The sequence below is a fragment of the Salvelinus alpinus genome, chromosome 6 (assembly GCF_045679555.1).
Source record: "Salvelinus alpinus chromosome 6, SLU_Salpinus.1, whole genome shotgun sequence".
Taxonomy (NCBI): Eukaryota; Metazoa; Chordata; class Actinopteri; order Salmoniformes; family Salmonidae; genus Salvelinus; species Salvelinus alpinus.
The window spans coordinates 22683077-22803652 of NC_092091.1; the positions used below are offsets into that span (position 1 = coordinate 22683077).

Below are 120576 nucleotides of genomic sequence, written 5' to 3' on the forward strand. Positions count from 1 at the left end.
TATGTTGCATTTATATTTTTGTTCAGTGTATATATAACATTTATTCAGTGATTTTCTTCTTTGTCTAATATATGTGTTTATTCATTCACAACTAGGATGTGAAACACTTTATTTTAAGGGTCTGTAATAAACCATTTATAAGGCATTTATAAATTGTGTGTTCACCATTTATTAATCATTACCCCCACATTAACAAACAATTTACTACTCATTAGTAAAGTATTTTTGCATTCCCTAAAGTGAGTGCTATTTACATGTTATAAATACTTTATAAATGTTTTGAGTAACCATTGAAATTTTGCACAAAAAGATGGACATGCCATTGGTAGACATTCCTTCAGTAACTGGTAAAGAATAAGCACACAAACCAGGGGACTTAAGGAAATATATATACATGTGTGAATAACCAGCTTACTAACATTTACAAATGTGGGAGTAATGATTAATAAATAATGAGCAAACGGTTTGTAAATGCCTTATAAATGCCTGTTTATTATGGATCCTTAAATAAAGTGTTACTCTTGGAGATAGCTGGGCCCAGCACAGACAGTGTGGCCCCCTGGTCTTCTGGTCCCAGTGATGCTAGGCTTAGCACCACAGACAGTGTGGCCCCCTGGTCTTCTGGTCCCAGTGATGCTAGGCTTAGCACCACAGACAGTGTGGCCCCCTGGTCTTCTGGTCCCAGTGATGCTAGGCTTAGCACCACAGACATTGTGGCCCCCTGGTCTTCTGGTCCCAGTGATGCTAGGCTTAGCACCACAGACAGTGTGGCCCCCTAGTCTTCTGGTCCCAGTGATGCTAGGCTTAGCACCACAGACAGTGTGGCCCCCTAGTCTTCTGTTCCCAGTGATGCTAGGCTTAGCACCACAGACAGTGTGGCCCCCTGGTCTTCTGGTCCCAGTGATGCTAGGCTTAGCACCACAGACAGTGTGGCCCCCTGGTCTTCTGGTCCCAGTGATGCTAGGCTTAGCACCACAGACAGTGTGGCCCCCTGGTCTTCTGGTCCCAGTGATGCTAGGCTTAGCACCACAGACAGTGTGGCCCCCTAGTCTTCTGGTCCCAGTGATGCTAGGCTTAGCACCACAGACAGCTCAGCTGCTGCTGCTGCAGTAGTCAAGTGCAGTGGAGGTCGGGAGAACAGAGCGAGAGTTTTAATATTTGACTGTTTTAAAATTTTGGCTCTATATATGTAATAGTAATTAACCCTTCGGATGGGGGGGTGGGGGGGGGCGTGTCATGGTCTTCTTGTACAGTGCCGTGGGGAAGGATGCTAGGCTTAGCAGAGACAGCTCAGTGGTGAGTGAAGGTAGGAAGAAAACATAGAGACGCGGATATACTGACAGTTCCTTAATATGTTGGCTTTATATGTAATAGCAATTTACACTTAGGAGTGACAGCAGAGAAGATACAGAGTCAGACTGCACAACAAGGAGGTAACAGAGGCACAGTTATAGTGGTGAGTTGTATCTGTGTTTTTACATGAGCTGGTTAAAAAAGGTGGAAGGCTATGTTTTTCACTGATCACTGGTACAGTGTACTGCCTATGTGTCACATGCGTGGTGAGGTGGGCTGGTGTGGCTAAAATGCCAGAGAACATTTTTTGTCCCAGTCTGCCCCTGATTGCTGTTGCTCTTAGATGGTAACTCAGAGCAAATGCGCGTGTGCCATTTGAATCTCAACAAGGAAGGTGATTGTATTTGATTAATGTTTATGGAAAAAGTATGGATTTCAGCAAACAAAGAAAGGCACTCAATTAGAGGACAAACGTAGGTACAAGGTAAGCGTTGCATCATTATAATTTTCTTGTATTGATCTTGGGCAAATCGATGTCTGAGCTGAATTCATCAAAGCCTGGTCTCTGCTAGAGAGGAAGAGGCTAAGTGGGAGGTATAACTGGGCCAAAAATCTGTCTTCTCCAGCAGGTGGCATTGAGAGCTCCTCAAACGAGGGGTTTTTGTATGGAGGTCAATGAGAGCTCACCAAGCGAGGAGCTTTGTATGGAAGTCAATGAGAGCTCACCAAGCGAGGAGTTTTTGTATTGAGGTCAATGAGCCAAACGAGGGTGTTTTGTATAGAGGTCAATGAGAGCTCACCAAGCGAGGAGTTTTTGTATGGAGGTCAATGAGAGCTCACCAAGCGAGGAGCTTTGTATGGAAGTCAATGAGAGCTCACCAAGCGAGTAGTTTTTGTATGGAGGTCAATGAGAGCTCACCAAGCGAGGAGCTTTGTATGGAAGTCAATGAGAGCTCACCAAGCGAGTAGTTTTTGTATAGAGGTCAATGAGAGCTCACCAAGCGAGGAGTTTTTGTATGGAGGTCAATGAGAGCTCACCAAGCGAGGAGCTTTGTATGGAAGTCAATGAGAGCTCACCAAGCGAGTAGTTTTTGTATAGAGGTCAATGAGAGCTCACCAAGCGAGGAGTTTTTGTATGGAGGTCAATGAGAGCTCACCAAGCGAGGAGCTTTGTATGGAAGTCAATGAGAGCTCACCAAGCGAGTAGTTTTTGTATAGAGGTCAATGAGAGCTCACCAAGCGAGGAGTTTTTGTATAGAGGTCAATGAGCGCTCACCAAGCGAGGAGTTTTTGTATAGAGGTCGATGAGAGCTCACCAAACGAGGGGTTTTTGTGTAGAGGTCAATGAGCGCTCACCAAGCGAGGAGTTTTTGTATGGAGGTCAATGAGAGCTCACCAAACGAGGGTTTTTTATATAGAGATCAATGAGAGAGTGTCGAATTTGGTCAACAAAAAATGTTATGGCTTATTTGCTACATGAGGTTTATTTGGTTGAATAGAAGTTCCGTAATACTTACTTAGGTTGTTAAGAGTGTACTGATATAAGTAGGACACTTGGCATCCCGGCAAACTTTGAGAAAGTTTTCTCAAGATGGCTATGCATATTTATGGCATGAGGCTAGTAGCATAACATCTCCATTGAATAGAGGTGGTTGATGTCAACACCCCTCATCGAATATTCAAAAAAGTATAAAAATAACGAGATGTATCCACCAATCTAAAGAGAGAGGAATAGTCAGGAGTGGACAACGAATCTAATTGTTAGGGCATCATTATATTCACATCTCTGTCTCTGCTCCAGTTCATCAGAAACTCCCTTCACCATGGAGTGGAGTTTAGTCAGCGACGTAAATACCAGACTGACTCACGCTTCGCTATCAAGCTCGCGGGATCAGGTGGCTTTGTAAAACTAGATGCCAGGAGCAGTAAAAACGAGTTTGTTTCGATAGCATAGATATCTAGCTAGCTAGAAGATTTACATCATCATTCGCTATTATCAGCTGATAGCCACACTTCCCCCTGATTTTAATTATCTCTAGTTAGTAGGCCTAGAAGTCACTGGCACTAGCTTTCTTACAATGTGTGATCAGTGATTGTGTTGTTAAAGAAAATAAATATCCCCCCAAAGCTCTGTGAACGGCTCTGTAGGCCTGCAAATGCCTATTTCGGTGAGTATGTTCATGTGTTTTGCCTGACAGCACTTTATAACCACAGCTTGAGAGTGAACCAAAGTATTTTAATAAACAGAATGCAACCTTGTACTATATGGTCGTTGAATGCACAGAGGACTACTAGTAAGTGACCCAAGCCGTTGTTGATTTAGAGCTAGATTTGATCAGATCCGAGCTAGCCGACAACCACATAAAGGTTGTTTTGTTTTGTCAGAGGTGGAACTGCATTAGAGCTGTCAAATCCACAAGGGGCCCCTAGCATTGGGGGAGAGTGGGGTAAGTTGACACATTTTGTACCACTTCCTTTTAAAACCATGTCTATCTTTATTTCTCAAACACAGTTCAACACAATCACAATAGTTTTTTAAAATCATTTTAAGCATATTTTAGTACAAGCTTAACACCTAACAAACACTTTGTACGTTTTTTAAACACTTTTAACATAGGCCAGACCCTGTTGTTACCTCATATCCCAGCGCTTCAATTAGCTTAACTTAAAACCCATTGCCATTGGCTCAACTTACCCCAAGGCAATCATTTTGACTATGTTAGCCCACACAGCTACAATAATGCACTTTCATGCTATATTTAGGACCTCATATTGAAGCTTATAGAACAATCTTAAAATAATCTACTTTGGTTTAGATACAAGCATCATTAAACCTCTAACAAAATACATTAATTTTACTTGGTGGAAATTCATTTTTGGGACTTAACTTGCTTTCCACTTTTTCCATGTGGTTTCTTCCTTCACAGACTTCAGGAAATGGTGACCTCTTCCTAAATATTTGGTCAAATTATACATTTTGTGTATGGTTTCCTAGAAACAAGGGGGGCTCAGCTTACTCATTTGGCTCAACTTACCCCATTCTCCCCTATACCTAAAGCGAATATGGCTGTGAGAAACATCCCATGCAGCCTTGTTTACAACATTTCATACGGGAATGTGAGATGTAATCTACACCTTGATTAGGCTATTAGAAATCCTCATTATGGAGTTTAATGATTTATTATTTGAGCATCATTATTTCTATATAGCCAACACTCTCTTGTTCTGAACTTCTAATGTGAGTGGGACAGGTGTGGCTTCGTGACAATGATCAGAAGAGCAGCTGCTCACTGATTTGACAGCTCCAACGCAATTACACCTGTCAAAACATCAGCTATGTGGGTGTCGGCTATTGCCGGTTAATGCTTGATCTGATGGAATTTAGGCCTTAGTCAGACATTCAGTACCGTCAGTATCCCCTGGCTGGTTGTCCTTCTCATTCAGGCAATAACTCTAATCAATGATAACTTGCAGTATTACTCATGACCGGTGGTTAAATTGAGCCCGAGCTACCTGGAGCCAGGCCCCTGCACCTTGGCATGAAAAGTAGGAAAAGGGTACAATAAACCAGCGTTAAAGTTGAGCCAGTGTTAGGGTTGAGCCAGGGTGTGGACATGAAGCTAGGTTAAGTGTTCTGGTTATGGCCAGTGTTAGGGTTGAGCCAGGGTGTGGACATGAAGCTAGGTTAAGTGTTCTGGTTATGGCCAGTGTTAGGGTTGAGCCAGGGTGTGGACATGAAGCTAGGTTAAGTGTTCGGGTTATGGCCAGTGTTAGGGTTGAGCCAGGGTGTGGACATGAAGCTAGGTTAAGTGTTCTGGTTATGGCCAGTGTTAGGGTTGAGCCAGGGTGTGGACATGAAGCTAGGTTAAGTGTTCTGGTTATGGCCAGTGTTAGGGTTGAACCAGGGTGTGGACATGAAGCTAGGTTAAGTGTTCTGGTTATGGCCAGTGTTAGGGTTGAGCCAGGGTGTGGACATGAAGCTAGGTTAAGTGTTCTGGTTATGGCCAGTGTTAGGGTTGAGCCAGGGTGTGGACATGAAGCTAGGTTAAGTGTTCTGGTTATGGCCAGTGTTAGGGTTGAGCCAGGGTGTGGACATGAAGCTAGGTTAAGTGTTCTGGTTATGGCCAGAGTTAGAGTTGAGCCAGGGTGTGGACATGAAGCTAGGTTAAGTGTTCTGGTTATGGCCAGTGTTAGGGTTGAGCCAGGATGTGGACATGAAGCTAGGTTAAGTGTTCTGGTTATGGCCAGTGTTAGGGTTGAGCCAGGGTGTGGACATGAAGCTAGGTTAAGTGTTCTGGTTATGGCCAGTGTTAGGGTTGAGCCAGGATGTGGACATGAAGCTAGGTTAAGTGTTCTGGTTATGGCCAGTGTTAGGGTTGAGCCAGGGTGTGGACATGAAGCTAGGTTAAGTGTTCTGGTTATGGCCAGAGTTAGAGTTGAGCCAGGGTGTGGACATGAAGCTAGGTTAAGTGTTCTGGTTATGGCCAGTGTTAGGGTTGAGCCAGGGTGTGGACATGAAGCTAGGTTAAGTGTTCTGGTTATGGCCAGAGTTAGAGTTGAGCCAGGGTGTGGACATGAAGCTAGGTTAAGTGTTCTGGTTATGGCCAGTGTTAGAGTTGAGCCAGGGTGTGGACATGAAGCTAGGTTAAGTGTTCTGGTTATGGCCAGAGTTAGAGTTGAGCCAGGGTGTGGACATGAAGCTAGGTTAAGTGTTCTGGTTATGGCCAGTGTTAGGGTTGAGCCAGGGTGTGGACATGAAGCTAGGGTTAGAGTTATGGCTAGGGTTTAGGGTTTAGGAAATGAAGAAAGTGTGGAGAGACATGGCAGATGACAGTGAGCATGGCTCAACCCTAATCTTACCCCCCCCCCCCAATAGGGCTCCTCCACCTCTGAGTTCCCAATTCAATCACTGTTCATGACCAGAAGGCCTCGCTTTCTGCATGAACTCTCTTTCTGCTTCTGCTGAATGAGACACAGACACTGTCAACACAGACAGAATAACATGTTCACAGGTATTTCTGCAGTTAGGTAAAGCATTAAGGCAAACAAACACCGCACTGGGCCCTCATAATAGCTAGCTGCTGTTTGTGAATGGTCAGACTGGGCAATAATGTTGTCCTGTACTGTAGGCTACTGTGGCCTTGTCCATCTCCTCCTGTCCAGCAACATAGGTCTTCAGGGCAGAAGCGTATCTCCACATCCGCCCTGCCTGTCTCTTTATGAAAATCATGTGTCTTGTATAATCCTCTGTTCTGGACAGTTTCTCATCTTCTATCTCTCTCTCTCTGTTCCTCTCTGTTTCCCCTGCAGGCCTGAGCCTTCTTGACTGATAGCTCTTCAGACAGGAACAGTAAAACCCAGAGAGGAATTTCCTATACGTTCCTATAACCAGGGCATGGTGCACACCCTGGGATGATGTACTGTACTGAATAGTGAGCTGAATGCCTCAGTATCTTGTCTACCTGTTCATACATACAGTACCTGACTTGGCTATGACAAGGATTACTTTCTGACCAGGTGACACTAAATGTGACATACAGTACATGAACTGTGTTATAGACTGAAATGTTAACATTGACCGGAGATGTGTCTGTGCTACACAGAGGGAGGTTGGCATCCCAAGGTTGTGGGAAAAGTGTAGAAGTTTAGATTAGTGATACAATTAAAATAACAGCAATACACAGGCTAGTCTATATAGTCTATTCAAACACTGTAGTCATAACTTAGGTGTTTGTGGCCTACTCACAAACAAACTGCAGAGTGAAAAAAAACACATTTGGTCAAGACGTTTTATTAGCTGAGAACTTTATCCAACCACCTCTCCAGTTAGATGAAAGGCCAGGCTCAGCAAAGTGTAAAGCCAGACGAGTGTAGTCTTATCCGTGTGTAACAGGGCCAGCCTGCTAACTACTACTACAAGGCCACAGAGGAACACTGTCCTTCATCATGCCTGTCCTGTCTCTTGGAAAGAATCTGATGGCAAATGATTATGACTCTCTCTGTGTGTGTGTGTGTGTGTGTGTGTGTGTGTGTGTGTGTGTGTGTGTGTGTGTGTGTGTGTGTGTGTGTGTGTGTGTGTGTGTGTGTGTGTGTGTATGCCTTGCACCACATACACATTCTGCAGACATATACATACACATGCATGTGGTGTGTCTGTGAGTGACAGTGACATCATTGGAATTGACAGTACTCCTGGGTACAGTATGTCAGTCTCCAGCCTGCATGCACAGAAGCACACACATACACACACATAACACGTTTTCAGACAGCTGTAAGATAACTTTATTCCTGCCCATAAACCACATCTGTTATTTTTAAATTACAATAATAATCCTTTTTAACAATAAAAAAAGATGTATTTGTGAATTGTATCTCTGCACTGCCAACAGCAATATCTGTCTTCCACATGTTGCAGAGTCCCGGTTTGTCCCAGTCTCTCTCATATAGTCCCAGCATGGTGTGGTTTTTCAGGCCCCCCCAGTCCCTCTCTGCATCTCTCCGAGGTGTGTGTGTGTGTGTCATGTAGAGTGCATGGGGAATAAATTAAGCTGGGGTCCTGGGCCTGAAGCCCACTTCCTATTCCTCAGTGCACAGACCACTCCGCCCCTCACCAGGCAGCCAATGGGATTCGCATCTCAGCCTGCTGTTATGCCATTAGCCAGCAGATAGCCAATGAGAAAGAGCACCGAGCGGAGCAGTTTAGTGTGTATCCAGTTAGTTGGGTCTGTGAGTGTGAGTGTGTGTGTGTGCAGTGCACATGCCTGTGCAGTGTGTGTCCGTCCAGGTGTGTGTGTGTGTGTGTATATCTATGTGTATGTCTGTGTGTAAACAAGTCTATCTCTTCTTCCTCATAGTTCGTCTCGTGTGGAGCGGGCAGCGGGTGGAGGTGAGTCTCCCGTCACACTGTTCTGGGCCACGGTGTGGATGCGGCCTTGCTGTTCTGTCTTCCTGGCGTGCTGGTGCTGGCGGTCCCAGTCGGTGGCGGTGGCCTCGTCGTCCCAGATGGTGGAGGTCTCTGTGTCGCTGACGTAGCCTGGCTCGCCCGTGTAGTGGGTGGGGTAGAGGAGGAGGGGTTCCACGGAGAAGGCCTTCAGGTCCCGAGACTCAAAGTGAGACATGAAGTCAGAACTGATGGAGAGAGGGGGGAGAGGGTTATATGACACGTCATCAAAGAGAATCACACACTAAGGGAGAGAGAGAGGAGGACATAGTAAACTGTCATCAAAGTGCATTTTGTGCACCATTCAAAATGATAGAGGTGTACAGAAAGGAGAGGGTCATGTATGGTAATTCAGCCCTGCAGAATCAGCACCACTTGGTCAAAGTTAAGCATGGAGAGAGATTGCATCACAGAGAGGTCAGAAACACATAATCAGAGAGCACTCTGGTAGGGCAGAGACTTCCAGCATCTGTCAGAAAGGAGCGCTGATCATGACACTTTAACATGCCATCAAAGGGAGCCAGAGAGTTGTAGAGAGGTGCAGAGAGGGGAGAGGAGCGAGACACATCAGCTTCAATCAGTCATGCCCTGTCAGCCAGAGGTCAGCCCCCCTGCAGCCGTTTAGACAGTGCCAGCGCAAAGAGAGTAACCTGATGCCTTTATTACTTCCCAGGGAATTGAACCCTGAGAGGCAGGACTTAGTCTGAGGGTTTGATCCTCTCAGAATTGGCAGAAGAGAGACTGCAGGGCATCCCTTACACACACTCACTCTCTCTCTCTCTCTCTCTCTCTCTCTCTCTCTCTCTGTATTTATGTAGTGATTTATACTCTCACACACACACAGACATGCACACACACATACAAACTAATACATACACACACTCGCACACACTCACTCCTGTGTATTTATATAGTAATACACACACATATCTACACCCCACCCTCACACTGAGCTCTGGATCAATGGGAATCCTGTCCCTCTCACCAGCAGCAGGAAGAGACATTCCGGACCCACATTCCTCCGAGAGGCAGAGCGAGGGAAAGGGAGCGAGAGAGAGAGGGAAGAGAGGGGAGGACAGAGGGGAAAGGGCAAAGAGGGGTAGAGGAGAGTGAGGGAGAGAGAGAGAGGGGGGGGCAGAGTGGGGTAGGGGAGAGAGATGAGAGAGAGAGAAAGGGAGGGAGGGAGGGAGGGAGGGAGGGAGGGAGGGAGGGAGGGAGGGAGGGAGGGAAGGAAAATGGGCAGGGGAGCAAGGAGAGGCAGAGGGAAGGGTGCAGAGACAGAGAGTACCCATTTATCCCTGGGAACAATCCCTGGCCTGTGTATCAGGGACTCACTCTGTACAGGAGAGAGAGAGGGGGAGACAGAGGTGAAGAGAAAAAGAGAGGGAGAGAAAAGAAGAGTGCCAGAGATTCAACCAGAAACTCAGCGATCACTGCCTCATTGCCTGCATCCATAATGGGTCTGCGGTCAAACGACCACCCCTCATCACTGTCAAACGCTCCCTAAAACACTTCAGCGAGCAGGCCTTTCCAATCGACCTGGCCCGGGTATCCTGGAAGGATATTGACCTCATCCTGTCAGTAGAGGATGCCTGGTTGCTCTTTAAAAGTGCTTCCCTCACCATCTTAAATAAGCATGCCCCGTTCAAAAATGTAGAACTAAGAATAGATATACCTCTTGGTTCACCCCAGACTTGACTGCCCTTGACCAGCACAAAAACATCCTGTGGCGTTCTGCATTAGCATGGAATTGCCCCCACGATATGCATCTTCTCAGGGAAGTCAGGGACCAATATACACAGGCAGTTAGGAAAGCTAAGGCTAGCTTTTTCAAACAGAAATTTGCATCCTGTAGTACTAATTTCAAAAAGTTTTGGGACTCTGTAAAGTCCATGGAGAATAAGAGCACCTCCTCCCAGCTGCCCACCACACTGATACTAGGAAACACTGTCACCACCGATAAATCTACGATAATCGATCATTTCAAAAAGCAATTTTCTACGGCTGGCCATGCTTTCCACCTGGCTACCCCTACTCCGGCCAACAGCTCTGCACTCCCTGCAGCAATTTGCCCAAGCCCCATCCGCTTCTCCTTCACCCAAATCCAGACAGCTGATGTTCTGAAAGAGCTGCAAAATCTGGATCCCTACAAATCAGCTGGGCTAGACAATCTAGACCCTCTCTTTCTAAAATTATCCGCCAAAATTGTTGCAACCCCAATTACTAGCCTGTTCAACCTCTCTTTCGTATCGTCTGAGATCCCCAAAGATTGGAAAGCTGCCGTGGTCATCCCCCTCTTCAAAGGGGGAGACACTCTAGACCCAAACTGCTACAGACCTATATCAATCCCGCCCTGCCTTTCTAAAATCTTTGAAAGCCAAGTTAACAAACAGATCACCAACCATTTCGAATCCCACCGTACCTTCTCCACTATGCAATCTGGTTTCCGAGCTGGTCATGGGTGCACCTCAGCCACGCTCAAGGTCCTGAACGATATCATAACCGCCATCGATAAAAGACAGTACTGTGCAGCTGTCTTCATCGACCTGGCCAAGGCTTTCGACTCTGTCAATCACCGCATTCTTATCGGCAGACTCAATAGCCTTGGTTTCTCAAATGACTGCCTCGCCTGGTTCACCAACTACTTCTCAGATAGAGTTCAGTGTGTCAAATCGGAGGGCCTGTTGTCCGGACCTCTGGCAGTCTCTATGGGGTTGCCACAGGGTTCAATTCTCGGGCCGACTCTTTTCTCTGTATATATCAATGATGTCGCTCTTGCTGCTGGTAATTCTCAGCTCCACCTTTACACAGATGACACCATTCTGTACACATCTGGCCCTTCTTTGGACACTGTGTTAACAAACCTCCAAACGAGCTTCAATGTCATACAACACTCCTTCCATGGCCTCCAACTGCTTTTAAATGCTCGTAAAACTAAATGCATGCTCTTCAACCGATTGCTGCCCACACCCGCCCGCCCGACTAGCAACACTACTCTGGAAGGTTCTGACTTAGAGTATGTGGACAAATACAAATACCTAGGTGTCTGATTAGACTGTAAACTCTCCTTCCAGACTCACATTAAGCATCTCCAATACAAAATTAAATATAGAATCGGCTTCCTATTTCGCAACAAAGCCTCCTTCACTCATGCTGCCAAACATACCCTCGTAAAACTGACTATCTTACCGATCCTTGACTTCGGCGATGTCATTTACAAAATAGCCTCCAACACTCTACTCAGCAAACTGGATGTAGTCTGTCACCGTGCCATCCTTTTTGTCACCAAAGCCCCATACACCACCCACCACTGCGAACTATATGCTCTTGTTGGCTGGCCCTTGCTACATATTCGTCCCCAAACCCACTGGCTTCAGGTCATCTATAAGTCTTTGCTAGGTAAAGCCCCGCCTTATCTCAGCTCACTGGTCACCATAGCAACACCCACCCGTAGCACGCGCTCCAGCAGGTATATTGCACTGGTCATCCCCAAACCCAACACTTTCTTTGGCCGCCTTTCCTTCCAGTTCTCTGCTGCCAATGACTGGAACGAATTGCAAAAATCACTGAAGATGGAGACTTATCTCCCTCTCTAACTTTAAGCATCAGCTGTTAGAGCAGCTTACCGATCACTGTACCTGTACACAGCCAATCTGTAAATAGCACACCCGACTACCTCATCCCCATATTGTTATTTATCCTCTTGCTCTTTTGCACCCCAGTATCTCTACTTGCACATCATCATCTGCACATCTATCACTCCAGTGTTAATGCTAAATTGTAATTATTTCAACTCTATGGTCTATTTATTGCCTTACTTCCCTAATCTTCTACATTTGCACACACTGTACATAGATTTTTCTATTGTGTTATTGACTGTACGTTTGTTTATGTGTAACTCTGTGTTGTTGTTTTTGTCGCACTGCTTTTCTTTATCTTGGCCAGGTCGCGGTTGTAAATGAGAACTTGTTCTCAACTAGCCTACCTGGTTAAATAAAGGTGAAATAAAATAAATATCTTTAATAAAGTAACTCTAAAACACCAATAAGGAACACCACTCACCATACCACAGAGCCTATATCAGGGACGGACCCACGGACCAAAAATAAAAACATATAAATTAAAAACTCTGTCGGGGTCTCAACTTACTATTGAGAGTTAGAATAATAGAATACACATGGTGCAATTTTGAAATTTGGTTGTGTGTCAGCAGTCACTTAATTAGCCCATGTCAGCAAAAGAAACAAGAAAAGATTGGTCAGTTAGCTGGCTGCTAGACTATCTAAACTTGTAGAAAGTGTGTTTGATTTACCAACCGGGGTGGGGCCCATTGATCATATTAAAAACTGAAAACATTTGCCTCCACCCTAAGGCAAAATAAAACTGCACATTTTTCTCTCCTCCCCCTGTCTGTCGCCCTGTCTGTGTCAGCCACAGTGCAGCCAGCCAGTCCCTTACTTGGGGTGTTTGTTGAACATGACGGGGAGGAACTCATCAACAGGTAGCATCTTGCTGAAGGCCTGAGCAGCCAGCAGCTTCCTGGCACCCTGCGCTGACAGAGCATAGCCCAGCGTCCAATAAGAGTAGTCCGCCTCCACCAGGTTATTAACCCCTTCCACTGAACGCTCCGGCTGACGCACTTGCATACGCTTCCGCCCCACATAGCTGTATGAGAACAGAGGGAGGGAGAGAGAGACAGAGAGAGAGAGATAGAAAAGAAGGGAGGGGGTGAAGAAGAGTGATTCAATTCATTATACATAAGCTCACAATTAATAATTACACATCATAACAATGCTACTTGTAGACATCGTTCTTACATGAGATCCCAGTCCAGCTGGGCCTTCTCTACTTCCTCCATGATGGTCATCATTCGCCTCTTAAATCTGGGCTCAAATCTCACGTCATCCTCCAACACCAGCACCTTGGAAAGACCACGCTCTGCCAACTGACAACAGCACAGAGAATAGGCCTGGAGTCACGAATATGCAATAGCACACAACCACTATTGGCATCGACAGGCTGCAATGGATAGGGTCAAAAGCTTCAAGTTCCTCTTCACAGAGAACCTGACATGGACCAATCACAGCGACACTGTGGTGAAGAAGGCGCAACAGTGCCTCATGGGCCCTCAATTCTCAAGTTCTACAGCTGCACCATCGAGAGCATCTTCACCGGCTGCATCACTGCCTGGTATGATAACTGCACCGCCCTCAACCGCAAGGCTCTACAGAGGGTGGTGCGGACGGCCCAATACATCACTGGGGGCGAGCTCCCAGCCCTCCAGGACATCTACACCAGGCAGTGTTTGAGGAAGGCTCGTAAGATCGTCACGGACTCCAGTCCCGAGCCATGGACTGTTCACTCTGTTACCATCTGGCAAGCAGTATCGGAGCATTGGGATTCGGTCCAACAGGCTCCGAGACAGCTTCTACCACCAGGCCATCAGACTGCTGAACAGCTAAACCTATACTACCGTTCAAAAGTTAGGGGTCACTCAGAAACGTCCTTGTTTTTGAAAGAAAAGCACATTTTTTGTCCATTAAAATAACATCAAATTGATCAGAAATACAGTGTAGACATGGTTAATGTTGTAAATGACTATTGTAGCTGGAAACGGCAGATTTTTTATGGAATATCTATCTACATAGGCGTGCAGAGGCCCATTATCAGCAACCATCACTCCTGTGTTCCAATGGCACGTTGTGTTAGCTAATCCAAGTTTATCATTTTAAAAGGCCAATTGATCATTAGAAAACACTTTTGCAATTAGATTAGCACAGCTGAAAACTGTTGTTCTGATTAAAGAAGCAATACAACTGGCCTTCTTTAGACTAGTTGAGTATCTGGAACATCAGCATTTGTGGGTTCGATTACAGGTTCAAAATGTCAAGAAACAAAGACCTTTCTTCTGAAACTTGTCAGTGTATTCTTGTTCTGAGAAATGAAGGCTACAAGGAAGTTTATAAGTGACCCAAAACTTTTGAACGGTAGTGTAGCTGTCTCCCTGCACAGGCCTGCACCTTAGAGACTATCTGCACCTTAGAGACTATCTGCACCTTAGAGACTATCTGCACATTAGAGACTATCTGCACCTTAGAGACTATCTGCACATTAGAGACTATCTGCACCTTAGAGACTATCTGCACCTTAGAGACTATCTGCACCTTAGAGACTATCTGCACCTTAGAGACTATCTGCACCTTAGAGACTATCTGCACCTTAGAGACTATCTGCACCTTAGAGACTATCTGCACCTTAGAGACTATCTGCACCTTAGAGACTATCTGCACCTTAGAGACTATCTGCACCTTAGAGACTATCTGCACATTAGAGACTATTTTCTCTGACTCTCCACACATCCACCCCTTACACACAAGCACACACACAACCACCCATAAACAAACACACAAGAACACAGACTCCCACACACACACACACACATACACACACACAATCAATGCAGCTGTTCTATTATATATAATTTGTTCAACTGCGTGACCAACACACTACCCACTTTCTATTTGTAAATACAGTCATTCTTGACACATTCATTATCTACACTGCAGATCCTCTTGTGTACATATCAGGCTCCTACTATTTGTTATTTTTTATATGTCTATTATGGATATGGATTATTGTACTACAATGTTGAGGGAGCTGGCACACCTTTTATGCCTGCTATAAACTGTGTATGTGAGTAATAATATTTGATTTGATTTAGTGAGGTTAGTTGAGCACACCTGTACCCAGGTGGAGTGGTGGCTGAGGAAGCAGCCTATCTCTCCTCTGGTTAGAACACGGCCAGAGTACGGGTCCTTATAACCTGGAATCATCTCTATACCCAACGCCTGCAGCTGAGAAGAGTTCAGAGCCCTGAGAGAGAGCGAGGGAAGGAAAAAGAGAGAAAGAAAGAGAGAGAGTGAGAGAGAGAGAGAGGAAGAGAGGGATTGGGATCAATGAACAGAGAACTAATGTAAACCATAGTGTCCCATGCAGCTGTGCAGTCCTGTGTACGTGCATGGGTGAGACCTACTTGCCATCCACTGCATCAGTAAGGGTGGCCTGCAGACCCAGAGAGGTCATGGTGCTCAACATTCTCTGTCTCCTGTCCAGACGACGTTTCAGATTGATCAGGAAGATCTGAGACGGAGGGAGGGAGGGGGCAGAGAGAGGGAGGGAGCAATCAGTAGGAAGGCAGAGTAGGAAGTAGAGGGAGGGACATGGGGGTAGTGGAGGAAGGAAACAGATGTAAGGAAGAGCAGGAAAGGGAGGGGAAGAAATTAATGTCACATCAAAGAAAGGCGGATGAACTCTCAATATAAACCAATTCCTCTAAACAGTCTGGGCCAGTGTCTTACTGTACCTCATCAAAACCCATCTTGTCCTGCGGCATCTGGGGATTGTACAAGTACTCTGAGGGCGCTATGTTGTGGTCAACTGTTAACACATTAAGAGGAGTCAGAGTTAGAGTTAATACAGGGTTAATACAGACAGAGGAGTTAGAGTTAATACAGGGTTAATACAGACAGAGGAGTCAGAGTTAGAGTTAATACAGAGTTAACACAGACAGAGGAGTCAGAGTTGGAGTTAATACAGACAGAGTCAGAGTTGGAGTTAATACAGACAGAGGAGTCAGAGTTGGAGTTAATACATACAGAGAAGTCAGAGTTGGAGTTAATACATACAGAGGAGTCAGAGTTGGAGTTAATACAGACAGAGGAGTTATAGTTAATATAGAGTTAAAACAGACAGTGGAGTCAGAGTTAATACAGAGTTAATACAGACATAGAATTCAGAGTTAATACATAGTTAATACAGACATAGGAGTCAGAGTTAATAAAGACAGAGGAGTCAGAGTGAATACAGAGTTAATACAGACAGAGAATTCAGAGTTAATACAGACAGAGGAGTCAGAGTTAATACAGACAGAAGAGTCAGAGTTGGAGTTAATACAGACAGAGGAGTCAGAGTTAATGCAGAGGTAATACAGACAGAGGAGCCAGAGTTAATACAGAGGTAATACAGACAGAGGGTGTCAGAGTTAGAGTTAATACAGACAGAGGAGTCAGAGTTGGAGTTAATACAGACAGAGGAGTTAGAGTTAATATAGAGTTAAAACAGACAGAGGAGTCAGAGTTAATACAGAGTTAATACAGACAGAGGAGTCAGAGTTGGAGTTAATACAGACAGAGGAGTCAGAGTTGGAGTTAATACAGACAGAGGAGTCAGAGTTAGAGTTAATACATACAGAGGAGTCAGAGTTGGAGTTAATACAGACAGAGGAGTTATAGTTAATATAGAGTTAAAACAGACAGTGGAGTCAGAGTTAATACATAGTTAATACAGACATAGGAGTCAGAGTTAATAAAGACAGAGGGGTCAGAGTTAATACAGACAGAGGAGTCAGAATTAATACAGACAGAGGAGTCAGAGTGAATACAGAGTTAATACAGACAGAGAATTCAGAGTTAATACAGAGTTAATACAGACAGAAGAGTCAGAGTTGGAGTTAATACAGACAGAGGAGTCAGAGTTAATACAGAGTTAATACAGACAGAGGAGTCAGAGTTAATACAGATTTAATACAGACAGAGGAGTCAGAGTTAATACAGAGGTAATACATACAGAGTTAATACAGACAGAGGAGTCAGAGTTGGAGGTAATACAGACAGAGGAGTCAGAGTTAATACAGAGTTAATACAGACAGAGGAGCCAGAGTTAATACAGAGGTAATACAGACAGAGGGTGTCAGAGTTAGAGTTAATACAGAGTTAATACAGACAGAGGAGTCCGAGTTAGAGTTAATACAGAGTTAATACAGACAGAGGAGTCAGAGTTAGAGTTAATACAGAGTAAATACAGACAGAGGAGTCAGAGTTGGAGTTAATACAGACAGAGGAGTCAGAGTTAATACAGAGGTAATACAGACAGAGGAGCCAGAGTTAATACAAAGGTAATACAGACAGAGGGTGTCAGAGTTAGAGTTAATACCGAGTTAATACAGACAGAGGGTGTCAGAGTTAGAGTTAATACAGAGTTAATACAGACAGAGGAGTCCGAGTTAGAGTTAATACAGAGTTAATACAGACAGAGGAGTCAGAGTTAGAGTTAATACAGAGTTAATACAGACAGAGGAGTCAGAGTTAGAGTTAATACAGAGTTAATACAGAGTAAATACAGACAGAGGAGTCAGAGTTGGAGTTAATACAGGGTTAATACAGACAGAGGAGTCAGAGTTAGAGTTAATACAGAGTTAATACAGAGTTAATACAGACAGAGGAGTCAGAGTTAGAGTTAATACAGAGTTAATACAGAGTAAATACAGACAGAGGAGTCAGAGTTAGAGTTAATACAGAGTTAATACAGACAGAGTGTGTCAGAGTTAGAGTTAATACAGTAGCGTGGAATCAGAGAGAGTATTTCCTCTAGGGTCACACTGGTTTATTTCCCATTCCCATAAGCAGAGAGAAAACTGTGGGAGGGTGAGGAGGGGGAAGGAAAAAGAGAGTGAAATAGAGGCACTGCAGCAGGCCTTAGGGTAAGGGATAAGTTCAGGGTTAAGGATAGGTTTTGTGTATTGTCAGAGAAGAGGCTAAATTAAAATGGGAGATAACAGAGATGAAGGATCCTTTTGAAGGAGAGGTAGAAATCTGACAAAGTAAAAGAGGCATTTATTTTGATTTAGAAAGTAGTGTGTGTGTGTGTGTGTGTGTGTGTGTGTGTGTGTGTGTGTGTGTGTGTGTGCTTACTCATGGCCTCAGCGATAGTGTGTGTGAAGCTCTCCTTCTCCTCGTCAACATTCTGTGAGGCCTTCAGAGGAACCGGCAGGAAGCCATAGTGTTCTCTGTTACACACATACATCTGCACATCTGTCAACACACAGTCACACAGAGGTCATCAAAAACACACTGATACACACACACACACCTGGACATCTGTCAACACACAGTCACACAGAGGTCATCAAAAACACACTGATACACACACACACCTGGACATCTGTCAACACACAGTCACACAGAGTAAATCAAAAACACACAGACACATGCATACACCTGGACATCTGTCAACACACAGTCACACAGAGTAAATCCAAAACACACTGACACATCTGGATATCTGGAAAGAAACACTACTACACCCAAAAACACTGTAACATGATTGTACAGTGCCTTCGGAAAGTATTCAAACTCCTTGACCTTTTCCACATTTTGTTACATTAGAGCCTTATTCTAAAATGTATGGAATACTTTTCCCCCCTCATTAATCTACACACAATACTCCATAATGACAAACCGAAAACAGTTTTTTTGACATTTTTGCTAATTTATTAAACATAAAAAAACTGAAAAATTACATTTACATAAGGATTCAAACCCTTTACTCAGTACTTTGTTGAAGCACCTTTGGCAGAGATTACAGCCTCGAGTCTTCTTGGGTATGACGCTACAAGCTTGGCACACCTGTATTTGGGGAGTTTCTCCCATTCTTCTCTGCAGATCCTCTCAAGCTCTGTCAGGTTAGATGGGGAGCGTTGCTGCACAGCTATTTTCAGGTCAGATGTTTGATCTGGTTCAAGTCTGGGATCTGGCTGGGCCATTCAAGGACATTCAGAGACTTGTCCCGAAGCCACTCCTGCGTTGTCTTGACTGTGTGCTTAGGGTCGTTGTCCTGTTGGAAGGTGAACCTTCACCCCAGTCTGAGGTCCTGAGTGCTCTGGAGCAGGTTTTCATCAAGGATCTCTCTGTACTTTGTTACATTCATCTTTGCCTCAATCCTGACTAGTCTCCCAGTCCCTGCCGCTTAAAAACATCCCCATAGCATGATGCTGCCACCACCATGCTTCACCGTAGGGATGGTGCCAGGTTTCCTCCAGACGTGACGCTTGGCATTCAGGTCAAATAGTTCATTCTTGGTTTCATCAGACCAGAGAACCTTGTTTCTCATGGTCTGGGAGTCTTTAGGTGCCTTTTGGCAAACTCCAAGCAGGCTGTCATGTGTCTTTTACTGAGGAGTGGCTTCCGTCTGGCCTCTCTACCATAAAGGCCTGATTGGTGGAGTGCTGCAGAGATGGTTGTCTTTCTGGAAGTGTCTCCCTTCTCCACAGAGGAACTCTAGAGCTCTGTCAGAGTGACCATCGGGTTCTTGGTCACTTCCCTGACCAAGGCCCTTCTCCACCGATTGCTCAGTTTGGCCGGGCGGCCAGCTCTAGGAAGAGTCTTAGTGGTTCCAAACTTCTTCCATTTAAGAATGATGGAGGGCACTGTGTTCTTGGGGATCTTCAATGCAGCAGACATTATTTGGTACCCTTCCCCAGATCTGTGCCTTGACACAATCCTGTCTCTACGGACAATTCCTTCGAGCTCATGGCTTGGTTTTTGCTATGACATGCACTGTCAATTGTGGGACCTTGTATAGACAGGTGTGTGCCTTTCCAAATCATGTCCAATCAATTGAATTTACCACAGGTGGACTCCAATCAAGTTGTAGAAACATCTCAAGGATGATCAATGGAAACTGTTTTTTATTTTTAATAACATTGCAAAAAAAAATCAAAAAAACCTATTTTCGCTTTGTCATTATGGGGTATTGTGTGTAGATTGCTGAGGAAAATGGCTGTGTGTATTATTGTGTGTATGTAAGTGTATGTAAGAATTTGTGTTATGTATTTAAAAGTTATGTGTTTACTAGTTCTGTTTGTGCCCTACCGATCACAAGCCACATCAAATAATCCCACACAATCAGTGAAGTCCGAAAGTCACAAATCCGGTGTCAATTACCCAGCCTGCCTTGTCTCCCTCCATTAAACACATGATGGGTTCTATTGTAAAACATGTATTCAACACAAGACACAGAAGTACCCTCAGAACTATTAAAACACAGAGTATTTGTATTTGCAGATCTGAAACAATCGGATAGGTGTAAAATAATATGGCATAAGCTTCTTACATTTGGGACAGCAGGTAGCCTAGTGGTTAGAGTGTTGGTCCAGTAACTGAAAGGTTGCTGGATCAAATCCCCCAGCTGACAAGGTAAAAAATCTGTTGTTCCTGAACGAGGCAGTTAACCCAATGTTCCCTGGTAGGCTGTCATTGTAAATAAGAATTTGTTCTTAACTGACTTGCCTGGTTAAATAAATGACCCCCTGGGCCTGAATGGAAGGCTGGGTGGAGCCATAAGGACTTTGATTTCACTGTGTTGGTGGTTGGGACTAGGGGTTGTATGTGGGTGGGGTGTCTTGTACTCAGGGCTATGTTTTTACAACACATCCAACAACATGAACTAGGGTGTTGTGTCTGGACAGGATCATGGTGACCACACATGGCGGGGGGTGGGAGGGAGTTAAACTCTGACCTGCCTGTCGGGCGGAGAAGGAGAATACCATGATGTCATCGAAGGCCCAGCTGTAGTCAGGGTGAGGGGGGTAGAAGGCCAGCTCCCGACTGGCGTCACGCCTCAGGTCTAACAGGAAGGTAGAGTGCACCATGGGTACGGCGAAGCAACCCAGACGCTTCCACTCCCTGATTGGCTGGTAGTCTGGAGTACGCTTATAGTAACCCTGGGAGACAGAGAGAAAGAGATGGAGAGAAAGGAGAGAGGGTGGGAGAGTGGGACGGGAAATATAGATAGATTTAAAGATGCAGTCCGGGATTCTTAAAGATACAGTCTGGGATCTTAAGCACAACAAATTCGTAAAATATTGTACGAATTAGATTCGTAACATACGAATTGCAAAAAAAAATACAATAATTGCAGAACGTAACATATCCTACGATATGAATGACGTAGTACACAATTGGAGGACATAGTGCACAAAAAACGGGGACCCGTTTTGGCTCGAGGCAGCACTTTCAAAACAACTGGCTGAAATTATACAAAAGTTCTAGAGCATCACTTTAAGAGGTGTGTAAGCTTTGTGAAGAACAGAGACCAAATGGTCATAACATTCACTTGCTTGCTGACGGAGAGAGAGGGCACATAAAGAAGAGTGAGGTCTATGTGGGGCTACATGGTTATTGCAGGTTATTTACCTGGGGAGTGATGCCACACCAGAAGTTGGAGTAGAGAGAGCGAGACTCCAGCAAGGGAGCCACCAGAGTCAGGTTCTCAGCCATGAGTAGGTTCAGGATCCTGGGGTTGGTCAGCAGGTTATCACTGTCTGCAAACTAGACACACAGAGAAAGACAACAGAATAATGTATAATCTCACAGAACGTAATTTAACAAACATGTAGTATTGCAGGTATACAATCTAAGACAACCGGAGACGGAGAGAAAGCAGGTATCATCATTCACATACAATTATACCACAAACTAAAGTCACACATAATCTCACAGGTATAATATTATCTCTGTCTCACCAGTATATAATCTGCCCAGCGTTCCCGTGCTGCCTTCAGAGCAGCCTGCCTCAGCTTCATCACATGGTTGAAGCGGGACGGAGGCCAGTGCTTGGGCCCCCACTCATCAGTATAGGACCTGAGGACAGGACAAAAAGCTTTACGATCAGTACCTCATATTCACCATGCCTTAATGAGCAGTGAACTTCAGAGATTCCAAGAATTAAGGAATGTGAACCTGAACAGATGGGGTGGGGAGAGATTCCCTGAGGCTGAGAGTCAGACACTGGGGGGCGTGGTCAGAGGCAGGGGGGGAGTCAGACACTGGGGGGCGTGGTCAGAGGCACGGGGGGAATCAGACACTGGGGGGGGGTGGTCAGAGGCACAGGGGGAGTCAGACACTGGGGGGGGTGGTCAGAGGCACGGGGGGAGTCAGACACAGGGGGGGGTGGTCAGAGGCACGGGGGGAGTCAGACACTGGGGGGGGTGGTCAGAGGCACGGGGGGAGTCAGACACTGGGGGGGTGGTCAGAGGCACGGGGGGAGTCAGACACTGGGGGGGGTGGTCAGAGGCACGGGGGGGAGTCAGACACTGGGGGGCGTGGTCAGAGGCACGGGGGGAGTCAGACACTGGGGGGGGGGGGGTCAGAGGCACGGGGGGAGTCAGACACTGGGGGGGGTGGTCAGACTTACTTGGGCTCCTCCATGGGTCTCCACTCCACATAGTGGTACTGGTCCTGGGCCTGCTTCAGCCACTCCCTCAGCATGGCTGTGCTGTTGTCAATACTGTGGTCTGTCGCTGCCCTGAGACACAATATAACATGGGACACTATATCAACACAACGCACATGACAATGCAGGAACAAGACATTTAAGCACTAACTTTCTACATAACGCATCAAGATAATGTGTCGACACGGCAACAGCAACACGGAAACATAGCTGCAGCTGATCCTGTGTGTGTAGGATCAAAACATGAACACACACAGGCACACAGTGTCCTATGTGAGTCAGGAGAGTAAAAGGAGCAACAAACAAACAGGCCAGCGCGTACAGTTCAGCACCGCAGCTGGGACAACTCTATCCTGTCCTCACACACACTGCTGCCACTGTCTGCACACCGTGTTCCCTGTCCTCACACACACACACACACACACACACACACACACACACACACACACACACACACACACACACACACACACACACACACACACACACACACACACACACACACACACACACACACACACACACACACACACACACACACACACACACACACCTACCCTAACTCTGTCACACACTCACCCTTCCTTTCTCACCCCATGCTATCACGCTCTCACCTCTACAGAGTCGTAGCCTGACAGTAATAGCCTAAGGCCTTGAGATGATAACAACAGTACTCTCTCTCTCTCTCTGCATCTAATACGTGCTTAATGGAGGAAAAGGTCAATAGAGAGACAGAGAGAGAGAGGCTAGTGTCTGTAGAGAGGATGCTGTGTCACTGACGGCAAGCACACACACACAAACACAAACTGGAGTTTTCCACTGCTTGCTGTAATATTCCTGGCTGTAACCTCTCCAGACAAACTCTCGCCCTACGTTAGAGTGCAGACAAACCAGAGATAGCAGTGTGTAAACACCCATTTAACAAAACAGCTGCTAACACTGTTTACCATGAGATAACACTGTAGACACAATTCATCACACACACTGAGCTCAGAGATAACAATATTGACACCTGTAAGACACACAGAAACCCTGTCCAGAGAGAGATCTTTCGGCACAGACAGTTGACTTGGTATTAACACCCAGACACTAACAGATCTCCAGACAGACAGTTGACTTGGTATTAACACCCAGACACTAACAGATCTCCAGATAGACAGTTGACTTGGTATTAACACCCAGACACTAACAGATCTCCAGACAGACAGTTGACTTGGTATTAACACCCAGACACTAACAGATCTCCAGACAGACAGTTGACTTGGTATTAACACCCAGACACTAACAGATCTCCAGACAGACAGTTGACTTGGTATTAACACCCAGACACTAACAGATCTCCAGACAGACAGTTGACTTGGTATTAACACCCAGACACTAACAGATCTCCAGACAGACAGTTGACTTGGTATTAACACCCAGACACTAACAGATCTCCAGACAGACAGTTGACTTGGTATTAACACCCAGACACTAACAGATCTCCAGACAGACAGTTGACTTGGTATTAACACCCAGACACTAACAGATCTCCAGACAGACAGTTGACTTGGTATTAACACCCAGACACTAACAGATCTCCAGACAGACAGTTGACTTGGTATTAACACCCAGACACTAACAGATCTCCAGACAGACAGTTGACTTGGTATTAACACCCAGACACTAACAGATCTCCAGACAGACAGTACAGCTGGAGAGAGAATGTAGGCCTTACTGCCCGAAGGACCACAGGGGTAATCCTGGGGTTAATAACAACCGTGTGTGTGTCAGGGGTGTGTGTGTGTGTGTGTGTGTGTGTGTGTGTGTGTGTGTGTGTGTGTGTGTGTGTGTGTGTGTGTGTGTGTGTGTGTGTGTGTGTGAGTTCATGTTTGAGCCTGTGTGAGGAAGAATACATACAGTGGGGAGAACAAGTATTTGATACACTGCCGATTTTGCAGGTTTTCCTACTTACAAAGCATGTAGAGGTCTGTAATTTTTATCATAGGTACACTTCAACTGTGAGAGACGGAATCTAAAACAAAAATCCAGAAAATCACATTGTATGATTTTTAAATAATTAATTTGCATTTTATTGCATGACATAAGTATTTGATCACCTACCAACCAGTAAGAATTCCGGCTCTCACAGACCTGTTAGTTTTTCTTTAAGAAGCCCTCCTGTTCTCCACTCATTACCTGTATTAACTGCACCTGTTTGAACTCGTTACCTGTATAAAAGACACCTGTCCACACACAATCAAACAGATTCCAACCTCTCCACAATGGCCAAGACCAGAGAGCTGTGTAAGGACATCAGGGATAAAATTGTAGACCTGCACAAGGCTGGGATGGGCTACAGGACAATAGGCAAGCAGCTTGGTGAGAAGGAAACAACTGTTGGCGCAATTATTAGAAAATGGAAGAAGTTCAAGATGACGGTCAATCACCCTCGGTCTGGGGCTCCATGCAAGATTTCACCTCGTGGGGCATCAATGATCATGAGGAAGGTGAGGGATCAGCCCAGAACTACACGGCAGGACCTGGTCAATGACCTGAAGAGAGCTGGGACCACAGTCTCAAAGAAAACCATTAGTAACACACTACGCCGTCATGGATTAAAATCCTGCAGCGCACGCAAGGTCCCCCTGCTTAAGCCAGTGCATGTCCAGGCCTGTCTGAAGTTTGCCAATGACCATCTGGATTATCCAGAGGAGGAATGGGAGAAGGTCATGTGGTCTGATGAGACAAAAATAGAGCTTTTTGGTCTAACTCCACTCGCCGTGTTTGGAGGAAGAAGAAGTATGAGTACAACCCCAAGAACACCATCCCAACCGTGAAGCATGGAGGTGGAAACATCATTCTTTGGGGATGCTTTTCTGCAAAGGGGACAGGACGACTGCACCGTATTGAGGGGAGGATGGATGGGGCCATGTATCGCGAGATCTTGGCCAACAACCTCCTTCCCTCAGTAAGAGCATTGAAGATGGGTCGTGGCTGGGTCTTCCAGCATGACAACGACACGAAGCACACAGCCATGGCAACTAAGGAGTGGCTCCGTAAGAAGCATCTCAAGGTCCTGGAGTGGCCTAGCCAGTCTCCAGACCTGAACCCAATAGAAAATCTTTGGAGGGAGCTGAAAGTCCGTATTGCCCAGCGACAGCCCCGAAACCTGAAGGATCTGGAGAAGATCTGTAGGGAGGAGTGGGCCAAAATCCCTGCTGCAGTGTGTGCAAACCTAGTCAAGAACTACAGGAAACGTATGATCTCTGTAATTGCAAACAAAGGTTTCTGTACCAAATATTAAGTTCTGCTTTTCTGATGTATCAAATACTTATGTCATGCAATAAAATGCAAATTAATTACTTAAAAATCATACAATGTGATTTTCTGGATCTTTGTTTTAGATTCCGTCTCTCATAGTTGAAGTGTACCTATGATAAAAATTACAGACCTCTACATGCTTTGTAAGTAGGAAAACCTGCAAAATCGGCAGTGTATCAAATACTTGTTCTCCCCACTGTACATGTTTTATGGTCATGTAAGGCATTTTAAAACAGTGAGTGTGTGTGTTTGCACATGACTGGGTATGTGGACGTAAACTGTAAAGCAGGGGTGTTAAACTTTAAGACTTAGACAACCAGGTGAGGGGAGTTATTTACTTATCAGTGACCTTAATTCATCAATCAAGTACAAGAGAGGAGCGAAAACCCGCAGACACTCGGCCCTCTGTGGAATGAGTTGGACACATGCTGTAAAGGATGAGTCCCGCTTCTGACAACTGGTTTCTGTCTTTGTCACTGGGTAAAACACATTTAGTGGAGGTAATGAATGGATGTGCACACTCTTTGACATGTCTTTTTCAACCATGAAATTCCATATTGCTGGAGGAAATAAATGTGTTGGTACCTGTCATTTTCAAATGAGCTCTGGGCTAGGATTTGAATGGGGTGGATCTGTGAGAAGCTCAGAAACAGAAGAATCTCCATACGTTCTGTATGAGGACGCGTGTGTGTGCATATATGCGTGCAGGAGCATGCGTTTGCCTCTCATTCCTTTGTTCCCTTGCCATCCTTATACAAGTCAGTGAGGTCTCATACTAACTAAAACCTATTTAGTAAATGTCTCACCATGCTCATTAGAACACAGACAAAACAAACAGATGACAATATGGTTAGGTTTCCACATTCCCCACTAAAATGCTGCCCACAATTCCAGAAGGAGCCTATTCAAGCATTTAGCAGTTGAAGGTTTCTGACTGTACGTCATTCTTCACTGGATCAGCCCCTTTCAGCCATAACACACAGCTCTGTCATAGTACACTATGATATTTTCTATTACGGAAGCGGCATCTCATTTTGCCTTATGTAAGATAACAGTTGGTGTGTGTGTGTGATGTATGGTGTGTGTGTGATGTGTGTGTGCGCGTGTGTGGATTCTATGGGCCTGTACAGGCAGAGGACAGGCAAGCACACAGGCCAGGTTTTCTATCTTTCACCTTTGTGTCTCTTCTTTAATTTATTTATGTGAATCTTCATCATTCCATCTCCTCTCTCCATCTCCTATTCCACACATGCACGTCCTGTTTCCGGCAGGATCTATCCTTTCCAGGCTTCTCGATTTCCTCTCCCCAGGGCTGAATCAGCCAAGGAGGGTACAGAGCAGCAGCTTGAGTCCCTGGTCATTCCCACATCCCCCTAACCACACTCACACGCACTGCAGCCAAGCCTGAAATTCAATGCCAATGATGTGTGAATGGAAAAATGTGCTTGTAGGATACTGTATATATATATTTTTTTTATCTGTACACTCATAGGTGCACATAGCATCATAATGTGTGTTTTAGCACTTCGGTTCATGTGTGTTTGTGTTCTGTATGTGTGAGAGAGCGTGTTAAAATGTCAGCTCATTTTGAAGGTGTTTGACAATCCAGGCTCTGGGGGGGTTGGACTGGACACTCATCCAGTCTTCCTCCCTCCCTCTTTTCACTCATCCATCACTTTGTTCCTCCGCTCTGCGCTCTTTGAGGTTTACAGTAACTCTATGGCTTATTATTTTCAGTCCTGGAGCGCTGCAGCTCTACTTTCTCTCTTTATGATCCTCATCTGGACACCACATGCTATTAGGTTTCACCTACACACTCTTACCATCTCTTTCTCTCTCTATCCCTCTCTCCTCGATCTATCAGTCCCACCTGGACTGGCTATGCCTTTCATCAGTGAGGAGGGGGTGTGAAGAGCTAACATTGAGCAAGATCAATGGGAGGGGTCAGGGGACGAAAGGGTTACACCTGGCCCAAAAACACTGAACAAACACTCATGTGAAAGTTACGAGGCCTAAAATCCTTCCATCGTATCTGCATTGGATATGCCCTTTTACCGTAGCTAGTGTTAACAGACTTAAATCACTTTACCTAAAGTTGAAGTCGGAAGTTTACATACAATTAGGTTGGAGTCATTAAAACTTGTTTTTCAACCACTCCACAAATTTCTTGTTAACAAACTATACTTTTGGCAAGTCGGTTAGGACATTACTTTGTGCATGACACAAGTAATTTTTCCAACAATTGTTTACAGACAGATTATTTCACTTATAATTCACTGTATCACAATTCCAGTGGGTCAGAAGTTTACATACACTAAGTTGACTGCTTTTAAACAGCTTGGAAAATTCCAGAAAATGATGTCATGGCTTTAGAAGCTTCTGATAGGCTAATTGACATCATTTGAGTCAATTGGAGGTGTACCTGTGGATGTATTTCAAGGCCCACCTTCAAACTCAGTGCCTCTTTGCTTGACATCATCGGAAAATCAAAAGAAATCAGCCAAGACCCCAGAAAAAAAATTATAGACCTCCACAAGTCTGGTTCATCCTTGGGAGCAATTTCCAAAATGCCTGAAGGTAACACGTTCATATCTACAAGCAATAGTACGCAAGTATAAACACCATGGGACCATGCAGCCGTCATACCGCTCAGGTATGAGACGCGTCTCCTAGAGATTAACGTACTTTGGTGCGAAAAGTGCAAATCAATGCCAGAACAACAGCAAAGGATCTTGTGAAGATGCTGGAGGAAACAGGTACAAAAATGTCTATATCCACAGTAAAACAAGTCCTATATCAACATGTCCTGGGGCGGCAGGTTAGAGTGTTGTGGTTAGAGTGTTGGACTAGTAACCGAAAGGTTGCAAGATCGAATCCCCGAGCTGACAAGGTAAAAATCTGTCGTTCTGCCCCTGAACAAGGCAGTTAACCCACTATTCCTAGGCCGTCATTGAAAATAAGAATTTGTTCTTAACTGACTTACCTTGTTAACTTCTTTGTGATAGGGGGCAGCATTTTCACTTTTGGATGAATTGCGTGCCCATAGTGAACTGCCTCCTACTCTGTCCCAGATACTAATATATTCATATTATTATTACTATTGGATATAAAACACTCTGAAGTTTCTAAAACTGTTTGAATGATGTCTGTGAGTATAACAGAACTCATTTGGCAGGCAATAACCTGAGAAAAAATCCAAACAGGAAGTGAGAATTCTGAGGCTGGTCGATGTTCAACTCATCGCCTATTCAATTCCCTGTAAGATATGGATCTGTTTGCACTTCCTACACCTTCCGCTAGATGTCAACAGTCTGTAGAACGTGGAATGAAGCCTCTACTGTGATGTTGAGCCGGATGGGAGGTGTTTTAGTCATTGGTCTGGCAGAATGCCAGTTCCTGGTCACGCGCATTCCAAACGATATCGTCTTGCTTTCCATAACTTCTAGAGACACAAAGGAATTCTCCGGTTGGAACGTTATTGGATAGTTATGATAACAACATCCTGAAGATTGATTCTCTACTTAGTTTGACCAGTTTAATCGACCTGTTATATAACTTTTTGAAGTTTTTGTCCGAGTTCGCCTGCATCTGCGCGAGCGTTTGGACATGTGCACTAAACATGCTAGCAAAAGTAGCTACTTAGACATAAGTAATGGACATTATCGGACAAAACAACGATTTATTGTGGAACTAGGATTCCTGGGAGTGCATTCTGATGAAGATCATCAAAGGTAAGGGAATATTTATGATGTAATTTCATATTTCTGTTGACTCCAACATGGCGGAGAAATGTTGTTATATCTGAGCGCCGTCTCAGATTATTGCATGGTGTGCTTTTTCTGTAAAGTTTTTTTGAAATCTGACACAGCGGTTGCATTAAGAACAAGTGTATCTTTAATTCTATGTAAAACATGTATCTTTCATCAAAGTTTATGATGAGTATTTCTGTTATTTGACGGGCTCTCTGCAATTTCTCCGGATATTTTGGAGGCATTTCTGAACATGGCGCCAATGTAAACTGAGATTTGTGGATATAAATATGCACATTATTGAACAAAACCTAAATGTATTGTGTAACATGATGTCCTATGAGTATCATCTGATGAAGATCATCAAAGGTTAGTGAATAATTTTATCTCTATTTCTGCTTTTTGTGACTACTATCTTTGGCTGGGAAAGTGGCTGTGTTTTTCTGTGGCTATGTACTGAGGTAACATAATCGTTTGGTGTGCTTTCGCCGTAAATCCTTTTTGAAAGTCAGACATGTTGGCTGGATTCACAACATGTGTAGCTTTAATTTGGTGTCTTTCATGTGTGATTTCATGAAAGATTGATTTTTATAGTAATATATTTGAATTTGGCATGCTACATTTTTTCTGGCTTTTGGCCAAGTGGGACGTATCATATCCCAGAGAAAACTGAAAGGCTGCTCAGCAAGGGAGAAGCCACTGCTCCAAAATCACCATAAAAAAAGCCAGACTACGGTTTGCACATGGGGACAAAGATCATAATTCTTGGAGAAATTTCCTCTGGTCTGATGAAACAAAAATAGAACTGTTTGGCCATAATGAGCATCGTTATGTTTGGAGGAAAAAGGGGGAGGCTTGCAAGCCGAAGAACACCATCCCAACTGTGAAGCACATCATGTTGTGGGGGTGCTTTGCTGCAGGAGGGACTGGTGCACTTTTTTATTTATTTTTTTATTTCACCTTTATTTAACCAGGTAGGCTAGTTGAGAACAAGTTCTCATTTGCAACTGCGACCTGGCCAAGATAAAGCATAGCAGTGTGAACAGACAACACAGAGTTACACATGGAGTAAACAATAAACAAGTCAATAACATGGTAGAAAAAAAAAAAAAAAGAGAATCTATATACAATGTGTGCAAAAGGCATGAGGTAGGCAAAAAAAAAACTTCACAAAAACTTCACAAAATACATGGCATTATGAGGAAAGTAAATGATGTGGATATATTGAAGCAACATCTCAAGACATCAGACAGGAAGTTAAAGCTTGGGTCTTCCAAATGGACAATGACCCCAAGCATACTTCTAAAGTTGTGGCAAAATGGCTTAAGGACAACACAGTCAAGAAATTGGAGTGACCATCACAAAGCCCTGATCTTAATCCCATAGAAAATTTGTGGGCAGAACTGAAAAAGCGTGTGCGAGCAAGGAGTCCTACAAACCTGACTCAGTTACACCAGCTCTGTCAGGAGGAATGGGCCAAAATTCAACCAACTTATTGCGGGAAGCTTGTGGAAGGCTACCCAAAACGTTTGACCCAAGTTAAACAATTTAAAGGCAATGCTACCAAATACGAATTGAGTGTATGTAAACTTGAAAGAAATAAAAGCTTAAATAAATAATTCTCTCTACTATTATTCTGACATTTCACATTCTTAAAATAAAGTGGTGATCCTAACTGACCTAAGACAGGACATTTTTACTAGGATTAAATGCCAGGAATTGTGAAAAACTGAATTTTTAAATGTATTTGGCTAAGGTGTATGTAAACTTCCGACTTCAACTGTATGTGTGTGTGTGCATTCTGCAGTAACTCCCCTCCCCCCAGGCTGACGTGGCTGCAGCAATACATGCTGTCCTGTCAGGGAGGGCGGGTGAAGGGGTGATTGAGACCTCCTAGCCATATTCCTCAGAACATTCACCGTCAACACAGGGCAGAATGACCCAAGCTCCTCCCCCCAAGAGCCTACACAACACCCCATCTTACCTCATCCTCCCACACCATGACCTATCATGACTTATCCATACACACTCTCAATCAGGCCACACAACTTCCAAATATAATCAGTCAGAAAATCTCTGTGTTCTTGCCCTCTGTCCTACCCCACATATGTCCTTCACAAAAATATAAATGTTAGTCATTTAGCAGACGCTCTTATACAGAGTGTCTTACAGGAGGAACTAGGGTTAAGTGCCTTGCTCAAGAGTACATTGACAGATTTTTCAAATAGTCGGCTCAGGGATTCTAACCAGCAATGCTCTTAACCACTATGCTACCTGCAAATCACGTTCAAATTCACACGTAATTTTCACTCACATGAAATACACAGACAGCAAAACAAATATTTCCTACTCGGTGATGTCTAGATAAATGCAAAGTGGTAGAAAAACATACAATCACAATAATTTAGTTTGTAAGGGGAAATGAGAAAGACAGAGAGAAAGGCGAGGGAGGGAAAGAGAGAGGGAGAAAGGGAGGGATATAGAGTAAGAGAACGTGAACAGAGGTAGTACAGTGTGTCTCTGTGGTTAAGCCAGCGTGATGACACACACAGACAGACTGACTTGGCTAAAATTATAGTTCCTCTGTGACAACACAAAGTCCTTCCGGCCACTGCTGAATAAATAATTTGTAACATCCCTCAAAACAGTTTACACAGCTTCCCCACCTCCCTCTCCCTCCCTCTCTCACACACACACAAAACACGCCTTAAAACACTTAAACTGAAACACACCTCCCCACCTCTCTTTCTCTCAGTCTTTTCCTGTCTTTCTGAAGAGAAATGGAATGCTTTGCCTGTCTGGATGCCAGTCTGTTTCAGCATTAGCCAGATCCATTGTTGGCCTGCTAGTATGTGCTGGAATACATGGGCAGCAGGGAGAAGAATTCACAATTTTATCCAACTCCACCTCTGGAACTACTGGTCAAGAGACAATCACTTCCATGCCAACAGGACCATCTATGTGAGGATCTATGTGTAATATGTTTCAGTTCTCCTCTGGGGATTCACTGACACATGGCCAGGGCTGTTCTGAGTATAGCCACAACTCCTTGCAGGGGACATGGAGCTGTTCTCTCTGCTGGCAGACACAGGTCTGGGGATAGTCCCATCTCCTCTCAGGTTTTATGAAGAAACCACTGGCTGAGTATTAACACTCCTCATGTGAAAATGGTAAGTGTTGAATAAATCATAAGTGTGTGTTCTGTTGTGTGAGTTAGGAGGTGGTACTGTCTCTGTTGTATGAGTGATGGAGTTCCTGTGTCACTGAGTTACTGCCTTCACTAAGCACAAGTCTGGCCCAAGGCTAGTAGAAATACACAGATACACACTGCACCACCACCACATGCAGACCCCAACAGACTGAAACTGGGCCAGAGCACTAAGGATAATCAAACACACACTCACATACCAGCCATGTGCCAGCGATATGATCTAATCCACAAAGAGAAAGAGAGAGACCAAGAGAAGGAAAACGAGAAAGAGAGAGAGAAATCAGAGCCCAAATTGACTGCTTCAAATCCCACAAAATCTTCTCTTGTCATTTCTTTAAAACAAATACCACCAAATATGTCAAAGGCTCCCCTCCTGACATGATTAAAAAGACATCCATTGGGAAATAGTTGGTGGTTGGAATGCTGGATCCAATATTGTTATCTGGTAGAAAGGGAGATTTTTGGAAGCAAGGGTCATGTTGGAGTAGGCAGCACTTCAAAAACTCCAAAATGCTCCTGGTTTATCTTTTACTCTAATGGCATTATACTCTTTGAAAACACTAAACTTCTGAAGAACATCCACCTGGTAACAAGTGGATCTGCTACCTATCTCCCCACCAAAGGATGGGACTGGGAGATATGGAATAGAGATAGAGATCCCAGCCTCGTAAAGAGCAGATCTGCAGCAGAGCCAGTAACACAACACACCATCAAAACTGACAGTGAGAACTATAAGATACAGACACATCTCTCATCATGTCCTTTAAAGTTTAGAATGTTGTTGGCAACCACTGGAATGTCCCTGTGATAGCAACATTATATACATCTAATCAAATGTATTTGTCACAGTTTACAGCAGGTATAAAAGGTGCAGTGAAATGCTTATGCACTAGCTAGCACAACAATGCAGTACATTCATCAAAAATCAATAATAGCAAGTATTAGAAGTAATAGAAGAGGTACAGTGCATAGTAATAATGGACTGGATTTACAAATATAATGTGGGCAGTGGAATCAATAGTATATATTAGAACAGCAGAGTTGACTTTGTGTGTGAGTGTATGTGAGCTCTTAGAGTGCTTGTGCGTGTGTGTTTATGGGTGTTTGTGTGTATATTTGTGTGTAAGGGTTGGATGTGTGGGTAGTCTGTACAAATAATTTCTACAGTAATAATGTATTGGTTATCTGGTGTAAATAGTCTCTAAAGTGCAGGGAGACAGCTAGGTTTAGCTTGTCAGCAGTCTGATGGCCTGGTGGTAGAAGCTCTCTCAGAGCCTTTTGGTCCAGGACCAGATGGTAACAGAGTGAACAGTCCATGGCTCGGGTGACTGGAGTCCTTGACGATGTCTGTCATAATAGCTGAGGCACACATGGTTTAGATGGTGTTCTCAGTCATATACAGTATCATTGAAAAATAATGGTTGTTGTTAATACTTTTCTGTTGTGGTTCAGACTTCGTGGTTTGTGCATCACATTATCATCATCAAAGATGTAATATGGAGAGCATAGAAACGACAATGGAATATATTTATTAGGCTTTTTCACACAAACAAAGTTCAGAGAACAGATTCTGTTGTCACAGTCAAAACACAGCAACAAATCATCTCTCTTCAGTTCACTTTCACCACCTGGAAAAGCACTTCCCATAAATAGCCCACAGACTCAGCTCCAGGCTACGGAGTTACTCCTGAACACTGCCCCAATGATGAGCTCAACCTTCTACTCCAGTCACAACACAGAGTCATGACCTCTGGGGACCAATCACAGGGCTGAGTCACATTCTCTTTGCCGTCTTTCGGATGGGACGTTAAACGGGTGTCCTGACTCTCTGAGGTCATTAAAGATCCCATGGCACTTATCGTAAGAGTAGGGGTGTTAACCCCGGTGTCCTGGCTAAATTCCAAATCTGGCCCTCAAACCATCACGGTCACCTAATCATCCCCAGTTTACAATTGGCTCATTCATCCCCCTCCTCTCCCCTGTAACTATTCCCCAGGTCGTTGCTGTAAATGAGAACGTGTTCTCAGTCAACTTACCTGGTAAAATAACAGATAAATATATATTTTTAATTCTATCAACCAATCACGAGCCTGGGTTCTGGCCCATGTCCAATCGTTGGCCTGTGGCCAGCTTAGTGTTGTCCTGAGGGCAGGGGAAGGAGGTGAGGGGAGAGAGAGGAGGGTACACTGTTTGAGCATGGCTGGAATGTGGCTTCACTCACTAACTTGCTCAATGCCACAGGGTAATTCTCAACACAAGCCTACCGACCACCCTGCCTCCGCCCCTGTCTCCCTTTTCCCCCTAATTCCCTGCATTCTTTCGCAGCACAGTGAGAGACTCTCTCACACCTCTCTTTGTCTTCTCTGTCAGACTCCGATACCTCCATTTGATTTTCAGACTACTGAAGCCTTCTATTGGGAGAGTGCGTTATCCCAACCAATCTTTCTCTATCATACACACAGACTGCTCTTCCTCCAGCCATCACAGAGAAGAAACTTACATGTGCCCCTAAATACATACACACTAACACACACTTTTCCCCCCATTTTTTTCTCTCACTTGAACAGTGACAGCTCCTTGTCCCAGGGGAGAGCAGGGGGGAATTGAAAGATGAGCAGTGTCCAAGCTCTACCCTTCAGCCCCAGAACAAACACACGCACACACATTAATCAGCCACTGGCACCAGGTCTGTGGCCAGCAGAATTTAATCTGCTGGCCACAAACCGTAACTCTACCACTTCTGTTGCTTTTCACTACCTCTCTCTTTATAGAAGTTGTATAACTACAGCTGTTAATACAATGCATATGTATTTCAACATTTGAAAACACATTCTCATGGGGACCTGGTTCCACTAGTTTGTAAAACAGAATGACAACATTTGACATTTGTTGTGTGTTGTATGACATTTACAATACTGTCATAAAAGGATGGGAGGAGGCTGTTGGCTCATGCACTTACAAAACAATGAAATGATCACAGCAACAGTGAGCATGGATTTTCCTCTCTTATATAAGAACCGAGTGAAATACACCACCTACAAACAGTGAGATTTGAGGCAAGCTTGGGAGAAACATTTTGACTCATTTTCTAGTCTAGCTCTGGCAGATTGTCATACTTACAAAACTCTTCTTTATGGTATAGTCATTATCAACACTGAATGTCTACTGTAGGCTGCTCAGCCACCCAATAAATGTCTCTTTGCCAAACACTTCTCATTGGCAGTCAGTATTGAGAGCTTGCAGAGCTGTACTGAGACCTTATCGGTTCTGACTCAGAGGAAGCTTCCAGACAGTAGAGTGCAGCAGTAGACAGATCCTATACAGCAGGGATCATCAATAACTTCAAACCTTGCTTACATTTGTATATGATCACGTGTCTCTCTACTATGCGTTTGAATTCTTGGGAACAGATTTCCAAAATTAAAATCACTTGGAGCTGATTTCCTGGTGTTTTTACAGTCTTTTGTGTCCAACAATGAACATTTTTGCTCAGAAGACTTGGGGGACCAAATCAAACCACCCTCTGGCCAATTTCAGCCTGTGAGCCGCCAGTTGGGGAACCCTGCTATAGGGTCTGCTGCTTCTATACATCTGGCTGTGCTATGTGGACATGATGTTCCACAGCTGGTTCCACCCTCAGGCTACGCTGGGACTTTTCGTCCCTCCCTAAATTACTTTGCTAGTGCTCAGTCAGACGCAAACTGTTTTGACTCTCAGGAAGGCTATGGAGGGGAGAAGAGAGATAAAGAGAGAGGTAGAAAAGAGGGTGTACAGTGGTAAATATGAGAGAATCTGCTTTATGAGGTCATGGAAGATGTAAAGTCAGATGAACTTCACCGTGGATGTTTATAAGTCAGGTACAGTACACTATCAGTAAAACGTACTGAATCCAAACTTTTACTTTCCTGTGGAAAATCAAAATGCCTCTATAGGATTAAATCTGGGGCAGATGCATAAGACAACATTTCAGGCTCAACTGAGCAGAGCCCTGCTCCAAACAGAACCACAGACTCTAGTGTCTGATTCTACTGTCTCTATCCAGTGTGTGGTTGTGTGCTGGATGCCACAAGTGGGATTGATGGGTCTAGGCCCCTGTCTTTGTTAGTTAAAGGGCTCCACATAAACATGTTGGCTCAGTCATTTGGCCGTCTACTCTTGCGGAAGTGTCCTAGTGGGTCTAGTCCTAGTGTGTGTGTGTGTGTGTGTTGGGAGGTGCATGGTCTCATTGAGAAGCAGAAAGACATAAAGCTGCAAACAAAAGCAAGCGTTTGAAAGGATGAGTGGAACACACAATACAAAAGCACCCCACAGGGCATGACAGCAATTCTGGGAGAAACAGAGAAAATACATTAATAAAATATCAAGTCTCTCAAAAAGTGTCGATGTCATGTGCAACAGAAGAGGTATCTGGGCAGTCTCCACATGCTTCTGTACTGACTTGTTTTGTCCCTGTAGACTAGTCATCCAGATCGCTCCACTGCACTTTACGCATGACTTCCTTAGTGTGCTAGCTGAGCTCCCACCTTCTGTGCCTCTGTCATAGCCGCTCAGTGTCTGGTGTCTACGTACTCTCTCGCATCTCCAGGCAGGCTGCCTGCTGGCCAGGCCTTATTACTGCAATCACGATCCTTAAACTTTAACTGCCTATGGAAAATGTAGGGGCCCCCATCCCCGGAAGCTGTTTTAGGACCCCTGATTTCCGCAGTGTGTGCGTAAAGAAAAATAGCACCATCATTAACATCCTCTACCCTTTCATCTTATCCTAACATGAAATTAGGAACCCGGGAGACACGCGAAGAGAGCGCGTTGTAAAACACAGCAACAGGTCACGTTCACGCTGACAGCGGCATCTCTGTTCTTTACGTGGACATGAGGTTCTTATTATAATACCCTACAACAATAACAGCTTTATGTTGGCCTACCTCTATGTGTGCACTTTTTTGTAGCCTAATAAAGTGCAAATCCGGAATAGTGGCGGGTGCGCGGATCTATACGTCACTTGGTGCTGTATTGAAGACACGTTGGCCAAAAGAAAGTTATTAGAAAGTTAGTTGCGTTTCTCACCATATAGCGATCCGCTCCTTCGGGTAGTCTAGCCTGTCGATGCAGCCCAGGTAGTGCGGCAGGCTGTGCGCCGCGTTGCGAGCCAGAATGGCGATCATGACTTTTGGCTTCAGCAGGGACGATTCGGGTCGGACCGGGTCCTGCACCAGAGTCGCTATGTCTGACATGCCACCGGGCACGAGGGCGACAAGTAGAGCGCAGAACAGCCCGACTCCCACGGCTCCAAACGCAGGCATCATTCGCCCGCACCGTTATTCAGACCTGAGCTCCGCCGCGACTGAATATGAGAGTGAACGTTAGCGATGGTGGGAGTGAGCAAATAAGGTAGGAAGGGGGAGGGGATGGAGTGTATGACCGAGGGAGAGAGGTTACCTCTAGAGTCTACCTCCTCCCCCAAACTTTCCTAAAGCGTTCCTACGGCTTTCCCAATGCCCCCCTCTCTCGCTCTCTCTATGAGAGAATACATGGACATTACAGGGGACAAATGTGCACATGTTCAAGAATAACTTAATTTCAGTAAGTAACACATAACATTTCTTACTCAAATCCAGCACTTTACTGCGCTGTAGAACTGATAGCCTAGTATGCTGTATTTGTCAGTTCAAGTCTATGCATGTGCATTGTATAAACTGTATGCTATTCTAGAGGGAATATGTGTATAAATGTGTGACTAACATAGGTTGTTTGTGGTTGTAAAGTCAGATTATTTTTAACAGCATGTGGTTTGACTGCTTGGGCATGGCTACATTGTCCTCCCTCCCTCTGCTGTTTCTATAACTCTCCTCCTTTCCTTACATGTATGGTAAGTACATAATTCATTTTCACAATCCCCTGTCTGCATGCCTCCTTTCCCCACTTCCTTATTCTCTCTGTATTTCCCCTTTCTTTTTCCATCCCTCCTCTCTGACTGACTGTTTCTTGGGTGGTGCAGCTGCAGCAGCAGGGTTCTCAGAGTACCATGAGTGACATCAGTCCCAGCTGCAGACAGACAGACGGACAGGCAGAAGGACAGACACGGACAGACGGACAAACATACAGGCAGAAGGACAGACACTTATTTACCCAATAGTGAAGCCACCTGTTGATGTTTCCATTCTTGATTGAAATGGTCTAATGAGTGTTCATTACCATTAACCCTGTAGTTGGATGGATGTTCCTGATGAGAGATGTCTGGACAGGAGTACTAAGTAGACATGTCTATCTGTCCATTGTGTTGAAGCAGGGTCCAAGCAATCCAATTAGCTCCCCCTAGTGCCCCAATAAAGTAGCGACAGTTGGAATCCATCAACGTTCCTTTAAACAGTAATGATTATGAAGCTTTATAAAGTAATAATCCGAAAGATGAGCCTGAGAATGTAAGCCACACCATGTATTCATTTATTTCCTGGCTTGACTTGTTTTTGTAGTCTGAAGACAACATTAGTCAATAGTAGTCAATGTTCCTGAATTCAGATTTCCAGAACCAGACTTACAGTATGTTGTTTTGTGATATGCCCTTAGTTACATTTTGAAACAATTGTATCTATGCACTTGCATATAATGCAGACAGTTTTTCCTTGCAATGTCTGTATACCTCCTACTCTGAAATGTTTTACCATATGTTCTCCGTTTTATCCCAAAGCCTTTGCTTTACAATTGTCGCTACATACAGTACCAGTCAAAAGTTTGGACACATCTAATCATTCAAGGTTTATTTTTAATTTTTACTATTTTCTACATTGTAGAATAATAGTGAAGACATCAAAACTATGACATAACACATATGGAATCATGTAGTAACCAAAAAAGTGTTAAACAAATCAAAATATGTTATATTTGAGATTCTTTAAAGTAGCCACCCTTTGCCTTGATGACAACTTTGCACACTCTTGGCATTCTCTCAACCAGCTTCATGAGGTAGTCACCTGGAATGCATTTCAATTAACCTGTGGGCTTTGTTAGAAGTTAATTAGTGGAATTTCTTTCTTTCTAAAATGCGTTTGAGCCAATCAGTTGTGTTGTGACATGGTAGGGGGGTATACAGAAGATTTTACCTATTTGGTAAAATACCAAGTCCATATTATGGCAAGAACAGCTCAAATAAGGAAAGAGAAATGACAGTCCATCATTGCTTTAAGACATGAAGGTCAGTCAATGCGGAAAATGTCAAGAACTTTGAAAGTTTCCTCAAGTGGAGTCGTAAAATCCATCAAGCACTATGATAAAACTGTCTCTCATAAGGACCACCACAGGAAAGGAAGACCCAGAGCTCCTCTGCTGCAGAGGATAAGTTCATTAGAGTTACCAGCCTCAGAAACTGCAGCCCAAATAAATGCTTCACAGAGTTCAAGTAACAGACATCTCAACATCAACTGTTCAGAGGAGACTGTGTGAAATCAGGCGTTTATGGTCGAATTGCTGCAAAAAAAACACTACTAAAGTACACCAATAAGAAGATGAGACTTACTTGGGCCAAGAAACACGAGCAATTGACACAAGACCGGTGGAAATCTGTCCTTTGGTCTGATGAGTCCAAATATGAGAAATTTGGTTCAAACCCTGGGTCTTTGTGAGATGCAGAGTAGGTGAACGGATGATCTCCGCATGTACGGTTCCCACCGTTAAGCATGGAGGTGAAGGTGTGGTGGTGCTTTGCTGATGACACTGTCAGTGATTTTAGAATTCAAGCCACACTTAACTAGCATGGCTACCACAGCATTCTACAGCGATACGCCATCCCATCTGGTTTGCGTTTAGTGGGACTATCATTTGTTTTTCAACAGGAAAATGACCCAACACACCTGCAGGCTGTGTAAGGGCTATTTTACCAAGGAAAGTGATGGAGTGCTGCATCAGATGACCTGGCCTCCACAATCACCCAACATCAACCCAATTGAGATGGTTTGGGATGAGTTGGACCGTAGAGTGAATGAAAATCTGCCAACAAGTCCTCAGCATATGTGGGAACTCCTTCAAGATGGTTGGAAAAGCATTACATGTGAAGCTGGTTGAGAGAATGCCAAGTGTGTGCAAAGCTGTCATCAAGGCAAAGGGTAGCTACTTTGAAGAATCTAAAATATATTTTGATTTGTTTAACACTTTTTTGGTTACTACATGATTCCATATGTGTCATTTCATAGTTTTGATGTCTTCACTATTCTTCTACAATGTAGAAAATAGTAAAAATAAAGAAAAACCCTTGAATGAGTAGGTGTGTCCAAACTTTTGATTGGTACTGTACTTCACTTTCAACCTTTGTGTAATGAAGAACTCAATGAATGGCTGATATTCCACTTCTGTTTGGGATAAATGCACGGTTCCATTTTGTCTGGAAGGGAAACAATTTCTAAATCACCAGTACTACATGCTTTATGATGACTACTGCCAAGTTTATGCTGTTCTAAACTGTCATCCAACACATTCCCTAACTGCATAGATCTACAATTTTAGAGCCCCTCAAAATAGTAGGGTAGATCCTCGTAGTTTGAAAATGTAATGGTCCTCAAGTACATGTATTGGTCCCAAATTGTCAACAAATCATCAAGCCCTAAATGAGTTGAATGAGGTATGTATGTCCCGGGCTACAACAAAAATGTGTGCTGTTGGGGGTACTGGAGAACTGGAGTTGGGAAACACTGCTGTGGAACCCCGTAGAGCACCGGCGAGAGGAATTATGCACACCCAACATTTGCTCACAAGCTTGACTGAAAAATATGACAACAGAAACAATATGTCTTGTCTCTGTTTGCTGCTTTCAAAAGTGTCTTTTATGAAACATTTCTGGAGCAGGTTGCTCAGCAGAAGGAGCCCTCACTGTGGCCAACACACTCAGAGGGAGGGACGGAGGAAGTTGGGGTGGATGGGGGGTCTGAGGTCCCATCCTTTAATTCTTCCAGGGCTCTCAGCCACAGATGGGGGAACAAAACACTCCATGGGGTCAGAGGGTAGAGTGTCTTAGACACAAGTAGTCTGTCACGTACAGCCTCCTCTCCTCTCACAGCCTACATACCAGTGGAGGTTGCTGAGGGGAGAACGGCTCATAATGATGTCCAGAACGAAGCAAATGCAACGGAATCAAACACATGGAAACCATATGTTTGATGTATTTGGTACCATTCCACTGATTCCGCTCCAGTCATTACCACGAGCCTGTTCTCCCCAATTAAGGTGCCACCAACGTGTGATACATAGTTGGGCCTACATGTACTATACCCAACCGGATGTTACTGCTCCCTCCCTTATCATGTGAAGTAGATGCAGTATGTGACAGGCACTATTCCCAGTAGAATGCTATGACTACATCCTGGAGTTCTCTGAATTCCCATGTAAAGCACTTGGAGGCGCTCCATGAATGCATTTCAATCCATTATAGTGTATCAATAGCTGTGGCTCCTCTGATCTGAAGGTTGTCTGCCTGAGTAATCCAGTGCATATGGATCAGCATCTCAAGGCTGTATATAGAAATAGGGAGACAGTTGGAGAGGCAGCTACTGCAGTGGAGCTAAAGCCAGGTACTAAGAGCTGCCTGGCGGGTGTATTAGCTGGGTAATAGGAGAGAGATGGAGAGAGAGGCAGAGAGATAGAAGCTGCTGGATTGAGTTAACATTAATAGCTAAGTGAAATCCCAGAAAGAGAACAGCCAATAAGGGCAGAGCTAGAGCCTGTCAATCATCACTGGTCACCTCCCCTCTCCAGGCACTGCTCCATCACTCACTCCCACTGGGATCTCACTGTGACACACACACAGAAATAGTAGCCCCACATACACTGGTCATACACACAGTTCCAGGAGATAAACCTCCAGGAACTATGTGTGTGTATGTGTGAGGTGTGCAACACACTGCAAAGTGGGCCTTAAACCTCTCTGAGCCAGACTGCTAGAACATGCTGTACCCTAATGAGTGCACACTCACAAGGGGAGGGAGGGGTTTATTGGGCCCTTACATCATAGTGGAAAGAACATTGTCTTGCCCATATTCCTGTCTGAGGTTAACGGGCAACATCCATCTCTCTCTGTCGGAGAGATTGGCTAGCTGTGAGAAGTAGGCCCACTGGGACTTTTTCCTCTCTCCCTGTGCTGCTGTACAGTGGCTGCTGATTATAACCTCATGTGTCCCTGTGAGACAGAGAGACTGTGTGTGTGTGTGTGTGTTCTGCTCCAGCCCCTTGTGAGGTACAGTAGCGCTATAAACCAACACTATAAACCTGACTACTATGTACTGGTTTCTAAATAGAAGTCCACATCCATCCCTGTGACCACACACATGACTCAAGGCAAACAGAGATCTCAGATGTTTAACATATTAGCTTTCAATAGTTGTGAGAATGCATTTCATAATGTGAAACTTTCTCCTGTATGTCCTTACATATATCCACTATGTCCATCTGTCTCACACGGAACAGGCTGTTTGTAATTCATGACGCCTCAGGTGCAGTTCTGATATTCTACCACCAGACTACGCACAGCATCAGTCTTGACCTGAAGTGGTCCATCACCGTTTGTAGAAACTGCAACATGGCTTTGGGACTATTACCAGAGGAAAATCATCACGACTTTTCAATCCAACGGTGATGTAAGCATGACAGGACTTTCCTTACTGAAACTTAACACACCACCTCTGAGTCACACAGAGAGACACACAGAAGATGAACAGCTCCTGTGTTTCTAATTTTAATAGAAAAACAAAAAGTATCGAAAAATCAAATGAAAAAGAAAGGATCCATTAATGATGATGACATAAGCATGATCAGGGCTGTGTCTCCCAGGCAACCATACCTCTTTTTCTTTCAACTCACTTCTCAGTCCATGAAAGGCTGTTTGTGTGTGTGTCAACAGAGGGTGACTCCACTCTGCCAGTAAGCTTCAATACTACTGAGTCGAAGAGAAGCAGCGACTGAGCGACCAATGCGGAGGAAAGAGTAATGAACACTGCAGGTGCACATGAATAAGTCCAGCAGCAGGAACCAAACAACCCATGGCTGCTGGTTCCTACATTCACCCAAACCCATCAACACCACAGCCTACTAACATACTTACATAACACTGGGCTAACAAAATGACAGGAATACAATGGCATCTCTGTGTGTTTGTGTCCAGCTGCTTTGGTCTGTACTTATGTGTGTGTGTGTGTGAATATATGAGTGCATCTATGAATATGAGGTTGAGTGTGTGTGGAGATGTGTGTGTACAGTATGTGTTTAGTCTCACAAAGCCAGGGTCTGGTGTAGTAGTGTTGAGGGTATATTTAAGAGGACAGGTTGTGTAGAGACCCAGGAGCTCTGGCCTATAGAGCTGTAGCCTGCAGGAGGTGATGCATTATGATAGAAGGCATATAAAAAAAAAACATTAAAATTCTAATTAAATTTAAAAAAACTTAACTGGATGAACAGAATTTTAAAAGAAAAAGGTCCTTCAAAGGGCAGAAGTTCAGAGCTCCAAAAGAACCCACTCACTCTTCTCTCTCTTATTAAAATATCAGGGGTTCTCTCTTTTCCCTCCCTCCCTCCCTCCCTCCCTCCGGCTCACTCCAGCAGCGAGCCTCAGTTCTGTGACGAGGGCTGGTGGGGGTTATGGAAGTGCCCCCCCCCCCCCCCCGCTATCTCCATCCATATCTCTGCTCCTCGCAGGAGAAGCACAACAGCAAGAGCCATGGAGGGTGGAAACCAGGAGGGTGTCTCCCAGACAGATTGGACTTCACAGCCACAGCAGACACTGCGCTATGACCTAACACCCAGGCACAAGAAATCTATTGTCTCCCGAGACTATGATGCCGACGACGAGTCATGAGGGGGTGGTATACACAGAGTTGGACCAGGGACCACAGTACAGTTCAGTGGGGTGGTAGTTGCGGTAGAGGGGTGGGGTAGTATCTCTCCATAGTCCTGCAGGGGAGCAGGAACACTGGCCTGGCTGTAGTGAGTCCACATTTCGTCTCCCCCTCCAGCAATCCACTAAGGGACCCAATGTGACGAGGGCCAAGAGGGAGGCAACAGTCTTTGAGGATAGCATTCTCTCTCTCTCTCTCTCTCTCTCACACACACACACACAAAAAAACACAAGCTCACACCAACACATACAGAATCACAAGGCAGTCAAACATACACACACAAACACACAAGGATTCTCTTACATGCACCCATACACACTCTGGGAGGCTCTCTGTAGGGGGTTGAGTCGGGGGCCTGTGTGCTATGTCCCGTCCTCCGCCTCTTCCTCCTCCGAACAGTAGTCCTGTCCCTGTGGACACACCACAGATGAGAGATGAGACCAAGAGAAGAGAGATGATAGAGGGAGGACAGATAGCATCACCGTAGGAGAGATGGAGAGGAGAGATAAGACAGGGGTGAAGTGGATAGGAATAATGTAGTGTCTTTTAAAGGCCCAATCTGGATGTAGCTCAAGTTGAAGTATTTGAAGTATGTCAGATCCAGCCTATAGCAGCCCCCAATCCCACAGGAGACTGTCTCTTTAAATGTTCAGGCCCTGCTGCCCAGTCCCTCCCCTTCCCCCCACCTTCTCAATCTTCTCATCCAGCATCCTGAAGAACTCCTGCTGGCTCTCTGACGTGTGGATGCTGTGAAGGAAAGAGAGAGAGTGAGAACGAGCGAGAGAGAGAGAGAGAGAACGAGAAAGAGCGAGAGAAAGAAAAAGGAAGTTAGAGGGGGAGGAAACAGGAGGCAACAAACACACCACAAGAATTTTCCATAACACCCCCCACACAGGGGAGACACACACAAACACACACAGTTCTAAACCCCTGCTTCGGTGAGAGCCTTTGTGATTGTGGAGGAATTTGAATAATCATTTTATAGAGAGCTCACCCAGGAGTCTATAATCTAAAGACAAACTAAATACTGATACAGCACCCAATATGTCCACACACAATGTCACCAAACAGGAAATAGAGCCTCATTACACGTCTGGAAACAAGAGACACTAACCACTCAGCTACCAGCGACACTACAATGATAATAAATCACACTGCCTGATAGCATTTATGAATACATGCTGTATAAAACCACTGCAGTGATTGTTAAGTAACACGATGACTAGGTGATAACGTGTGCACGCATACAGTTATCACACACACACATTATGACTCACTTTGTCCTGTTGGCGTTGGCTCCAGAGCCTTCTTTCTGCTGTTTGCCCCTGTACTGTACAGAGCTTTTCTCCTAAAAAACACACACACACATCAGCTCACAGTTCCTACACAGAGAGAGCCTCGGGAACCCATGTAGTAGGTTAGAGGCTGGGGAGAGAATAGCTACCTGCCCCCTGCCAGCGTGGGCCCTAAGGAAGAATAGCCTGGCCCAGCTGGGGTTGCCTAAGGCTGGGGATAGAGAGGCTGCCTACCCCTGCTGCCTTGGAGCTGGGAAGAGAGACGCTGCCTGTGACTGAGTCATGTAGAGTTAGGCCCTGTACATGCTGGCAGGGAAGCTAGGAGACTGGTAGGCCAGGGGGACTGACCAGGGGAAATACCTCACTGGGCTGGATCATTAGAGGTGCTGGCTGTGCTCTGGAGGAACAAGACATGCCAAGGGCTTAGAATGTTTTAAACTATGAGCTGTCCTCTCAGGGTGTAGATCTCTCTGCTACTGTGCATGCTAACTACAGGCATTTCATGGATATGCAGCATCACACGTAAATCTGTGTGTGTGTGTGTGTGTGTGTGTGTGTGTGTGTGTGTGTGTGTGTGTGTGTGCACTTTGACTCTGCAGGATTAAATGTGCGTCTGTGAGAAACAGTTCCCTGTGAGTACTTTTTGTTAATCTGTCAAAATGTTTTAAAGGTCACGTCTGAAAATGAGGTTATTTGTTCTGCTGCATGTTTTAAGCCAACTGTGGCATATGAGGAAACTAATGCCACTATGACGACGGCAGCACAGTCACAACAATTGGTGGAATAAAGAGACAATGCAATGACAATCAACAGTAGGGTAGGACTTTCATTTCTCTTTGGAGTTTTGATTCCATTCTTTTCCTTCAATTGTTACCTCATCCAAAAGGGTGTGCACTTTTCTGGTTATTTTACAGCATTTGTAGGAAAGACTAAATCATAGATATTGGACCATGAAGGAAGGGGTCAAAACAACCTTACGAAACTCCCACATTCCATACACGCCAACACGCTGTCTCTACCTGCTCGGGAGGCACCACGGCTGTGTGTGTGTTTGCATTTGTGTAGCGTGTGCATCTCTGTGTGTGCATCTGTGTGTGTGTGTGTGTGTGTGCGGGGCTTATGTGGAGGTGTGCATTGAGCACAAACACTGTCTGTTTGTATGTGTTGATGGACTGTCAAAGAGAACTGTTTGTTGCATGTTGATGGACAGTCCGAGAGACGTACGTGTGTGTGTGTGTGTATGTGTGTGTGGCTCCTCTCTCACCAGGTTCTCCTGGTTACGTGCGTTCACCCGGTCCTCCTCTCCACGCATGTACTTCACCTCCTCCACTCCCTTCATCTTGTACTCGTCTGTATGGAGAGAGAAAAACAGAGTACAGTTAGACAAATAAAGAGCTACTCCTGCAAATCAGTGGCACTGAAAAGATACACAGAGAGAGAACCCCACCCAACAGTGGACATAACAGGTAACTTTATTTTCTGAGTAGCTGCCTAGGTTTTTCTGACAAAGCAGCACACACCCACCAACACTGACACACACCGCTAATAAAACGCACACGGTCTTATCTGCTCCATTCTGTGTATTTCACCCTTTCTCTGAAATACTCATATCAGACTGATGGTGAGACAGTAGGAGGGAGGGAAGGCACCTAACATGTGCAGTCAGTCTATCTGAAATGTATCATCTGCAGCCAGTATACTGTTCTACTCCTCTTCCTCTCACTGTCCTACTCACTCCTCTTCCTCTCACTCCTCTTCCTCCCACTCCTCTTCCTCCTTTTTTGCACCCCAAAAAAGTTAGTGCAAAAAGGGTCAATAGACTAACCGGACTAACTATTTAGTAGTCTTGGGGGTAGAAGCTTATCAGGGTCCAGTTGGTTCCAGACTTGGTGCATCGGTACCATTTGCCGTGAAGTAGCAGAGAGAACAGTCTATGACTTGGGTGGCTGGAGTCTAACAATTTTTACGGCCTTTCTCTGACACCGCCTGGTATAGAGGTCCTGGATGGCAGAGAGCTCGGCCCCAGTGATGTACTGGGTCGTACGCCCTACCCTCTGTAGCGCCTTGCAGTCGCATGCCAAGCATCCTGATGCAGCCATAGCGAATCTTTTTAACCTCCTGAGGGGGAAGAGTTGTTGTCATGCCTTCTTCACGACTGTGTTCGTGTGTTTGGACCATGATAAATCCTTATTGATGTGAACACCGAGGAACTTGAAGCACTCGACCCGCTCCACTTCAGCAACGTCAATGGGGGCGTGCTCGGCCCTCCGTTTCCTGTAGTCCACAATCAGCTCCTTTGTTTTGCTAACATTGAGGGAGAGGCTGTTGTCCTGGCATCACAACTGCCAGGTCTCTGACCTCCTCCCAATAGGCCGTCTCATCGTTGTCGATGATCAGGCATACCACAATGTTAACCTGTTTAAAGGTCTTACTCACATCGGTTACGGAGAGCGTGATCACACAGTCGCCCGGAACAGCTGGTGCTCTCATGCATGGTTCAGTGTCGCTTGCCTCGAGGCGAGCATATAAGGCATTTAGCTCGTCTGGTAGGCTCGCGTCACTGGGCAGATCGCGGCTGGGTTTCCCTTTGTAATCTGTGATAGTTTGCAAGGCCTGCCACAGAGAGGGGGAGGAGAGATAGAGAGAGAGGGATGTTCTCTACAGCTGCCTGCCTGGAGAATGCAAACATGTCATGGCAAAGCAGCCTGTCTGCACACGCCGACACACACACACACACACACCTAAAGCAACACACATTGAATTAAGCCAACCATCAGTCACTGTGGCTTAGTAACAGAGACAGGTAACAGAGGAGAAAAACGACTAACACTGAGCAGACATCAAAGGCACGTAAACACACTGAAGATGAGCCTATAAAAGGAAAAAGAAAAATGACAATATTTCATGGATACAAAAATGGATCTATCTGTCATAGCCTGGTTCCAGATCTGTACAGGTATGTGCTTGTATGGCATGACAATAATAATGACAGTCAGTTGGCTAAAGCACATACAGATCTGGGACCAGGATACATTTGGCCATATTGGAGAGGATGTGCATCAGTGAGTGTGTGTCTCCATTGGCACTGAATGACAGATGATGAGGCGACAGGGCTGCTTGCTTCATCATGATGATTTCGGGGCAAAGGACATTTTAGAGACAGATTCTTTTGAGGAAAAAAAGTATCTCTGATGTGGACATCTTTATCATTAGGAGCCGGGACCCTGTGTCGACCTTTAGGAGATCTCTGTGAAAATCCTCGCTCTCGGTCAGTTGAAAGTAGTGTGTGTGTGTGTCTGAGTCAATTTGAGCATGAGTGTGTGTCCATTTGAGGGCACTCCATGCACTGTCAGGCTGAGTGGAGTGGCCAGGGCAATCTGTGCCATTCTCCCCTTCCTGCAGTCTGTCAGTCAGAGCCTCCTGCCTGGCTCCCTTCCAGCCCTGACTGTCTCCAAAGGCCTCAGCAGATATGACATTTACATTGCCACTGCCCCGCCCTGCCTGGGTTGGTGAAATAACAATATACTAATGTCAGACCAGAAGTCATTATCACTGCCCTGCCCTCAGCCTGCCTGGCCTGGTCCACCGACTCACTAGGACTATACCACTATTTCCGTAGCAGGTGCTTCATTTAATCTCATAGCAGGAAAGATTATTAGTCTCATATTACATTACAGCTCAAGTCTAAAGATTGTTTTTTATTCACATGTAATCTAAAGTCAGTTAAATAAGTTCTGAAATACAGTGTAGTGAGGCCTCATATTTCCGTTGGAGTTCTGAATGTCTATACAACAATAGCAACATAGCGACTATATTTACACTACAATACAACCAATACACCCACTCACAACAGTCTGGCCAACTACAAATCAAATCGCAAAACTGCAACAAGACAACAAGTGACGTGCTACAACAAACAAGGTAACACACTCCGTTGTAGCAGACACACACGCTACTACTCTGATTATAAACCAACTTCAAACAGGCTGCAATCAGAAAGTGTTGCTATTTTCTGTCTCTTCCCCTGGTGTTTGGGTAAGGGAGCTCAGCCTTTCCTGTTATTGTGCGAGGGAGTAAAGGAGCATAAGCAGGAGACTGCCGTCACCTCAACACTCCTAACTGCGACACACACACACACACACCAGGCGCTCAAACAATGACACATTTTGACTGGCACACAATCTGTTGGATCAGATCACTGTGATTGATATGAGTGTTGCTCATTTTACCAGACACACTAAGCCCACTGTTCTATCAATAGGAGCCCAATGAGCTGAACTGGGAAGAAGGGATGATGAGCAGAAGGACGTGGGAGAGAAAAAGAAACGAGCGGCGGAGAGAATCAACATGCTGTGGCTGGGTGGTCGGCTGTAATCCATAGACAGTATCCAGGTCATCAGTTCTCTTCCTCCCTCTCTGTGACCATCAACGTCAAACAGACAGTTCATAGAATCATCTATCCAGCGCCCTCCATGCCCTGCCCACTAGTGCTGCAGAGAGAGCCCAGCCCCATTTAACGTCTACCACCATCTTATAGTGGGAGGCAGGCTGCAGTCTAGCAGATGAGGGGTGGGGGGGGTGGAGGACACAAGGCCGTGACCGAATGCTGTGATGAGAGGGAGGGGGAAAAGGGATGGGGAGTGGAAGGGAGAGAGACGTCGCAGTGGCTGGGGATGGATGTGAAAAGGAAGGAGAGATGGTCTAATACAGAGAGAGAGAAAGGAAGGCAAGAAAGTGAGGCCTTGGAAGGGAAAGGGAGGAAGAGATGAAAAAGGGAGGGGGAAAAGCTTGAATCTTTAACCCACGTCATCCTCCTCTCTCACGGGACATTCCCTCTCCCCCTCCAGGGAGGGAGGGAGGGAGGGAGGGAGGGAGGGAGGGAGGGAGAGAAGGAGTGAGAGGGAGGGAGAGTGGGAGGGTCAGAGAAGGTCAGAAGGCGAGACAGACAGAGGGACAGAGAGCGAGAGAGAGAGTGGGAGGTGCACAAATAAGGCCAGACTCATGACGGCATGGGTCTGACAGCCGGTGAGAGAGGGATAAAGAGAAAGAGAGAGAGACGGAGGGAGGAAGAGTGAGAGGCAGCAGAGGGAGAACAGAACGAGGCCTCCTGTGGCTAGTCATCTGCCATTTCCTGTGTGGTTATTCCAGCGTGCTGCTCCTAATTCTTAAATCTGTCGCTAATCCCTCATCCTCTCTCTCTCTCAGCCTGTCCAGCAGGCAGCTATAATTGATGCTGTTAACTAGATACACTTTCTCAACCCTCTCTCCATGTCCAAGCTCTAAAACATGAAGTACTAAGAGGACACACAACACCAAAACCACTCAGTGCAGTAGCCTCTAGGATAGCTAAGTAGTATTCACACAGGGTAGGAGGAATAGAATGGGAAACATGATACAAATATTCCCTATTCTCCTCAGCCGGGTTGGCAACTTGGCATTGATTAATAAAATGTATAGCTAATTATAATGTACTTGTAGACTAGAGACTGGATATAGAGTGAGATTAGAGGAGAGGTATAACAGGTAACATAGCCAGTGGGCCAGTGTGTGTGGAGTAGACAGGAAGAATATCCTATAGCACGTCACTATATTTCCATAGAAAAGCCTTCAGGTGGGAAGGATGTTTTACAGTTGAAAGTAGCCAGGGTTAGAATAGAGGGAGAATATAGGAGTGTGTATAGTGTGTACTGACCGGAGAAGAGGTCTCCGTTGCTGTAGGCCTTGCCCCGGCCTTCCTCATCGCTGGGCACGGCCGACACCTGCTTAGCCGAGGTGCAGCCCATCGCCTCACTCTCTGGCTCCTCTCCTCATGGCACTCTCACCTGGAGATAAAAAGAGAGGTAGAGGGAGGGAGAGGGAGGTGAGGGGAGAGAGAGAGAGATATGGTTAAAGTCCATAGAAGCTATAGAGAGATAACTACATTGGTTAACACAGGCATTGTATTTTAGTGACGACTGGGACAAACCAACAATATCGCAGCCTCTGAGCCTGTCACTGTGGAGCAGGAGTGTCAGTCACGCACACAGTGTCACAGGCAATACACTGTCACAAGCACAGACTGTCAGTCACACACAGTATTGTTGTCACAGGCACAAAGGAAAACACTGTCACAGGCAGACTGTCAGTGTTACACCCGCAGTAGATTATAACAGACACAGCAAGGCAGCATCAGACACTACCCACACCTCAGAACAAGGCAGCATCAGACACCACCCACACCTCAGAACAAGGTATTATCAGACACCACCCACACCTCAGAACAAGGTAGCATCAGACACCACCCACACCTCAGAACAAGGTATTATCAGACACCACCCACACCTCAGAACAAGGTAGCATCAGACACCACCCACACCTCAGAACAAGGCAGCATCAGACACCACCCACACCTCAGAACAAGGCAGCATCAGACACCACCCACACCTCAGAACAAGGCAGCATCAGACACCACCCACACCTCAGAACAAGGCAGCATCAGATACCACCTACACCTCAGAACAAGGTAGCATCAGACACCACCCACACCTCAGAACAAGGCAGCATCAGACACCACCCACACCTCAGAACAAGGCAGCATCAGACACCACCCACACCTCAGAACAAGGCAGCATCAGACACCACCCACACCTCAGAACAAGGCAGCATCAGACACCACCCACACCTCAGAACAAGGCAGCATCAGACACCACCCACACCTCAGAACAAGGCAGCATCAGACACCACCCACACCTCAGAACAAGGCAGCATCAGACACCACCCACACCTCAGAACAAGGCAGCATCAGAGTCCACCCACACCTCAGAACAAGGCAGCATCAGAGTCCACCCACACCTCAGAACAAGGCAGCATCAGACACTACCCACACCTCAGAACAAGGTAGCATCAGACACCACCCACACCTCAGAACAAGGCAGCATCAGAGTCCACCCACACCTCAGAACAAGGCAGAATCAGAGTCCACCCACACCTCAGAACAAGGCAGCATCAGACACCACCCACACCTCAGAACAAGGCAGCATCAGAGTCCACCCACACCTCAGAACAAGGCAGCATCAGACACTACCCACACCTCAGAACAAGGCAGCATCAGAGTCCACCCACACCTCAGAACAAGGCAGCATCAGACACCACCCACACCTCAGAACAAGGCAGCATCAGAGTCCACCCACACCTCAGAACAAGGCAGCATCAGACACCACCCACACCTCAGAACAAGGCAGCATCAGAGTCCACCCACACCTCAGAACAAGCCACTGGCAGTCCAATAATAGAGGCCCTGAGCCCTGTCGCTGAGACAGAGAGAGGAAGAAACAGAGAGAAACAGGTTGAAGGAGAGATAGAGTAAAAGAGAAAGAACAATGAGAGGGCAGAGAATAGATAGAGTAGAGAGAAATGTTCCAGAGCATCAACAGGCTGCCGACACTCCTCCTCCCTCCTCTATTTTCCTCTCCTCTTTGAAGTTGACAGGAAGTCAGTGTCCACTTCAGACCCAGCCTCCCTATGAGCTGGCTTTCCACTGCACAAAGCAACAGGTGTGCAGAGAGGAGTGTGTGTCTGTGTGTAGACTGAATTTAGAGTGGGCGCGTGTGTGCACTGTGGTGTCTGTTCTGTTTGCGTGTGTGTATAAGTGGTTTGTGAAATTTGTGTGTGTAGTTTTGATGTGTGTGTCTTTCACAGCTTTCTTGGCTAAATAACATGAATCTCCTGATGTGAGCTTGCACGGGTCTTTCTTAAAGGTACAGCGAGTGTGAAGGGATTCTTCTGGGGGCTGGCTATGCACGCACGCACACAGACACACAACTATCTCATTGGCAGGAGCTCAGACAGATCAGGCCAGAACAGCCCAATACTGCCTGACTACAGAGGATGGGTCGGTGTCTGACAGAGTTATCTGTGGCCTGACGGTGAGGCCTTCCCCTGCAGCCCAGGCTGCTTAGGCACTGTGGACTGCCTGTTCGTGTCAGAGCTGGAGCAACTCAATTATGGCTCAGACCATGGAGTCTGTCTGGACACATCTCTTAGAGTGCAGACGGTGTGTGTGTGTAAGGGGTAAAATGCTGAAATGTGGCTTGCAGCCTTGCTGATCCTTGAGTGAGTGAACCTCTAGCTCTCCTCCTGACTGAATCATACGGGATAATTCTGTGAAAATTCCAGTTGCATGAATGGATGTCTAGTTAAGAATCTCTCCGTCTTCTGTGTAGAATCCTAGCCAGGTCAGTGTTAATGGTGTTTGGGCTGTGTGTTAAATCAGAGAGCGTTGAGTTAGCACAGATGGCATGTGTACAATGCAGGCCTGTCAGCTAGGAACAGATGTGGAAGTGTGTCAATGGGACAAGCTTACGCTACCAGTTAAGACCCTGACACCAGCCGGATCCAACACTCACACACACACACACACACACTCTCATCCGATGATATCAATACACTGTTACAGGTAACTGCCAAAATAAAGGAAACACTTGAGTAATTGAGGGATACTAAGTATATTGAAAGCAGGTGCTTCCACACAGGTGTGGTTCCTGAGTTCATTAAACAATGAACATCCCATCATGCTTAGGGTCATGTATAAAAAGTATTTTGGCTAGCATGGCTAGAAGAGATCTCAGGGACTTTGAAAGAGGGGTCTCAAAGGAGCATATGGGGTTTAAAGGGTGTGTGTCTCAGTCACCAGATCTCAACCCAATTGAACACTTAACACTGGAGTGGTGCCTGAGACAGCGTTTTCCCATCAACAACACACCAAATTAAGGTATTTCTCGTGGAAGAATGGTGTTGCATCCCTCCAATAGAGTTCCAGACACTTGTAGAATCTATGCCAAGGTGCATGGGCAGAGATATGCCTAACTAACAAACAAACATGCAAGTTACAAACCCAATCTAAATATTCTGCCGTTAGGCTTATCCCTACATTATACCAAAAGTCTACAGCTACTGTACACTAAGAAAAGACTATTAGATTGCTTACATCATAGATACTTATTTACTCAAGGATCAGCAAAAGGCTGCAAGCCACGTTTCAGCATTTTACCACACACACACACACACACACTACCTGCAGGTCTGAGTAGTTGAACTCAGATAACACTGAGGGGATGTGTACATGCACAAGTGTGCTTGCGTAAACACATGCGTAAACAAGCTCCGTAGTGTGTCCACTACGTTCTAAGACACACACAGGCTCAGTAGTGTGAACCTTCTCAAATACACTGCTGTGCCAGAAGCTATCTGAGCCACCGCAGAGCCTGAAAAACTGGCTGTGGGCCCGCCTATCCTGGAAAGGGAAGGAGAGAAGGAGGGAGCGAAGGAGAAAGAAGAAAAAGAGGAAGGGCTAGCCGAGCCTTCCAGGGACTCAGAGTCGGGTTCAAAGGCCAGGTCTCTGAGACCCATCGTCAGCCATGACAGTGACAGGGACAGAGCCAGCAATTGGACAAGGGCTGAGACTGATAGACCCTGCATTGTGTCTCTCTCTGACATAACAGGACACTCAGCCAAAGCACCATAATATTTACTCTAGCCAGCAGCAACCCCTGTACCTCTTCTCTCTTCCTTGTCCCACTTTAAACACTACATCAGCCTGACAAGCCGGCAAGCCGTGCCAACACACACACACACACACACACACACACGCGTGCGCTTGTAGCCTTGTACACTCCGACAAGGAAGACCTGTTCTGAGTGTGGTGTTACTGTTCCTTGTGCATGTCTCCACTCTCTTGTGTTCTGCTGTGAGTACCTCTTTCCACTCTCCCTCCGTTGTAGTGGGCACGAGTGGCTGGGGGGAAGGAGGAGGATGTACAAATAACAGCTCCTCTGTTTGGGAGAACTCTGTCATGTGACAATGAGATGGGCAGATAGAGAGAGACACTGAGGCATAGAGATAGTCAGAGTGAGGCAGATACAGACAGGCAGGGAGGGAGTGAGACGAGAGAGAAGATTCAAGACATGTTGTTACGTACACGTTGGCACCAGGACAGGACTATGTTTTTTGTCAGGCCAATTAAGCCAACTGAGTTGGAAATTAGATGTCTGCATGGCTCACTAGATTTCCTGTTCTGTCTCTCCTCTGTGGCTTAGGGCAAGACAGAGAGGGAGAGAGAAGGAATGAAAGAAGGAATGAAAGAAAGAAGGAAAGAGCCAGAGAGGGAAGTGTGAATGAGTAGAGCTCAGAGGGCCACTGTTACTTTAATTAATCAGAAGAGTAATTGAACCCGAATGTTGAGTTAAATGGATACTTCGGAATTTTGGCAATGATGTCCTTTATCTACTTCACCAGAGTCAGATGAACTCGTGGATACCATTGTTAGCAGATACCCATAGACTTCCAGTCATTGTGCTAACTCTAGTTAGCATTGGCTCGCAAAACTACCTCTAACTTCCTTCATACTAGACTCAAGAGACATAAAAATGGTATCCATGATTTCAACGGACTCTGGGGAAGTAGATAAAGGGCCTCATTGCCAAAATCCCCAAGTATCCCTTTAAAGTTTAGATTAATATAACCTAGTGTTCAGCCACAGCCACAGGGAGTCATACGAAATACAACTTTGGACATTTTCCTAAGACAGAGGTTCATAAAAGGGAAAACTAGGAGAACCACAACGACAGAGAAAACCATACAGCATTGGTAGTTGCTTCAGCCTCAACTATTCTACATATGTTCAGACAGGGCAGTGTTTAGGATTATGGCCAGGAGTTTTATAGTAGGGACCCAGGGTTTTTCCCCTCCTCATGTCACATGGTCAGGGTAACACTCCTGACCCTATTCATTGCCGTATCACAGTGGCCTGGCCTGTGTGTCAGACTGTATCAGTGTCCTGGTACAGTAGTATCTCTGTGTGTCTTTCTTTACTCATTCACCATGTTATCACCTTCTCTAGACCTATTCCCTGCTCCCTCTCAGACATGCCCTCCCAGCTCAACAAACAGCAGAGCTCAGGTCAACCACGCCTGTTGTTCCCCCATCTCTCTCTCTCTGCTTAGCAGACAAATACAGAAATGCCATGAATATTCATTAGCAATCATTACCACTGCACCAGATATATTTAAAAATCAGGATCTAATTGCGTCTCTGCAGTAGGATAATTGGTGAAGCACTTTCCTGTGTGTGACTGACCAGGGTTGGTTTGTATTGTATTGGACCTAATTTGCAGAGTAGAAACCCTGAATAATGGAACAGAGTTGGAACATGAGTGCAAACGAGCATATTCCAGGTCATAATTCATTCGGCAAGAAGATCTTTTCACTGCCTTGCACTGCAAACGAGTACAGACTTTTTCCACCTCTCACTGTACAGTGCTGTGTTCTGTGTTCTCTTATCTGGTTGTACTCTGAGATCCATATCTTTGAGTGTGGTCCAGGTTATCTGGCCTTCAACAGAGCAACACCCATCTGCTGTTCTGGGAACCCAATGCAACGCCTCTCTAGCACCACTCTCTGCACTGCTGGTCCCCTGCTTCAGCAGAAAGCAATATGTGCCAAGTCCCTCTGTCCAAAACAAAGTAATATACCCTGGTCTGTCCATATGTACCACTGGACTCCGTATACAGTACACACTATGTACACACTGACTCAGAGTTGGGGAGAGAAACACACACACACACACAGCAATGTGAATCACGCAGCCTGCAATGTGTGAGCTTTGTGAGTCAGTACCTAGAGGGATCAGGTTGTGCTGGCCTTGTGCTTTATACACTGCACCTGACACCTAATGCCACTCAGCAATGCCAATGTGCAGAGACTGACCACCACACTCAGCATGTGCAAAGGTACTAACACACAAGCAGTCAGGACACACACACACACACACACACAGGCCTCCCAGTAACTATGGAAACCCAGCCTCCTCCTCAGAGTGATGTCACATTGACATTGCATCATATCAATCTTAATTAGGGTTGCACTCCCCCTCTGCCAAATACAGGCCAAAATCACAACCTGAGAGCCAGAGACAGTGAGAACATGGAGTGAGAGAGCACAACTGGAGAGATTGAGATGCAGAGAGATGAGCAGATGAGCAAGGACTGGACGGATAATAACAGATTGATCCCTCTTTCACACGCTACCTGGGAGACGCTAACTTCAGAGCAAGCTGTGCTCTGTCTTAATTCACCGCCGGATTTAAAGCTATAAGCGAGCTGCAAATAATACACATCACATTTATGGAGGATATAGGGAGGGGGGGTGAGAGGCAGGCAGATGGAGGCAGACAGATAAAGCCAGACAGAAATGTAGAATAGAGGAGAAGGGAAGAGGGCAGGCTGATCATCCAACCACAACAGAGTTCAAGGAGTATATTACCCAATGTATAAGAGTTCAACTAGCCAGATATAGTGGCTAAGCAATTACTCAAATACATATTTATGCATGTGCATTGATCCAGCTATTGCAGTGGACCAGCAGGGGATTGAATCTGGCGATTGACCAACAAATCAGTATAACAGGTGCACAGACTACTGTTATGTTATTGTTAAACAGAAGACTATATTCTTATGGAGATGTTGATGTAACGTAAACACTGAAAGGTATCCTACGTTGCCCAATACAAGCAAATCAGTGGCCAGATAATATTGAGCTGTAGCGGTCTCGAGGACGAGATATGATAGCCACTGTCATGTAGCCACAGACAGAAGTGGACATGAACAATAACCCCCAATTCACCCTATTGAGTCAACTTTCATTCTCTCAGAGGAACCGTAAGATCTCGATACAAGTCATGTGTGTTAATGTGTGTGAATTAAGATCGAACCAAGTGACAGCAGAGCGGGCGACCGAGGTCTAGCCTGTCCGAGCGTAGTTGCTGCTATTCTGAACACACAGCTGTGTCCAGCTGCGCTGCAGAGAGACACTGGGCGCATTGTTTCCCGCAGGAAAAGGGAGAGAGTAGCGGCTCTACGTGTGTACACACAGATACACATACTAGAATAGTTTCTACACAAACGTGTCTGTCTTTATGCCAGCCCAGGTGTTCTCTCTGTTTTTGTTGCTTTTAGTCCAGAAACAGACGGCCTAACAAACGAGAGGGAGGAGAGAAAGAGAAAGCGACGGGGCAAGGGGGGCAGAGCCTCGAGGATTAAAAACATGACATTTTGGTAAAAGCATTGAGATCGAACGGTATGCTTAACGGTAACCAAAACACCGCTACTACTCCATTTCCACTATTTTCTCATTGAGTCCACTCCTGACGCATGTAGTAAACACAGACATGTCCGAGAGCCGAACCCAAGACACAGGAAGGAAAGCGCCGGGCAATCACAGCCCGACTCAGGAAACAACAACAAAATAGAAGACTACGACAGAAATACATAATATGTAAATTATACGCCGCTAATAACGTGTTGAAACTAATAGCGAGTATATTTTCAATGTAGCTAGATACTTACTTTACTGAACCGGTTCTGCTCGGTCCACTTTAGATTCGCCGAGCTTCACGCGGACAGTCGGGCGGGAGCTGACGCTGTGGAGTGGCTGGGAACCGTATGACCACCACACTGAACGTAAGCTCTGGCTTGCGTCATTTTACCAGGATGCCAGTATTTCGCGCAGTAATGCAGCCATCTTGCTGAGGACTTTACTGTAATGTAAATATCCGGGTTACTTGTTGGCAATAAAAATATAGCAGATATTTTTTGGAACTCAAAATAACATTTATTCGTGGCAACAACAAAAAAAACATTACTTTTACAACAGAAGAAATCAGTGGCATGTGAGGGGCTACTTTTCTAGGAAATGACAGATTGACATGTAATTTTTTTACGTAGTACTGTGTCCAAATTAAAAGTGCTTAAAAAAATGCATGACATTTGTTTCTCAAAATTGACCAAGATCATGGATGGAGAGTTATAGTTCAACCATACAAGCTCAGTAGTTGTTCTCTGGAAAGAAAAGTGGAAGCTCTGAGAAAATGTAAGCCATTGACTAGCACAGTATAAAATCAATAGACCCATAGGGGGCCCCATTTCAATACAGTGGCAGCACTAAGAGATTTTATCCCCCCTCACTGGCAGAAAGACAGAGACATTCTATTACATGTGATAATAGGGTTACACAGCATGATCCATGCAGATTGAGCCTCAGAAATGATTCATAAATATTGTATAATATTAAAAACATAACATACAGTTGAAGTCAGAAGTTTACATACACTTAGGTTGGAGTCATTAAAACTCATTTTTCAACCACTCCACAAATTTATTGTTAACAAACTATAGTTTTGGCAAGTCGGTTAGAACATCTACTTTGTGCATGACACAAGTAATTTTTCCAACAATTGTTTACAGATTATTTCACTTATAATTCACAGTATCACAATTCCAGTGGGTCAGAAGTTTACATACACTAAGTTGACTGTGCATTTAAACAGCTTGGAAAATTCCAGAAAATTATGTAATGGCTTTAGAAGCTTCTGATAAATGATGTCAATTAGCCTGAGTTAATTAGGGGTGTACCTGTGGATGTATTCCAAGGCCTACCTTCAAACTCAGTGCTCTTTGCTTGACATCATGGGAAAATCAAAAGAAAGACCTCAGAAATAGAATTGGAGACCTCCACAAGTCTGATTCATCCTTGGGAGCAATTCCCAAACGCCTGAAGGTACCACGTTCATCTGTACAAACAATAGTACGCAAATATAAACACCATGGGACCACGCAGCCGTCATACCGCTCAGGAAGGAGACGCGTTCTGTCTTTTAGAGATGAACGTACATTGGTGCGAAAAGTGCAAATCAATCCCAGAACAACAGCAAAGGACCTTGTGAAGATGCTGGAGGAAACAGGTACAAAAGTATCTATAGCCACAGTAAAACAAGTCCTATATCGACATAACTTGAAAGGCACTGCTCCAAAACCCGCCATAAAAAAGCCAGACTACGGTTTGCAACTACACATGGGGACAAATATCATACTTTTTGGAGAAATGTCTGGTCTGATGAAACAAAAATAGAACTGTTTAGCCATAATGACCATTGTTATGTTTGGAGGAAAAAGGGGGAGGCTTGCAAGCCGAAGAACACCATCCCAACCGTGAAGCACAGGGGCGGCAGCATCATGTTGTGGTGCTGCTTTGCTGCAGGAGGGACTGGTGCACTTCACAAAATAAATGGCATCATGAGGCTGGATAATTATATGGATATATTGAAGCAACATCTCAAGACATCAGTCAGGAAGTTAAAGCTTGGTCGCAAATGGGTCTTCCAAATGGACAATGACCCCAAGCATACTTTCAAAGGTGTGGCAAAAGGGCTTTATGACAACAAAATCAAGGTATTGGAGTGGCCATCACAAAGCTCTTACCTCAATCCCATAGAAAATTTGTGGGCAGAACTGAAGAAGCGTGTGCAAGCAAGGAGCCCTACACACCTGACACCAGCTCTGTCAGAAGGAATGGGCCAAAATTCACCCAACTTATTGTGGGAAGCTTGTGGAAGGCTACCCGAAACATTTGACCCAAGTTAAACAATTTAAAAGGCAATGCTACAAAATGAGTGTATGTAAACTTCTGACCCACTGGGAATGTGATGAAATAAATAAAAGCTGAAATAAATCATTCTCTCTCCTATTATTCTGACATTTCACATTCTTAAAATAAAGTGGTGATCCTAACTGACCTAAAACAGGGAATTTTTACTAGGATCAAATGTCAGGAATTGTGCCAAATTGAGTTTAAATGTATTTGGCTAAGGTATGTAAACTTCCGATTTCAACTGTAGATATTGAAACCACTGACATATGTCTCCCTAAGCATGTGAAGACCAGCTGGCAGGTGTCTTCACAGACATTTTCATTCTCTCCTTGTCCCAGTCAGTAATTCCAACATGTTTCATGCTGACCACCATTGTCCCTGTTCCAAAGATCTCCAAGGTAACCTGCCTAAATGACTATCGCCCTGTAGCACTCACATCTGTAATTATGAAGTGCATTGAAAGGCTGGTCATGACACATCAACACCATAATCCCAGACACCCTACCCTAGACCCACTGCAATTTGCATACCTCCCCTACAGATCCACAGATGACGCAATCTCAATTGCACTTCACACTGCCCTATCCCACCTCGACAAGAGGAAAAATAACTGTGAGAATGCTGTTCATAGACTACAGCTCAGCATTCAACATCATAGTCCTGTCCAAGCTAGGGACACTGGGACTGAACCCCTCCCTCTACAACTGGATCCTGGACTTGCTGACGGGTCGGCCCCAGGTGTTGAGGCTAGGCAACAACACCTCAGCCACGTTGACCCTCAACACGGGGGCCCCTCAGGTGTGTGTGCTTTAGTCCACTACTGTACTCCCTGTTCACCCACGACTGCATGGGCGCGCATGACTCCAACACCATCATTAAGTTTGCTGCTGACGACGCGACGGTGAGATGGTCAGACTTAGCAGTGTGGTACCAGGACAACAACCTCTCCCTCAACGTCAGTAAGACCAAGGAACTGATAGTGGACTACAGGAGAAAGAGGGGGAAGCACATCCCCATCTACAATCGACAGGGCTGTTGTGGATTGGGTTGAGAGCTTTAAGTTCCTTGGCGTCCACATCACTAAGGACTTAACATGGTCCACACACACACCTGCACAGTTGAAGAGGGCACGGCCGCGCCCTTTCCCTTCAGGAGGCTGAAAAGATTTGGCATGGGCCCGCAGATCCTCAAAAAGTTATACAGCTGCATCATCAAGGGCATCTTGACCGCAAAGAGCTACAAAGGTGGGAGAGCTACAAAGGGTGGTGCGGACAGCCCAGTACATCACTGGGGCCGAGCTTCCTGCCATCCATGACCTCCATATCAGGCGGTGTCAGAGAAAGGCCTGAAAAATTGCCAGACTCCAGCCACAGACTGTTCACTCTGCTACCATCCGGAAAACAGTACCGGAGCATTGACTCTTGGACCAACGGGCCATAAGACTGCCAAATAGCCAGACTGCTAATCAGTTCATCAATGGTACTCAAACTACCTGCACTGACCCTACACACACTCACTAGACTTTATATACACACACCATATACATGCTCACTCACACACACACACACTACATTGACACTCCCACACAAATTCAAACAATACATATGCACACAACACACACACACTTTTACACTCATTTTCTGCAGCTACTCGGTTCTTTATTTTACTCCTATTATAATCATCATCTATCTGGATGCCTAGTCACTTTACCCTGCCTTCATGAACATACAGTACCTACCTCAAGTACCTCTATGCACATTGATCTGGTACTGGTACTCCCTGTACATATCTCCAATCTTGTGTATTTTATTCCTCGTGTTAGTTACTATTACATTTTTTTTTTTAAACTCTGCATCGTTGGGAAAGGTTTGTAAGCAAGCATTTCACTGTAAAGTCTACACCAGTTGTATTCGGCGCATGTGAATTAAAATGGTATTTAATGTCTCTATTCCCTTTTAAATCTCAACCTGAAGGAGAGGTTATTTTAGGTTATTTACCAGACAATTGAAGGTTATTTTAGGTTATTACCAGACAACTGAAGGACAGGTTATTTAAGGTTATTACCAGACTATGGTAATACTGCTCTGAATATCAACAAAAAGAGAGTGGACTGTATGGTTCCACTAATGTCCAGCCATGTAGCTTAATAGTCTAAAACCAAGAGAAACCTCTAGTCTAATAATCCTAACGCCTATAAAACAAACACATTATGTTTTTGAGACAGATGACAACACACTTTTCAATTTCCTTATCAATTTAATTAAAGTTCATTATGTTGTTGGCTTTTTTGTTTCCTTGGTCTTCCAGTATGTCATCAAGTTCCAGTCAGACCAGTAAGAGGTCTCAAACAAGGATCCCCTCTGCTGGCCAGCTGGTGGTACTGTCTGCCCTCTTGGGTAGCCAGTAACCGGTATCTCTCATACCGACCAGAACCTGAGCAAAGCAGCACTGTATTTCAAACCATCGTGGAAATAACTGACAAATACATATTTACAGTCACATATAACTTCGTCTCTTCCTGGAGAGTGCCAGTGCTAAATGATTCTCAGCACCAGCCTTTTATAGACTGCTTGCCACTGCAGTCCCTCACAGTCAGGTAGCTTAATATTGACCCCACAAATTAGGCCCACAAAATAAAATAGTAAATGTTCCAACAACTTATCAATTAATCATTACAGTTAAATAAACCAATCAACCAGTGGATTATAATTCAACCAGCATTTGGAATCTGTTCCCACATGTCAGTGACCTAGAAAAGCATTTGGAGGAAGACAATGTGTGAAAATAAGACAAGACCAGAAAATAGTGAGAGTTAATCAGGGGTTCATACTGCCAGACAGTAGATATCTGGGATATAGAAGTCACTGTATTCCACCCTGGTAACCGTTCCTTATCAAAACATCTCCCCATTAAAACCTTATCCTTTATGAGGCATAGTCCACTGACCCCAGGCCTGTACGGTGGCTGGGACAGACCGGAGGAGGGGGAACTGTGGAAGTTGTCAAAGCTCATCCTCCATCTGCTGAAACGCTTCTAAGTCCTCTCGCCAATCAGCCATCATGGCTTCCACTGATTTTCTGCTAGAGTCCTTGTCAACCTCAGGCTCCTCCTCTGGCTCAGGGTTCCTCTTAATGGCAGGTCCCACATCTTCCTCAGGAGTCACTTCCTCATTGTGGGGAGCTGATTCATCCTGCTCCATAGTCCTCACGTGTGACTGGTCGAGAGTTGCTGCAGGGACAGGTGAAGTTTGGTCTGTTGAACAATCTTCCTTCTCCTCCTGAACATCCATCCCTGAGGAAGGACAGAGGGGTGAGCTCAGTCCATTTTCAACCACAATATATGAGCTGTGTCCTGCACAGTCATCCATATAGTTCCCTAGTATCCTACAATACATACACAGCCATACACCGTTTCCTACTCACTATGTATGTACGTCTTACACAAGCACCTATCAGTCATTCCCAGACAGAAACAGGGCAGTGTTGCGGTTTACAAGAGGCAGCGAACAATAAACAGAATGGTACTGACGAGTCATGTGCAGAACAGACCAACAGTAATATTCTTCTGAGGGGTTCTGACATGGCCAGCTATATACACACAAGACTAACCTGCACTGAGCTGCTCTACCACACACAGAATAATGGAGGAGAAGAAAGAGATGAGGGCGATACTTACTGCTTTCCAGCAGGATGCCAGGGAGAGGTTTACCTTTGAATATAGAGGCTGCTAAACCAAAGGGTGAAGGGAAAAGAAAGAGAAGAGGAAAGTTACACTGTTACAGTCCACCACAGGGAAGGAGAGGAGGAAGGAAAATGGAAAGAAGGGAGCCGTTTCCTGTATCACACATCAAACTGGGTGCTTACCATCCCCTACCTCCACTAAGGCTAGTACTGTAAAGTGGCCACAGGCCCACTATTTTGGTTCACCACTAAACCCTGAAATACTGGCCATTTTGAGATCTTTACAGAATCAAATATAGTCCCTAAAATCAGCTGAAATCCCACAAAACTATCCATATGCTGGAAAGACACTGTCCTGTCTTTGTTTAGTCACTAATGTCCAACTGCCCTCTCCAGTGGATCTAACCTCTGTCTCTGGCCTTGTCGCTCAGCAGCACCTCCACCTCCCTGTACTCCTTGAGAGCCTCCAACAGGATGTTGCCTTCCTTGTAGAAGAGGAAGAGGAGGGGCAAAGTGACGTCGTCTGTGTTGCGGCCGTCGCCGGCCATCTGGAAGAGGGGAGCAGTGTCACTGCTGCTACCCTCGTTGTCATCTGTGGAGGAGGAGGGTAATTAGCCAGGTTAAACAGGATACTATAATTAAGCAATGAGGCACAAGGATGTGTGATATATGGCCAATATACCACGGCTAAGGGCTGTTCTTAGGCACACCCTTAGACATGGTATATTGGCCATATACCACAAACCTCCAAGGTGCCTTATTGCTATTATAAAAACTGGTTACCAAGGTAATTAGAGCTGTAAAAATAAATGTTTTGTCATTCCCGTGGTATACCACGGCTGTCAGTCAATCAGCATTCAGGGCTCGAACCACCCAGTTTATAAATAGTAATGCGTCAGTTTATTAAAGGTTATATAAAACATTCTGAAGGTGCTATGAACATTTATAAAGGTTAGAAGTATGATTATAGTTAGTGCAGCCTTCTTGAAGTAGATTCATTAAAATTGAGATCTTGTGTCAGTTGGTCCTCCTCACCGATGACGATGCCTCCGATGGCCCCAGCCTTCATGATGTGTCTGGCCTTCTCAGCAAACATACATTGGCCCCGCTGCAGCAGAGCAATGCGGCCCTGTACAAAGGCAGCGTTGCTCAGTTCCGCACAGCCACTGTAGGGTTCAGCCACTGTCACAAACCCACGAACCTACAGACAGACGGAGAGAAAGGGGGGGGGGGGGGGGGGGGGTGGACTTGTTCAAACATCACTCAGAACACCGAAAATAGAGAACATCTGGCACCTAGGGACAAGACAGGAAAAACCAACAAGCAAAGGTGTCCATCCATTAGAAATTGGCACACTGAAGAAACACTCACCCCCGTGATGCTCTTGGAAAGGTCTGTGCCAAACTGCGCTGGGCCAGAAGTCAGCACCACTCTGCCGAAGAAGGGGTGGGAGACTATCTGCACAGCGCGCGGAGGGAGCTGCTCCTTCTGCTGCTGGCTGGACAGCTCCATCATCTCCTGCATGAAGCGCATGCCGTCCTCTGCTGCCACAGCACTGACCGCCTAGAGAGAGACCGAGGGAAGGGGAGAGAGAGGAAAGGAGATGGAGAAAGAGAGGAGAGGGCAGTAGATAGAGTAGGGGAAGAGACTCAGTAACTCATATGGGGGTTGGCAGTGGTCTTATGATATCATTCAAACTGTCCCGGCTTGTCCTGTGAATTAATAATTTACCTGTGTAGCGTGTTGGACCAGCTGCACTCTGCCGTCTTTAAGGTGTATAAGGCTGACTCCCATCCTCCTCAGCAGCTCCAGGTGATCAGGGTTGTTGGCCATGAAGTCCTGAGCCTTCAGAGGTGGGCGACCCATCCCCGGCTCACTGGATGAGAGGGTGGAAGGCATCAAAGTTCACATTCAGTATGGTTGTGACAGGAACAATATTCTGTTTAACATGATTCCTCACATTAGACATATACTCCCCTATGTATATATTTGGACAGTGAAGCTAAAACGTAATTTGGCTCTATACTCCAGCATTTATTCTAAGAATATAATATGTTTCTGAACACTTCGACATTCATGTGGGTAGTACCATGATTATAGATAATCATGAATGAATCGTGAATAATGATGAGTGGGAAAGTTAGAGGCATAAATATCACATCCCCTCAAAATGCTAGTGACTCCAAAATGACAACACATTATTTACCATTAATTTCTATTGGGCACAAAATAACCTGAAACACAACCAAAACAAAGTTTGTAGAGTCACACGCTTGATATAGTCACTGCATGCTAAGAATATGGGACCAAATACTCAATTTTTTACTAAATGTAATACACTATGAGTGAATTTGTCCAAATTCTTATGACACCTTCAAATGGGGAGACTAAACACACTACATGACCGAAGGTATTTGGACACCTGCTCGTCAAACATCTCATTCCAAAATCATGGGCATTAATATGGAGTTGGTCCCCCCTTTGCTGCTATAACAGCCTCCACTCTTCTGGGAAGGCTTTCCACTGGATGTTGGAACATTGCTGCAGGGACTTGCTTTCATTCAGCCACAAGAGCAATAGTGAGGTTGGGCACTGATGTTGGGCGATTAGGCCTGGCTTGCATTCAGTGTTCCAATTAATCCCAAAGGTGTTCGATGGGGTTGAGGTCAGGGCTCTGTGCAGCCAGTCAAGTTCTTCCACACCGATTTCTGTATGGACCTTGCTTTGTGTGAAAGGGCATTGTCATGCTGAAACAGGAAAGGGCCTTCCCCAAACTGTTGCCACAAAGTTGGAAGCACAGAATCGTCTAGAATGTCATTGTATGCTATAGCGTTAAGATTTCCCTTCACTGGAACTAAGGGGCCAAGCCCAAAGAGAACATGTTTCCACTGGTCCAGAGTCCAATGACGGCAAGATTCACACCACTCCAGCTTGGCATTGTGCATGGTGATTTTATGCTTGTGTGCGGCTGCTCGGCCATGGAATCCCATTTCATGAAGCTCCCGATGAACCGTTCTTGTGCTGACATTGCTTCCAGAGGCTACGCATTTCAGCACTCGGCGCTCCCCATTCAAAGAGCTTGTGTGGCCTAGCACTTCGCGGCTGAGCCGTTGTTGCTCCTAGAAGTTTCCACTTCACAATAACAGCACTTACAGTTGACCAGGGCAGAAATTTGATGAACTGACTTGTTGGAAAGGTGGCATCCTATGATGGTTGAAAGTCACTGAGCTCTTCAGTAAGGTCATTCTACTGCCAATGTTTGTCTATGGAGATTGCATGGCTAAGTGTTCAATTTTGTACACGTCAACAACGGGTGTGGCTGAAATTTTATCCGAATCCACTAATTTGAAAGAGGTTTCTACATACTTTTGTATATATAGTGTACATAAAGTGCATTCATTAATAAATGGTAAAACATATATGTAAGAAGAAAAAAAATCTAATAAAACATTACATTCGGTACTGTCGTCTCATAAAACATTTGATCTCAAATACAAAATGCTGGAGTATAGAGCTAAATTGTAGTTTTAGCTTCACTGTCCAAATAAATACATAGGGGGGTGTATGTATAAATGTCCCTTACCGGTGAATGGCAGGACGGGGACAACTCTTGTCCACAGCACTCCTGATTGGATCTCGGAGGTTCTGTGGAAAGGCGGGGTCGGGGAAAAGGAGGCGTGTGTTGGGGCAGGTCCAATCAAAGTTAGAGTCATCCAACTCCTCCTCTGACTAAGACAAGAGGGGGAGAGAACAAACATGACTAACTGTATCATGTGAATATTATTAGATGTACTATCATTAGAATTCTAGCTGATCACAGCAGGTGATCTTACTACACCCACCCAAAGAGATTTGACATAGGCGGAGAGATGAGGCAGAGATGGAGCCTGTACCGTGGTGTTGGCGGGAGGAGAGGGGGCGTGAGGAGCAGTGGACAGGGACAGGGGCAGAAGGTGTGCCTCGGTGGTGAAGATATAATCCTCAACATTAAACGTCAGATCTTCCTCTTCCGCAAACAGAAGGAACAGGTACTTGAACATCTCTGCCAAGAAGAAAGAGTCCATTCTGAGAGGGGAGTTAGAAAGAGAGAGGATTAGTGATATTTGGGGCAGCAGGCCAACAGAGCAGACACCACAAACTATTTTGATTGAACTACATGGCTGGCACATTGTTGCTCAGCCACTAAAACCATCCACCTCTTAACCGCCCATCATTAAATCCCTCCCCGTCCCCGGGGTATTCCCCTGGGTCTGGGCTCTCACCGGTCCTCGTGGCTCCCGGTGCGAACGTCCTTCATGGCAGCAAAGCCACAGGGGACCCGGGCAAATCGGTTCAGGTTGTCCAGCACCGTGCGGCCTACCTCCAGGTAGTAGGGGTCTTTGGTAGCCTAGAGGGGGTTCAGTGGGACCAGGGTTAGACACTGTACTACTGAATTAGGCAATAAGGAAGGCCACTAAGATCAAATGTACAGTGCATTCGGAAAGTATTCAGACCCCTCGACTTTTTCCACATTTTGTTACGTTACAGCCTTATTCTAAAATGGATTAAATTGTCCCACCCCCCCCTCATCAGTCTACACACAAAAACTATGTTGACAAAGTAAAAAAAACAACAGGTTTCTAAAAACTGGAAATACCACATTTACATAAGTATTCAGCCCCTTTACTCAGTAGTTTGTTGAAGCACCTTTGGCAGCGATTATAACCTCGAGTCTTCTTGGGTATTTAAAAAAAAACGTTTTATTTATTTAACTAGGCAAGTCAGTCAAGAACAAACTCTTATTTACAATGACGGCCTACGGCTGGGCCAATTGTGCGCCTCCCTATGGGACTCGGCTGGTTGTGATACAGCCTGGATTCAAACCAGGGTGTCTGTAGTGACACCTCAAGCACTGAGATGCAGTGCCTTAGACCACTGCGCCACTCGGGAGCCCCGGGTAAGAAACTATTCTTCTCTGCAGATTCTCTCAATCTCTGTCAGGTTGGATGGGGAGCGTCACTACACAGCTATTTTCAGGTCTCTCCAGAGATGCTCGATCGGGTTCAAGTCCGGGCTCTGGCTGGGCCACTCAAGGATATTCAGAGACTTGTCCCGAAGCCACTCCTGCGTTGTCTTGGCTGTGTGCTTAGGGTCTTTGTCCTGTTGGAAGGTGAACCGTCACCCCAGTCTGAGGTCCTGAGTGCTCTGGAACAGGTTTTCATCAAGGACCTCTCTCTGTACTTTGATCCGTTCATCTTTCCCTCGATCCTGACTAGTCTCCCAGTCCCTGAAAAACATCCCCACAGCATGATACGGCTACCATGCTTCACCGTAGGGAAGGTGCCAGGTTTCCTCCAGATGTGACACTTGGCATTCAGGCCAATGATTTCAAGCTTGGTTTCATCAGACCAGAGAATCTTGTTTCTCATGGTCTGAGAGTCTTTAGGTGCCTTTTGGCAAACTCCAAGCAGGCGGTCATGTGCCTTTTACTGAGGAGTGGCTTCCATCTGGCCACTCTACCATAAAGGCCTGATTGGTGGAGTGATGCTGAGATGGTTGTCCTTCTGGAAGGTTCCATCTCCACAGAGGAACTCTGGAGCTCTTTCAGAGTGACCATCGGGTTCTTTGTGACCTCCCTGACCAAGAACTTTCTCCCCCGATTGCTCAGTTTGGGCGGCCAGCTCTAGGAAGAGTCTTGGTGGTTCCAAAACTTCTTCCATTTAAGAATGGTGGAGGCCACTGTGTTCTTGGGAACCTTCAATGCTGCAGACATTTTTGGTACCCTTCCCCAGATCTGCCTCAACACAATCCTGTCTCAGAGCTCTACGGACAATTCCTTTGACTTCATGGCTTGGTTTTTGATCTGAAATGTACTGCCAACTGTGGGACCTTATATAAACAGGTGTGTGCCTTTCCAAATCACATCCAATCAATTGAATTTATCACAGGTGGACTCCAATCAAGTTGTAGAAACATCAAGGATGATCAATGGAAACAGGACAATTTCAAGTCTCATAGCAAAGGGTCTGTATAGATGTAAATAAGGTATCTGTTTTTTTTATTTATAAATTATCAACAATTTCAAACAACCAGTTTTCGCATTGTCATTATGGGGTATTGTGTGTAAATTGATGAGGAAAACATTTAATTTAATCCATTTTAGAATAAGGTTGTAACGTACCAAAATGTGGAAAAAGTGAAGTATGTATCGTTATGTCAACTTCTAGACTGCATGTCTCCACGGTCCTTACCTTGTATAGGAAATAGGTGCTCTCTGCAAACTCAGGTCTTAGTGGATGCTGAGCCCAATGTACCCTGAAATCAGTGGTGAATGCCTGGGGAAGACATAGAGAGGGGTGTTAAAGGTTACAGCCTGAGTGAGAACAAAGAAAGAGGTGGAGAGGGAGCATAAAAGAGAGCTTACCTCTGGGAGGAAGTTGTGTTTCTTGGTGACTTGATACAGCATCTCATGGGTCTCAATGGCTGGCCGGATATCTCCCTTCAACACCTGGGGGATTCATTAACAATGTTAGGAGATTTGTCTCCCTAATCTCAGCACCAGGTCTATGTACTAAAACCCCTGCTTAGGCAGCTGGTCTGTTAGTGACGCCAGTCACCTGCAGCCCAGGGAAGAAGGCCAGGAGGGAGTCCATCCAGGTGCGAGCAGGCAGCAGAGGCTTGTGGATGTGAACGTCCAGCAGGAGAGGAGGCTGGCTGATGTACTTCATTATAGACGCATAGTGCTGGAAACACAAATAATGAGAACATTTGAGAAGCTAAGGATGAGAATCTTTAACAGCATACTTTGTGTGGATTGAACAATAAAGGCATAAAAGCATTCCATTATCCAAGCCAGAGTAAGGTTACAGTGTGTGAGGTCACTCACAATGTTGAAGCGCTGCAGAAACAGGTCATCTCCCAGGAGAATATAGGCCTTCAGCAGGTACTCATAATACGAGTCAATCCCTGCTCCCACTCCGCTGTCTGGAACAACACAACACAACAGTGTACCGTTTCATACTGCAGAAACACACTCATGTCTTTTTTCTACAAGTACAGAACATCAGCTCCTACCGCCTTGCCATTTCACTTCTATCACACCTAATACATTGTCCGTCTCTGGATAAATCAAAGGAAATCCTCCTTTATAATACAGTAGATACCAGTTATGGCCCGGGACTGGTTCCCTCTCTCACCCCTGCGGACCCACTCTCCTGAGTGGATGTTGATGGTTGTTCCCACCAGGTTGCTATTCCTCTGCCTCTTCTCCCACAGGAAGTCGAGGGCTCTCCGTGCATGGACCTGTGTAGAATACAATGAATCAATATCATTCAGACACACTGGCATCTATGATAATCAACAATGAAGGTCTAGTAGTGCTGTCTACTAGTATTAGTCCTGATCTGAACAAGGTTTAAAGTAAGAGAGATGGTCTATTTTTACCTCAAACACAGGGTCCCCAGTGAAGCGACTCAAGGCAGCGAACTCCAGGATAATTGTGCCAGCACAAGCTGTGCAGGTGTCCGTCTCTGTGCCCGTCCGACTCTCAGGACCCCTGATGCCATGCTTCAAGTTTACCTGTTGAGTGGAATAAAAAGGCTCAATATTTTGGTCATAGACTCAAATCCACAGCTGTGTCCAAAGACATTGTTCAGGTGAACTATACAGCCATAGAAAACCTGGCTGCAGAAAACTGTAGCAGCTGTATGCAGAGCACTGAAGCAGATAATACAATTATGCAGTCATAATCGGAGAGGGCTGCGTGTGTACAAATGCGTGTGTATGGTCAGGACATATCCCAACAGCCGTGGCCTTATGTATAGTCTGAGGGCTCACCCTGGGGTAAGGCAGGCCACTGCTGGTGTTGAAGGCAGGCAGGAGTCTGAGACCCACGTCTTTGGCCATGTGGAGCAGCTCATCCTGGTACCACTGCATGTGATACCCTGTATCCTTCAGCATCACCGCCATGGAGTGGCCCCCTAGCAGCCCTCTGGAAACATGAGGAAAGTCACAACGGTCACACAATAGTATGAGGACAACCCTTCAAATTACTGGATTCGGCTATTTCAACCACACCCATTGCTGACAACTGTATAAAAGAGCACACAGCCATGCAATCTCCATTGACAAACATTGGCAGTAGAATGTTCTTACTGAAGAGCTCACTGACTTTCAACGTGGCACTGCCATAGGATGTCACCTTTCCCAAAAGAATCTGCCCTGCTAGAGCTGCCCTGGTCAACTGTAAGTGCTGTTATTCTGAAGTGGAAATGTCTAGGAGCAACAACGGCTCAGCCGCGAAATCGCCTGTCCTCGGTTGCAACACTCACTACCGAGTTCCAAATTGCCTCTGGAAGCAACGTCAGCACAAGAACTGTTCATCAGGAGCTTCATGAAATGGGCAACCATGGCCGAGCAGCCTCACTCAGTGCTAATGTCACCATGTGCAATGCCAAGCGTCGGCTGGAGTGGTGTAAAGCTTGCAGTCATTGGACTCTGGAGCGGTGGAAACGCATTCCCTGGAGTGATGAATCACCCTTTACCATCTGGCAGTCTGATGGATGAATCTGGTTTTGGCGGATGCCAGGAGCACGCTACCTGCCCGATTGCATAGTGCCAACTGTAAAGTTTGGTGGAGGAGGAATAATGGTCTGGGGCTGTTTTTCATGGTTCGGTCTAGGCCCCTTAGGTCCAGTGAAGTTAAATCTTAACACTACAGCATACAATTACATTGTAGATGATTCTGTGCTTCCACCTTAAGTGGCAACAGTTTGGGGAAGGCCCTTTCCTGTTTCAGCATGACATTACACCTGTGCACAAAGCGAGGTCCATACAGAAATGGTTTGTTGAGATCGGTGTGAAAGAACTTGAATGGCCTGCACAGCGCCCTGACCGCAACCCCATTGAACACCTCTGGGGTGAATTGGAACGCCGACTGCACGCCAGGCCTAATCGCCCAACATCAGTGCCCGTCCTCACGAATGCTTGTGGCTGAATGAAAGCAAGTCCCTGCAGCAATGTTCCATCACACATACACAGTTCGTTTGCTGTTGTATTTGTGCTGTTGCCAGTGTCTTCTGTCTGTTTCGTCTGTTTTGTCTTACATCGTTTTATTTTTTATCCCAGCCCCCAGCCCCACAGGAAGCTTCTTGCCAGGCTATTGTAAATAAGATTGTTCTTCATTGACTTGCCTGGGTAAAAAAAAAGAAGAATAACATTTCCATCCCCTCAATAACTGGCTTCAAGTTTTTTCTTACCCCAGCACACGGATGTTGGTCTCAAAGACAGACACCACGATGTCATTGTCCAGTCGCACATCTGTCAACACTCTCCGCACTGCTTCTTCAAACTCTGTCGTCTTGTTTAAGAGCTGGAAGTAAATACAGAATTAAATATATGAAAATCATTGTCTACCCAGAGGTTCAACAAATCCAACTAAGGAGGTTGGTAAAACAAACTAAAGATGAAACCTACCACTAGAGTGTCCAAGGTATCGATGAGGGTGAGAGAGAACCTTAAAACACACAAAGACAAATCAATCAGCATCAATTATAGTCCCTTATGGCTAGAAGATATCAACAGAGAATTAGAGTATTCCAATGCCAGCAGGACTGTGTCTCCAGGCACTCACTTCCCCAGTGCGTCGTCCACGTCTCCCCGACTGGGCTCCAGCCCACGCACTCTCCCCCGACACGTCAGAGGCATCAGCTCATCTGCTGGGTACGCATGGTCCTGGAGAACAAAACCAATAATATATATTTTTTCATATTTAACCTTTATTTAACTAGGCAAGTCAGTTAAGAACAATTTCTTATTTTACTGCCTACCCCGGCCAAACCTGGACGACTCCCAATCACAGCCGGATGTGATGCAGCCTGGATTCGAACCAGGTACTGCAGTGCACTGAGATGCAGTGTTTTAGACCACTGCGCCACTCGGGAGCCCAATAAAGATGAATGGTAGTGTGTAGAAGTCGACCGATTATGATTTTTCAAACGCCGATACCGATTATTGGAGGGCCGATACCGATTAATCAGACGATATATATATATATATTTGTAATAATGACAATTACAACAATACTGAATGAACACTTATTTTAACTTAATATAATAGATAAATAAAAATCTATTTAATCTCAAATAAATAACGAAACATGTTCAATTTGGTTTAAATAATGCAAAAACACAGTGTTGGAGAAGAAAGTAAAAGTGCAATATGTGCCATGTAAAAAAGCTAACTTTTAAGTTCCTTGTTCAGAACATGAGAACATATGAAAGCTGGTGGTTCATTTTAACATGAGTCTTCAATATTCCCAGTTAAGAAGTTTTAGGTTGTAGTTATTATAGGACTATTTCTCTCTATACCATTTGTATTTCATATACCTTTGACTATTGGATGTTCTTATAGGCACTATAGTATTGCCAGCCTAATCTCAGGAGTTGATAGGCTTGAAGTCAAACAGTGCTGTGCTTCAAAAATTGCGAAAAGCTGCTGGCAAACGGAGGAAAGTGCTGTTTGAATGAATGCTTACGAGCATGCTGCTGCCTACCACCGCTCAGTCAGACTGCTCTATCAAATTATAGACTTAATTATAATATAATAACACACAGAAATACAAGCCTTAGATCATTAATATGGTCAAATCTGGAAACTATCATTTCGAAAGCAAAACGTTTATTCTTTCAGTGAAATATGGAATCGTTCCGTATTTTATTGAACGGGTAGCAACCCTAAGTCTAATTATTGCTGTTACATTGCACAACCTTCAATGTTGTCATAATTACGTAAATATCTGGCAAATTAATTAAGGTCTTTGTTAGGAAGAAATGGTCTTCACAAAGTTCGCAACGAGCCAGGCGGCTCAAACTGCTGCATATACCCTGACTGCTTGCACGGAACGCAAGAGAAGTGACACAATTTCCCTAGTTAAAAGAAATTCATGTTAACCTTTCTGAACCACCCATCCCGGATCCGGGATAATTGTCATCAGAAACGCTGACTAGCATAGCCTAGCGCCACAGGTATATAATATAATTTCATGAAATCACAAGTGCAATATTGAAAAACACAGCTTAGCCTTTTGTTAATCCATCTGTTGTCTCAGATTTTGAAATTATGCTTTACAGCGAAAGCAATACAAGCGTTTGTGTAAGTTTATCGATCGCTCGACAAAACAATAAGTACACCTAGCATCAGGTAACTTGGTCACGAAAATCAGAAAAGCAATCAAATTAATCGTTTACCTTTGATGATCTTTGGATGTTTTCACTCACGAGACTCCCAATTGTTCCTTTTGTTCCATAAAGATATTTTTTATATCCAAATACCTCCGTTAGTTTGATGCGTTATGCCCAGGAATCCACCGGAAAGAGCGCTCGCGACAATGCCGAAAAAAATCCCAAATTATATCCATAAAGTCCACAGAAACATGTCAAACGTTTTTTATAATCCATCTTCAGGGTGTTTTTCAAATATCTATTCGATAATATATCAACCGGGACAGTTGGCTTTTCACCAGGACAGGGAGGAACAATGGCCGCCACTGAGAGCCCCCACCTATCCACTTACGCAATGTGCCCTTTCACGCTCATTCTTCAAAATAAAAGCCTGAAACTATGTCTAAAGGCTGTTGACACCTCAGGGAAGCCATAGAAAAAGAAGTCTGGTTGATATCCCTTTCAAATGGGCAATAGGGATGCTTAGGAACAGAGAGGTTTCAAAAACAGGGTCACTTCCTGATTGGATTTCCCCCAGGTTTTAGCCTGCAATATCAGTTCTGTTTAACTCAAAGACAAAAAATTTACAGTTTTGGAAACTTCAGAGTGTTTTCTATCCTAATCTGACACTTATATGCATATTCTAGTGTTCGGGGGGTGAGAAATAGGCAGTTTCAAATGGGTACGTTTTTTAGCCAAAAACAAAAATGTCGCCCCCTAGTGTTAAGAAGTTTTTTTAACATGCAAAATTAAAATATATACTTGTGTATTGATTTTAAAGAAAGGCATTGAGGCATTGATGTTATGTTTAGGTACACATTGGTGCAACGACAGTGCTTTTTTCGCGAAATGCGCTAGTTAAATCATCACCCGTTTGGCGAAGTAGGCTGTGATTCGATGAGAAAATAACAGGCACCGCATCAATTATATGCAACGCAGGACAAGCTAGATAAACTAGTAATATCATCAGACCATGTGTAGTTAACTAGTGATTATGTTAAGATTGATTGTTTTTTATAAGATAAGTTTAATGCTAGCTAGCAACTTACCTTGGCTTCTTGCTGCCCTCGCGTAACAGGTAGTCAGCCTGCCACGCAGGCTCCTCGTGGAGTGCAATGTAAGGCAGGTGGCTAGAGCGTTGGACTAGTAACCGGAATGATGCAAAAACGAATCCCCGAGCTAACAAGGTAAAAATCTGTCGTTCTGCCCCTGAACAAGGCAGTTAACCCACCGTTCCTAGGCCGTCACTGAAAATAAGAATGTGTTCTTAACTGACTTGCCTAGTTAAATAAAGGTGTAAAAAAAACAAAAAAAAACACGGCTAAAATCAGTGTCCAAAAATACCGATTACCGATTGTTATGAAAACTTGAAATCGGTCCCTAATTAAATCGGCCATTCCGATTAATCGGCCGACCTCTAGTCTGGACCTCTGGCAGTCTCTATGGGGGTGCCACAGGGTTCAATTCTCGGGCCGACTCTCTTCTCTGTATACATCAATGATGTCGCTCTTGCTGCTGGTGATTCTCTGATCCACCTCTACGCAGACGACACCATTCTGTATAATTCTGGCCCTTCGTTGGACACTGTGTTAACTAACCTCCAGACGAGCTTCAATGCCATACAACTCTCCTTCCGTGGCCTCCAACTGCTCTTAAATGCAAGTAAAACTAAATGCATGCTCTTCAACCGATCACTGTCCGCACCTGCCCGCCCGTCCAGCATCACTACTCTGGACGGTTCTGACTTAGAATATGTGGACAACTACAAATACCTAGGTGTCTGGTTAGACTGTAAACTCTCCTTCCAGACTCACATTAAGCATATCCAATCCAACATTACATCTAGAATTGGCTTCTTATTTCGCAACAAAGCATCCTTCACTCATGCTGCCAAACATACTCTCGTAAAACTGACCATCCTACCGATCCTCGACTTTGGCGATGTCATTTACAAAATAGCCTCCAACACTCTACTCAACAAATTGGATGCAGTCTATCACAGTGCCATCCGTTTTGTCACAAAATCCCCATATACTACCCACCACTGCGACCTGTACGCTCTCGTTGGCTGGCCCTCGCTTCACTCTCGTCACCAAACCCACAGGCTCCAGGTCATCTACAAGTCTCTGCTAGGTAAAGCTTTTTTTCCCTCTTTTTCTCTACTGTATTATTGACCGTATGTTTGTTTATTCCATGTGTAACTCTGTGTTGTTGTATATGTCAAACTGCTATGCTTTATCTTGGCCAGGTCGCAGTTGCAAATGAGAACTTGTTCTCAACTAGCCTACCTGGTTAAATAAAGGTGAAATAAAAAAAATAAAAAAAATGAGTACCCGTACATCTCAACAGAACATCTAAAATGTTTTGCATTATTAGATTGTTGCTAAACCACTCTCCCAGTTATGTGAAGGGGGCAGGTGGTGACGAGACTTACCATATAATTGGAATAAGCATGGTCAAACATCTCAACCACTTGGTTCCTTGATGGGAAACAAAGAAAGAACAAGTCAGTTTAGCTCAAACTATTTTAGTCTGAACTTGCCACACATCTAGCCCAGGACCAGGCATCTTTCTTACTCACCTCAGCTTGAGCTTCTCCTCTCGTGACATAGACTGTCCCAGCCTGCATAAGTTGCTCAGCAATAGCAGCAACAATAGGGTCGACATTGTTGCAGGGTGAAACCACAACACCGTCCACTTAGCTACAACCTAGCTCTCTCAGTCAAGTACAACTATAACCTATCATCACATTAATATAGGCCTAGACACCAAAAGTCTCTGATAAACACAAACACACTCAGATCTCATGTGCACATATTCAGAACCAGGGGATACTTCAGGCCCAGTTACTGTCTGGTCCAATGGTTAATGAATGCATCCCAATACCACATTGAGGCAGTGCTGTTTATAAGGCCCACAATACTGTTACTAATCAGCTTGTTGATGCCAATTTAGACACCATCTATGACTCACTTGTCCTCTCCAATGTCATACAGTACAAATCCAAGTTATGGTTGAGGTGTGACAAGGGGTTGGACAAACAACTGTATCTAAAATCCAAAGTCAGGCTAACATAACAAGCAATCTATATATTTGACCATTTGCAGGAATGCTGTAGCTATTATGTAAACTGATAGTGATCTGTCATAGGATGCGTCTCATAATCGAAGACCAAGCTCCAGTGGTGTAAAGTACTTAACTCGTTTTGGGAGGTATCTGTACTTTACTATTAATACTTTTTACTTCACTACATTCCTAAAGACAATAATGTACTTTTTACTCCAGATTTTCACTGACACCCAAAAGGACAGGAAAAGTGTCCAATTCACACACTTATCAAGAGAACATCCCTGGCCATCCCTACTGCCTCTGATCTGGCAGACTCACTAAACACAAAGTCTGTAAATTATGTCGGAGTGTTTTAGTGTGCCCCTGGCTATCCGTAAAATAAAACTATAAAATCGTGCTGTCTGGTTTGCTTATTATAAGGAACGTGAAATGATTTATATTTTAACTTTTGATTCTTAAGTATATTTAAAACCAAATATTTAGACTTTTACTCTATTATTATTTTGCTGGGTGACTAACTTTTACTCTGTCATTTTCTATGAAGGTATCCTTACCTTACTCAAGTATGACAATTGGGTACTTTTTCCATGACAGCAAAGTTCTATCAAGCCGTTAACACATGCTCCCTCCTTGACTGAGTGTCCAGTTCCTTAGAACCATGTTCACCTGCTGGTCACACACTCTGACACACACGACACCGGGACCTACAGCAGCGTGTAACACGTCGGCAAAGCTTCAGTCAACACAAAACATGATTCACATACTGCTAATCCCCGCTGTCTAACGTTTCCAAACGAACGGGCAATCACATTACTCAATACTGACAGAATAACGTTATTCCTCAAGCCAATCAAAACAAACTGTCGTTCCTTATTAACGTTTCTTGACACCCGTGACTTTTTGAGTTAGCAGCTACCATAAAAGCCTACTGGCAAGCTGAATAGGTAAATGATCTCGCTTTCTGATTAGACTAACAAATAATTAGCTAATCATTATATATATATATTTAGTTAATTCCTATATATTATCACAACAGTAACGTTAACTGGCTATAACCTTTAACGTTACCGTCGCTATCGACAAACAATAGCCCCACAGAGAAGCGCCAGCTAGCTAATGGCGCTAGCTATCGGTCTTTTCCTGGAACAATTAGGATTATATCCATGAAGCAAGATAGACTGTTGTTATATCCTCCTCCTTAGACAGCTCTCTTCTTTCGTTAGCCAGTTTTTGATGCGCATAGCCAGCTACAGTAGCTAGCTACCCAGCTTGGCCGGTAAACGACAGTCCGAAAACAAGCGAAGTAGGAAAGGCGCCGGGTCACTTTCGGCCGTTGAGTTAGTGTATTTGTTCTTCTTGTTATACAGGAAAATATTTGGTAGTTTTATGTTGCTTTAATGATGGACCTTTAGCCGCCAGCTGGCCGTCAAAGAAAAGCGAGTAGTGCTGTTTAGAAGATAAATGTCAACATCCGCATCCGGTTAGGTTTTGGTATCCACCCCTCTGCCCCGCCCAACACCTAAATGTAGTTTTGTTATGCAGTATTATCATATCTACACTACTTCAGTCGTTATACATTTGGGGAGAATATTCTTTATAAAATTAGATGGCAACATACATAACGGTTGACATTTGTTAGTTCCTTGAATATTTGGCAGACATCCGAGTGAATCTTCCACCATTTTTGATATTCACTAAATTTCCCATCTAGCCTAGCGAACCAGACTGGTCTCATAGACTAGACGTAACATAGTAAACCTGTGTCCGAGAAATACAATTCGTATAATATGTTACGTTTGTTATAGAAGAACAAATTCTTATTTACAATGACAGCCTACACCAGCCAAACCCAGACGATGCTGCCGCCCTATCAGACTCCCAATCACGGCCAGTTGTGATACAGGCTGGATTCGAACCAGGGTGTCTGTAGTGATGCCACAAGCACTGAGATCAAGACCGCTGCGCCACTTGGGAGCAACTTAATGCCTCAATCACACTGACAGCAACATGGCGCAAAATGGTATGCAGCATCATCTGGATATGAGTGCAACAAAAGTTCAACATTCACCTACTGCTACCATTTCTCAAGCTCTCTACTCATACAGTTTGATGCATAAATTAGAAAAATCCAACATATGCACCATACAGACCACACTGCAACGCAAGGCAAACCCAGCGTTCCATTGGAAATGAATGTACTTTTGGACAGTGGCGATTTTAGCATGTAAATCTTGGTGGGGCAAACAAAACAAAAAAGGTGGTATGCATGCCAGCAAAGCCACTACACATAAAAACATAGCTGATATGGCAGACTTGCTTAAACAAATGTGGTTTCTACTGACAATTGAGATGTACAAACTATGGCATAAGGGGACGACAAGCGGAAAGAGGCAATCCGTAATTTCGATGAAGACATTAATGAGCAAGCGACGACGGACGTAGTGAATATAATTATTTGTTCAGCACGTTGAATGCCATTTGGGTCTTTGCATGTCAAAAAAGATACACATCATATAACACTATTTGACGCGTTAAATGAGCTTTTAATTTGACACGTCAAATAACACAATTATATTACAGAATGTTGTGTGTGCTGAATTTGCATGTGCAAGCCAAGCACCACAACTACTATCAGTAGTTACCTACTATGTGTCATTACCTACCCTTACCACCTGGGGGCAGCCCGTCAGGAAGTCCAGGATCCAGTTGCAGAGGGAAATATTTAGTCCCAGGGTCCTTAACTTAGTGATGAGCTATGAGGGCACTATGGTGTTGAATGCTGAGCTGTAGTGTCAATGAATAGCATTCTCACATAGGTGTTCCTTTTGTCCAGATGGGAAAGGGCAGTGTGGAGTGCAATAGAGATTGCATCATCTGTGGATCTGTTGGGGCTGTATGCAAATTGGAGTGGGTCTAGGGTTTCTGGGATGATGGTGTTAATATGAGCCATGACCAGCCTTTCAAAGCACTTCATGGCTAGTCATTTAGGCAGGTTACCTTAGTGTTCTTAGGCACAGGGACTATGGTGGTCTGCTTGAAACATGTTAAGATCAGACTCAGACAAGGAGAGGTTGAAAATGTCAGTGAAGATACTTGCCAGTTGGTCAGCACATGCTCGAAGTACACGTCCTGGTAATCGGTCTGGCCCTGCGGCCTTGTGAATGTTGACCTGTTTAAAGGCCTTACTAACATCGGCTATGGAGAGCGTGATCACACAGTCATCCGGAACAGCTGATTCTCTCATGCATTTTTCAGTGTTACTTGCCTCGAAGCGAGCATAGAAGTAATTTAGCTCGTCTGGTAGGCTTGTGTCACTGGGCAGCTTGCAGCTGTGCTTCCATTTGTAGTCTGTAGTTTGCAACCCCTGCCACATCCCACAAGCACCGGAGCCGGTGTAGTACGATTCGATCTTAGCCCTGTATTGATGCTTTGCCTGTTTGATGGTTCGTCGGAGGGCATAGCGGGATTTCTTATAAGCTTCCGGTTTAGAGTCCCGCTCCTTGAAAGCAGCAGCTCTACCCTTTAGCTCAGTGCGGATGTTGCCTGTAAACCATGGCTTCTGGTTGGGGTATGTACGTACAGTCACTGTGGGGACGACGTCATCGATGTACTTATTGATGAAGCCAGTGACTGATGTGGTGTACTCCTCAATGCCAACTCTTGATTTCACATGTGGAAAAAGTGTTTTTGGAACACTTCATATGTGATCATATGTTGCTTTACATGTTGTCACATTATCACATTAACTTCACATAAGATCACGATTATGTGATCACATGAAAACATGTGTTTTGGGAACATTTCATGTAGTTTTTCCATAAGGGTAAAGTTGAATTTAACTGACTATCACCTGCACACGTATTCAAATGAAAATAAACATTCTATTGCCAGCAGCCCAAAAGACCCCATTACTCATGCCAGAGGTGCATCACGTAAGCCATTAATGAGCAGAGACTTGGTTATACAGATTGGCTAGACGAGTTACAAAGGGACTTTTAGCACATTATATCTTAAAAATGGGTTCTGATATTTAATATATATGTTTATTTTTACTTTATTTGTTGTTCACTAGAACAAATATGAATTTTATGTGACTGATACTTCCTATAAGTACTGTATTAAACCTAACCCTGAGTAAATCAGTATATCAGTGAACTTCACTCTTACCAGCATTGTGGCCTTGATATTATTTTTCAAATGGACAATTATTTAAAATGTTTTACTGAACTTGTATGGGAGTGAAAGGGAAATAAATACATGAAACTTGAATAATTTTTGTAAACACTCTTAAAGACATTGCAAATGTTTATGAATAAAAATATATATTACTTGTTATATAATTTTATCCAATTAAGATGTTCTCCAGTTATTATCCCAAGTTTGAAATGTATCTTTCTCTGTTATGACTCGGGGCTTTGCAGGGTATGACTTCAGTTTCAGAACTCACATATTGTCACGACTTCCACCGATCGACGTCACCGGCTTTCTAGCCATCGCCGCTCCATTTCTCATATATCCATTTGTTTTGTCTTGTTCCATTACACGCCTGGTTTTCATTCCAATATTACTGCATGTATTTAGTCCTCTGTTCCCCACCATGTCTTTGTGTAATTGTTTATTGTTATGTGGATTTTGTCAAGCGCTATACTTTTGCTATGTTCCGTGTTTTTGGCACGTTATTTTTCTTATGTGCTATCATTTTTGGGACGGAATTAAAGTGCGCCTGTTTATTACACTCTGCTCTCCTGCACCTGACTTCGCCTCCCGTACACACCCCTGACACGTATTTGTATATCAAAAGGCAGAATGATCTCATCAGAGGTTTGGTCCTTTTGACTGTGTGTGCACACGCACCTCTCAGTCAGACGGAGAAGTGCTTTGTCCCTGTCAGTTCCTCTTGGCTGTGGTGTCTGTGACCTCTGTGTTCTTATCTGCTCCATCCCTCACTACTCGCCTGCCCCCACCCGTATCCTCTATTGACTATACTACACATTCCACTGGGAGAAAGGTTCCTGTGACAGAGACCTCCCTGTTTACCGGACACAGCCATCGTGCCCCTGGTTGTGGGGTTGCAACTTCAGGGCTGGGGCCTGTGACTGCATCTCCCTACAGACTTGCCACACTGCCTTCTCTTACCAGTCTGGACCAAAGATATTCAAAAACTCAACCTGAATGTCTGTACATGAATCTCTTTTCTCTCCACGTGTCTGTCTGAGAGAGCACGCTACAGCAGTGTGAACTGTCCTGAGGTCCCAGTTCCTTGTGTCCTGCTTATTTCTTCCCGACTGAGCCCTACATTCCTCTTGGCCAATGCTGCTCTCTTGTGCCAGCTATCTGCACATGCAACTTTGAGAAATGCCCCCTTGGCACCCAGACGTGTTCTCCTGGCCAGCAAGTCCACGATGTGGAGAGCAGGGATGGTAGTCCAGGGGCTTGTTGCCACCGGTACCAGTGTGTGCAGGGTTAGGCACTGCTTAGGCAGCAAAGGGAGAGAAAGAAAAGAGAAGGGGTGGACAGAGAAAAGGAAAGTGCCAGGACCTGACACAAAGCTGGGCTCCACTGGTTAATAGCAGATGGACTCCATGGGCAATTGTATATGCATTATAACTCACACAAAGACTAGTTTTTATTTCTGTAACCATGTCAGCAATTGCTTTTTTTGAGCAACGTAGCCTAAATGTATCTAAAACAATTGAACCAAATTCCAATACATAGTTGATAATGGTTTGGGAGGACTACTATGCCAGCCAGTAGTAGATAACTCGATATCCTGTATTTCAACTGACCCCAGTTCATCGTTTCTGTTTAATTTCTTAGACATGAATCGTGACTTATATTTTACTAGAAGCTCTTATCCAGAGTGTCTTACAGTGGTGAGATAATAAATGTTCATGCTTTTTTTGTACTCCCCATGGGAATGAAACTCACAACCGTGGCATTGCAAATGCCATGCATTACAAACTGATCTACACAGGACTATTGTGTATTGGTACATTTATTTCATCCCAGTTACAGTGGGGAGAACAAGTATTTGATACACTGCCGATTTTGCAGGTTTTCCTACTTACAAAGCATGTAGAGGTCTGTAATTTTTATCATAGGTACACTTCAACTGTGAGAGACGGAATCTAAAACAAAAATCCAGAAAATCACATTGTATGACTTTTAAGTAATTAATTTGCATTTTATTGCATGACATAAGTATTTGATCACCTACCAACCAGTAAGAATTACGGCTCTCACAGACCTGTTAGTTTTTCTTTAAGAAGCCCTCCTGTTCTCCACTCATTACCTGTATTAACTGCACCTGTTTGAACTCGTTACCTGTATAAAAGACACCTGTCCACACACTCAATCAAACAGACTTCAACCTCTCCACAATGGCCAAGACCAGAGAGCTGTGTAAGGACATCAGGATAAAATTGTAGACCTGCACAAGGCTGGGATGGGCTACAGGACAATAGGCAAGCGGCTTGGTGAGAAGGCAACAACTGTTGGCGCAATTATTAGAAAATGGAAGAAGTTCAAGTTGACGGTCAATCACCCTCGGTCTGGGGCTCCATGCAAGATCTCACCTCGTGGGACATCAATGATCATGAGGAAGGTGAGGGATCAGCCCAGAACTACACGGCAGGACCTGGTCAATGACCTGAAGAGAGCTGGGACCACAGTCTCAAAGAAAACCATTAGTAACACACTACGCCGTCATGGATTAAAATCCTGCAGCGCACGCAAGGTCCCCGTGCTCAAGCCAGCGCATGTCCAGGCCCGTCTGAAGTTTGCCAATGACCATCTGGATGATCCAGAGGAGGAATGGGAGAAGGTCATGTGGTCTGATGAGACAAAAATAGAGCTTTTTGGTCTAAACTCCACTCGCCATGTTTGGAGGAAGAAGAAGGATGAGAACAACCCCAAGAACACCATCCCAACTGTGAAGCATGGAGGTGGAAACATCATTCTTTGGGGATGCTTTTCTGCAAAGGGGACAGGACGACTGCACCGTATTGAGGGGAGGATGGATGGGGCCATGTATCGCGAGATCTTGGCCAACAACCTCCTTCCCTCAGTAAGAGCATTGAAGATGGGTCGTGGCTGGGTCTTCCAGCATGACAACGACCCGAAACACACAGCCAGGGCAACTAAGGAGTGGCTCCGTAAGAAGCATCTCAAGGTCCTGGAGTGGCCTAGCCAGTCTCCAGACCTGAACCCAATAGAAAATCTTTGGAGGGAGCTGAAAGTCCGTATTGCCCAGCGACAGCCCCAAAACCTGAAGGATCTGGAGAAGGTGGAGAAGGATCCCTGCTGCAGTGTGTGCAAACCTGGTCAAGAACTACAGGAAACATATGATCTCTGTAATTGCAAACAAAGGTTTCTGTACCAAATATTAAGTTCTGCTTTTCTGATGTATCAAATACTTATGTCATGCAATAAAATGCAAATTCATTACTTAAAAATCATACAATGTGATTTTCTGGATTTTTGTTTTAAATTCCGTCTCTCACAGTTGAAGTGTACCTATGATAAAAAATTACAGACCTCTATATGCTTTGTAAGTAGGAAAACCTGCAAAATCGGCAGTGTATCAAATACTTGTTTCCCCACTGTACGTTATTCGATTATAACAGAGATTTGGATATAACAGAGTTTTGGAGAAATCTATGTCTAGTTACAATACCTGATTAGTTACAATACAATTGGAAATGAATGTGGAAAGTTACATTTATATTCCTAAAACTGATGCTGTTGCTGCTTCCTGTTGACAAGACATTTTGATAAATAACCCAATGTCTCAAAACAGTTTTAAAGTGTCCAAATCAATAACCAATATGCAGAAACTGGTCGTGATATATTGAAAACAACATATAATGTACTATACACATAAATGTCCAATATTAATTATATTACTTGTATTTTTTTAAACAAGCACTTTATAAACTGTAGACCCACCAAAGAAACGTTTTGTATGGATTAGGGGGGATATGCACTGGTTAGAACAGGGTTTCCCACACTCGGTCCTGCACGTTTAGGTTTTTGCCCTAGCACTACACAGCTGATTCAGATAATCCAAGCTTGATGATGAGTTCGTTATTTGAATCAGCTGTGAAGTTCTAGGGCAAAAAACAAAACGTGCACCCATGGGGGGGACCGAGTTTGGGAAACCCTGGGTTAGAGGAAAACCTGCAGAACACAGACACATTTTGTAATGTTGCATTTTGATATGGGGGTCACCAAAACAGAAAGAGGAATGCAACACTGTTTTGTTAATCACTCATTTCGATTATCAAATTGAAATCAATTGCGTTGAAATATCGGGGACACCAGGCCTGGTTTTCATAGCTGATTTTGAAAAGGCTTTTGATAAAGTACGACTGGAGTTTATATATAAATGCCTAGAATATTTCAATTTTGGGGAATCTCTTATAAAATGGGTTAAAGTTATGTATAGTAACCCTAGGTGTAAAATAGTAAATAATGGCTACATCTCAAAAAGTTTTAAACTATCTAGAGGAGTAAAACAAGGTTGTCCACTATCGGCATATCTATTTATTATTGCCATCGAAATGTTAGCTGTTAAGATTAGATCAAACAATAATATTAAGGGATTAGAAATCCGTGGCTTAAAAACTAAGGTGTCATTGTACGCTGATGATTCATGTTTTCTTTTAAAACCACAATTAGAGTCTCTCTACGGCCTCATAGAGGATCGAGATACTTTTGCTATCCTCTCTGGATTAAAACCAAATTATGATATTACATATTGGATCACTAAAAAATGCTAATTTTACATTACCATGTAGTTTACCAATTAAATGGTCTGACGGAGATGTGGACATACTCGGTATACAAATCCCAAAAGAAAGAAATGATCTCACTCCAATACATTTTTATAGAAAGTTAGCAAAAATAGATAAGATCTTGCTACCATGGAAAGGAAAATAGCTGTCTATTTGTGGAAGAATCACCCTGATTAACTCTTTAGTCATATCACAGTTTACCTATTTGCTTATGGTTTTGCCTACACCTAGTGACCTGCTTTTTAAATTATATTAACAAAAAATATTCAATTGTATTTGGAACAGCAAGCCAGATAAAATTAAAAGGGCCTATTTATATAACGAATATGAATTTGGAGGGCAGAAATTATTAAATATTAAAGCATTAGACCTCTCACTAAAGGCATCAGTCATACAAAAGTTATACATACATCCAAACTGGTTCTCTAGTAAATTGGTACGAATGTCTCATCCTATGTTCAAGAAGGGCCTTTTCCATTTATTCAGATTACACCTGCCCACTTTCGGTTGTTTGAAAAAGAAATAAATCTCCAAAATATCTTTATTTTTTAAACAAGCCTTAGAAAGTTGGTTGCAATTTCAGGTTAATCCACCTGAAAAGACAGAACAAATAATACAACAAATATTGTGGTTAAATTCAAATATACTAATTGATTAAAAAAACTGTATTTTTCGAAGAAATTTTTTAAAAAGGTATAATTTTAGTGGATGATATCATAAATAGGACTGGTGGAGTTATGTCACACATGCAGCTAACACAGACATATGGAAATGTCTGCTCTACCCAAAATTACAACCAATTAATTGCAGCATTACCACAAAAATGGAAGAGGCAAGTAGAAGGGGAAAAAAGTAAGGAACTTGTATGTCGTTCCTGTATTAAAGAACATAAATGGTTAAAGAAAAGTGTGATAAATAAAAACATATACCAATTTCATTTAAGGACCAAAAAACTGACAGCTGTGCCATATAAATTGCAAAATAGTTGGGAAGAGATTTTCGATGTACCCATTCCATGGCACATGGTTTATGAATTGATACGCAAAACAACGCCGGATTCAAAACTTCGAATTTTTCAATTTAAATTACTATACAAAATTCTTGCAACTAATAGAATGTTATATATATGGGGATACAATCTTCCCAACTCTGCAGAGTCATTAGATCATTTATTTTGGTATTGTCCATATGTAGCTCGTTTTTGGTCACAGGTCCAGGAATGGCTGAAGAATTGCAACATTTGCCTAGAACTAATGCTACAAATAGCAATACTGGGTGATGTGAAAAGCCATAGTCAATCAATCAATAATATAATAATTATTTTAGCAAAAAAATTTAATTTTAATTTACAATCTGTAGTTCAATTATTTTCTGAAGCATCACAGCACAGTTGAAAAATATATGGCAAATAGAAATCCGAAATGGATGATGTTGAGAGATAGATGGGAGGGGTTGAATGGAGCTGAAGAGTGGGACTAATAACAAGATAAACAATGTAAAACATACGGGATCTGTAAAATGTATATACTGTAGGTTCGGAACTTTTGTGAAATGGCACAGTTACAAATAGAAATCAAACTGGGTGGACATCAGAAATGGAGGAAGGACTAAGAACAAACAAGAGAGAACTATTGTAAAGTAGACTGTGTCTGTAAAATGTGTATAAGATGTATAAATTGAAGGTAAAAGCCGAAGTGTTTATTAGTTTACTCCAATTGGGGGGTCGGTGGTAGGGTTTGCGGGGAATAATAATAAAGGTATATTCTTTAAAAAAAAGTATGTATGTCTATATAGGTATGTGTATGTACACTCCTCAAAAAAATAAAGGGAACACTAAAATAACACATCCTAGATCTGAATGAATGAAATATTCTTATTAAATACTTTTTTCTTTACATAGTTGAATGTGCTGACAACAAAATCACACAAAAATTATCAATGAAAATCAAATTTATCAACCCATGGAGGTCTGGATTTGGAGTCACACTCAAAATTAAAGTGGAAAACCACACTACAGGCTGATCCAACGTTGATGTAATGTCCTTAAAACAAGTCAAAATTAGGCTTAGTAGTGTGTGTGGCCTCCACGTGCCTGTATGACCTCCCTACAACGCCTGGGCATGCTCCTGATGAGGTGGCGGATGGTCTCCTGAGGGATCTCCTCCCAAACCTGGACTAAAGCATCCGCCAACTCCTGGACAGTCTGTGGTGCAACGTGGCGTTGGTGGATGGAGTGAGACATGATGTCCCAGATGTGCTCAATTGGATTCAGGTCTGGGGAACGGGCGGGCCAGTCCATAGCATCAATGCCTTCCTCTTGCAGGAACTGCTGACACACTCCAGCCACATGAGGTCTAGCATTGTCTTGCATTAGGAGGAACCCAGGGCCAACCGCACCAGCATATGGTCTCACAAGGGGTCTGAGGATCTCATCTCGGTACCTAATGGCAGTCAGGCTACCTCTGGCGAGCACATGGAGGGCTGTGCGGCCCCCCAAAGAAATGCCACCCCACACCATTACTGACCCACCGCCAAACCGTTCATGCTGGAGGATGTTGCAGGCAGCAGAACATTCTCCAGGGCGTCTCCAGACTGTGACGTCTGTCACATGTGCTCAGTGTGAACCTGCTTTCATCTGTGAAGAGCACAGGGCGCCAGTGGCGAATTTGCCAATCTTGGTGTTCTCTGGCAAATGCCAAACGTCCTGCACGGTGTTGGGCTGTAAGCACAACCCCCACCTGTGGACGTCGGGCCCTCATACCACCCTCATGGAGTCTGTTTCTGACCGTTTGAGCAGACACATGCACATTTGTGGCCTGCTGGAGGTCATTTTGCAGGGCTCTGGCAGTGCTCCTCCTGCTCCTTCTTGCACAAAGGCGGAGGTAGCGGTCCTGCTGCTGGGTTGTTGCCCTCCTACGGCCTCCTCCACGTCTCCTGATGTACTGGCCTGTCTCCTGGTAGCGCCTCCATGCTCTGGACACTACGCTGACAGACACAGCAAACCTTCTTGCCACAGCTCGCATTGATGTGCCATCCTGGATGAGCTGCACTACCTGAGCTACTTGTGTGGGTTGTAGACTCCGTCTCATGCTACCACTAGAGTGAAAGCACCGCCAGCATTCAAAAGTGACCAAAACATCAGCCAGGAAGCATAGGAACTGAGAAGTGGTCTGTGGTCACCACCTGCAGAACCACTCCTTTATTGGGGGTGTCTTGCTAATTGCCTCTAATTTCCACCTGTTGTCTATTCCATTTGCACAACAGCATGTGAAATTTATTGTCAATCAGTGTTGCTTCCTAAGTGGACAGTTTGATTTCACAGAAGTGTGATTGACTTGGAGTTACATTGTGTTGTTTAAGTGTTCCCTTTATTTTTTTGAGCAGTGTATATATGTATGCATGCGTGTATGGATATTGTCATGGCCGTTGGAAAAAGAGGACCAAGGTGCAGCGTGGTGAGCGTACATTTTCTTTATTTAATCAAAATGAACAAAACAATAAACACTACAAAAACAAACCGTGAAGCTCAAAGGCTATGTGCCCTAAACAAAGTCAACTTCACTCAAAGACAGGTGGAAAAATGGCTACCTAAGTATGGTTCTCAATCAGAGACAACGATAGACAGCTGCCTCTGATTGAGAACCACACCCGGCCAAACACAAAGAAATAGAAAACATAGAAATAAAGAAACTAGAATGCCCACCCTAGTCACACCCTGGCCTAACCAAAATAGAGAATAAAAGCCTCTCTATGGCCAGGGCGTGACAGTACCCCCCCCCCCAATGGTGCGAACTCTGGACGCAAAACCTGACTCTAAAGGGGAGGGTCCGGGTGGGCTTCCTTATGGCGGCGGCTCTGGTGCGGGACGTAGACCCTCCTCCGCCTCTGGCTCCCCCCACTTTGGTGGAGCCTCTGGTGCGGGGACCCTCGCCGCCGACACCGGACTGGGCACCCTCGTTGCGGGCCCCGGACTGGAGGCCGTCGCTGGAGGCTCCGGACTGGAGAACGTCGCTGGAGGCTCCGAACTGGAGGCCGTCGCTGGAGGCTCCAGACTGGGGAACGTCGCTGGAGGTTTCGTGCCATGACTCCTCACTGGAGGCTTCGTGCCATGGATCAACACTGGAGGCTTCGTGCCATGGATCATCACTGGAGGCTTCGTGCCATGGATCATCACTGGAGGCTTCGTGCCATGGATCATCACTGGAGGCTTCTTGCCATGGATCATCACTGGAGGCTTCTTGCCATGGATCCTCACTGGAGGCTTCTTGCCATGGATCCTCACTGGAGGCTTCTTGCCATGGATCCTCACTGGAGGCTTCTTGCCATGGATCATCACTGGAGGCTTCGTGACATGGATCATCACTGGTGGCTTTGTGACATGGATCATCATTGGAGGCTTCGTGCCATGGATCATCACTGGAGGCTTCGTGCCATGGATCATCACTGGAGGCTTCTTGCCATGGATCATCACTGGAGGCTTCGTGCCATGGATCATCACTGGAGGCTTCGTGCCATGGATCATCACTGGAGGCTTCTTGCCATGGATCATCACTGGAGGGCGGAGATGTATGGGCAGTCTGGTACGTTGAGCTGCCACAGGGCTCACCAGGCTGGGGAGACACACAGGAGGATTAATTCTAGGCGCAGGCACAGGACTCACCAGGCTGGAGAGACATACAGGAGGCCCTGTATGTCACCGTGGGGCACCGGGTACACTGGGATACACAGAGGCACCGGATACACAGAGGCACCGGATACACTGGGCCGTGGAGGCGCACTGGAGGTCTCGAGCTAGGAGCCTGCACAACCCGTCCTGGCTGGATGCTCACCCTAGCCCGGCAGATGCGAGGAGCTGAAATGTAGCGCACCAGGCTATGCACGCGCACTGGAGACACTGTGCGCTCCACCGCATAACACGGTGCCTGACCAGTACAACGCTTGCCACGGTAAGCACGGGGAGTTGGCTCAGGTCTCCAACCTGACTCAGCCACACTCCCCGTGTGCCCCCAATTTTTTTGGGGGGGGAGCTGCCTCTCGGGCTTCCTTGCTAGCCGAGTCCCTTCGTAACGCTGCCGCTCTGCTCTTGCTGCCTCCAGTTCCTCCCGTGGACGGTGATACTCCCCAGCCTGCCTCCAGGGTCCCTTACCATTCAGGATCTCCTCCCAAGTCCAGGAATCCTGGACACGCTGCTCCTCCTTACCACGCTGCTTGGTCCGTTGTTGGTGGTGGGAAGTTCTGTCACGGCCGTTGGAAAAAGAGGACCAAGGTGCAGCGTGGTAAGCGTACATTTTCTTTATTTAATCAAAATGACGCCGAACAAAAAAATAAACACTACAAAAACAAACCGTGAAGCTCAAAGGCTATGTGCCCTAAACAAAGTCAAGTGGGAACAGGCTACCTAAATATGATTCTCAATCAGAGACAACGATAGACAGCTGCCTCTGATTGAGAACCATACCAGGCCAAACACATAGAAATACAAAACAAGGACAACATAGAACACCAGACATAGAATGCCCACCCAAACTCACGCCCTGACCAACCAAAATAGAGACATAAAAAGGATCTCTACGGTCAGGGCGTGACACACGGTTTCTCCACAGAAAGTTGAAAAGCATCTGGTCTATCTCCTTGCTTATTTTACAGTCAAGATATAAAGATAGAGCTCCATATGTTAGTCTAGAGATACCTTCAGCCTTGGTTATTAGGACTCTTCCTTTTAAAGATAAGTCCCTCTGTAGCCATTGATTTAGCTTCTTCTGGGTTTTTTTTAATAAGAGGGTTAAAATTTAGTAAGCCTCTCGACTTCTGATCCTTTGTAATGGTTATGCCTAAATATGTAAGTTCTTCTTTTACTGGAATACCATAATATGAAGATGTCACACAATCTTTGACAGCTATGAGTTCACATTTATTAATGTTAAGATATAGACCAGACGCTTTGGAAAAGGATTGTATCACATTGATCGATATGGGAATTTGGTAAGCATCTTTCAGAAATAGTGTAGTATCGTCAGCCAGCTGGCTTATAATAATTTCTTTACCAGCTATGGAAATACCTTGTACAGGACTATTATTTAAAGAATTTATAAGAAGTTGGGTGATTAATAAAAACAGGTACGAAGAGGTAGGACAACCTTGCCTAATTCCTCTCTTTAACTCAAATGTAGGTGAGGTGCCATATTTCAATTTGATAGAGCTGTTACCATTTGTATAGAGAGTCCCCAAAGCCAAGTCTCTCAAGGGAGTGGAAGAGAAACTGATGCTCTACTGTGTCAAATGCTTTATAAAAATCTAAAAATAATATGAAGCTATCCTCGGTTATTAGGTCTGAGTAGTCAAGTATGTCTAATACTAGTCTGATATTTTTAGAAATACGTCTGTTCCTCATAAAGCCAGACTGTGTTTCATCAATGATTGCATCCAGGACTTCTTTAATTATTTTTGCAAGTAGTAAGGCTAATGTCTTATAGTCATTATTAAGAAGACAAATTGGACGCCAGTTATCGATGAGCAGGACTTCTTTTTTAGGCTTAGTGTTATTAACCCCTGACTCATTGTAGGAGGGAGAACATTGTTTTTAATACTCTCTAAAAAATACTTCAAATAGGAAGGGAGCTACTTGTTCAGAAAATAATTTGTAAAATTCTGATGTAATTCCATCAACACCTGGTGATTTATTGTTCTTTAGATGTTTGATAGGCTCTATAATCTCTTCAACTTTGATGGGTTCATCACACTGTTTAGATTCTATATCACTGATAGAGTGAACATTATTCAGTGAGTCAAAAAACATATCTGTGGATACCTGACAGTACGTAGAGCTATACAAGTTTCTGTAAAAATTGCTACAGTATTTAGCGATTAATTTTTGGTCACCTGTAATAATGACATCAATGTTTAACTTATGGATAGTGTTATTTGTAGAGGGATATTTCTCGTCTAAAGAAATAGGATGAATTCTGTTCTCTCTCCTCAATCCATTTTTTCCTAGATCTAATAAAGGCTCCTTCTGCTTTTAATCTATATATATTATCCAGTTTATTTTGTAACTCAATCAGTTCCATCTTCTCCTCCCCTGAGAGGCCGACTGGGAACCTCTGAGAAAGGGAAGTTATCTTAATGATCACCTTTTTCTCCTCAGCTCTTCTGGTCTTAGCAAGATTACTACCATATTTACTAAGGTATTTGGACACCTCAAATTTAAAGAGCTCCCAGTTCTTGCAATAAGATTTTTCTTCACAAGCCCTTTCCCAAAAGTGTGAAAGCAGATCTAGTACCACGCGGAGGCTAAAACAGACTTTCCTCCGTCGAGACGTCCCTCTAAGGCCCTTCTGCTAGCTTGCTAGCCCCGGCCTGCTAGCTGTCTGAATCGCTGTGTCACCAGCCAGCCCAACCACTCACTGGACCCCTATGATCACCCGGCTACGCAAGCCTCTCCCTAATATCAATATGCCTTGTCCATTACTGTCCTGGTTAGTGATTATTGTCTTATTTCACTGTACAGCCTCTAGCCCTGCTCAATATGCCTTAACCAACCATTTAGTTCCACCTCCCACATATGCGGTGACATCACCTGGTATAAACGTCTCTTTAAACGTCTCTTTACCTCCAATGTACTCACATCCTACCATACCTCTGTCTGTACATTATGCCTTGAATCTATTCTATCGCGCCCAGAAACCTGCTCCTTTTACTCTGTGTTCCGAACACACTAGGCGACCGGTTCTGATAGCCTTTAGCCGTACCCTTATCCTACTCCTCCTCTGGTGATGTAGAGGTTAATCCAGGCCCTGCAGTGCCTAGCTCCACTTCTCTTCCCCAGGTGCTCTCATTTGTTGACTTCTGTAAATGTAAAAGCCTTGGTTTCATGCATGTTAACATTAGAAGCCTCCTCTCTAAGTTTGTTTTATTCACTGCTCTCGCACACTCTGCCAATCGGATGTCCTAGTCGTGTCTGAATCCTGGCTTAGGAAGATCACCAAAAACCCTGAAATTTCCATCCCTAAATATAACATTTTCATACAAGATAGAACTACCAAAGGGGGCGGTGTTGCAATCTACTACAGAGATAGCATGCAGAGTTCTGTCTTACTATCCAGGTCTGTACCCAAACAATTCGAGCTTCTACTTTTAAAAATCCACCTTTCCAGAAACAAATCTCTCACCGTTGCCGCTTGCTATAGACCACCCTCTGTCCCCAGCTGTGCCCTGGACACCATATGTGAATTGATTGCCCCCCCATCTATCGTCAGAGCTTGTGCTGCTAGGTGACCTAAACCGGGACATGCTTAACACCCCGGCCATTTTACAATCTAAGCTTGATGCCATCAATCTCACACAAATTATCAATGAACCCACCAGGTACCTTCCCAAATCCGTAAACACGAGCACCCTCATAGATATCATCCTAACCAACTTGCCCTCCAAATACACCTCTGCTGTTTTCAACAAAGATCTCAGCAATCACTGCCTCATTGCCTGCATCCGTAATGGGTCTGCGGTCAAACGACCACCCCTCATCACTGTCAAACGCTCCCTAAAACACTTCAGCGAGTAGGCCTTTCTAATCGACCTGGCCCGGGTATCCTGGAAGGATATTGACCTCATCCCGTCAGTAGAGGGTGCCTGGTTAGTCCTTAAAAGTGCCTTCCTCACCATCTTAAATAAGCATGCCCCATTCATAGAATGTAGAACCAGGAACAGATATAGCCCTTGGTTCTCCCCAGACCTGACTGCCCTTGACCAGCACAAAAACATCCTGTGGCGTTCTGCATTAGCATTGAATAGCCGCCGTGATATGCAACTTTTCAGGGAGGTTAGGAACAAATATACACAGGCAGTAAGGAAAGCTAAGGCTAGCTTTTTCAGGCAGAAATTTGCATCCTGTAGCACAATCTCAAAAAGTTCTGGGACACTGTTAAGTCCATGGAGGATAAGAGCACCTCCTCCCAGCTGCCCACTGCACTGAGGCTAGGAAACACTGTCACCACCGATAAATCCACTATAATTGAGAATTTCAATAAGCATTTTTCTACGGCTGGCCATGCTTTCCACCTGGCCACCCCTACCCTGGTCAACACCCCTGCACCCCCCACAGCAACATGCCCAAGCCTCCCCCATTTCTCCTTCACCCAAATCCAGATAGCTGATGTTCTGAAAGAGCTGCAAAATCTGGACCCCTACAAATCAGCCGGGCTAGACAATCTGGACCCTCTCTTTCTAAAATGATCTGCCGAAATTGTTGCAACCCCATTACTAGCCTGTTCAACCTCTCTTTCGTATCGTATGAGATCCCCATAGATTGGAAAGCTGCCGCGGTCATCCCCCTCTTCAAAGGGGGAGACACTCTAGACCCAAACTGCTATATCTATCTATATCTATCCTATATCTATCTTACCCTGCCTTTCTAAGGTCTTCGAAAGCCAAGTTAACAAACAGATTACCGACCATTTCGAATCCCACCGTACCTTCTCCGCTATGCAATCTGGTTTCAGAGCTGGTCATGGGTGCACCTGTGCCACGCTCAAGGTCCTAAACGACATCATAACCGCCATCGATAAGAGACATTACTGTGCAGCCGCATTCATAGACCTGGCCAAGGCTTTCGACTCTGTCATCCACCACATTCTTATCGGCCAACTCAGCAGCCTTGGTTTCTCAAATGATTGCCTCGCCTGGTTCAACAACTACTTCTCTGATAGAGTTCAGTGTGTCAAATCGGAGGGCCTGTTGTCCGGACCTCTGGCAGTCTCTATGGGGGTGCCACAGGGTTCAATTCTCGGGCCAACTCTTTTCTCTGTATACATCAATGATGTCGCTCTTGCTGCTGGTGATTCCCTGATCCACCTCTACGCAGACAACACCATTCTGTATACCTCTGGCCCTTCATTGGACACTGTGTTAATTTACCTCCAGACGAGCTTCAATGCCATCCAACTCTCCTTCCTTGGTCTCAAACTGCTCTTAAATGCAAGTAAAACTAAATGCATGCTCTTCAACCGATCGCTGCCCGCACCTGCCCGCCCGTCCAGCATCACTACTCTGTACGGTTCTGACTTAGAATATGTGGACAACTACAAATACCTAGGTGTCTGGTTAGACTGTAAACTCTCCTTCCAGACTCACATTAAGCATCTCCAATTCAAAATTAAATCTAGAAATCGGCTTCCTATTTCGCAACAAAGCATCCTTCACTCATGCTGCCAAACATACCCTCGTAAAACTGACCATCCTACCGATCCTCAACTTCGGCGATGCCATTTACAAAATAGCCTCCAACATTCTACTCAACAAATTGGATGCAGTCTATCACAGTGCCATCCGTTTTGTCACCAAAGCCCCATATACTACCCACCACTGCGACCTGTACGCTCTCGTTGGCTGGCCCTCGCTTCATACTCGTCGCCAAACCCACTGGTTCCAGATCATCTACAAGTCTCTGCTAGGTAAAGCCCCGCCTTATCTCAGCTCACTGGTCACCATAGCAGCACCCACCCGTAGCACGCGCTCCAGCAGGTATATCTCACTGGTCACTCCCAAAGCCAATTCTTCCTTTGGCCACCTTTCCTTCCAGTTCTCTGCTGGCAATGACTGGAACGAACTGCAAAAATCACTGAAGCTGGAGACTCATATCTCCCTCACTAGCTTTAAGCACCAGCTGTCAGAGCAGCTCACAGATCACTGCACCTGTAAGTAGCCCGTCTGTAAATAGCCCATCCAACTACCATATCCCCATACTGTATTTATTTATCTATCTTGCTCCTTTGCACCCCAGTATCTCTACTTGCACATTCATCTTCTGCACATCTACCATTCCAGTGTTTAATTGCTATATTGTAATTACTTCGCCACCATGGCCTATTTATTGCCTTAACTCCCTTATCCTACCTCATTTGCACATGCTGTATATAGACTTTTTCTACTATATTATTGACTGTATGTTTGTTTAATCCATGTGTAACTCTGTGTTGTTGTATGTGTCGAACTGCTTTGCTTTATCTTGGCCAGGTCGCAGTTGCAAATGAGAACTTGTTCTCAACTAGCCTACCTGGTTAAATAAAGGTGAAATAAATAAAAATATATATAAAAAAATACTGTAAGTTTGTAATATTGATGGGCACATCACATTTACATTTACTTTTTTGTAAATAAACTATGCAATTCATGTAACACACTTGCTATCTTATCTCCTTGTTGCTTGAGATGTATTTACTGAAAATATTTTGGATGTTCAACACATAGACCCAGATTATATATTCATGGAAACAGAGTGACCCAAGTCTCTCCAGTATGTGAGTAGAGTACAGTACAGTGTGAGTGAGTGAGTGAGTGAGTGAGTGAGTGAGTGAGTGAGTGAGTGAGTGAGTGAGTGAGTGAGTGAGTGAGTGAGTGAGTGAGTGAGTGAGAGAGAGAGAGAGAGAGAGAGAGAGAGAGAGAGAGAGAGAGAGAGAGAGAGAGAGAGAGAGAGAGAGAGAGAGAGAGAGAGAGAGAGAGAGAGAGAGAGAGAGAGAGAGAGAGAAAGAAATTGAGCTGCAGTTCCGAGGTATTCATAGTATGACTATTCATAGTATGTTAAAGAATTCTAGTGAAGTAACCCTTTTGGACCACACTATCTGCCACATTAAAGAACTCCGGGTTAAGTGAATTATCACTTCTACCTCTAATCAGCAATCATAGGATTCATTCATGCTCCTTAGATGCCAGGTTAGGGTTACACACACATTTTCTGTCATAGTCTATGGACCCCTTGAAGTAGCCTTGGCCACCTCATGTATAAAACTCTAATTCCACCACTGATGATGAGTGGTACTTTTGATTATCTCTTCATCTCGACAAAACAACTTCTGTGATGTTGTGATCATGAGACAATTATCTCATGATCTTGACAAAACAAATGTTGTTATGTGGTGATCATGACATAACGAGGTAATATTTGTTTTATTAATATGTCCTCTCTGGACTTCCATACAATTTGTAGAAGACAGCTAGCTACATTTTGAAGTTTTGCATTTTGATTCAAGTGGGTCGCAAACGCGGTAATGCAACACCTTATTGGTTAACAAAAATCCAGCAATATCACACTGAAATCAATAGAAGGGGGCAAATGTTTGGGGTGAAGCAGTGTTTAAACTATCACTATTCAAAGACCACACGGAAATTTGGAATATGGTTAAATGAGAACTTGTAGAAGGCTTGTATCTATATTTTGTAATGCCGGATGTTGATTTCGGGAGGCTGCCATCAAGGAAAAGGGTGCAAACCACACTTTTTATGTTAGTAATGTAGTTTCCTCCAGTAACCACGAGCACAACCGTTCCTTGATTTTAACTGGCGGCTTTATTCTGTAGATTTAGTCAGAATTATCACCTTCCGTGAGAACTATAAAGTAAATGAAAAATACAGTTAAGCACACTCTTACAACCTTATCTTACGAGTGACTTATTAGTTTGGTATAACTCTGAAGTGCTTACATAAATAAACAGTTTAGCCGGCGCTATAATAGTATTAGATTAAACACATGAATAAAGGAAAAATACCTCATTGGCTGCTTATTACAGAAGGGAGGAAATCAAACTTCACACTTATTATTCCTGGCATGAATTCACGCTTCATCCTTAATTATTATAACGTTACCATCCTAACATATACGCTTCAAACTTTATGAACTACACCCGATGACATGAAAACTTAGCTAACACAGCGCGGGATTGCCTTCCCTCCAAAAGTGTGTTGCTACAATAAGGATCCCCGTTACAACAGTTATTAGCTACGTAGTTCCGCTTGTCTTATGATTTCCCCGCACAGCGGACACGTAAACAATTCAAACACAAAACAACGACATAACCTGTAAGTCTAACTGTCAGTTACAAGTAAACTTTAACTAATCACGACGCGACAAAGAATGTAAACAGTGACAACGGTTGACTGCTATTTAATTTGATAGTTTGACTGTCAAATTGGTGTGTGGCCAGTGACTTTTAAATAGAGACCGCCCTGAGTTTTCCGTGCCATTTGAAAGATCGAAAATTAACTCGGCGTTTCTAGTGAAAATTAACTCGGCGTTCCTGCACAACCACAGCGCGTGACAAAATCAACGGTACAAAACCAAAGATATTGATCTGTTTTAAGCAATTGATCTTGTCATCGTGTTGACTATAAACTTTTATACTAACATAACCAATTTCGGGTAAAAAGGATGTGTAATTCCACTCAATTTTATGGGGTGAAAATGCAAGCTTGTGTAAGGCAGTAGTAACAAACTGGGAAATTAGTGCAATATAAAATAATGAATATGTCAAAATAATTTAACATGATAGTTTGTTGCCCACTAAAAAAACGATTACAACAATGACATATTTCTCACTAATTGAACCATTTCGACAGTTTAAAAAGGCTGAGTACTAGAGCCTCCATACTCTTTGGATTGGTGTATACATCTCGTTATTTTAAAACAGTTTTGAATATTCGATGAGGGGTGTTGACATCATCCGCCTGTATTCAATGAAGAGAGATGCTACGCTGCTCTGAAAGACGCTAACCAAATTCCAATATCGATCAATGTGATACAATCCTTTTCCAAAGCGTCTGGTCTATATCTTAACATTAATAAATGTGAACTCGTGCCTGTCAAAGATTATGTGACACCTTCATATTGTAACGACCCTGGGTCGTTACAATATTATGGTATTCCAGTAAAAGAAGACCTTACATATTTAGGCATAACCATTACAAAGGATCAGAAGTCTAGAGGCTTACACAATTTTAACCCTCTTATTAAAAAACCCCAGAAGAAGCTAAATCAATGGCTACAGAGGGACTTATCTTTAAAAGGTAGAGTCCTAATAACCAAGGCTGACGGTATCCCTAGACTAACATATGGCGCTCTATCTTTATATCTTGACAGTAAAATAAGCAAGGAGATAGACCAGATGCTTTTCAACTTTCTGTGGAGAAACCGTACCCATTACATTAGGAAAACTGTTGTAATGAACACTTATGAGAATGGTGGGCTGAATTGTTTGGACTTACTACCTTAAATAATACTTTTAAGATCAATTGGATAAAACAATTCCTAAGACGAACCACTTCTATCTGGAATTTTATTCCTCATCACGTCTTCTCTACTTTTGGTGGCCTTAACTTCATGTTGTTTTGCAATATGTGTGTTTCCACACACATACCTACTTGTTAACAAAATTAAGGAAGTTTCCTTTAAAATTATTCATAAATATTATCCTGCCAACCACTATATGAAGAAGTTTAAGGAAAACATCAACTCAAATTGCCCATTTTGTAATGACCACCCGGAAACAGTGTTGCATCTTTTTTGGCATTGTATTCATGTAAGAAAACTGGCAAGACATCAGTAGATTTATAATTGAACACTTTTATGAAGGTCTTACACTATTGTGGAGAGATGTACTGCTTGGATTCTTTACCTACGATAGGAATAAGCTGAAACATTTTTATGTAATTCATTTCATTATTCTTTTGGCCAAATTTCATATTCACAAATGTAAATTTACAACAAAAAAACCCAAATTTTCTTACCCTACAAAAAATACTCTAACAAAAAAGCTGTTAGAATTATAAGTGTATGTATGTCCCTTAAGGTCCTTGTGTAATGTGATATTGTACCCCCTAGCTCAATTGTCCATTGTATATAATCTATATATACTTGTGTTCCCTCATGTATTTGTTGTTAATAAAAATAAAAATAATAAAAAGATGCTACGCTGCTAGCCTCATGTCATGAATATGGGTAGCCATCTCGAGACAACTCCGATAGAAAGTATTCTTTCTCAAAGTTACCGGGATGTCACGTGTCCTTCTTTTATCACAGTAAACGCATAACAATCTAAGCACTACGAAACTTTTATTCAATCAAATAAACGTTACATAGGAAAAAATATATTACATTTTTGTTGACCAAATTCGACACTCATTAACCACCATACAAAAACTCCTCGCTTGGTGAGCGAAAGAAATGAAACAACGCCACCTGGTGGAGAAGACAGATTTTTGGCCCCATTAACCCTCTCGCTTCGAGTAACGCGGAACCTTTGAGACACTGCTGTCTGGGATGGACGGTCAGAGATTTGAGTGACATACCCAACGAACATTTCCGGCCAGTTTAACGCGTTCGGAGGATTGTCACTAGTTACCACAGCCAATTGATCTTCTTAAAATCTGATTTTAACCATAACCACACTGCTAACCTTATGCCTAACCCTTAATTTTAATTAAGACCAAAAAGCTCATTTTTGTTTTCATGTGGTAACTAGTGACAACCCGTCCGTAATGTTGGGTTGTCAATCAGTTAGTGCAATAAGGAACCCTTGGGACGTCCATACCCTAAACCTAATCTCAAACCCTACCTAACCATAACCATTTTAAACGTAATCTTCATTGTAGGGACGTCCTAAATATCCCGGAAAACAGACCTTTGTCAATCTAGGGTGCCTTCGTAAACTCTACTCCGATTTCAGAGCGCTCTCGTTTCAGCATGTCAGAGCGCAAAATAATTTACGAACGTTCAACACGCGTTGAATATGGCCGGTATCAGTACACGTTGGCAAAAAAGTGTAATTAAATTGTTGCCAGCAGCACAGTCACCAACGCTCTAGATAACATGAAAACAGTCTAACCAGTTCTGCTAGGGTGAGTAATATGGTTAGAGTGAGGTGTTCTATCATTTTTGTCCGGAAGTGGCTGGCAAACTAGCTAACTTTAGTTTGTTTGCCAGTTGTGAGGTCAGAACGCTCGGATCAAACCTACCCCTCGTCCAGTGTGCGGTCTGCCCGAAACACTGAATTTACGAACGGACAATCTGACAACGCTCTGAATTTACTAACGCCAAGAGCGCACTCTGGCTCTCCAGATTGAATTTACGAACACACCCCTAGCTGCTGTCTGTCATTATAATAGCTTTCACACTGTGGCTAACAACACTGGTTGAGAATAAGACATTTCAATCCCAAAATGGTGCTGCTGACAATGATCGCTCGGTTGGCGGATGGACTGCCGCTGGCCGCATCAATGCAAGAGGACGAACAGGTTAATATTGATGGTTTTCCCTGTCAATGTCAGATAACATTAGCTATTTTAGCTAGTTAGCTAACACTAGCAATTCAATGTAACGTTAGCTATCGAACTATTGGAAAATAGCTTGTCAGATAGCTTGCTAGCTAGCTACGTGTGCAATATGTATTCTATAATCTATTCGGTGTATATCTATGCAGGCCTACTTCATAATAAAACCATATTATTAGCTAGTTGTTTGATTGTGTCTATCATTGAAATCCAGATGGATTTATTTCAGCTGTCAGAGTAACAGGCAGCTAGCTAATCATAATGGACAGATTTAGTCAGTTTATGTGATGTAACTAGAGGAAGAGATACAATATCTGGGCTTCCGCAAGGCGCAGTGGTCTAAGGCAGTGCTTGAGGCGTCACTACAGACACTGGTTCGAATCTAGCCTGTATCACAACCGGCCGTGATTGGGAGTCCCATAGGGCGGCGCACAATTGGCCCGGTGTAGGCTGTCATTGTAAATAAGAATTTGTTCTTAACTGACTTGCCTAGTTAAAAAAAGATTACACAGTTGAAGTCGGACGTTTACATACACTTATGTTGGAGTCATTAAAACTCATTTTTGAACCACTCCACAAATTTCTTGTTAACAAACTCTATTTTTTGCAAGTTGGTTAGGACATCTACATAGTGCATGACACAAGTAATTTTTACAACAATTGTTTACAGACAGATTATTTTACTTATAATTCACTGTATCCCAATTCCAGTGGGTCAGAAGTTTACATGCACTAAGTTGACTGTGCCTTTAAACAGCTTGGAAAATTCCCAAAAATGATGTCATGGCTTTCTTTAGAAGCTTCTGATAGGCTAATTGACATAATTTGAGTCAATTGGAGTGTGTACCTGTGGATGTTTTCAAGGCCTACTGTCAAACTCAGTGCATCTTTGCTTGACATGATCAGAAAATCAAAAGAAATCAGCCAAGACCTCAGAAAAAATTGTAGACCTCCACAAGTCTGGTTCATCCTTGGGAGCAATTTCCAAACGCCTGAAGATACCACGTTCATCTGTACAAACAATAGTACGCAAGTATAAACACTATGGAACCACAGAGCCGTCATACCGCTCAGGAAGGAGACGCGTTCTGTCTCCTAGAGATGAACGTACTTTGGTGCGAAAAGTGCAAATCAATCGCAGAACAACAGCAAAGGACCTTGTGAAGATGCTGGAGGAAACGGCTACAAAAGTATCTATATCCACAGTAAAATGAGTCCTATATCGACATAACCTGAAAGGCCGCTCAGCAAGGAAGAAGCCACTGCTCCAAAACTTCCATTAAAAATGACAGACTATGGTTTGCAACTGCACATGAGGACAAAGATTGTACTTTTTGGAGAAATGTCCTCTAGTCTGATGAAACAGAAATATAACTGTTTAGCCATAATGACCATTGTTATGTTTGGAGGAAAAAGGGTGACTCTTGCAAGCCGAAGAACACCATCCCAACCATGAAGCACGGGGCTGGCAGCATCATGTTGTGGGGATGCTTTGCTGCAGGATGGACTGGTGCACTTCACAAAATAGATGGCATCATGAGGAAAGAAAAGTATGTGGATATATTGAAGCAACATCTCAAGACATCAGTCAGGAAGTTAAAGCTTGGTCTAAAATGGGTCTTCCAAATGGACAATGACCCCAAGCATACTTCCAAAGTTGTGGCAAAATGGCTGAAGGACAACAAAGTCAAGCTATTGAAGTGGCCATCACAAAGCCCTGACCTCAATCCTACAGAAAATTTGTGGGCAGAACTGAAAAAGCGTGTGCAAGCTAGGAGGCCTATAAAACCTGACTCAGTCACACCAGCCCTGTCAGGAGGAATGGGCCAAAATTCACCCAACTTATTATGGGAAGCTTGTGGAAGGCTACCTGAAACGTTTGATCCAAGTTAAACAATTTAAAGGCAAAGCTACCAAAAACGAATTGTGTGTATGGTAACTTCTGACCAACTGGGAATGTGATGAAAAAAAAAATTCTCTCTACCATTCTGACATTTCACATTCTTAAAATAAAGTGGTGATCCTAACTGATCTAAGACAGGGAATTTTTACGAGGATTAAATGTCAGGAATTGTGAAAAACTGAATTTAAATGTATTTGGCAAAGGTGTATAAACTTCTGACTTCAACTGTATATATATATATATACACACACACAAAAAGTATGTGGACACCCCTTCAAATTAGTGAATTTCAGCCACCCGTTGCTGACAGGTGCACAAAATCGACCACACAGACATGAAATCTCCATAGACAAACATTGGCAGTAGAATGGCATTACCGAAGAGGTCAGTGACTTTCAACGTGGCATCTTCATAGGATGTCACCTTTCCAACAAATCAGTTTGTCAAATTTCTGCCCTGCTAGAGCTGCCCCTAGGAACAACAACGGCTCAGCCGCAAAATGGTAGGCCACAAGATCACAGAACGGGACTGTCAAGTGTTGAAGTGCGTAAAAATCATCTGTCCTCGATTGCAACACTTAGTACCGAGTTCCAAACTGCCTCTGGAAGCAACGTCAGCACAATAACTGTTCGTCAGGAGCTTCATGAAATGGGTTTCCATGGCTGAGCACAAGTCTAAGATCACCATCCACAATGCCAAGCGTCGGCTGGAGTGGTGTAAAGCTTGCCACCATTGGACTCTGGAGCAATGAAAGCACATTCTCTGGAGTGATGAATCACAGTTCAACATCTGGCAGTCCGGCGGACGAATATGGGTTTGGCGGATGCCTGTGGAGAATGCTACCTGCCCCAATAATGGTCTGGGGCTGTTTTTCATGGTTAGGCTCCGTAATTCCAGTGAAGGGACTTCTTAACGCTGCAGCATACAATGACATTCTAGATGATTCTGTGCTTCCAAATTTGAGGCAACAGTTTGGGGAAGGCCATTTCCTGTTTCAGCATTATAATGCCCCCGTACACAAAGCGAGGTCCATAAAGAAATGGTTTGTTGTGATCTGTGTGGAAGAACTTGACTGGCCTGCACAGAGCCCTGACCGCAACCCCACGAACACCTTTGCGCTGAATTGGAACGCCAACTGCGAGCCCGGCCTAATCGCCGTGCCCAACCTCACTAATACTCTTGTGGCAGAATGGAAGCAAGTCCCCGCAGCAATGTTCCAACAGCTAGTGGAAAGCCTTTCCAGAAAAGTGGAGGCTGTTATAGCGGCAAAGGGAGGACCAACTCCATATTAATGCCCATGATTTTGGAATAAGATGTTCAACGTGCATGTGTCCACATACTTGTGATCATGTAGTGTAGGTAGTGAGTCAAAGACCAATGCTCAATGCAGAACAGCCATTTGTATACTGTGCTGAATGATGTTGTGATAGTGTATCTCCTCTGGTTAATCAAATCGCTAAGTCCATTGAGTAAATTCTGCTCCCTTTAGTTAATTTGTGATGGTCTACTTCATTCATCCTTGTTACTTTCTTGTAGTTGTAGCAAATCAGGCAGCCATGTATTTCTAGGACATGTGTAGTATTTATGAGTTGCAGTAGGCTACATATGAGTCTTGCCACCTGCTGGAAGAACTTTAACACGTTTCCCTTGCTTTCTTATCTGCTCTCCCAAAGGGAAGTGAGAAGGTTGGTCTTTTCTCTGCACTGTAACCAATGTTTGGACATCATACATATTGTTATTGTTCCTGTGATGTGTTACTGTGTTTACCATACCCAGACCACCCGCTTCTTTGTCGATAACATTTATATTGATCCCAATCATTGGTTCAGTGTCCTCTTAAATATGCTTGGTTGCATAATCTTGCTCTGTCCTCCGTGTTTAGTTGGGTCGGGACCTGCAACAGTACCAGAGCCAGGCTAAACAGCTGTTTAGGAAACTCAACGACCAGAGTCCCACACGTTGCACATTAGAGGCTGGCTCCATGTCCTTCCAGTGAGTTCAAACCAGTTAGAGGAAAGACGCCACACACACAGACACTCGCGCACTCTCTTTTGGCAAAACACTCATCACAATTAAAATACCATTAACATACTTATACCATGCACTAATAAGCAGGTATCCACTGACCTTTATGCTTCTCAAACACTCCACTCTCATGTTTCCCTCATGGTTCTCCCAACAGCTACGTCATAGAAAAAGGAGTAGTCTACCTAGTGCTTTCTGAAGCAAGCTTTCACAAAAAACTTGCCTTTGCTTACCTGGAAGACCTGCAGGCAGAGTTCCATGAACAGCACGGGAAGAAAGTCTCCACTGTGTCCCGACCGTACTCCTTCATTGAGTTTGGTGAGATTCAATTAAATATATCATCATTAGAATCCCTACTAACAACCCAACGTTGATTAAAGGTCCAATGCAGCCATTCTTATCTCAATATTAAATTATTTCTGGGTAACAATTAACGACCTTAATATTGTCAAAAATAGCTTCTTAGCAAAGAGCAATTTCCCAAGCACGAATTTTGCTACCACTGTCTGGAGGTGGTCTGAGTGGGGAGGGGAAAAATCTAAACTAGCTGTTATTGGCAGACAGGTTTGGAACTCTCTTTCTTATTGGTCTATTAACTAATTTACCACCTGGTGATGTCACCAGGCAGTCCAAAACTCCATCCCACCACAACAGGCTAACATTAAACGCAGTCTTTTCAAACAGCTCTTACACTAAAATGGCATTATCATAATTTTCAGAATTGTACAGTAGTATTCCAACCTCGTAGTGTGGAGATATATAAAACATAGGTAAATCATATTTTTGACTGCGATGAACCTTTAAAGGATACCCTAGCATGAATTATGAAAAAATATGCCATAAATTCCTGCAATGTTTTCCTCTCTGTCGACAGACACCTACATTCAGAAGACCAAGAAGTCGTACATAGACAGCCGAGCCCGCAGGAACCTGGGCAGCATCAACACAGAGCTGCAGGATGTCCAGAGGATCATGGTGGCCAACATTGAGGAAGTGTTGCAACGAGGGGAGGCCTTGTCTGGTAATGTCTGTTTACTTGTCCTTCTTATAGATTTACAGCAATAATGTAGGTCAGGGGTACTGAACTACTATTTGAGAAGGTCTGGTCACACAAATGTCCTCAGTGGCAAAGGTCCGGATGGATATTGTCATCTATTGGCATAGTAACAATCCCCACCGCGCAACCCATCCGACTCAAAACTGTTCAAAATGTTCACACCCTTCTTGTTGGCGAAGACAACCAAAGTTTGCTAACTTCCAAGATCAAGCTTCTTGGTTACAGCAGAGACAATCAATCCACTCCTGGATCAAGTTCACTGTTGCCTAAATGTGTTTTGTTTGTCAATTATTATTATTACGTTACATTTATTTGTGGAAAGAAATAGCACCCCTTGTGTGCACTGCTGGTAAAACCATATACCGCAGTATGGTAAGGTATGAACATCTGGATACTGCCCAACCCTACTATCTAAGGTCTGTCAGTGAATGACATAACAAGAGGAAAACTGCCCATACACTACCAAATTTCAAATTGCACCTTGGGGGAGGGGCCCAAGGTCTGTTTTGACCCCGTTCAACCCCGGATCCAGACCACGGTCCGCCAGTTGAGCATGGCTGATGTAGGTCCTCGATGTATAACTGAAACACCTCTATTACACAAACCTTTATCTATGATTCTCTGATGTCTAACTTGGGCAGGGCTTATTGCATTATCATGAATGCACATCATTGCAGCAAAACACATTGTTAAAATGTAAATGATGTTGGGTAGAATTCACTAGATTAACTAATAAAAGGGAGTGCCACTTCTCAGCTACATACTGTCAAGTTGTGACAAAGAATAGTGTTTAAGTCACAAGAGGAAGCAGATGCCATTCTCACTTGTGTTAAATGAGGATTTGTTCTGGTTTCTGTTCCCTCTCTTTGCTCACCTGGATCCACTTGCATCACATCCAGCTCTGGACTCCAAGGCCAGTAATCTGTCCAGCCTGTCGAAGAAGTACAGAAGTGACGCCAAGTACCTGAACACTCGCTCCACCTATGCTAAGCTGGCTGCCGGAGGGGTCTTCTTCATCATGCTCATCGTCTACGTCCGCTTCTGGTGGCTCTGAGAAGGGAGAGGAGACAGGAGGGGTTGGAGAAGAAGAGCTGATAGGAGTTTAGCTGTGGTCTTACATTCCATCCAATATGGGATCCCTCCTTTTAACACAAGACTGTTGAAGTAGACAGACACTGCATGTTATTTTTCCAACTGTCTGTCCATAGATCTATCATGTAATTACAAATGTTATGTTTTATTAACAATTACACAGTCATCCTGTAGTGGTAATGCCTTGGAGTTGAGTGCTTGTATTGCGCTTGAGTGTGTGACAGAGGACATTTTATTTTCCTGTGTGTGTGTTACCAAAACCTGTATGAAAACAATTCTTCTCTTATCGATTTAATTGTGTATACTGTGTAGCAGTACAGAAAAAATCTACATAATTCTATTTACCTAGAGGACATCATAAGGGCTTTGGCATTAATAACACTACTATTATGTTGGTTTGGTGGAGATTTCTTAAATGTTAACCTGCTGTACTGGGGTGATCAATCACATTACCTGTGGTATTGGCTGCAGAAATAATATTTCTCATTCACCTTCATCTCCACACTGAGTGGACCAGTTTAACACCAGACATATTCATCGGTTGATGTCTTAAGGGTTAATTTATTTTATTTTGGAAAAAGTTTACACAAGTTGAAGGCTCCATGTAAAAACATGTTTTATCTAGATGAGAACGATAGCTAGCTTATGCTATGTAGCTGGCTTATGCTAATTGTGGCAGGGTTAATGGATTTCAACTTAACTGTTTAATTTGCTATGAATAAAGTGATTTGCACAAAGGTATTTGATTTCTACTAGAAAATACAAAGTTGCTCACAAATCAGGATCAATATAGATCAGTGGAGGCTGCTGAGGGGAGGATGGCTCATAATAATGGCTGGAATGGAGTCAATTTGTTCTTAAATGACTTGCCTAGTTAAATAAATAGAAATGGAATGGTATCATACACATCAAAGATGTGGCTTCCATATGGTTGATACCACTCCATTGACTCCATTCCAGACATTATATTGCTGTCCTCCCCTCAGCAGCCTCTACTGATGTACATACTATACAGTACTAATAGAAACGGTTGTATTCCTGCCCGGTGTTGTGCTTGTTCATGAACTTTGGACACTTAGCCAGTAGTGGTCCTTACGTACCACCAGGTCAAACTCAGACCTCTAAATACATAAGAGGAAGATGTGTCAACAGCTCAGTTTTCTAAATAAGGGACCTATAGTGAGGTGATGCATTCAAATCGGTATGTTTGTTTAAAAGGACCAACTACTGGTAGGCCTCCTGGTTCATACATCAGCTCTTCAAGCTATGCCTATCCCAGCCAGCAGCTGGTGTCCTTTCCTTTGATAATCTTGCTACTGAAAATGGCATACTCTTGCAGCTTGAAACACTGTTGCGGCAAAGACGTTTGCTGCACAAAATCAAAGGGTAGTAATGGCTGGAAAATATATACTGCTGCTTCTAGGGTAGAAAAAAAAAACACAAAATGCATTACATACATTTAGAAAGTACTGCAGCCTGTTTCTGCTGACATAGTTTGAACAGGAAGTGGGCATAGCAGAAATGAGAAGCAGCAGAGTAGCGTCAGCTAAGATGGTTTTGGATAAATTAAGATGTCCCACTCAAGCCGTTTACCACTGAAAAAAATGCTCACAGTTCCGGTCTGCTTAAAGGGTGGCTCTCCCATAGGCACCAATGCATTAGCAGCTGGGTCTGGTCTGCTTAGTTCATTGACTGTATATGAACCAGAATAAAGGAGCGAGTGTGATGCCTCGCTTTCTTCTCCATCTCTGGCATCAATAGCGTGCAGAGCTAACCACAGGGCACAGCCTGACTTTTTCACCTCTCATCTTCAAGGGATACACATCTTCAAGGGAAGTGTGTGTTACTAATCTTGTAGTGACAAAGTAGATCTTATCATATCCAAGATTCTTCACAGGAAGGACATGTCAGATATTTTTATTTATTTAACTAGGCGAGTGAGTTAAGAATAAATTCTTATTTACAATGACGGCCTACCCCAACCAAACCCTAACCCGGTCGATGCTGGGCCAATTGTGCACCGCTCTATGAGACTCCCAATCACGGCCAGTTGTGATACAGCCTGGAATCGAACCAGGGTCTGTAGTGACGCCTCTAGCACTGAGATGCAGCACTGCACCACTCGGGAGCTAAATGATAATGGTGTTACTTAATGGACTCAAACTGATAACACACAGCCTGCAGTCATCACTATAGTAATCATTATTCTAGTCTGTGTTACATTGCTGGAATCAGCCCATATGCTTCACATGAGCACTTGAGAGAGTAAATGAATGCATTGTTTGGTTTTCGCCAGGCATAATGGGTCCCATGTCATCCAAAAAAAAGTCCACTTTCACAGTAAGAATCTCATACCATCGGTCAAGCATGGTGGTGGTAGTGTGATGGTTTGGGGATGCTTTGCTGCCTCAAGACCTGGACGACTTGGCTTAATAGAAGGAACCCTGAATTCTGCTCTATCAGAGAATTTTACAAGAGAATGTCAGGCCATCTGTCTGAGCTGAAGCTGAAGTGCAGCTGGGTCATGCAGTAAGACAATGATCCAAAACACACAATCAAGTCTACATGAAAATGGCTAAAAAGCAACACATTTTAAGTTTTGGAATGGCATAGTCAAAGTCCAGACCTATTCCCAATTGAGATGTTGTGGCAGGACTTGATACGAGCAGTTCATGCTTGAAAACCCACAAATGTCACTGAGTTAAAGCAGTTCTGCATGCAAGACTGAGTCAAGATTCCTCCACAGCGATGTGAGAGTCTGACCAACAACTACAGGAAGCATTTGGCTGCAGTCATTGCAACTTAAAGTGGCACAGTTATTGAGTGCAAGGGGGCAATACTTTTTCACACGGGAATTGGGTGTTGCATGACTTTGTTCATTAAGTAAATAAAATAAGTATACATTTTGTTTATTTGTAAACACAGGTTCCCTTTATCTAATATTAGGTTTTGGTTGAAGATCTGATAACATTCACTATCAAAAATATGCAAAAATAGAGAAAATCAGAAAGGTGGCAAATACTTTTTCATGGTACTGTATGTCACTTACTGACAGTCACTCAATTAGCCTGATTGACTGCCTTCAATTCTAATTGGCCCCAGCCCTGGTGCCCAGGGGCCCTGACCTCACTCTTACTCAGATATCATATTAACATGGCATGAGTCATGGCAAAATGTGAGGGGAAATTAGCTTTAAAACAGACCTTTTGTTAATAAAATACTTATTCTGCTAACAGATCCCTATGTATGTTTTAAATTATAGTTTTTAATCCCGGAGGTGAGTTAATGTGAGTTAATGTGTAGCAGCTAATCGTATAGCTAATAGGCTATGTGTTTGTAGATTGCCGAATGAAACTACTGTGTCATTTCGAGTAAAACAAATCTAATTGTGATGTTGTATGAACATCAAACTCAGCCCCAAAACCATGTTATTTGGTTTAGGGATTCTAGAAGAAGAATAGTGCCCACGTATGTAGTGGAGGTCGTTTGGTGAACTACACCAACATAAGTAAACCATCAGTGTGCTAATTTTGGTCTCCAATCTCAAGTTTGTGCATTTATTGTATGTTCAAGGTCCCAGACTTTTATGCAGAGTGTGTATCCAGAAGGATCTCTTTGGTATAACGGAGGTGAGATTCCTACTGTTCCTAGGTGAGGCTCACTTAAACCCTGCTTACACCAACTCATTCCAGCTCACCTGTGCTATGGTGGGGGAGTTGGTCAACCAGCTCAATGCTGGCCTCTCAGTGGCAATGCAGGCCAGCTCGGGTAGATTCTCCCCCATAATGTTAGATGGTTATGATGCTGGTGGATTAGCAGCAGGCAGGGAGATGGTGCATGTGGTCTCGGTCCAGCTACAGACACTAATGGACAGCTTTGATGGAAAGGCTGAGCCAAGGTAGTGCGTGAACATGATTAAGCCCCTAATGGACCCTTTGACCAATGAGTTCCTTAATGTCATTGTGGAGAGTATGGACATAATGGCAGAGAACTTCAATGTTCTTTTGGATTTAACCAAGAAGATTAAAATCTTGGGGTCTCATTTTCTATCTAAACTTCAAGCTGAACTTGATGTTTCATCTGGAAAAGAAGAGCCCACTAACTCTCTCAAAGACTCTGGATCCTCTACCAGTGCGGTGTCCAGAAAACTTCAGACTCTCTCTAGCCCTGACTTCCAGTCTAACACCCTTGCAGTGGTGAGCACCATACTTATGAGAAAGGTCAGCAGCTCTTCTGGTGTGCTTATTTCCTGAAGGCATTCTTGTGTTGCTCCCATAGTTCTGACGCCTGTAATCTCCACAACCAAAGGGATTATTAATACATTTATGGGAGACATGGAGGCCATAGCACAGTCATGTGAATCATGTGATGAGCCAGCTTCTCTCAATAACCAAGAGACAGTTTTCATTGAGGAGTGTCTTCTCTGCAACCCACAGAGTCTATGGCCGTATGGACTTCCTTACACTTTTTGTTCCAGACCAAGGCGTGGCTAAAGATGCTCCTCTTCAGGAGTTTTCAGACACTCTGCAAAAGGACAACGTTTCCACTGGTGAGGAGCAATTACCCACCACCCAACTCAGTAGAGTTCCCAGTGAGAGCCAACCTTTACCAGCTATCTGTCTTCCTGATCTAGACGACAGCAATCAAGAGGTGCTCAGCAGCCTTGTGAACATCTTTAAGACAGAGGTCTCAAAAGTGGAGAGCAAATCTTCAACAGTAGCAAGTTCCCTGGGTTGGTTTGTGGATGGTGTTCTCACTATTTCCCAGTCCCCCTCAACCTTTCAGGACTTGAGTCTTCAATTTTCTGAACTGAGCTCAGGAGAGAGTGTAATATTCACACAGTCATTGGCTAGTCTGAGTCAGAGCAATCAAATTCCTCTAGCAAGGAATTCCAGGCAAAAGAGGCTATTAGTAAAGTGCTTATGACATCCAGTAATTTCCTTATTATGCAGGATAGCCATACTAGTCTTCAGGAAGGTCTTCGGACTGGCTTGTCATCTGGTTTATCATCAGAGATTGCCTTCACATCCTCTCAGGACACAGCCTCTGGAATAATGGGAACCTTTGTCAAAGGGGTGGCGACTATTTTCCAGAACACTGAGTCCACTAAGTGGCCAACAGAGTCAGTGCTAGGGGGGAGTTTCAGAGACCTCAACAGTGGCCTCCCAGGGTTTGACTGTGAAAATATCAGAGGAAAAGCTTTGGTCAATGGCTAAGAACATCTGCACCAATGTGCAGAAGAAGCTTAAGGATTTCCTCACAGGGCTGAAGCCATTATGTCCTAAACAAACAACAAAGGCTTCAAATGCCTCTTCCAAAGAGACCCTCAGAAAAATCCTGGTCACTATCCAGAGTGAAATATCCACCTCAGAGAGAATGAAGACATCCAGGGAGCTCCTTTAGATCAACATCGATGTTGAAGGAGGAAGAGAGAAGTGAGGGTGACAGCGAACAAGTCTGTCAAGAGACACCCAGGACCCACTCATCATTGTCTACATCTTAAAGGAGTCATAGGCCAGCATCCCGGAGTCGCCTATTCACTGTTGACGTTGAGACTGGTGTTTTGAGGGGAATATTTAATGAAGCTGCCAGTTGAGGACATGAGAGGCGTCTGTTTCTCAAACTAGGCACTCTAATGTACTTGTCCTCTTGCTCAGTTGTGCACCGGGGCCTCCCACTCCTCTTTCTATTCTGGTTAGAGCCAGTTTGTGCTGTTCTGTGAAGGGAGTAGTACACAGCGTTGTATGAGATCTTCAGTTTCTTGGCAATTTCTCACATGGAATAGCCTTCATTTCTCAGAACAAGAATAGACTGAAGAGTTCCAGAGGAAACTTATTTGTTTCTGGCCATTCTGAACCTGTCATCGAACCCGCAAATGCTGATACTCGAGATATTCAACTTATCAGGTATGAAGGTAAGACCCAGATGCAGACCACGTCAAATAAACAATAGTTTAATATTCCAACAGGGGCAGGCAATAGACAGGTCAAGGCAAGCAGGAGTTAGTAAACCAGAGGTTGGACAACGGTACCAGGCGGCAGGCAGGTTCAGGGTCAGGGTAAGGCAGAGGTCGGATAAAGTAGGATCTGAGACAAAACGCTAGTTGACTTGAACAAACAAGACAAACTGGCAACAGACAAACAGAGAACACAGGTAAAAGTACACAGGGGATAATGGGGAAGATGGGCGACACTTCGAGGGGGCTGGAGACAATCACAAGGACAGGTGAAACACATCAGGGTGTGACAACTAGTCTAAAGAAGGACAGTTTTATTGCTTCTTTAATAAGCCCAACAGTTTTCAGCTGTGCTAACATAAGTGCAAAAGGGTTTTCTAATGATCAATTAGCCTATTAAAATGATAAACTTGGATTAGCTAACACAACGTGCCTTTGGAACACAGGAGTGATGGTTGCTGATAATGGGCCTCTGTACGCCTATGTAGATATTCCATTAAAAATCAGCCGTTTCCAGGTACAATAGTCATTTACAACACTAACAATGTCTACACTGTATTTCTGATGTGATGTGTTATGTTATTTTAATGGACAAAAAATTAGCTTTTCTTTCAAAAACAGGGACATTTCTAAGTGAACGGTAGTGTATATGTTTTCTATGTTTGTGGATTACCCAGTTAAAGATTTCACCAAGACCCACAACCTCAGGGGCAGCATTTGTAACCAGAAAATGAAATTACAGAGTGCATTGGATTGATGAAGTAGGTCTATGGGTAATGGATGCTCGGCTCGTAAAATAAGGTGATTTGATGTATAAACATTACTGTGAACATACCTATTAGGTGAGTAACATGGTGATGTTCCTCCTCATCAGCTTGGACCAGTATTTCATCTCACGAGCGAGCAGCCTTCTGTCCTCCGGGCTCACTGAAGAGGTGTCAAACCCTGCCAGAGAGCACTGGGACTCTGGGGAGGTCGCCCCACTCCTCAGGTTCAGCCCAAGGATACAAGCCAGCGCTGGCAGCAGAATCTTGAGGACCGTCTGAGTCACAATCTTAATTATCTTCAGGCACATTATGGAGAGCTGCTCGAATGTCAGCTGTAGCCAACAAACATTGTAGTGTTTTGTCAATAGCTCAAATAAGTATAGCCTCTCTGATTAAACCCTATTCCCAATATAATGCACTACTTTTGACCAGAACCTTAAATGAAGAGACATGTTATTATTCATGACATGCTGGGTCACTCTCCATTGGCTGGATAAGAAAATAAACATATTTTAGTTTGTGTTCACTGGTGTTAAAGAAGTTACGGAGTCACCAGATAGCCATTGGGTAGAACAAAGGTGTCTACTCCATTAATGTGATTACCAAGTATATTTGTATTTGTATTTATTATTTATCCCCATTAGCTGCTGCCAAAGCAGCAGCTACTCTTCCTGGGGTCCAGCAAAATTAAGGTAGTTTATACAATTTTAAAACATAACAATACATTCACAGATTTCACAACAGACTGTGTGCCCTCAGGCCCCTAGTCCACCACTACCACATATCTACATTACTTAATCCATGTGTATGTATAGTGCGTATGTTATCGTATGTGTGTGTGTGTGTGTGTGTGTGTGTGTGTGTGTGTGTGTGTGTGTGTGTGTGTGTGTGTGTGTGTGTGTGTGTGTGTGTGTGTGTGTGTGTGTGTGTGTGTGTGTGTGTGTGTGTGTGTGTGTGTGTGTGTGTGTGTGAGTGTTTTTTTTTAAAAAGGTGTTTTTTTAATCCGTTTTTTAAGTCTCATTTTTACTGCTTGCGTCAGTCACACACGATAACATAGAGCTCCATGTAGTCATGGCTCTATGTAGTACTTTGTGCCTCCCATAGTCTGCTCTGGACTTGGGGACTGTGAAGAGACCTCTTGTGGCATGTCTTGTGGGGGTATGCATGGGTGTCCGAGCTGTGTGCCAGTAGTTTAGACAGACAGCTCGGTGCATTTAACATGTCAATGCCTCTCATAAATAAAAGTAGTGATGAAGTCAATCTCTCCTCCACTTTCAGCCAGGAGAGATTGACATGCATATTATTAATATTAGCTTTCGGTGTACATCCAAGAGCCAGCCGTGCTGCCCTGTTCTGAGCCAATTGCAATTTTCCTAAGCCCTTTTTTGTGGCACATGATGCATTTGTTGTTGGCTTATGGTTAGAGTTAGGGGTACAGTTAAAGTGAGGGTTAAGGTTGTGTGTAGTGATTGTTGTTGTTTTATGTGAGTTTTTTTTATATACAGTATGTTTTTTTATTTCACCTTTATTTAACCAGGTAGGCCTGTTGAGAACAAGTTCTCATTTACAACTGCGACCTGGCCAAGATAAAGCAAAGCAGTGCGACACAAACAACAACACAGAGTTACACATGGAATAAACAAACATACAGTCAATAACACAATAGAAAAGTATGTATACAGTGTGTGCAAATTAGGTAATAAATAGGCCGTAGTGGCGAAATAATTACAATTTAGCAAATAAATACTGGCGTGATAGATGTGCAGAAGATGAATGTGCAAGTAGAGTGAAAGACAGGGGACGTACTCATCAGTTAGACTCAGGAAGTTGAGGAGGACTGGAGCACAGCCTTTCTCTATATTAAGAGAAGGCATTATAGTCCTCTGAGCCTCCTTCTCCAGCTGCTCAATGACAGACCTCCGGTCCTCGAAGCCACACCAGTGTTGAAATCTTAACTTTCTCTCTTTGTCTTATTTCCTTCACCTGCACTGACTTGATAGCACTGGACAGCATAAGGCTATTTACCCACCTGTTAATTGTGGTAGTACTAATAGCTCTGTTAAAAACACGTCCGTGAACTGTCCCCAGACTCAATCGACTGAGCTGTCATTATCCTTGACATAACAACTACACACGACGTCACAATTAAAATATGTCTAGACACATTGTCAATGTCATCAGACACACAAGTCTTTGATTTTGAGAGCCTGATCCTACTAAATTTGAATGTCCAGTTTTGTGCTTGTTAATATCAGGCACTCTCCTCCTGCTCTTATGCATCAACCTCATTCTCGTCATCTCCACGTGTAAAAGGTGACACGCACAACACTGCATGGCTCCCATCAAATAGCCAATCCACTCCATGTAAGGCTTACCTAGTTGATCACATTTTATAGGTCAACTCTTGAATTAAAAATACATTTAAACGGCAGCCCCGCCACTTGGTTAACTATAGGCTTAAAGCTGAGGGGTGTGCCTGGAGAAGTGTAGCATAACAACTCTCAAATGGTGGAGCCATTTGACCACCATTTAAACATGTTTTTTAAGATGGGATTTAAATGATAAACATCTGTAAATATCATAGCCTATCTGTAGCAATTAAGATCAGCCAAGCAGTGCCTTTTTACGTTCAGTAGGCCTAGGTCTACCGGTTTGCGGCGTGGTTCCACATTCCCTTTGATTAGGCCAATGAAACCCAGCTCAGGCGTGGTCCACTTGCTCCATTGTAGACCCTGTTATTCTTGGATTTTTAAAAAACCTTGACATGGTCAAATAACTCAAGCATAGATTGGTCACTTTTTTTGTAATTTGGCACACAGAAACTAGAGGCCTTGAGTAACTTGGTCAAAAATAACTACATGGATTGGCCTATACGTCACGCTGTTATAAGCAGTCTCGCTTAAACCCTCATATTATCCCGAAGAACACAGTGGCCTCCATCATTCTTAAATGGAAGAATTTTGGAACCACCAAGACTTCCTAGAGTTAGCCATCTGCCAAGCTGAGCAATTGGGGGAGAAGGGCCTTGGTCAGGGAGGTGACCAAGAACCCGATGGTCACTCTGACAGAGCTCCAGAGTTCCTCTGTGGAGATGGGAGAACCTTCCAGAAGGACAACCATCTCTGCAGCACTCCACCAATCAGGCTTTTATGGTAGAGTGGCCAGACAGAAGCCACTCCTCGGTAAAAGGCACATGATAGCCCGCTTGGAGTTTGCCAAAAGGCATCTAAAGGACTCTCAGACCATGAGAAACAAGATTGAACTCTTTGGCCTGAATGCCAAGTGTCACATCTGGATGAAACCAGGCACGATCCCTAGGATGAAGCATGGTGGTGGCAGCATCATGCTATGGAGATGTTTTTCAGCGGCAGGGACTGGGAGACTAGTCAAGATCAAGGGAAAGATGAACGGAACAAAGTACAGAGAGATCCTTGATGAAAATCTGCTCCAGAGCACTCAGGACCTCAGACTGGGGCGAAGGTTCACCTTCCAACAGGACAACAACCCTAAGCACACAGCCAAGACAACGCAGGAGTGGCTTTGGGACAAGTCTCTGAATGTCCTTGAGTGGCCCAGCCAGAGCCCGGACTTGAACCCGATCGAACATTTCTGGAGAGACCTGAAAATAGCTGTGCAGCAACGCTCCCCATCCAACCTGACAGAGCTTGAGAGGATCTGCAAGGAACAATGGGAGACTCCCCAAATACAGAGACTCCCCAAATACAGATGTGCCAAGCTTGTAGGGTCATA

At 44.1% G+C, this 120576-nt stretch overlaps 5 protein-coding genes across 12 annotated transcripts; 1 reads left to right on the forward strand and 4 right to left on the reverse strand.

Moving 5' to 3' along the window:
* Window positions 1-7068: 7068 nt before the first annotated feature.
* Window positions 7069-37979, reverse strand: LOC139578370 (procollagen galactosyltransferase 2-like). Its single transcript, XM_071405860.1, has 12 exons — window positions 37631-37979; window positions 22265-22375; window positions 21594-21711; window positions 21265-21399; window positions 20588-20792; window positions 17983-18102; window positions 15597-15670; window positions 15267-15373; window positions 14974-15106; window positions 13051-13178; window positions 12692-12898; window positions 7069-8421 (listed from the first exon to the last, which is right to left on the reverse strand). Exons 1-12 carry the CDS (start codon window positions 37867-37869, stop codon window positions 8142-8144), a joined length of 1857 nt encoding a protein of 618 aa, XP_071261961.1. The 5' UTR covers window positions 37870-37979; the 3' UTR covers window positions 7069-8141.
* A 5279-nt stretch (window positions 37980-43258) lies between these two features.
* Window positions 43259-59257, reverse strand: LOC139578371 (uncharacterized protein C1orf21 homolog). Of its 2 annotated transcripts, XM_071405861.1 has the most exons (6): window positions 59110-59257; window positions 51424-51553; window positions 46996-47081; window positions 45714-45784; window positions 45123-45183; window positions 43259-44846 (listed from the first exon to the last, which is right to left on the reverse strand). In XM_071405861.1, exons 2-6 carry the CDS (start codon window positions 51512-51514, stop codon window positions 44799-44801), a joined length of 357 nt encoding a protein of 118 aa, XP_071261962.1. In that variant the 5' UTR covers window positions 51515-51553; window positions 59110-59257; the 3' UTR covers window positions 43259-44798. The 2 variants fall into 2 exon arrangements, with proteins under 2 accessions (XP_071261962.1, XP_071261963.1); XM_071405862.1 differs by lacking the exons at window positions 51424-51553; window positions 59110-59257 and adding an exon at window positions 48168-48602.
* Window positions 59258-63425: 4168 nt separating this feature from the next.
* Window positions 63426-80611, reverse strand: LOC139578369 (ER degradation-enhancing alpha-mannosidase-like protein 3). Of its 7 annotated transcripts, none has more exons than XM_071405859.1 (21): window positions 78649-80611; window positions 78502-78547; window positions 74480-74580; window positions 74323-74362; window positions 74106-74218; window positions 72685-72838; window positions 72292-72426; window positions 72045-72150; window positions 71735-71832; window positions 71466-71591; window positions 71273-71356; window positions 71100-71183; window positions 69132-69256; window positions 68763-68934; window positions 68453-68514; window positions 66601-66745; window positions 66241-66432; window positions 65905-66070; window positions 65276-65461; window positions 64865-64915; window positions 63426-64480 (listed from the first exon to the last, which is right to left on the reverse strand). In XM_071405859.1, the coding sequence occupies exons 1-21, from the start codon at window positions 78732-78734 to the stop codon at window positions 64191-64193; spliced, it is 2562 nt and encodes an 853-aa protein (XP_071261960.1). In that variant the 5' UTR covers window positions 78735-80611; the 3' UTR covers window positions 63426-64190. The 7 variants fall into 7 exon arrangements, with proteins under 7 accessions (XP_071261960.1, XP_071261958.1, XP_071261957.1 ...); XM_071405857.1 differs by having other exon boundaries at window positions 64865-64912; window positions 68453-68598; XM_071405856.1 differs by having other exon boundaries at window positions 68453-68598.
* A 10562-nt stretch (window positions 80612-91173) lies between these two features.
* On the reverse strand, window positions 91174-100877 carry LOC139578372 (uncharacterized). The gene is made up of 2 exons (XM_071405863.1): window positions 100471-100877; window positions 91174-92541 (listed from the first exon to the last, which is right to left on the reverse strand). The coding sequence occupies exons 1-2, from the start codon at window positions 100473-100475 to the stop codon at window positions 91773-91775; spliced, it is 774 nt and encodes a 257-aa protein (XP_071261964.1). The 5' UTR covers window positions 100476-100877; the 3' UTR covers window positions 91174-91772.
* A 2191-nt stretch (window positions 100878-103068) lies between these two features.
* LOC139578373 (vesicle-trafficking protein SEC22b-B-like) lies at window positions 103069-110840 on the forward strand. The gene is made up of 5 exons (XM_071405865.1): window positions 103069-103990; window positions 107812-107921; window positions 108112-108272; window positions 108829-108975; window positions 109911-110840. Exons 1-5 carry the CDS (start codon window positions 103916-103918, stop codon window positions 110063-110065), a joined length of 648 nt encoding a protein of 215 aa, XP_071261966.1. The 5' UTR covers window positions 103069-103915; the 3' UTR covers window positions 110066-110840.
* Window positions 110841-120576: the final 9736 nt, after the last annotated feature.

Excerpts from the sequence above, each read along its gene's own strand:
- LOC139578370 (XM_071405860.1), bottom strand. The coding sequence starts at position 37,869 with ATGATGCCTGCGTTTGGAGCCGTGGGAGTCGGGCTGTTCTGCGCTCTA. Across the intron at positions 21,400-21,593 it reads GCTGGGCAGATTATATACTG|TTTGCAGACAGTGATAACCT; the intron begins GTGAGACAGAGA and ends CTGTGTGTCTAG. Across the intron at positions 18,103-20,587 it reads CTTCTCCGCCCGACAGGCAG|ATGTGCAGATGTATGTGTGT; the intron begins GTCAGAGTTTAA and ends GTGTGTTGACAG.
- LOC139578371 (XM_071405861.1), bottom strand. The coding sequence starts at position 51,514 with ATGGGCTGCACCTCGGCTAAGCAGGTGTCGGCCGTGCCCAGCGATGAG. Across the intron at positions 45,785-46,995 it reads CACGTAACCAGGAGAACCTG|GAGAAAAGCTCTGTACAGTA; the intron begins GTGAGAGAGGAG and ends TGTGTTTTTTAG. Across the intron at positions 44,847-45,122 it reads TGGATGAGAAGATTGAGAAG|GGACAGGACTACTGTTCGGA; the intron begins GTGGGGGGAAGG and ends GTGTGTCCACAG.
- LOC139578369 (XM_071405853.1), bottom strand. The coding sequence starts at position 78,734 with ATGTCGACCCTATTGTTGCTGCTATTGCTGAGCAACTTATGCAGGCTG. Across the intron at positions 74,363-74,479 it reads GTGGACGACGCACTGGGGAA|GTTCTCTCTCACCCTCATCG; the intron begins GTGAGTGCCTGG and ends GTGTGTTTTAAG. Across the intron at positions 66,433-66,600 it reads TGGTCCAACACGCTACACAG|GCGGTCAGTGCTGTGGCAGC; the intron begins GTAAATTATTAA and ends GTCTCTCTCTAG.
- LOC139578373 (XM_071405865.1), top strand. The coding sequence starts at position 103,916 with ATGGTGCTGCTGACAATGATCGCTCGGTTGGCGGATGGACTGCCGCTG. Across the intron at positions 103,991-107,811 it reads CAATGCAAGAGGACGAACAG|TTGGGTCGGGACCTGCAACA; the intron begins GTTAATATTGAT and ends CTCCGTGTTTAG. Across the intron at positions 107,922-108,111 it reads GCTGGCTCCATGTCCTTCCA|CTACGTCATAGAAAAAGGAG; the intron begins GTGAGTTCAAAC and ends TTCTCCCAACAG.